Source organism: Mobula hypostoma, chromosome 4 (genome assembly GCF_963921235.1).
Source record: "Mobula hypostoma chromosome 4, sMobHyp1.1, whole genome shotgun sequence".
NCBI classification, from domain to species: Eukaryota; Metazoa; Chordata; class Chondrichthyes; order Myliobatiformes; family Myliobatidae; genus Mobula; species Mobula hypostoma.
This window is the reverse complement of record NC_086100.1, coordinates 93,707,869-93,848,481: the sequence shown is the minus strand read 5'-3', so window position 1 is coordinate 93,848,481 and position 140,613 is coordinate 93,707,869. Positions and strand designations below refer to the sequence as shown.

Sequence of the window (140,613 nt, the reverse complement as noted above, 5' to 3'; positions counted from 1 at the left end):
GGGGAGTTGGAGTGATGGTATCTGAGGGGAGTTGGAGTGATGGTATCTGAGGAGAGTTGGAGTGATGGTATCTGAGGGGAGTTGGAGTGATGGTATCTGAGGGGAGTTGGAGTGATGGTATCTGAGGAGAGTTGGAGTGATGGTATCTGAGGGGAGTTGGAGTGATGGTATCTGAGGGTAATTGATGAGTGATGGTATCTGAGGGCAGTTGGAGCGATGTTGTCTGAGGGGATTTGGAGTGATCGTATCTGAGGGGAGTTGGAGTAATGGTATCTGAGGAGAGTTGGAGTGATGGTATCTGAGGGGATTTGGAGTGATGGTATCTGAGGGGATTTGGAGTGATGGTATCTGAGGGGAGTTGGAGCGATGGTGTCTGAGGGGAGTTGGGGTGATGGTATCTGAGGGTAATTGATGAGTGATAATATCTGAGGGCAGTTCGAGTGATGGTGTCTGAGGGGAGTTGGAGTGATGGTATCTGAGGAGAGTTGGAGTGATGGTATCTGAGGGGAGTTGGAGTGATGGTGTCTGAGGGGAGTTGGAGTGATGGTATCTGAGGGGATTTGGAGTGATGGTATCTGAGGGGAGTTGGAGTGATGGTGTCTGAGGGGAGTTGGAGTGATGGTAACTGATGGGAGTTGGAGTGATGATATCTGAGGAGAGTTGGAGTGATGGTATCTGAGGGGAGTTGGAGTGATGGTATCTGAGGAGAGTTGGAGTGATGGTATCTGAGGGGAGTTGGAGTGATGATATCTGAGGAGAGTTGGAGTGATGGTATCTGAGGGGAGTTGGAGTGATGGTATCTGAGGGGAGTTGGAGTGATGGTATCTGAGGGGAGTTGGAGTGATGGTATCTGAGGGGAGTTGGAGTGATGGTATCTGAGGAGAGTTGGAGTGATGGTATCTGAGGGGAGTTGGAGTGATGGTATCTGAGGGGATTTGGAGTGATGGTATCTGAGGGCAGTTGGAGCGATGGTGTCTGAGGGGATTTGGAGTGATGGTATCTGAGGGGAGTTGGAGTGATGGTATCTGAGGGAATTTGGAGTGATGGTATCTGAGGAGAGCTGATGAGTGATGGAGTCTGAGGGCAGTTGGTGTGATGGTAACTGAGGGGAGTTGGATTGATGGTGACTGAGAGGAGTCAAAGTGATGATATCTGAGGAGAGTTGGAGTGATGGTATCTGAGGGGAGTTGGAGTGATGATATCTGAGGAGAGCTAAAGTTTGATTGTACATGAAGGGAGTTGGAGTGATGTAACCTGAGGGGAGTTGTAGTGTTGTTATCTGAGGAGAGTTCAAGAGTGATTGTCTCTTAGGGAAGTTCATGAGTGATCGTCCCTTGGGGAGCTCACGAGTGATGGTGTCTGAGGGGAGTTGGAGTGATGGTGTCTGAGGGGAGTTGGAGTGATGGTAACTGATGGGAGTTGGAGTGATGATATCTGAGGAGAGTTGGAGTGATGGTATCTGAGGGGAGTTGGAGTGATGGTAACTGAGGTTAGTTTGAGTGATGATATCTGAGGGGAGTTGAATTGATGGTAACTGAGGGTAGATGGAGTGACGGTAACTGAGGGTAATTGGAGTGATGGTATCTGAGGGGAGCTGGAGTGATGGTATCTGAGGGGATTTGGAGTGATGGTGTCTGAGGGGAGTTGGAGTGATGGTAACTATGGTTAGTTTGAGTGTTGATATCTGAGGGGAGTTGAATTGATGGTAACTGAGGGTAGATGGAGTGATGGTAACTGAGGGGATTTGGAGTGATGGTATCTGAGGGGAGTTGGAGTGATGGTATCTGAGGGGATTTGGAGTGATGGTATCTGAGGGGAGTTGGAGTGATGGTATCTGAGGGGATTTGGAGTGATGGTATCTGAGGGGAGTTGGAGTGATGCTATCTGAGGGGATTTGGAGTGATGGTATCTGAGGGGAGTTGGAGTGATGGTATCTGAGGGGATTTGGAGTGATGGTATCTGAGGGGAGTTGGAGCGATGGTGTCTGAGGGGAGTTGGAGTGATGGTAACTGAGGGGAGTTGGAGTGATGATATCTGTGGAGAGTTGGAGTGATGGTATCTGAGGGGAGTTGGAGTGATGGTAACTGAGGGGAGTTGGAGTGATGGTATCTGAGGAGAGTTGGAGTGATGGTATCTGAGGGGAGTTGGAGTGATGGTGTCTGAGGGGAGTTGGAGTAATGGTGTCTGAGCGGAGTTGGAGTGATGGTAACTGATGGGAGTTGGAGTGATGATATCTGAGGAGAGTTGGAGTGATGGTATCTGAGGGGCGTTGGAGTGATGGTATCTGAGGGGATTTGGAGTGATGGTATCTGAGGGGAGTTGGAGCAATGGTGTCTAGGGGAGTTGGGGTGATGGTATCTGAGGGTAATTGATGAGTGATGATATCTGAGGGCAGTTGGAGCGATGGTGTCTGAGGGCAGTTGGAGCGATGGTGTCTGAGGGGAGTTGGAGTGATAGTATCTGAGGGGATTTGGAGTGATGATATCTGAGGAGAGTTGATGGTATCTGAGGGGAGTTGGAGTGATGGTATCTGAGGGGAGCTGGAGTGATAGTATCTGAGGGGATTTGGAGTGATGGTATCTGAGGGGAGTTGGAGTGATGGTGTCTGAGGGGAGTTGGAGTGATGGTATCTGAGGGGATTTGGAGTGATGGTATCTGAGGGGAGTTGGAGTGATAGTGTCTGAGGGGAGTTGGAGTGATGATAACTGATGGGAGTTGGAGTGATGATATCTGTGGAGAGTTGGAGTGATGGTATCTGAGGGGAGTTGGAGTGATGGTATCTGAGGGGATTTGGAGTGATGGTATCTGAGGGGAGTTGGAGTGATGGTGTCTGAGGGGAGTTGGGGTGATGGTATCTGAGGGTAATTGATGAGTGATGATATCTGAGGGCAGTTGGAGTGATGGTGTCTGAGTGGAGTTGGAGTGATGGTATCTGAGGAGAGTTGGAGTGATGGTATCTGAGGGGAGTTGGAGTGATGATATCTGAGGAGAGCTGATGGTATCTGAGGGGAGTTGGAGTGATGGTATCTGAGGGGATTTGGAGTGATGGTATCTGAGGGGATTTGGAGTGATGGTATCTGAGGGGAGTTGGAGTGATTGTATCTGAGGAGAGTTGGAGTGATGGTATCTGAGGGGAGTTGGAGTGATGGTATCTGAGGGGATTTGGAGTGATGGTATCTGAGGGCAGTTGGAGCGATGGTGTCTGAGGGGATTTGGAGTGATGGTATCTGAGGGGAGTTGGAGTGATGGTATCTGAGGGAATTTGGAGTGATGGTATCTGAGGAGAGCTGATGAGTGATGGAGTCTGAGGGCAGTTGGTGTGATGGTAACTGAGGGGAGTTGGATTGATGGTGACTGAGAGGAGTCAAAGTGATGATATCCGAGGAGAGTTGGAGTGATGGTATCTGACGGGAGTTGGAGCGATGATATCTGAGGAGAGCTAAAGTTTGATTGTACATGAAGGGAGTTGGAGTGATGTAACCTGAGGGGAGTTGTAGTGTTGTTATATGAGGAGAGTTCATGAGTGATTGTCTCTTAGAGAAGTTCATGAGTGATCGTCCCTTGGGGAGCTCACGAGTGATGGTGTCTGAGGGGAGTTGGAGTTATGGTGTCTGAGGGGAGTTGGAGTGATGGTAACTGATGGGAGTTGGAGTGATGATATCTGAGGAGAGTTGGAGTGATGGTATCTGAGGGGAGTTGGAGTGATGGTAACTGTGGTTAGTTTGAGTGTTGATATCTGAGGGGAGTTGAATTGATGGTAACTGAGAGTAGATGGAGTGACGGTAACTGAGGGTAATTGGAGTGATGGTATCTGAGGGGAGCTGGAGTGATGGTATCTGAGGGGATTTGGAGTGATGGTATCTGAGGGGAGTTGGAGTGATGGTATCTGAGGGGATTTGGAGTGATGGTATCTGAGGGGAGTTGGAGTGATGCTATCTGAGGGGATTTGGAGTGATGGTATCTGAGGGGAGTTGGAGTGCTGGTATCTGAAGGGATTTGGAGTGATGGTATCTGAGGGGAGTTGGAGCGCTGGTGTCTGAGGGGAGTTGGAGTGATGGTAACTGATGGGAGTTGGAGTGATGATATCTGTGGAGAGTTGGAGTGATGGTATCTGAGGGGAGTTGGAGTGATGGTAACTGATGGGAGTTGGAGTGATGGTATCTGAGGAGAGTTGGAGTGATGGTATCTGAGGGGAGTTGGAGTGATGGTGTCTGAGGGGAGTTGGAGTAATGGTGTCTGAGCGGAGTTGGAGTGATGGTAACTGATGGGAGTTGGAGTGATGATATCTGAGGAGAGTTGGAGTGATGGTATCTGAGGGGAGTTGGAGCAATGGTGTCTAGGGGAGTTGGGGTGATGGTATCTGAGGGAAATTGATGAGTGATGATATCTGAGGGCAGTTGGAGCGATGGTGTCTGAGCGGAGTTGGAGTGATGGTATCTGAGGGGAGTTGGAGTGATGGTATCTGAGGAGAGTTGGAGTGATGGTATCTGAGGGGAGTTGGAGTGATGATATCTGAGGAGAGTTGATGGTATCTAAGGGGATTTGGTGTGATGGTATCTGAGGGGAGTTGGAGTGATGGTATCTGAGGGGAGTTGGAGTGATGGTATCTGAGGGGATTTGGAGTGATGGTATCTGAGGAGAGTTGGAGTGATGGTATCTGAGGGGAGTTGGAGTGATGGTGTCTGAGGGGAGTTGGAGTGATGGTATCCGAGGGGATTTGGAGTGATGGTATCTGAGGGGAGTTGGAGTGATGGTAACTGATGGGAGTTGGAGTGATGATATCTGAGGAGAGTTGGAGTGATGGCATCTGAGGGGCGTTGGAGTGATGGTATCTGAGGGGATTTGGAGTGATGGTATCTGAGGGGAGTTGGAGCGATGGTGTCTAGGGGAGTTGGGGTGATGGTATCTGAGGGTAATTGATGAGTGATGATATCTGAGGGCAGTTGGAGCGATGGTGTCTGAGGGGAGTTGGAGTGATGGTATCTGAGGGGAGTTGGAGTGATGATATCTGTGGAGAGTTAGAGTGATGGTATCTGAGGGGATTTGGAGTGATGGTATCTGAGGGGATTTGGAGTGATGGTATCTGAGGGGAGTTGGAGCGATGGTGTCTGAGGGGAGTTGGGGTGATGGTATCTGAGGGTAATTGATGAGTGAAAATATCTGAGGGCAGTTCGAGTGATGGTGTCTGAGGGGAGTTGGAGTGATGGTATCTGAGGAGAGTTGGAGTGATGGTATCTGAGGGGAGTTGGAGTGATGGTGTCTGAGGGGAGTTGGAGTGATGGTATCTGAGGGGATTTGGAGTGATGGTATCTGAGGGGAGTTGGAGTGATGGTCTCTGAAGGGAGGGAGTGATGGTAACTGATGAGAGTTGGAGTGATGATATCTGAGGGGAGTTGGAGTGATGATATCTGAGGAGAGATGATGGTATCTGAGGGGAGTTGGAGTGATGGTATCTGAGGGGATTTGGAGTGATGGTATCTGAGGGGAGTTGGAGTGATGGTATCTGAGGCGATTTGGAGTGATGGTATCTGAGGGGAGTTGGAGTGATGGTATCTGAGGGGATTTGGAGTGATGGTATCTGAGGGGAGTTGGAGCGCTGGTGTCTGAGGGGAGTTGGAGTGATGGTAACTGATGGGAGTTGGAGTGATGGTGTCTGAGGGGAGTTGGAGTAATGGTGTCTGAGCGGAGTTGGAGTGATGGTAACTGATGGGAGTTGGAGTGATGATATCTGAGGAGAGTTGGAGTGATGGTATCTGAGGGGCGTTGGAGTGATGGTATCTGAGGGGATTTGGAGTGATGGTATCTGAGGGGAGTTGGAGCAATGGTGTCTGAGGGGAGTTGGGGTGATGGTATCTGAGGGTAATTGATGAGTGATGATATCTGAGGGCAGTTGGAGCGATGGTGTCTGAGCGGAGTTGGAGTGATGGTATCTGAGGGGAGTTGGAGTGATGGTATCTGAGGAGAGTTGGAGTGATGGTATCTGAGGGGAGTTGGAGTGATGATATCTGAGGAGAGTTGGAGTGATGGTATCTAAGGGGATTTGGTGTGATGGTATCTGAGGGGAGTTGGAGTGATGGTATCTGAGGGGATTTGGAGTGATGGTATCTGAGGGGATTTGGAGTGATGGTATCTGAGGAGAGTTGGAGTGATGGTATCTGAGGGGAGTTGGAGTGATGGTGTCTGAGGGGAGTTGGAGTGATGGTATCTGAGGGGATTTGGAGTGATGGTATCTGAGGGGAGTTGGAGTGATGGTAACTGATGGGAGTTGGAGTGATGATATCTGAGGAGAGTTGGAGTGATGGCATCTGAGGGGCGTTGGAGTGATGGTATCTGAGGGGATTTGGAGTGATGGTATCTGAGGGGAGTTGGAGCGATGGTGTCTAGGGGAGTTGGGGAGATGGTATCTGAGGGTAATTGATGAGTGATGATATCTGAGGGCAGTTGGAGCGATGGTGTCTGAGGGGAGTTGGAGTGATGGTATCTGACGGGAGTTGGAGCGATGATATCTGAGGAGAGCTAAAGTTTGATTGTACATGAAGGGAGTTGGAGTGATGTAACCTGAGGGGAGTTGTAGTGTTGTTATCTGAGGAGAGTTCATGAGTGATTGTCTCTTAGGGAAGTTCATGAGTGATCGCCCTTGGGGAGCTCACGAGTGATGGTGTCTGAGGGGATTTGGAGTGATGGTATCTGAGGGGAGTTGGAGCGCTGGTGTCTGAGGGGAGTTGGGGTGATGGTATCTGAGGGTAATTGATGAGTGATGATATCTGAGGGCAGTTGGAGCGATGGTGTCTGAGGGCAGTTGGAGCGATGGTGTCTGAGGGGAGTTGGAGTGATAGTATCTGAGGGGATTTGGAGTGATGATATCTGAGGAGAGTTGATGGTATCTGAGGGGAGTTGGAGTGATGGTATCTGAGGGGAGTTGGAGTGATGGTATCTGAGGGGATTTGGAGTGATGGTATCTGAGGGGAGTTGGAGTGATGGTGTCTGAGGGGAGTTGGAGTGATGGTATCTGAGGGGATTTGGAGTGATGGTATCTGAGGGGAGTTGGAGTGATAGTGTCTGAGGGGAGTTGGAGTGATGGTAACTGATGGGAGTTGGAGTGATGATATCTGTGGAGAGTTGGAGTGATGGTATCTGAGGGGAGTTGGAGTGATGGTATCTGAGGGGATTTGGAGTGATGGTATCTGAGGGGAGTTGGAGTGATGGTGTCTGAGGGGAGTTGGGATGATGGTATCTGAGGGTAATTGATGAGTGATGATATCTGAGGGCAGTTGGAGTGATGGTGTCTGAGGGGAGTTGGAGTGATGGTATCTGAGGGGAGTTGGAGTGATGATATCTGAGGAGAGCTGATGGTATCTGAGGGGAGTTGGAGTGATGGTATCTGAGGGGATTTGGAGTGATGGTATCTGAGGGGATTTGGAGTGATGGTATCTGAGGGGAGTTGGAGTGATTGTATCTGAGGAGAGTTGGAGTGATGGTATCTGAGGGGAGTTGGAGTGATGGTATCTGAGGGGATTTGGAGTGATGGTATCTGAGGGCAGTTGGAGCGATGGTGTCTGAGGGGATTTGGAGTGATGGTATCTGAGGGTAATTGATGAGTGATGATATCTGAGGGCAGTTGGAGCGATGGTGTCTGAGGGGAGTTGGAGTGATGGTGTCTGACGGGAGTTGGAGCGATGATATCTGAGGAGAGCTAAAGTTTGATTGTACATGAAGGGAGTTGGAGTGATGTAACCTGAGGGGAGTTGTAGTGTTGTTATCTGAGGAGAGTTCATGAGTGATTGTGTCTTAGGGAAGTTCATGAGTGATCGTCCCTTGGGGAGCTCACGAGTGATGGTGTCTGAGGGGATTTGGAGTGATGGTATCTGAGGGGAGTTGGAGCGCTGGTGTCTGAGGGGAGTTGGGGTGATGGTATCTGAGGGTAATTGATGAGTGATGATATCTGAGGGCAGTTGGAGCGATGGTGTCTGAGGGCAGTTGGAGCGATGGTGTCTGAGGGGAGTTGGAGTGATAGTATCTGAGGGGATTTGGAGTGATGATATCTGAGGAGAGTTGATGGTATCTGAGGGGAGTTGGAGTGATGGTATCTGAGGGGAGCTGGAGTGATGGTATCTGAGGGGATTTGGAGTGATGGTATCTGAGGGGAGTTGGAGTGATGGTGTCTGAGGGGAGTTGGAGTGATGGTATCTGAGGGGATTTGGAGTGATGGTATCTGAGGGGAGTTGGAGTGATAGTGTCTGAGGGGAGTTGGAGTGATGGTAACTGATGGGAGTTGGAGTGATGATATCTGTGGAGAGTTGGAGTGATGGTATCTGAGGGGAGTTGGAGTGATGGTATCTGAGGGGATTTGGAGTGATGGTATCTGAGGGGAGTTGGAGTGATGGTGTCTGAGGGGAGTTGGGGTGATGGTATCTGAGGGTAATTGATGAGTGATGATATCTGAGGGCAGTTGGAGTGATGGTGTCTGAGGGGAGTTGGAGTGATGGTATCTGAGGAGAGTTGGAGTGATGGTATCTGAGGGGAGTTGGAGTGATGATATCTGAGGAGAGCTGATGGTATCTGAGGGGAGTTGGAGTGATGGTATCTGAGGGGATTTGGAGTGATGGTATCTGAGGGGATTTGGAGTGATGGTATCTGAGGGGAGTTGGAGTGATTGTATCTGAGGAGAGTTGGAGTGATGGTATCTGAGGGGAGTTGGAGTGATGGTATCTGAGGGGATTTGGAGTGATGGTATCTGAGGGCAGTTGGAGCGATGGTGTCTGAGAGGATTTGGAGTGATGGTATCTGAGGGGAGTTGGAGTGATGGTATCTGAGGACATTTGGAGTGATGGTATCTGAGGAGAGCTGATGAGTGATGGAGTCTGAGGGCAGTTGGTGTGATGGTAACTGAGGGGAGTTGGATTGATGGTGACTGAGAGGAGTCAAAGTGATGATATCCGAGGAGAGTTGGAGTGATGGTATCTGACGGGAGTTGGAGCGATGATATCTGAGGAGAGCTAAAGTTTGATTGTACATGAAGGGAGTTGGAGTGATGTAACCTGAGGGGAGTTGTAGTGTTGTTATATGAGGAGAGTTCATGAGTGATTGTCTCTTAGAGAAGTTCATGAGTGATCGTCCCTTGGGGAGCTCACGAGTGATGGTGTCTGAGGGGAGTTGGAGTTATGGTGTCTGAGGGGAGTTGGAGTGATGGTAACTGATGGGAGTTGGAGTGATGATATCTGAGGAGAGTTGGAGTGATGGTATCTGAGGGGAGTTGGAGTGATGGTAACTGTGGTTAGTTTGAGTGTTGATATCTGAGGGGAGTTGAATTGATGGTAACTGAGGGTAGATGGAGTGACGGTAACTGAGGGTAATTGGATTGATGGTATCTGAGGGGAGCTGGAGTGATGGTATCTGAGGGGATTTGGAGTGATGGTGTCTGAGGGGAGTTGGAGTGATGGTAACTATGGTTAGTTTGAGTGTTGATATCTGAGGGGAGTTGAATTGATGGTAACTGAGGGTAGATGGAGTGACGGTAACTGAGGGTAATTGGAGTGAGGGGAGTTGGAGTGATGGTATCTGAGGGGATTTGGAGTGATGGTATCTGAGGGGAGTTGGAGTGATGGTATCTGAGGGGATTTGGAGTGATGGTATCTGAGGGGAGTTGGAGTGATGCTATCTGAGGGGATTTGGAGTGATGGTATCTGAGGGGAGTTGGAGTGCTGGTATCTGAAGGGATTTGGAGTGATGGTATCTGAGGGGAGTTGGAGCGCTGGTGTCTGAGGGGAGTTGGAGTGATGGTAACTGATGGGAGTTGGAGTGATGATATCTGTGGAGAGTTGGAGTGATGGTATCTGAGGGGAGTTGGAGTGATGGTAACTGATGGGAGTTGGAGTGATGGTATCTGAGGAGAGTTGGAGTGATGGTATCTGAGGGGAGTTGGAGTGATGGTGTCTGAGGGGAGTTGGAGTAATGGTGTCTGAGCGGAGTTGGAGTGATGGTAACTGATGGGAGTTGGAGTGATGATATCTGAGGAGAGTTGGAGTGATGGTATCTGAGGGGCGTTGGAGTGATGGTATCTGAGGGGATTTGGAGTGATGGTATCTGAGGGGAGTTGGAGCAATGGTGTCTAGGGGAGTTGGGGTGATGGTATCTGAGGGTAATTGATGAGTGATGATATCTGAGGGCAGTTGGAGCGATGGTGTCTGAGGGGAGTTGGAGTGATGGTATCTGAGGGGAGTTGGAGTGATGGTATCTGAGGAGAGTTGGAGTGATGGTATCTGAGGGGAGTTGGAGTGATGATATCTGAGGAGAGTTGATGGTATCTGAGGGGAGTTGGAGTGATGGTATCTGAGGGGAGTTGGAGTGATGGTATCTGAGGGGATTTGGAGTGATGGTATCTGAGGGGAGTTGGAGTGATGGTATCTGAGGGGAGTTGGAGTGATGGTATCTGAGGGGAGTTGGAGTGATGGTATCTGAGGGGAGTTGGAGTGATGGTATCTGAGGGGAGTTGGAGTGATGGTAACTGATGGGAGTTGGAGTGATGATATCTGAGGAGAGTTGGAGTGATGGTATCTGAGGGGATTTGGAGTGATGGTATCTGAGGGGATTTGGAGTGATGGTATCTGAGGGGAGTTGGAGCGATGGTGTCTGAGGGGAGTTGGGGTGATGGTATCTGAGGGTAATTGATGAGTGATGATATCTGAGGGCAGTTGGAGTGATGGTGTCTGAGGGGAGTTGGAGTGATGGTATCTGAGGGGAGTTGGAGTGATGGTATCTGAGGGGAGTTGGAGTGATGATATCTGAGGAGAGTTGGAGTGATGGTATCTGAGGGGAGTTGGAGTGATGGTATCTGAGGGGATTTGGAGTGATGGTATCTGAGGGGAGTTGGAGTGATGGTATCTGAGGAGAGTTGGAGTGATGGTATCTGAGGGGAGTTGGAGTGATGGTATCTGAGGGGATTTGGAGTGATGGTATCTGAGGGCAGTTGGAGCGATGGTGTCTGAGGGGATTTGGAGTGATGGTATCTGAGGGGAGTTGGAGTGATGGTATCTGAGGGAATTTGGAGTGATGGTATCTGAGGAGAGCTGATGAGTGATGGAGTCTGAGGGCAGTTGGTGTGATGGTAACTGAGGGGAGTTGGATTGATGGTGACTGAGAGGAGTCAAAGTGATGATATCTGAGGAGAGTTGGAGTGATGGTATCTGAGGGGAGTTGGAGCGATGATATCTGAGGAGAGCTAAAGTTTGATTGTACATGAAGGGATTTGGAGTGATGTAACCTGAGGGGAGTTGTAGTGTTGTTATATGAGGAGAGTTCAAGAGTGATTGTCTCTTAGGGAAGTTCATGAGTGATCGTCCCTTGGGGAGCTCACGAGTGATGGTGTCTGAGGGGAGTTGGAGTTATGGTGTCTGAGGGGAGTTGGAGTGATGGTAACTGATGGGAGTTGGAGTGATGATATCTGAGGGGAGTTGGAGTGATGGTATCTGAGGGGAGTTGGAGTGATGGTAACTGTGGTTAGTTTGAGTGTTGATATCTGAGGGGAGTTGAATTGATGGTAACTGAGGGTAGATGGAGTGACGGTAACTGAGGGTAATTGGATTGATGGTATCTGAGGGGAGCTGGAGTGATGGTATCTGAGGGGATTTGGAGTGATGGTGTCTGAGGGGAGTTGGAGTGATGGTAACTATGGTTAGTTTGAGTGTTGATATCTGAGGGGAGTTGAATTGATGGTAACTGAGGGTAGATGGAGTGACGGTAACTGAGGGTAATTGGAGTGATGGTATCTGAGGGGAGTTGGAGTGATGGTATCTGAGGGGAGTTGGAGTGATGGTATCTGAGGGGATTTGGAGTGATGGTATCTGAGGGGAGTTGGAGTGATGGTGTCTGAGGGGAGTTGGAGTGATGGTAACTGATGGGAGTTGGAGTGATGATATCTGTGGAGAGTTGGAGTGATGGTATCTGAGGGGAGTTGGAGTGATGGTATCTGAGGGGATTTGGAGTGATGGTATCTGAGGGGAGTTGGAGTGATTGTGTCTGAGGGGAGTTGGGGTGATGGTGTCTGAGGGGATTTGGAGTGATGATATCTGAGGAGAGTTGATAGTATCTGAGGGGAGTTGGAGTGATGGTATCTGAGGGGATTTGGAGTGATGGTATCTGAGGGGAGTTGGAGTGATGGTATCTGAGGGGAGTTGGAGTGATGGTATCTGAGGGGATTTGGAGTGATGGTATCTGAGGAGAGCTGATCAGTGATGGAGGGCAGTTGGTGTGATGGTAACTGAAGGGAGTTGGATTGATGGTGACTGAGAGGAGTCAAAGTGATGATATCTGAGGAGAGTTGGAGTGATGGTATCTGACGGGAGTTGGAGCGATGATATCTGAGGAGAGCTAAAGTTTGATTGTACATGAAGGGAGTTGGAGTGATGTAACCTGAGCGGAGTTGTAGTGTTGTTATCTGAGGAGAGTTCATGAGTGATTGTCTCTTAGGGATTTTCATGAGTGATCGTCCCTTGGGGAGCTCACGAGTGATGGTGTCTGAGGGGATTTGGAGTGATGGTATCTGAGGGGAGTTGGAGCGCTGGTGTCTGAGGGGAGTTGGGGTGATGGTATCTGAGGGTAATTGATGAGTGATGATATCTGAGGGCAGTTGGAGCGATGGTGTCTGAGGGCAGTTGGAGCGATGGTGTCTGAGGGGAGTTGGAGTGATAGTATCTGAGGGGATTTGGAGTGATGATATCTGAGGAGAGTTGATGGTATCTGAGGGGAGTTGGAGTGATGGTATCTGAGGGGAGCTGGAGTGATGGTATCTGAGGGGATTTGGAGTGATGGTATCTGAGGGGAGTTGGAGTGATGGTGTCTGAGGGGAGTTGGAGTGATGGTATCTGAGGGGATTTGGAGTGATGGTATCTGAGGGGAGTTGGAGTGATAGTGTCTGAGGGGAGTTGGAGTGATGATAACTGATGGGAGTTGGAGTGATGATATCTGTGGAGAGTTGGAGTGATGGTATCTGAGGGGAGTTGGAGTGATGGTATCTGAGGGGATTTGGAGTGATGGTATCTGAGGGGAGTTGGAGTGATGGTGTCTGAGGGGAGTTGGGGTGATGGTATCTGAGGGTAATTGATGAGTGATGATATCTGAGGGCAGTTGGAGTGATGGTGTCTGAGTGGAGTTGGAGTGATGGTATCTGAGGAGAGTTGGAGTGATGGTATCTGAGGGGAGTTGGAGTGATGATATCTGAGGAGAGCTGATGGTATCTGAGGGGAGTTGGAGTGATGGTATCTGAGGGGATTTGGAGTGATGGTATCTGAGGGGATTTGGAGTGATGGTATCTGAGGGGAGTTGGAGTGATTGTATCTGAGAAGAGTTGGAGTGATGGTATCTGAGGGGAGTTGGAGTGATGGTATCTGAGGGGATTTGGAGTGATGGTATCTGAGGGCAGTTGGAGCGATGGTGTCTCAGGGGATTTGGAGTGATGGTATCTGAGGGGAGTTGGAGTGATGGTATCTGAGGGAATTTGGAGTGATGGTATCTGAGGAGAGCTGATGAGTGATGGAGTCTGAGGGCAGTTGGTGTGATGGTAACTGAGGGGAGTTGGATTGATGGTGACTGAGAGGAGTCAAAGTGATGATATCCGAGGAGAGTTGGAGTGATGGTATCTGACGGGAGTTGGAGCGATGATATCTGAGGAGAGCTAAAGTTTGATTGTACATGAAGGGAGTTGGAGTGATGTAACCTGAGGGGAGTTGTAGTGTTGTTATATGAGGAGAGTTCATGAGTGATTGTCTCTTAGAGAAGTTCATGAGTGATCGTCCCTTGGGGAGCTCACGAGTGATGGTGTCTGAGGGGAGTTGGAGTTATGGTGTCTGAGGGGAGTTGGAGTGATGGTAACTGATGGGAGTTGGAGTGATGATATCTGAGGAGAGTTGGAGTGATGGTATCTGAGGGGAGTTGGAGTGATGGTAACTGTGGTTAGTTTGAGTGTTGATATCTGAGGGGAGTTGAATTGATGGTAACTGAGGGTAGATGGAGTGACGGTAACTGAGGGTAATTGGATTGATGGTATCTGAGGGGAGCTGGAGTGATGGTATCTGAGGGGATTTGGAGTGATGGTGTCTGAGGGGAGTTGGAGTGATGGTAACTATGGTTAGTTTGAGTGTTGATATCTGAGGGGAGTTGAATTGATGGTAACTGAGGGTAGATGGAGTGACGGTAACTGAGGGTAATTGGAGTGATGGTATCTGAGGGGAGCTGGAGTGATGGTATCTGAGGGGATTTGGAGTGATGGTATCTGAGGGGAGTTGGAGTGATGGTATCTGAGGGGATTTGGAGTGATGGTATCTGAGGGGAGTTGGAGTGATGCTATCTGAGGGGATTTGGAGTGATGGTATCTGAGGGGAGTTGGAGTGCTGGTATCTGAAGGGATTTGGAGTGATGGTATCTGAGGGGAGTTGGAGCGCTGGTGTCTGAGGGGAGTTGGAGTGATGGTATCTGATGGGAGTTGGAGTGAAGATATCTGTGGAGAGTTGGAGTGATGGTATCTGAGGGGAGTTGGAGTGATGGTAACTGATGGGAGTTGGAGTGATGGTATCTGAGGAGAGTTGGAGTGATGGTATCTGAGGGGAGTTGGAGTGATGGTGTCTGAGGGGAGTTGGAGTAATGGTGTCTGAGCGGAGTTGGAGTGATGGTAACTGATGGGAGTTGGAGTGATGATATCTGAGGAGAGTTGGAGTGATGGTATCTGAGGGGAGTTGGAGCAATGGTGTCTAGGGGAGTTGGGGTGATGGTATCTGAGGGTAATTGATGAGTGATGATATCTGAGGGCAGTTGGAGCGATGGTGTCTGAGCGGAGTTGGAGTGATGGTATCTGAGGGGAGTTGGAGTGATGGTATCTGAGGAGAGTTGGAGTGATGGTATCTGAGGGGAGTTGGAGTGATGATATCTGAGGAGAGTTGATGGTATCTAAGGGGATTTGGTGTGATGGTATCTGAGGGGAGTTGGAGTGATGGTATCTGAGGGGATTTGGAGTGATGGTATCTGAGGGGATTTGGAGTGATGGTATCTGAGGAGAGTTGGAGTGATGGTATCTGAGGGGAGTTGGAGTGATGGTGTCTGAGGGGAGTTGGAGTGATGGTATCCGAGGGGATTTGGAGTGATGGTATCTGAGGGGAGTTGGAGTGATGGTAACTGATGGGAGTTGGAGTGATGATATCTGAGGAGAGTTGGAGTGATGGCATCTGAGGGGCGTTGGAGTGATGGTATCTGAGGGGATTTGGAGTGATGGTATCTGAGGGGAGTTGGAGCGATGGTGTCTAGGGGAGTTGGGGTGATGGTATCTGAGGGTAATTGATGAGTGATGATATCTGAGGGCAGTTGGAGCGATGGTGTCTGAGGGGAGTTGGAGTGATGGTATCTGAGGGGAGTTGGAGTGATGATATCTGTGGAGAGTTAGAGTGATGGTATCTGAGGGGATTTGGAGTGATGGTATCTGAGGGGATTTGGAGTGATGGTATCTGAGGGGAGTTGGAGCGATGGTGTCTGAGGGGAGTTGGGGTGATGGTATCTGAGGGTAATTGATGAGTGAAAATATCTGAGGGCAGTTCGAGTGATGGTGTCTGAGGGGAGTTGGAGTGATGGTATCTGAGGAGAGTTGGAGTGATGGTATCTGAGGGGAGTTGGAGTGATGGTGTCTGAGGGGAGTTGGAGTGATGGTATCCGAGGGGATTTGGAGTGATGGTATCTGAGGGGAGTTGGAGTGATGGTCTCTGAAGGGAGGGAGTGATGGTAACTGATGAGAGTTGGAGTGATGATATCTGAGGGGAGTTGGAGTGATGATATCTGAGGAGAGATGATGGTATCTGAGGGGAGTTGGAGTGATGGTATCTGAGGGGATTTGGAGTGATGGTATCTGAGGGGAGTTGGAGTGATGGTATCTGAGGGGATTTGGAGTGATGGTATCTGAGGGGAGTTGGAGTGCTGGTATCTGAGGGGATTTGGAGTGATGGTATCTGAGGGGAGTTGGAGCGCTGGTGTCTGAGGGGAGTTGGAGTGATGGTAACTGATGGGAGTTGGAGTGATGGTGTCTGAGGGGAGTTGGAGTAATGGTGTCTGAGCGGAGTTGGAGTGATGGTAACTGATGGGAGTTGGAGTGATGATATCTGAGGAGAGTTGGAGTGATGGTATCTGAGGGGCGTTGGAGTGATGGTATCTGAGGGGATTTGGAGTGATGGTATCTGAGGGGAGTTGGAGCAATGGTGTCTAGGGGAGTTGGGGTGATGGTATCTGAGGGTAATTGATGAGTGATGATATCTGAGGGCAGTTGGAGCGATGGTGTCTGAGCGGAGTTGGAGTGATGGTATCTGAGGGGAGTTGGAGTGATGGTATCTGAGGAGAGTTGGAGTGATGGTATCTGAGGGAAGTTGGAGTGATGATATCTGAGGAGAGTTGATGGTATCTAAGGGGATTTGGTGTGATGGTATCTGAGGGGAGTTGGAGTGATGGTATCTGAGGGGATTTGGAGTGATGGTATCTGAGGGGATTTGGAGTGATGGTATCTGAGGAGAGTTGGAGTGATGGTATCTGAGGGGAGTTGGAGTGATGGTGTCTGAGGGGAGTTGGAGTGATGGTATCCGAGGGGATTTGGAGTGATGGTATCTGAGGGGAGTTGGAGTGATGGTAACTGATGGGAGTTGGAGTGATGATATCTGAGGAGAGTTGGAGTGATGGCATCTGAGGGGCGTTGGAGTGATGGTATCTGAGGGGATTTGGAGTGATGGTATCTGAGGGGAGTTGGAGCGATGGTGTCTAGGGGAGTTGGGGAGATGGTATCTGAGGGTAATTGATGAGTGATGATATCTGAGGGCAGTTGGAGCGATGGTGTCTGAGGGGAGTTGGAGTGATGGTATCTGAGGGGAGTTGGAGTGATGATATCTGAGGAGAGTTAAAGTTTGATTGTACATGAAGGGAGTTGGAGTGATGTAACCTGAGGGGAGTTGTAGTGTTGTTATCTGAGGAGAGTTCATGAGTGATTGTCTCTTAGGGAAGTTCATGAGTGATCGCCCTTGGGGAGCTCACGAGTGATGGTGTCTGAGGGGATTTGGAGTGATGGTATCTGAGGGGAGTTGGAGCGATGGTGTCTGAGGGGAGTTGGGGTGATGGTATCTGAGGGTAATTGATGAGTGATGATATCTGAGGGCAGTTGGAGCGATGGTGTCTGAGGGCAGTTGGAGAGATGGTGTCTGAGGGGAGTTGGAGTGATGGTATCTGAGGGGAGTTGGAGTGATGATATCTGTGGAGAGTTAGAGTGATGGTATCTGAGGGGAGTTGGAGTGATGGTATCTGAGGGGAGTTGGAGTGATGGTATCTGAGGGGATTTGGAGTGATGGTATCTGAGGGGAGTTGGAGTGATGGTGTCTGAGGGGAGTTGGAGTGATGGTATCTGAGGGGATTTGGAGTGATGGTATCTGAGGGGAGTTGGAGTGATAGTGTCTGAGGGGAGTTGGAGTGATGGTAACTGATGGGAGTTGGAGTGATGATATCTGTGGAGAGTTGGAGTGATGGTATCTGAGGGGAGTTGGAGTGATGGTATCTGAGGGGATTTGGAGTGATGGTATCTGAGGGGAGTTGGAGTGATGGTGTCTGAGGGGAGTTGGGGTGATGGTATCTGAGGGTAATTGATGAGTGATGATATCTGAGGGCAGTTGGAGCGATGGTGTCTGAGGGGAGTTGGAGTGATGGTATCTGAGGGGAGTTGGAGTGATGATATCTGAGGAGAGCTGATGGTATCTGAGGGGAGTTGGAGTGATGGTATCTGAGGGGATTTGGAGTGATGGTATCTGAGGGGATTTGGAGTGATGGTATCTGAGGGGAGTTGGAGTGATTGTATCTGAGGAGAGTTGGAGTGATGGTATCTGAGGGGAGTTGGAGTGATGGTATCTGAGGGGATTTGGAGTGATGGTATCTGAGGGGAGTTGGAGCGATGGTGTCTGAGGGGAGTTGGAGTGATGGTATCTGAGGGTAATTGATGAGTGATGATATCTGAGGGCAGTTGGAGCGATGGTGTCTGAGGGGAGTTGGAGTGATGGTATCTGACGGGAGTTGGAGCGATGATATCTGAGGAGAGCTAAAGTTTGATTGTACATGAAGGGAGTTGGAGTGATGTAACCTGAGGGGAGTTGTAGTGTTGTTATCTGAGGAGAGTTCATGAGTGATTGTCTCTTAGGGAAGTTCATGAGTGATCGTCCCTTGGGGAGCTCACGAGTGATGGTGTCTGAGGGGATTTGGAGTGATGGTATCTGAGGGGAGTTGGAGCGCTGGTGTCTGAGGGGAGTTGGGGTGATGGTATCTGAGGGTAATTGATGAGTGATGATATCTGAGGGCAGTTGGAGCGATGGTGTCTGAGGGCAGTTGGAGCGATGGTGTCTGAGGGGAGTTGGAGTGATAGTATCTGAGGGGATTTGGAGTGATGATATCTGAGGAGAGTTGATGGTATCTGAGGGGAGTTGGAGTGATGGTATCTGAGGGGAGCTGGAGTGATGGTATCTGAGGGGATTTGGAGTGATGGTATCTGAGGGGAGTTGGAGTGATGGTGTCTGAGGGGAGTTGGAGTGATGGTATCTGAGGGGATTTGGAGTGATGGTATCTGAGGGGAGTTGGAGTGATAGTGTCTGAGGGGAGTTGGAGTGATGGTAACTGATGGGAGTTGGAGTGATGATATCTGTGGAGAGTTGGAGTGATGGTATCTGAGGGGAGTTGGAGTGATGGTATCTGAGGGGATTTGGAGTGATGGTATCTGAGGGGAGTTGGAGTGATGGTGTCTGAGGGGAGTTGGGGTGATGGTATCTGAGGGTAATTGATGAGTGATGATATCTGAGGGCAGTTGGAGTGATGGTGTCTGAGGGGAGTTGGAGTGATGGTATCTGAGGAGAGTTGGAGTGATGGTATCTGAGGGGAGTTGGAGTGATGATATCTGAGGAGAGCTGATGGTATCTGAGGGGAGTTGGAGTGATGGTATCTGAGGGGATTTGGAGTGATGGTATCTGAGGGGATTTGGAGTGATGGTATCTGAGGGGAGTTGGAGTGATTGTATCTGAGGAGAGTTGGAGTGATGGTATCTGAGGGGAGTTGGAGTGATGGTATCTGAGGGGATTTGGAGTGATGGTATCTGAGGGCAGTTGGAGCGATGGTGTCTGAGGGGATTTGGAGTGATGGTATCTGAGGGGAGTTGGAGTGATGGTATCTGAGGGAATTTGGAGTGATGGTATCTGAGGAGAGCTGATGAGTGATGGAGTCTGAGGGCAGTTGGTGTGATAGTAACTGAGGGGAGTTGGATTGATGGTGACTGAGAGGAGTCAAAGTGATGATATCCGAGGAGAGTTGGAGTGATGGTATCTGACGGGAGTTGGAGCGATGATATCTGAGGAGAGCTAAAGTTTGATTGTACATGAAGGGAGTTGGAGTGATGTAACCTGAGGGGAGTTGTAGTGTTGTTATATGAGGAGAGTTCATGAGTGATTGTCTCTTAGAGAAGTTCATGAGTGATCGTCCCTTGGGGAGCTCACGAGTGATGGTGTCTGAGGGGAGTTGGAGTGATGGTGTCTGAGGGGAGTTGGAGTGATGGTAACTGATGGGAGTTGGAGTGATGATATCTGAGGGGAGTTGGAGTGATGATATCTGAGGAGAGTTGGAGTGATGGTAACTGTGGTTAGTTTGAGTGTTGATATCTGAGGGGAGTTGAATTGATGGTAACTGAGGGTAGATGGAGTGACGGTAACTGAGGGTAATTGGAGTGATGGTATCTGAGGGGAGCTGGAGTGATGGTATCTGAGGGGATTTGGAGTGATGGTATCTGAGGGGAGTTGGAGTGATGGTATCTGAGGGGAGTTGGAGTGATGGTATCTGAGGGGAGTTGGAGTGATGCTATCTGAGGGGATTTGGAGTGATGGTATCTGAGGGGAGTTGGAGTGCTGGTATCTGAGGGGATTTGGAGTGATGGTATCTGAGGGGAGTTGGAGCGCTGGTGTCTGAGGGGAGTTGGAGTGATGGTAACTGATGGGAGTTGGAGTGATGATATCTGTGGAGAGTTGGAGTGATGGTATCTGAGGGGAGTTGGAGTGATGGTAACTGATGGGAGTTGGAGTGATGGTATCTGAGGAGAGTTGGAGTGATGGTATCTGAGGGGAGTTGGAGTGATGGTGTCTGAGGGGAGTTGGAGTAATGGTGTCTGAGCGGAGTTGGAGTGATGGTAACTGATGGGAGTTGGAGTGATGATATCTGAGGAGAGTTGGAGTGATGGTATCTGAGGGGCGTTGGAGTGATGGTATCTGAGGGGATTTGGAGTGATGGTATCTGAGGGGAGTTGGAGCAATGGTGTCTAGGGGAGTTGGGGTGATGGTATCTGAGGGTAATTGATGAGTGATGATATCTGAGGGCAGTTGGAGCGATGGTGTCTGAGCGGAGTTGGAGTGATGGTATCTGAGGGGAGTTGGAGTGATGGTATCTGAGGAGAGTTGGAGTGGTGGTATCTGAGGGGAGTTGGAGTGATGATATCTGAGGAGAGTTGATGGTATCTAAGGGGATTTGGTGTGATGGTATCTGAGGGGAGTTGGAGTGATGGTATCTGAGGGGATTTGGAGTGATGGTATCTGAGGGGATTTGGAGTGATGGTATCTGAGGAGAGTTGGAGTGATGGTATCTGAGGGGAGTTGGAGTGATGGTGTCTGAGGGGAGTTGGAGTGATGGTATCCGAGGGGATTTGGAGTGATGGTATCTGAGGGGAGTTGGAGTGATGGTAACTGATGGGAGTTGGAGTGATGATATCTGAGGAGAGTTGGAGTGATGGCATTTGAGGGGCGTTGGATTGATGGTATCTGAGGGGATTTGGAGTGATGGTATCTGAGGGGAGTTGGAGCGATGGTGTCTAGGGGAGTTGGGGAGATGGTATCTGAGGGTAATTGATGAGTGATGATATCTGAGGGCAGTTGGAGCGATGGTGTCTGAGGGGAGTTGGAGTGATGGTATCTGAGGGGAGTTGGAGTGATGATATCTGTGGAGAGTTAGAGTGATGGTATCTGAGGGGATTTGGAGTGATGGTATCTGAGGGGATTTGGAGTGATGGTATCTGAGGGGAGTTGGAGAGATGGTGTCTGAGGGGAGTTGGGGTGATGGTATCTGAGGGTAATTGATGAGTGAAAATATCTGAGGGCAGTTCGAGTGATGGTGTCTGAGGGGAGTTGGAGTGATGGTATCTGAGGAGAGTTGGAGTGATGGTATCTGAGGGGAGTTGGAGTGATGGTGTCTGAGGGGAGTTGGAGTGATGGTATCCGAGGGGATTTGGAGTGATGGTATCTGAGGGGAGTTGGAGTGATGGTCTCTGAAGGGAGGGAGTGATGGTAACTGATGAGAGTTGGAGTGATGATATCTGAGGGGAGTTGGAGTGATGATATCTGAGGAGAGATGATGGTATCTGAGGGGAGTTGGAGTGATGGTATCTGAGGGGATTTGGAGTGATGGTATCTGAGGGGAGTTGGAGTGATGGTATCTGAGGGGATTTGGAGTGATGGTATCTGAGGGGAGTTGGAGTGATGGTATCTGAGGGGATTTGGAGTGATGGTATCTGAGGGGAGTTGGAGCGCTGGTGTCTGAGGGGAGTTGGAGTGATGGTAACTGATGGGAGTTGGAGTGATGATATCTGTGGAGAGTTGGAGTGATGGTATCTGAGGGCAGTTGGAGCGATGGTGTCTGAGGGGATTTGGAGTGATGGTATCTGAGGGGAGTTGGAGTGATGGTATCTGAGGGAATTTGGAGTGATGGTATCTGAGGAGAGCTGATGAGTGATGGAGTCTGAGGGCAGTTGGTGTGATGGTAACTGAGGGGAGTTGGATTGATGGTGACTGAGAGGAGTCAAAGTGATGATATCCGAGGAGAGTTGGAGTGATGGTATCTGAGGGGAGTTGGAGTGATGGTATCTGAGGGGAGTTGGAGTGATGGTATCTGAGGGGAGTTGGAGTGATGGTATCTGAGGGGATTTGGAGTGATGGTATCTGAGGGGAGTTGGAGTGATGGTGTCTGAGGGGAGTTGGAGTGATGGTATCTGAGGGGAGTTGGAGTGATGATATCTGAGGAGAGTTGGAGTGATGGTATCTGAGGGGAGTTGGAGTGATGGTATCTGAGGGGAGTTGGAGTGATGGTATCTGAGGAGAGTTGGAGTGATGGTATCTGAGGGGAGTTGGAGTGATGGTATCTGAGGGGATTTGGAGTGATGGTATCTGAGGGGAGTTGGAGTGATGGTATCTGAGGGTATTTGGAGTGATGGTATCTGAAGGGAGTTGGAGCGCTGGTGTCTGAGGGGAGTTGGGGTGATGGTATCTGAGGGTAATTGATGAGTGATGATATCTGAGGGCAGTTGGAGCGATGGTGTCTGAGGGGAGTTGGAGTGATGGTATCTGAGGGGATTTGGAGTGATGGTATCTGAGGGGAGTTGGAGTGATGGTATCTGAGGGAATCTGGAGTGATGGTATCTGAGGGGAGTTGGAGTGATGGTATCTGAGGAGAGCTGATGAGTGATGGAGTCTGAAGTCAGTTGGTGTGATGGTAACTGAGGGGAGTTGGATTGATGGTGACTGAGAGGAGTCAAAGTGATGATATCTGAGGAGAGTTGAATTGATGGTAACTGAGGGTAGATGGAGTGACGGTAACTGAGGGTAATTGGATTGATGGTATCTGAGGGGAGCTGGAGTGATGGTATCTGAGGGGATTTGGAGTGATGGTGTCTGAGGGGAGTTGGAGTGATGGTAACTATGGTTAGTTTGAGTGTTGATATCTGAGGGGAGTTGAATTGATGGTAATTGAGGGTAGATGGAGTGACGGTAACTGAGGGTAATTGGAGTGATGGTATCTGAGGGGAGCTGGAGTGATGGTATCTGAGGGGATTTGGAGTGATGGTATCTGAGGGGAGTTGGAGTGATGGTGTCTGAGGGGAGTTGGAGTGATGGTATCTGAGGGGATTTGGAGTGATGGTATCTGAGGGGAGTTGGAGTGATGGTCTCTGAGGGGAGGGAGTGATGGTAACTGATGAGAGTTGGAGTGATGATATCTGAGGGGAGTTGGAGTGATGATATCTGAGGAGAGATGATGGTATCTGAGGGGAGTTGGAGTGATGGTATCTGAGGGGATTTGGAGTGATGGTATCTGAGGGGAGTTGGAGTGATGCTATCTGAGGGGATTTGGAGTGATGGTATCTGAGGGGAGTTGGAGTGATGGTATCTGAGGGGATTTGGAGTGATGGTATCTGAGGGGAGTTGGAGCGCTGGTGTCTGAGGGGAGTTGGAGTGATGGTAACTGATGGGAGTTGGAGTGATGATATCTGTGGAGAGTTGGAGTGATGGTATCTGAGGGGAGTTGGAGTGATGGTAACTGATGGGAGTTGGAGTGATGGTATCTGAGGAGAGTTGGAGTGATGGTATCTGAGGGGAGTTGGAGTGATGGTGTCTGAGGGGAGTTGGAGTAATGGTGTCTGAGCGGAGTTGGAGTGATGGTAACTGATGGGAGTTGGAGTGATGATATCTGAGGAGAGTTGGAGTGATGGTATCTGAGGGGCGTTGGAGTGATGGTATCTGAGGGGATTTGGAGTGATGGTATCTGAGGGGAGTTGGAGCAATGGTGTCTAGGGGAGTTGGGGTGATGGTATCTGAGGGGAGTTGGAGTGATGATATCTGAGGAGAGTTGATGGTATCTAAGGGGATTTGGTGTGATGGTATCTGAGGGGAGTTGGAGTGATGGTATCTGAGGGGAGTTGGAGTGATGGTATCTGAGGGGAGTTGGAGTGATGGTATCTGAGGAGAGTTGGAGTGATGGTATCTGAGGGGAGTTGGAGTGATGGTATCTGAGGGGAGTTGGAGTGATGGTATCTGAGGGGATTTGGAGTGATGGTATCTGAGGGGAGTTGGAGTGATGGTAACTGATGGGAGTTGGAGTGATGATATCTGAGGAGAGTTGGAGTGATGGCATCTGAGGGGCGTTGGAGTGATGGTATCTGAGGGGATTTGGAGTGATGGTATCTGAGGGGAGTTGGAGCGATGGTGTCTGAGGGGAGTTGGGGTGATGGTATCTGAGGGTAATTGATGAGTGATGATATCTGAGGGCAGTTGGAGCGATGGTGTCTGAGGGGAGTTGGAGTGATGGTATCTGAGGGGAGTTGGAGTGATGGTATCTGAGGAGAGTTGGAGTGATGGTATCTGAGGGGAGTTGGAGTGATGGTATCTGAGGGGATTTGGAGTGATGGTATCTGAGGGGAGTTGGAGTGATGGTATCTGAGGGGAGTTGGAGTGATGGTATCTGAGGGGAGTTGGAGTGATGGTGTCTGAGGGGAGTTGGAGTGATGGTATCTGATGGGAGTTGGAGTGATGATATCTGTGGAGAGTTGGAGTGATGGTATCTGAGGGGAGTTGGAGTGATGGTAACTGATGGGAGTTGGAGTGATGGTATCTGAGGAGAGTTGGAGTGATGGTATCTGAGGGGAGTTGGAGTGATGGTGTCTGAGGGGAGTTGGAGTGATGGTGTCTGAGGGGAGTTGGAGTGATGGTAACTGATGGGAGTTGGAGTGATGATATCTGAGGAGAGTTGGAGTGATGGTATCTGAGGGGAGTTGGAGTGATGGTATCTGAGGGGATTTGGAGTGATGGTATCTGAGGGGAGTTGGAGTGATGGTGTCTGAGGGGAGTTGGGGTGATGGTATCTGAGGGTAATTGATGAGTGATGATATCTGAGGGCAGTTGGAGCGATGGTGTCTGAGGGGAGTTGGAGTGATGGTATCTGAGGGGAGTTGGAGTGATGGTATCTGAGGAGAGTTGGAGTGATGGTATCTGAGGGGAGTTGGAGTGATGATATCTGAGGAGAGTTGATGGTATCTAAGGGGATTTGGTGTGATGGTATCTGAGGGGAGTTGGAGTGATGGTATCTGAGGGGAGTTGGAGTGATGGTATCTGAGGGGATTTGGAGTGATGGTATCTGAGGGGAGTTGGAGTGATGGTAACTGATGGGAGTTGGAGTGATGATATCTGAGGAGAGTTGGAGTGATGGCATCTGAGGGGCGTTGGAGTGATGGTATCTGAGGGGATTTGGAGTGATGGTATCTGAGGGGAGTTGGAGCGATGGTGTCTGAGGGGAGTTGGGGTGATGGTATCTGAGGGTAATTGATGAGTGATGATATCTGAGGGCAGTTGGAGCGATGGTGTCTGAGGGGAGTTGGAGTGATGGTATCTGAGGGGAGTTGGAGTGATGATATCTGTGGAGAGTTAGAGTGATGGTATCTGAGGGGATTTGGAGTGATGGTATCTGAGGGGATTTGGAGTGATGGTATCTGAGGGGAGTTGGAGTGATGGTATCTGAGGGGAGTTGGAGTGATGGTATCTGAGGGTAATTGATGAGTGAAAATATCTGAGGGCAGTTGGAGTGATGGTGTCTGAGGGGAGTTGGAGTGATGGTATCTGAGGAGAGTTGGAGTGATGGTATCTGAGGGGAGTTGGAGTGATGGTGTCTGAGGGGAGTTGGAGTGATGGTATCTGAGGGGATTTGGAGTGATGGTATCTGAGGGGAGTTGGAGTGATGGTAACTGATGGGAGTTGGAGTGATGATATCTGAGGAGAGTTGGAGTGATGGCATCTGAGGGGCGTTGGAGTGATGGTATCTGAGGGGATTTGGAGTGATGGTATCTGAGGGGAGTTGGAGCGATGGTGTCTGAGGGGAGTTGGAGTGATGGTATCTGAGGGTAATTGATGAGTGATAATATCTGAGGGCAGTTGGAGCGATGGTGTCTGAGGGGAGTTGGAGTGATGGTATCTGAGGGGAGTTGGAGTGATGGTATCTGAGGAGAGTTGGAGTGATGGTATCTGAGGGGAGTTGGAGTGATGATATCTGAGGAGAGTTGATGGTATCTGAGGGGCGTTGGAGTGATGGTATCTGAGGGGATTTGGAGTGATGGTATCTGAGGGGAGTTGGAGTGATGGTATCTGAGGGGATTTGGAGTGATGGTATCTGAGGGAGGTTGGAGTGATGGTATCTGAGGGTATTTGGAGTGATGGTATCTGAAGGGAGTTGGAGCGCTGGTGTCTGAGGGGAGTTGGGGTGATGGTATCTGAGGGTAATTGATGAGTGATGATATCTGAGGGCAGTTGGAGCGATGGTGTCTGAGGGGAGTTGGAGTGATGGTATCTGAGGGGAGTTGGAGTGATGGTATCTGAGGGGAGTTGGAGTGATGGTATCTGAGGGGAGTTGGAGTGATGGTATCTGAGGGGAGTTGGAGTGATGGTATCTGAGGAGAGCTGATGAGTGATGGAGTCTGAAGTCAGTTGGTGTGATGGTAACTGAGGGGAGTTGGATTGATGGTGACTGAGAGGAGTCAAAGTGATGATATCTGAGGAGAGTTGAATTGATGGTAACTGAGGGTAGATGGAGTGACGGTAACTGAGGGTAATTGGATTGATGGTATCTGAGGGGAGCTGGAGTGATGGTATCTGAGGGGATTTGGAGTGATGGTGTCTGAGGGGAGTTGGAGTGATGGTAACTATGGTTAGTTTGAGTGTTGATATCTGAGGGGAGTTGAATTGATGGTAACTGAGGGTAGATGGAGTGACGGTAACTGAGGGTAATTGGAGTGATGGTATCTGAGGGGAGCTGGAGTGATGGTATCTGAGGGGATTTGGAGTGATGGTATCTGAGGGGAGTTGGAGTGATGGTCTCTGAGGGGAGGGAGTGATGGTAACTGATGAGAGTTGGAGTGATGTTATCTGAGGGGAGTTGGAGTGATGATATCTGAGGAGAGATGATGGTATCTGAGGGGAGTTGGAGTGATGGTATCTGAGGGGATTTGGAGTGATGGTATCTGAGGGGAGTTGGAGTGATGCTATCTGAGGGGATTTGGAGTGATGGTATCTGAGGGGAGTTGGAGTGATGGTATCTGAGGGGATTTGGAGTGATGGTATCTGAGGGGAGTTGGAGCGCTGGTGTCTGAGGGGAGTTGGAGTGATGGTAACTGATGGGAGTTGGAGTGATGATATCTGTGGAGAGTTGGAGTGATGGTATCTGAGGGGAGTTGGAGTGATGGTAACTGATGGGAGTTGGAGTGATGGTATCTGAGGAGAGTTGGAGTGATGGTATCTGAGGGGAGTTGGAGTGATGGTGTCTGAGGGGAGTTGGAGTAATGGTGTCTGAGCGGAGTTGGAGTGATGGTAACTGATGGGAGTTGGAGTGATGATATCTGAGGAGAGTTGGAGTGATGGTATCTGAGGGGCGTTGGAGTGATGGTATCTGAGGGGATTTGGAGTGATGGTATCTGAGGGGAGTTGGAGCAATGGTGTCTAGGGGAGTTGGGGTGATGGTATCTGAGGGTAATTGATGAGTGATGATATCTGTGGGCAGTTGGAGCGATGGTGTCTGAGGGGAGTTGGAGTGATGCTATCTGAGGGGAGTTGGAGTGATGGTATCTGAGGAGAGTTGGAGTGATGGTATCTGAGGGGAGTTGGAGTGATGATATCTGAGGAGAGTTGATGGTATCTAAGGGGATTTGGTGTGATGGTATCTGAGGGGAGTTGGAGTGATGGTATCTGAGGGGATTTGGAGTGATGGTATCTGAGGGGATTTGGAGTGATGGTATCTGAGGAGAGTTGGAGTGATGGTATCTGAGGGGAGTTGGAGTGATGGTGTCTGAGGGGAGTTGGAGTGATGGTATCCGAGGGGATTTGGAGTGATGGTATCTGAGGGGAGTTGGAGTGATGGTAACTGATGGGAGTTGGAGTGATGATATCTGAGGAGAGTTGGAGTGATGGCATCTGAGGGGCGTTGGAGTGATGGTATCTGAGGGGATTTGGAGTGATGGTATCTGAGGGGAGTTGGAGCGATGGTGTCTAGGGGAGTTGGGGTGATGGTATCTGAGGGTAATTGATGAGTGATGATATCTGAGGGCAGTTGGAGCGATGGTGTCTGAGGGGAGTTGGAGTGATGGTATCTGAGGGGAGTTGGAGTGATGGTATCTGAGGAGAGTTGGAGTGATGGTATCTGAGGGGAGTTGGAGTGATGGTATCTGAGGGGATTTGGAGTGATGGTATCTGAGGGGAGTTGGAGTGATGGTATCTGAGGGGAGTTGGAGTGATGGTATCTGAGGAGAGTTGGAGTGATGTTATCTGAGGGGAGTTGGAGTGATGGTGTCTGAGGGGAGTTGGAGTGATGGTATCTGAGGGGAGTTGGAGTGATGGTATCTGAGGGGATTTGGAGTGATGGTATCTGAGGGGAGTTGGAGTGATGGTATCTGAGGGGATTTGGAGTGATGGTATCTGAGGGGAGTTGGAGTGCTGGTATCTGAGGGGATTTGGAGTGATGGTATCTGAGGGGAGTTGGAGCGCTGGTGTCTGAGGGGAGTTGGAGTGATGGTAACTGATGGGAGTTGGAGTGATGATATCTGTGGAGAGTTGGAGTGATGGTATCTGAGGGGAGTTGGAGTGATGGTAACTGATGGGAGTTGGAGTGATGGTATCTGAGGAGAGTTGGAGTGATGGTATCTGAGGGGAGTTGGAGTGATGGTGTCTGAGGGGAGTTGGAGTAATGGTGTCTGAGCGGAGTTGGAGTGATGGTAACTGATGGGAGTTGGAGTGATGATATCTGAGGAGAGTTGGAGTGATGGTATCTGAGGGGCGTTGGAGTGATGGTATCTGAGGGGATTTGGAGTGATGGTATCTGAGGGGAGTTGGAGCAATGGTGTCTAGGGGAGTTGGGGTGATGGTATCTGAGGGTAATTGATGAGTGATGATATCTGAGGGCAGTTGGAGCGATGGTGTCTGAGCGGAGTTGGAGTGATGGTATCTGAGGGGAGTTGGAGTGATGGTATCTGAGGAGAGTTGGAGTGATGGTCTGTGAGGGGAGTTGGAGTGATGATATCTGAGGAGAGTTGATGGTATCTAAGGGGATTTGGTGTGATGGTATCTGAGGGGAGTTGGAGTGATGGTATCTGAGGGGATTTGGAGTGATGGTATCTGAGGGGATTTGGAGTGATGGTATCTGAGGAGAGTTGGAGTGATGGTATCTGAGGGGAGTTGGAGTGATGGTGTCTGAGGGGAGTTGGAGTGATGGTATCCGAGGGGATTTGGAGTGATGGTATCTGAGGGGAGTTGGAGTGATGGTAACTGATGGGAGTTGGAGTGATGATATCTGAGGAGAGTTGGAGTGATGGCATCTGAGGGGCGTTGGAGTGATGGTATCTGAGGGGATTTGGAGTGATGGTATCTGAGGGGAGTTGGAGCGATGGTGTCTAGGGGAGTTGGGGAGATGGTATCTGAGGGTAATTGATGAGTGATGATATCTGAGGGCAGTTGGAGCGATGGTGTCTGAGGGGAGTTGGAGTGATGGTATCTGAGGGGAGTTGGAGTGATGATATCTGTGGAGAGTTAGAGTGATGGTATCTGAGGGGATTTGGAGTGATGGTATCTGAGGGGATTTGGAGTGATGGTATCTGAGGGGAGTTGGAGCGATGGTGTCTGAGGGGAGTTGGGGTGATGGTATCTGAGGGTAATTGATGAGTGATAATATCTGAGGGCAGTTCGAGTGATGGTGTCTGAGGGGAGTTGGAGTGATGGTATCTGAGGAGAGTTGGAGTGATGGTATCTGAGGGGAGTTGGAGTGATGGTATCTGAGGGGAGTTGGAGTGATGGTAACTGATGGGAGTTGGAGTGATGATATCTGAGGAGAGTTGGAGTGATGGCATCTGAGGGGCGTTGGAGTGATGGTATCTGAGGGGATTTGGAGTGATGGTATCTGAGGGGAGTTGGAGCGATGGTGTCTAGGGGAGTTGGGGTGATGGTATCTGAGGGTAATTGATGAGTGATGATATCTGAGGGCAGTTGGAGCGATGGTGTCTGAGGGGAGTTGGAGTGATGGTATCTGAGGGGAGTTGGAGTGATGGTATCTGAGGAGAGTTGGAGTGATGGTATCTGAGGGGAGTTGGAGTGATGATATCTGAGGAGAGTTGATGGTATCTGAGGGGCGTTGGAGTGATGGTATCTGAGGGGATTTGGAGTGATGGTATCTGAGGGGAGTTGGAGTGATGGTATCTGAGGGGATTTGGAGTGATGGTATCTGAGGGAGGTTGGAGTGATGGTATCTGAGGGTATTTGGAGTGATGGTATCTGAAGGGAGTTGGAGCGCTGGTGTCTGAGGGGAGTTGGGGTGATGGTATCTGAGGGTAATTGATGAGTGATGATATCTGAGGGCAGTTGGAGCGATGGTGTCTGAGGGGAGTTGGAGTGATGGTATCTGAGGGGATTTGGAGTGATGGTATCTGAGGGGAGTTGGAGTGATGGTATCTGAGGGAATCTGGAGTGATGGTATCTGAGGGGAGTTGGAGTGATGGTATCTGAGGAGAGCTGATGAGTGATGGAGTCTGAAGTCAGTTGGTGTGATGGTAACTGAGGGGAGTTGGATTGATGGTGACTGAGAGGAGTCAAAGTGATGATATCTGAGGAGAGTTGGAGTGATGGTATCTGAGGGGAGTTGGAGTGATGGTATCTGAGGGGATTTGGAGTGATGGTATCTGAGGGGAGTTGGAGCGATGGTGTCTGATGGGAGTTGGAGTGATGGTACCTGAGGGGAGTTGGAGTGATGGTGTCTGAGGGGAGTTGGAGTGATGGTATCTGAGGGGATTTGGAGTGATGGTATCTGAGGGGAGTTGGAGTGATGGTCTCTGAGGGGAGGGAGTGATGGTAACTGATGAGAGTTGGAGTGATGATATCTGAGGGGAGTTGGAGTGATGATATCTGAGGAGAGATGATGGTATCTGAGGGGAGTTGGAGTGATGGTATCTGAGGGGATTTGGAGTGATGGTATCTGAGGGGAGTTGGAGTGATGCTATCTGAGGGGATTTGGAGTGATGGTATCTGAGGGGAGTTGGAGTGATGGTATCTGAGGGGATTTGGAGTGATGGTATCTGAGGGGAGTTGGAGCGCTGGTGTCTGAGGGGAGTTGGGGTGATGGTATCTGAGGGTAATTGATGAGTGATGATATCTGAAGGCAGTTGGAGCGATGGTGTCTGAGGGGAGTTGGAGTGATGGTGTCTGAGGGGATTTGGAGTGATGATATCTGAGGAGAGTTGATAGTATCTGAGGGGAGTTGGAGTGATGGTATCTGAGGGGATTTGGAGTGATGGTATCTGAGGGGAGTTGGAGTGATTGTATCTGAGGGGATTTGGAGTGATGGTATCTGAGGGGAGTTGGAGTGATGGTATCTGAGGGGATTTGGAGTGATGGTATCTGAGGAGAGCTGATCAGTGATGGAGGGCAGTTGGTGTGATGGTAACTGAAGGGAGTTGGATTGATGGTGACTGAGAGGAGTCAAAGTGATGATATCTGAGGAGAGTTGGAGTGATGGTATCTGACGGGAGTTGGAGCGATGATATCTGAGGAGAGCTAAAGTTTGATTGTACATGAAGGGAGTTGGAGTGATGTAACCTGAGGGGAGTTGTAGTGTTGTTATCTGAGGAGAGTTCATGAGTGATTGTCTCTTAGGGAAGTTCATGAGTGATCGTCCCTTGGGGAGCTCACGAGTGATGGTGTCTGAGGGGATTTGGAGTGATGGTATCTGAGGGGAGTTGGAGCGCTGGTGTCTGAGGGGAGTTGGGGTGATGGTATCTGAGGGTAATTGATGAGTGATGATATCTGAGGGCAGTTGGAGCGATGGTGTCTGAGGGGAGTTGGAGTGATGGTATCTGAGGGGATTTGGAGTGATGATATCTGAGGAGAGTTGATGGTATCTGAGGGGAGTTGGAGTGATGGTATCTGAGGGGAGCTGGAGTGATGGTATCTGAGGGTATTTGGAGTGATGGTATCTGAGGGGAGTTGGAGTGATGGTGTCTGAGGGGAGTTGGAGTGATGGTATCTGAGGGGATTTGGAGTGATGGTATCTGAGGGGAGTTGAAGTGATAGTGTCTGAGGGGAGTTGGAGTGATGGTAACTGATGGGAGTTGGAGTGATGATATCTGTGGAGAGTTGGAGTGATGGTATCTGAGGGGAGTTGGAGTGATGGTATCTGAGGAGAGTTGGAGTGATGGTATCTGAGGGGAGTTGGAGTGATGCTATCTGAGGGGAGTTGGAGTGATGGTATCTGAGGGGAGTTGGAGTGATGGTATCTGAGGGGATTTGGAGTGATGGTATCTGAGGGGAGTTGGAGTGATGGTATCTGAGGAGAGTTGGAGTGATGGTATCTGAGGGGAGTTGGAGTGATGATATCTGTGGAGAGTTGGAGTGATGGTATCTGAGGGGAGTTGGAGTGATGGTAACTGATGGGAGTTGGAGTGATGGTATCTGAGGAGAGTTGGAGTGATGGTATCTGAGGGGAGTTGGAGTGATGGTATCTGAGGGGAGTTGGAGTAATGGTGTCTGAGGGGAGTTGGAGTGATGGTAACTGATGGGAGTTGGAGTGATGATATCTGAGGAGAGTTGGAGTGATGGTATCTGAGGGGCGTTGGAGTGATGGTATCTGAGGGGATTTGGAGTGATGGTATCTGAGGGGAGTTGGAGCAATGGTGTCTAGGGGAGTTGGGGTGATGGTATCTGAGGGTAATTGATGAGTGATGATATCTGAGGGCAGTTGGAGCGATGGTGTCTGAGCGGAGTTGGAGTGATGGTATCTGAGGGGAGTTGGAGTGATGGTATCTGAGGAGAGTTGGAGTGATGGTATCTGAGGGGAGTTGGAGTGATGATATCTGAGGAGAGTTGATGGTATCTAAGGGGATTTGGTGTGATGGTATCTGAGGGGAGTTGGAGTGATGGTATCTGAGGGGAGTTGGAGTGATGGTATCCGAGGGGATTTGGAGTGATGGTATCTGAGGGGAGTTGGAGTGATGGTAACTGATGGGAGTTGGAGTGATGATATCTGAGGAGAGTTGGAGTGATGGCATCTGAGGGGCGTTGGAGTGATGGTATCTGAGGGGATTTGGAGTGATGGTATCTGAGGGGAGTTGGAGCGATGGTGTCTAGGGGAGTTGGGGTGATGGTATCTGAGGGTAATTGATGAGTGATGATATCTGAGGGCAGTTGGAGCGATGGTGTCTGAGGGGAGTTGGAGTGATGGTATCTGAGGGGAGTTGGAGTGATGATATCTGTGGAGAGTTAGAGTGATGGTATCTGAGGGGATTTGGAGTGATGGTATCTGAGGGGATTTGGAGTGATGGTATCTGAGGGGAGTTGGAGCGATGGTGTCTGAGGGGAGTTGGGGTGATGGTATCTGAGGGTAATTGATGAGTGAAAATATCTGAGGGCAGTTCGAGTGATGGTGTCTGAGGGGAGTTGGAGTGATGGTATCTGAGGAGAGTTGGAGTGATGGTATCTGAGGGGAGTTGGAGTGATGGTGTCTGAGGGGAGTTGGAGTGATGGTGTCCGAGGGGATTTGGAGTGATGGTATCTGAGGGGAGTTGGAGTGATGGTAACTGATGGGAGTTGGAGTGATGATATCTGAGGAGAGTTGGAGTGATGGCATCTGAGGGGCGTTGGAGTGATGGTATCTGAGGGGATTTGGAGTGATGGTATCTGAGGGGAGTTGGAGCGATGGTGTCTAGGGGAGTTGGGGTGATGGTATCTGAGGGTAATTGATGAGTGATAATATCTGAGGGCAGTTGGAGCGATGGTGTCTGAGGGGAGTTGGAGTGATGGTATCTGAGGGGAGTTGGAGTGATGGTATCTGAGGAGAGTTGGAGTGATGGTATCTGAGGGGAGTTGGAGTGATGATATCTGAGGAGAGTTGATGGTATCTGAGGGGCGTTGGAGTGATGGTATCTGAGGGGATTTGGAGTGATGGTATCTGAGGGGAGTTGGAGTGATGGTATCTGAGGGGATTTGGAGTGATGGTATCTGAGGGAGGTTGGAGTGATGGTATCTGAGGGTATTTGGAGTGATGGTATCTGAAGGGAGTTGGAGCGCTGGTGTCTGAGGGGAGTTGGGGTGATGGTATCTGAGGGTAATTGATGAGTGATGATATCTGAGGGCAGTTGGAGCGATGGTGTCTGAGGGGAGTTGGAGTGATGGTATCTGAGGGGATTTGGAGTGATGGTATCTGAGGGGAGTTGGAGTGATGGTATCTGAGGGAATCTGGAGTGATGGTATCTGAGGGGAGTTGGAGTGATGGTATCTGAGGAGAGCTGATGAGTGATGGAGTCTGAAGTCAGTTGGTGTGATGGTAACTGAGGGGAGTTGGATTGATGGTGACTGAGAGGAGTCAAAGTGATGATATCTGAGGAGAGTTGAATTGATGGTAACTGAGGGTAGATGGAGTGACGGTAACTGAGGGTAATTGGATTGATGGTATCTGAGGGGAGCTGGAGTGATGGTATCTGAGGGGATTTGGAGTGATGGTGTCTGAGGGGAGTTGGAGTGATGGTAACTATGGTTAGTTTGAGTGTTGATATCTGAGGGGAGTTGAATTGATGGTAACTGAGGGTAGATGGAGTGACGGTAACTGAGGGTAATTGGAGTGATGGTATCTGAGGGGAGCTGGAGTGATGGTATCTGAGGGGATTTGGAGTGATGGTATCTGAGGGGAGTTGGAGTGATGGTCTCTGAAGGGAGGGAGTGATGGTAACTGATGAGAGTTGGAGTGATGATATCTGAGGGGAGTTGGAGTGATGATATCTGAGGAGAGATGATGGTATCTGAGGGGAGTTGGAGTGATGGTATCTGAGGGGATTTGGAGTGATGGTATCTGAGGGGAGTTGGAGTGATGCTATCTGAGGGGATTTGGAGTGATGGTATCTGAGGGGAGTTGGAGTGTTGGTATCTGAGGGGATTTGGAGTGATGGTATCTGAGGGGAGTTGGAGCGCTGGTGTCTGAGGGGAGTTGGAGTGATGGTAACTGATGGGAGTTGGAGTGATGATATCTGTGGAGAGTTGGAGTGATGGTATCTGAGGGGAGTTGGAGTGATGGTAACTGATGGGAGTTGGAGTGATGGTATCTGAGGGGAGTTGGAGTGATGGTATCTGAGGGGAGTTGGAGTGATGGTGTCTGAGGGGAGTTGGAGTAATGGTGTCTGAGCGGAGTTGGAGTGATGGTAACTGATGGGAGTTGGAGTGATGATATCTGAGGAGAGTTGGAGTGATGGTATCTGAGGGGCGTTGGAGTGATGGTATCTGAGGGGATTTGGAGTGATGGTATCTGAGGGGAGTTGGAGCAATGGTGTCTAGGGGAGTTGGGGTGATGGTATCTGAGGGTAATTGATGAGTGATGATATCTGAGGGCAGTTGGAGCGATGGTGTCTGAGCGGAGTTGGAGTGATGGTATCTGAGGGGAGTTGGAGTGATGGTATCTGAGGAGAGTTGGAGTGATGGTATCTGAGGGGAGTTGGAGTGATGATATCTGAGGAGAGTTGATGGTATCTAAGGGGATTTGGTGTGATGGTATCTGAGGGGAGTTGGAGTGATGGTATCTGAGGGGATTTGGAGTGATGGTATCTGAGGGGATTTGGAGTGATGGTATCTGAGGAGAGTTGGAGTGATGGTATCTGAGGGGAGTTGGAGTGATGGTGTCTGAGGGGAGTTGGAGTGATGGTATCCGAGGGGATTTGGAGTGATGGTATCTGAGGGGAGTTGGAGTGATGGTAACTGATGGGAGTTGGAGTGATGATATCTGAGGAGAGTTGGAGTGATGGCATCTGAGGGGCGTTGGAGTGATGGTATCTGAGGGGATTTGGAGTGATGGTATCTGAGGGGAGTTGGAGCGATGGTGTCTAGGGGAGTTGGGGTGATGGTATCTGAGGGTAATTGACGAGTGAAAATATCTGAGGGCAGTTCGAGTGATGGTGTCTGAGGGGAGTTGGAGTGATGGTATCTGAGGAGAGTTGGAGTGATGGTATCTGAGGGGAGTTGGAGTGATGGTGTCTGAGGGGAGTTGGAGTGATGGTATCCGAGGGGATTTGGAGTGATGGTATCTGAGGGGAGTTGGAGTGATGGTCTCTGAAGGGAGGGAGTGATGGTAACTGATGAGAGTTGGAGTGATGGTATCTGAGGGGAGTTGGAGTGATGATATCTGAGGGGAGTTGGAGTGATGGTATCTGAGGGGAGTTGGAGTGATGGTATCTGAGGGGATTTGGAGTGATGGTATCTGAGGGGAGTTGGAGTGATGGTATCTGAGGGGATTTGGAGTGATGGTATCTGAGGGGAGTTGGAGTGATGGTATCTGAGGGGATTTGGAGTGATGGTATCTGAGGGGAGTTGGAGCGCTGGTGTCTGAGGGGAGTTGGAGTGATGGTAACTGATGGGAGTTGGAGTGATGATATCTGTGGAGAGTTGGAGTGATGGTATCTGAGGGGAGTTGGAGTGATGGTATCTGAGGGGAGTTGGAGTGATGGTATCTGAGGAGAGTTGGAGTGATGGTATCTGAGGGGAGTTGGAGTGATGGTATCTGAGGGGAGTTGGAGTGATGGTATCTGAGGGGAGTTGGAGTGATGGTATCTGAGGGGAGTTGGAGTGATGATATCTGTGGAGAGTTAGAGTGATGGTATCTGAGGGGCGTTGGAGTGATGGTATCTGAGGGGATTTGGAGTGATGGTATCTGAGGGGAGTTGGAGTGATGGTGTCTGAGGGGAGTTGGGGTGATGGTATCTGAGGGTAATTGATGAGTGATGATATCTGAGGGCAGTTGGAGCGATGGTGTCTGAGGGGAGTTGGAGTGATGGTATCTGAGGGGAGTTGGAGTGATGGTATCTGAGGGGATTTGGAGTGATGGTATCTGAGGGGAGTTGGAGTGATGATATCTGAGGGGAGTTGGAGTGATGGTATCTGAGGGGAGTTGGAGTGATGGTATCTGAGGGGAGTTGGAGTGATGGTATCTGAGGGGATTTGGAGTGATGGTATCTGAGGGGAGTTGGAGTGATGGTATCTGAGGGGAGTTGGAGTGATGGTATCTGAGGGGAGTTGGAGTGATGGTATCTGAGGGGAGTTGGAGTGATGGTATCTGAGGGGATTTGGAGTGATGGTATCTGAGGGGAGTTGGAGTGATGGTAACTGATGGGAGTTGGAGTGATGATATCTGAGGAGAGTTGGAGTGATGGTATCTGAGGGGAGTTGGAGTGATGGTATCTGAGGGGATTTGGAGTGATGGTATCTGAGGGGAGTTGGAGTGATGGTGTCTGAGGGGAGTTGGGGTGATGGTATCTGAGGGTAATTGATGAGTGATGGTATCTGAGGGGAGTTGGAGTGATGGTGTCTGAGGGGAGTTGGAGTGATGGTATCTGAGGGGAGTTGGAGTGATGGTATCTGAGGAGAGTTGGAGTGATGGTATCTGAGGGGAGTTGGAGTGATGGTATCTGAGGGGATTTGGAGTGATGGTATCTGAGGGGAGTTGGAGTGATGGTGTCTGAGGGGAGTTGGGGTGATGGTATCTGAGGGTAATTGATGAGTGATGATATCTGAGGGCAGTTGGAGCGATGGTGTCTGAGGGGAGTTGGAGTGATGGTATCTGAGGGGATTTGGAGTGATGGTATCTGAGGAGAGTTGGAGTGATGGTATCTGAGGGGAGTTGGAGTGATGGTATCTGAGGGGATTTGGAGTGATGGTATCTGAGGGGAGTTGGAGTGATGGTATCTGAGGGGATTTGGAGTGATGGTATCTGAGGGGAGTTGGAGTGATGGTATCTGAGGGGATTTGGAGTGATGGTATTTGAGGAGAGCTGATGAGTGATGGAGTCTGAGGGCAGTTGGTGTGATGGTAACTGAAGGGAGTTGGATTGATGGTGACTGAGAGGAGTCAAAGTGATGATATCTGAGGAGAGTTGGAGTGATGGTATCTGACGGGAGTTGGAGCGATGATATCTGAGGAGAGCTAAAGTTTGATTGTACATGAAGGGATTTGGAGTGATGTAACCTGAGGGGAGTTGTAGTGTTGTTATCTGAGGAGAGTTCAAGAGTGATTGTCTCTTAGGGAAGTTCATGAGTGATCGTCCCTTGGGGAGCTCACGAGTGATGGTGTCTGAGGGGATTTGGAGTGATGGTATCTGAGGGGAGTTGGAGCGCTGGTGTCTGAGGGGAGTTGGGGTGATGGTATCTGAGGGTAATTGATGAGTGATGATATCTGAGGGCAGTTGGAGCGATGGTGTCTGAGGGGAGTTGGAGTGATGGTATCTGAGGGGATTTGGAGTGATGATATCTGAGGGGAGTTGGAGTGATGGTATCTGAGGGGAGTTGGAGTGATGGTATCTGAGGGGAGCTGGAGTGATGGTATCTGAGGGTATTTGGAGTGATGGTATCTGAGGGGAGTTGGAGTGATGGTGTCTGAGGGGAGTTGGAGTGATGGTATCTGAGGGGATTTGGAGTGATGGTATCTGAGGGGAGTTGGAGTGATAGTGTCTGAGGGGAGTTGGAGTGATGGTAACTGATGGGAGTTGGAGTGATGATATCTGTGGAGAGTTGGAGTGATGGTATCTGAGGGGAGTTGGAGTGATGGTATCTGAGGGGAGTTGGAGTGATGGTATCTGAGGGGAGTTGGAGTGATGGTGAGTGAGGGGAGTTGGGGTGATGGTATCTGAGGGTAATTGATGAGTGATGATATCTGAGGGCAGTTGGAGTGATGGTGTCTGAGGGGAGTTGGAGTGATGGTATCTGAGGAGAGTTGGAGTGATGGTATCTGAGGGGAGTTGGAGTGATGATATCTGAGGAGAGCTGATGGTATCTGAGGGGAGTTGGAGTGATGGTATCTGAGGGGATTTGGAGTGATGGTATCTGAGGGGATTTGGAGTGATGGTATCTGAGGGGAGTTGGAGTGATTGTATCTGAGGAGAGTTGGAGTGATGGTATCTGAGGGGAGTTGGAGTGATGGTATCTGAGGGGATTTGCAGTGATGGTATCTGAGGGCAGTTGGAGCGATGGTGTCTGAGGGGATTTGGAGTGATGGTATCTGAGGGGAGTTGGAGTGATGGTATCTGAGGGAATTTGGAGTGATGGTATCTGAGGAGAGCTGATGAGTGATGGAGTCTGAGGGCAGTTGGTGTGATGGTAACTGAGGGGAGTTGGATTGATGGTGACTGAGAGGAGTCAAAGTGATGATATCCGAGGAGAGTTGGAGTGATGGTATCTGACGGGAGTTGGAGCGATGATATCTGAGGAGAGCTAAAGTTTGATTGTACATGAAGGGAGTTGGAGTGATGTAACCTGAGGGGAGTTGTAGTGTTGTTATATGAGGAGAGTTCATGAGTGATTGTCTCTTAGAGAAGTTCATGAGTGATCGTCCCTTGGGGAGCTCACGAGTGATGGTGTCTGAGGGGAGTTGGAGTTATGGTGTCTGAGGGGAGTTGGAGTGATGGTAACTGATGGGAGTTGGAGTGATGATATCTGAGGAGAGTTGGAGTGATGGTATCTGAGGGGAGTTGGAGTGATGGTAACTGTGGTTAGTTTGAGTGTTGATATCTGAGGGGAGTTGAATTGATGGTAACTGAGGGTAGATGGAGTGACGGTAACTGAGGGTAATTGGATTGATGGTATCAGAGGGGAGCTGGAGTGATGGTATCTGAGGGGATTTGGAGTGATGGTGTCTGAGGGGAGTTGGAGTGATGGTAACTATGGTTAGTTTGAGTGTTGATATCTGAGGGGAGTTGAATTGATGGTAACTGAGGGTAGATGGAGTGACGGTAACTGAGGGTAATTGGAGTGATGGTATCTGAGGGGAGCTGGAGTGATGGTATCTGAGGGGATTTGGAGTGATGGTATCTGAGGGGAGTTGGAGTGATGGTATCTGAGGGGATTTGGAGTGATGGTATCTGTGGGCAGTTGGTGTGAATGTCTCTTTGGGGAGCTGATGATTGATGGTATTTGAAAGGTGTTGAGTGATGATATCTGAGGAGAGTTGGAGTGCTGGTGTCTGAGTGTAGTTTGCGTGTTGAAGTCTGAGGGGATTTGGAGCAATGGAACATCACATAATTGGAATCACAAAGAAAGAATGGCAGCACCTCTTCTTTTTTAGAAGTTTTCATAGATTCAGCAGGTCACTAAAACTTTGACAAACTTCTGTAGATGCTCTGTGGAGAGTATCCTATCTGATTGCATCACAGCCTGGTATGAAAACAGCAATGCTCAAGAAATGAAATCTTACAGAATGTATGATACAGCCCACTCCATCACAGCCAAAACCCTCCACACCATTAAGTACCACAAGAAAACAACATTCATGTTCCAAGACCACCAACATCCAGGTCATGCCTTCTTCTTGCTACTACCATCGGGCAGGAAGTACCACTGGGCCTCAGGTACCACACCACCAGCTTCAGGAAAAGCTATTACCCTACAACCATCAGGCTCCTGAACTGGTGTGAATAATTTCACAAACAAGAGAAAATCTGCAGATGCTGGAAATCCAAGCAACACACACAAAATGCTAGAGGAACTCAGCAGGGCAAGCAGCATCTATGGAACAGAGTAAACAGTCGATGTTTTGGGCTGAAACCCTTCGGCAGGACTGAAGAAAAATAGCTGGAGCAGATTTAAAAGGTGGGGGGATCTATGAGAGAACCACCAGGCGATTGGTGAAACTTGGAGGGGGAGGGATGAAGTAAAGAGCTGGTGAGAGACAGAAAAAAGGATGGGAAATGGAGGGGGGCGGTGAGGGAGGTATTACCAGAAGTTTGAGAAATCGATGTTCTTGCCATCAGGTTAGAGGCTCCCAAACGGAATATAAAATGTTGTTCCTTCAACCTAAGTGAGGCCTCATCACAACAGTGGAGGAGGCCATGGACTGACATATCAGAATGGGAATGGAAAGTGGAATTACAATGGGTGGCCACTGGGAGATCCTGCTTGATCTGACAGATGGAGTGTAGATGCTCAGCGAAGCAGTCTCCCAATCTACCTCGGGTCTCACTGATATACGGGAGGCCACACCGGGAGCACCGAACACAGTAAGTGACCCCAACAGACTCACAGGTGAAGTGTCACCTCATCTGGAAGGACTATTTAGGGTCCTGAATGGTAGTGAGGGAGGAGGTGTAGGGGCAGCTAAAGCACTTGTTCCACTTCCAAGGATAAGTGCCAGGAGGGAGTTCAATGGGGAGGGTCAAATGGACAAGAGAGTCGCGTAGGGAGTGATCCCTGTGGAAGGCAGAAAGTGGGGGGAGGGAAAAGCGTGCCTGGTGGTGGGATCCCATTGGAGATGGCAGAAGTTTCATTCCATCACCACAACTCTCAGCTGAATCTATGATTTATAAACCCAATTTCAAGGACACTTTGCAACTAATATTCCCAATAATATTTTAATTTTGCACAATTTGTCTTCCTTTGCACATTGCTCTTGTTAGTCTTTGCCCATGTATACCGTAGTTGTTGTAAAATTCTATTGTATTTCTTTTTCCCCCAAATGCCTACAAGAAAATGAATCTCAGGGTAGTATATAGGAACATATATGTACTTCGATCGTGCCAAAGCTTCAGCACGTACAAAATCATTCCACTTACTCCTCAAGACTCTCCCAGTGCACAGCCCTCTGGTGAAAAATGATATTGTATCGGTTAAATAGGGGCCATGGACAATTCTGATTTGATGGAGACAAACGTGAAAGCACAGAAGAACATCTGGAGGAAATTTCTGAAACGCCTGTTCACTGCTGTCGTTACTGCGTGATCGAGAATCTTCCAGAGGGAAGGCCTCAAAATCCCCGGCTTTGCCTGCTGTTGGCGACCGAGATTGAGGTCGAATTGCTCAGATAGAGATGGTGCTCGGTACTCGTGTCGGAGAGCTGATCGGAGGCTCGAAGTTTTTGGACGACTCGGAGTTGGACTGTGGTCGGGCATGGCAGGGAGAGTTTTTCTTCCTTCTCCCGTCTGCGTGAGATGTGGGACATTTGAGAGACTTATAACGTTTTACTGTGCTCATGGACTGTTCTTCATCAAGTTATGTTATTGCTGCACTGTTGTAACTATATGTTATAATTGTGTGGTTTTGTTAGTTTTTTCAGTCTTGGTCTGTCCTGTGTTTGTGATATCACATCAGAGGAAATGCTGTATCATTTCTTAATGCATGCATTACTAAATGACAATAAAAGAGGACTTCGTGTCTTCATAACCTAAAAATGGCTGCTCCAAGATGGCTGCTTCACTTACAGCCTGCTTTCCTTTTGTAGCTGCAGGAAGCAACTGAACCAATAGGCTCTTAACTGAAAAGCAGCTTTCAAGAAACACTTAGCATGAAACCCTTTGCAGCATTGGAGTCCGGCATATCACCAGCCTAGTGACCGAGGTGACACAACAACAACCCAATGCCTGTGCTCTACTTATCTCAAGCAATTGCAAGTTTGGAATCAGGCTATCAGTGGATATGCATGGATTGTTAAAGCAGCATGGATGAGCATTGATTCGAGGTGACATTCATTCAAGTAGCAGCTTTGAAGTCATCGATCTTAAAATACAGTAACGAGACAGCCGGTCAATCTCTCAGCATATGATATGCCAACATCAGTGACAGAGCTTAGATAGATAGATAGATAGATAGATATATTTTATTGATCCTGAGGGAAATTGGGTTCGTTACAGCTGCACCAACCAAGAATAGAGCATAAATATAGCAATACAAAAACAACAATCAATCAAACAACAATATGAAAACTATGCCAGATGGAAATAAGTCCAGGACCAGCCTATTGGCTCAGAGTGTCTGACCCTCCACGGGAGGAGCTGCAAAGTTCGATGGCCACAGGCAGGAACAACCTCCCATGACGCCCAATGTTGTATCTTGGTGGAATATGGCTGAAGTCCAACAGCAAAAAATTCAATATCCGGTCTACAAACACGTTCCTCGATTGTAATATGACCAGGATTGTACCATCCAAAGTTTGATCGGGTATGTCCTCATGCAGCCCCGTTTCAGTAAAACACATAACACTGACTTCCGGAAATGTTCTCAGACTCCTGGCTAGCGCCGTCAACTCATCCATTTTATTACCCACTGAATGGATGCCTTCTTGATAACAGAACTGGTTCACAGTCACCAATCCTAGCTCTAGCATTAACATGGGTTGGAGCTTATTGAAATATTTAGCATTTTCTTCAGCCAGAACTGTTGCTCTGTGGTTTATACACCAGCCATTAAAAATCCACAGAGCCTTGGTTGAACATTGTACTGAAAGGCAGTACTGTCTGCAACACAGCATTCCCTCAGTACAGAGCTGGACACCTTCAGAGATTTAACCCACAGTTTTGTGAATCTGATGAGTCCCCAGATTCAAGGAGGAGAACCTCCATCACTGGAGAATAAAACTGACTGCCAGTAATGCTCAGCAGGTCAAGCAGCATCTGTGGAGAGAGGATCAAAGTTAGTGTTCACTTTCCCCAGATTCCAGAAACTGCTCAATTCTGTGTCCCGAAACACCAAGTTTATTCCAGAGATGCTGCCTGATCTGCTGAGTTCCTCCAGCAATTTCTATGTGTTACTCTGGATTTCCAGCATCTGCAGAATCTCTTGTGTTTATTTTGTTTCATATAGTCCCAGCATTATCTTCCTTTTGCACACCCCCCCCCCACCATTCTCATCCATCTCACTTTACTTGCACCTGTAGGAAGATCGGTTTCCCCACCCTCTCTCAGCCACCTCCACGTGTGCTCATCAGCACCTCACATACAAGCCTATCAACCTGTTACTCCCTCCATAGATACTGCCTAACCAGATGAATCTCCAACATTCTTGATGCTTATTTCACTTGCCGAAGCTTCGTGCCTTTCAATGCACTGAGCCACGGTGACAGCCCATGGATTCTGCTGCTGTTACCACCTCAAAACGAAAGGTTAGATCAGAAGAAGCGAAAGTAAGAAAAGTTGACATGATTTGCACTTGGTTTATGGCTGTGGAAGGAAAGTAATTTAGTTTCAGCCATTTGCAACTGTTCGGAATCCCCTCTCCTATTATGCAGAAAGTGGGGCATAAGCCATTCAGTATCAGGTTAAAATAAAAGGAGAAAACAGTATAACACTTTTTGGAATTGCTTTAATTAGCAAGCAAAATGGCTAAATAAATAAACCCATTGAATAGCATTCCTTTTCCTCCCTGCCCCTGCCAGGCTGCTACCCGTGTATTCAAATGAAGGGATGTCTGGCCAGAGTTTTATTTTCTTCTCCTGTGTTAAATAGCTCTGACATTCCTGTCTTTGTGCTGAGGATGATCTGGACTGAACAGATGTCCCAGTCTTTGTGTTGACAACACAATGGTCACTCTTCTCTTGGTAACAGATCTGCTGCATGCAAAGACTGTGTGCATGCAGCTGGCAGCCTGCTCCTCCAGCTCCCAAACACACTCCCAGCAATCAGCACACTTCAGTTATTCAAATATTTGAAAGTTAGATGTGGCCAAATGGTTCCTTAAATCCTTGCGTTTTTCAATGTCTTGCAAGATTTGTCAACTGCCCATTGCAGCTGAGCTCCAGTTGCTGCTTTGTTTCAGTCAACAGAATTCTTTTTTTGGAATGTTCCAAGAAGGATTTTATCAGCCTCAATGATGTTACTGATCTTTAACTTAAACGAGACTTGGGACTATTACTTCCTATCGGTGGCTCAAAACTTGAAGGCAGACTTGTATCTTGTACCTTCTCAATTTCAAGGCCAATGGGATAGTTTTAGTTCTTCTCACTGGCTTCCCATGGACTCTGACACCAACATGACCACTCACTGCTCTGTACACACCCCTCAATGCTGCAGAATAATGCTAAGACATTAGCCGGAAGTTACTGAAATGGATAAGGCAAGTGGGAGGAAAGATGGAGTTTAATGTCTCAATGTGTTAGACTTTTTGAATGATTGAGCAGGTGAGAAGGATAGAGTGCTTCACCTCTGGTCACCATATAACCAGAAGGATGGCATTAAATTAGAGAAGGTGTAGAAACAATTCACGGGGATATTGCTGGGCCTGAAATATAAGGAGAGGCTAGCTCTGATCCTGGAGTGGAGGGATAAGGGTCATAGATCAGGTGAATGATCACAGTCTTTTCCTTAAGGCAGGGAAGTCTAAAACCACCGGGCACACGTTTGAGGTAAGAGGGGAAAGATTTAATAAAAAACTGAAAGACAATTTTTCACTAATGGAAATATGGAAGATAGAGCATTGAACAGTACAGAACAGGGAAAGACTTTACTTCACAGTGCTTGGGCTGAATATGACATGAATCTTTTCTGCCTCCATCCCTGTATGTTCATAAATCTATTTAACTGTCTCTTCAATGCTATCATATCTGCTTCCAACATCATCCCAGGCAGCCGTGGCAGGCACCCACCACTCTGTGTTAAAATTAAATTTGCCTTGCATGTCTCTTTAAAACCTTCCCCCCTCACCTTAAATACATGTCCTCCAGTGTTTGACATTTTTACCCTGGGGAAAAAAGTTACAGGACAAGCTGCCAGAAGAATGGTTAGAGGTAGGTATAATGAAAATATTTAAAGGACATTTAGACAGGTGCAAGGATAAGAAAGGTTAGAGGAATTCCAGATAACGGGCCTCAACCCAAAACATCAACTGCCCATTTCCTCCCATAGATCTTCCCTGAGCCATTATCCTCCAGCACTTTTTTTTTGCTCCAGATTTAGAGAGACACAGGTAGGCACAGGGCAGCTGGATCAATGGGGCAATTCCCATGCTGTTTAACTCTGTGACTCTAATGTAAAATGCATCCGTGAAGCTAACTGAGTTTGCCATGTGGCAGTTCGGAACAGGTATGAGAGCTGATTAGTAGCATTGAATTTTTCCTCTGAAGGATGAAAAAGGAAAAATCCAACCAATCCTGTTAATCGAAGTTTTGACACTTTAAAGCCTTCCAGATGTTGGCTGCAATAATTTGTTTAAAATAAACTATAAGTAAGTACTGTGGGCTATTTAGTGGTAAACATTTACTCATTTCCCCCAGAGTTCTACTATTGTCATATAAAATATTTATCTGCAAAGTGGCGTCTGGGTGAGATAATGGATTGTTAGATCCCAGTGGCTGAAAACAAAGGTTAGAAAGGACCTTCATTTAAAAGGAACTAGTGGCTGGGCTTGGGCCTGGTGATTTATATGTTTAGTTTTTTACTTGGCTTGGGTATTGTAGAATGGGATATGTAGGTATCATCTTGATTCCAGTGCTTGCTAACACAATCCCTCTAGCTATTGGGTGCATGAAGTGAGCTTTATATACCTTGAAAAAAAATCCATTCACTATCCTGCAAACTCCCTCAAAATGGTTTCCCTGGCAGAAGAGAGTTCTTGGCAATCTGGTTCATTCCATGCTCACAATATGACCAGAGCTTACAATTACAGAAAGATATACAGCAGAGGAGATTCAGCCCATTATGTCTGAAGTTGCGCTTTGAAAGTGATATTCAATGTGTCCACTTACCCTCATCCCCTGTAATCAATAATCCTTTCAGGTTGCTTTTGAGTTTGCATTGCAAGCCATACAAGTTCTGGTTTAATGAGTGGTGGCTGCTGCGGGTGAGATACAAGGAGGACTGGGTGTTTGACTGGTAATTGGGTATTTGATGAAATACTGGAAATTCAATGTAGGAACAGTGATACCAGGAGTAGAGTGTTGCCTTGCGAATGAAGAGAGACAGGTTCAGTGCTGATGTCTTTGTGGAGCTTGCACGTTCTCTCCCAGCAACACACTGGAGGAACTCAGCAGGTTGGGCAGCATCTGTGATCCGTGTTCTCTCCCAGGTGCTCCAGTTTGTTCCCACATCTCAAATCTGTGAAGAACAGTAGTTTAATTGGCCAATGTAATTTGCACCTAATGTGTAGGTGAGTGGTAGAATGTGGGATAATAACATGTAATTAGAGCAGGGATTGTAAGTGTATGTCTGACAGCGAGATGACAGGTCTACAGTATAAACCTGAAATAAAACCTAGCGGTGGTTGAAACAGTCTGCATATGGCAGTGTCCCAGGTGCTGCCTGATCTGCTGAATGGTTCTGGCATTCTCTGTTTGTGTCTTACTATCTAGAGACTGCGGTCATTAGTCCAGAGACAGATTTAGAAGCCCTATGGTAGCTGGGGAGTTTAAATTCAAATACTTAAGTAAAGCTCCATTGAAGCCTAATATTCATCTTGTGACCAGGAAGCTGACATGTTGCAGCAAAAATCAACTCACTTTATTATTCTCAGCAGCAATGAAAACCTATCAACTTTGACAGGACTATGTGAGACCTGCTCAGCTGTGCAGTCATGTTTAATAAGGGATGGGAGAAGTGCTGGATATATCCTGGAAATAATAACAAAAATTATCTGAGGCAAATAGCAGAGGAAAACTGCCCTCCTAGCTCAAGCTTCTGATTGTATGGATCCCTTTGAGATCAGACATTTGCTTACACTCTGACTCATTGAAAGATGACCCCTAATAGAATGCATATCTGACACCTGCATTTCTGAAGGGATTCAGATTTCTGTTATCACAAAGGTTGCTCAGCTTCAATCATTGAGAGAGTACTATACCATCCTTGCAAAGTACCACCTCAAATCCCATCTTTGCTTCTGGCTCCAAACACCACTTCCCAAGTCCATGCCCGTCTTTCCAGCAGCTAATCCCAAGTAGTTATCTACCATTGTCACAGTAGCAGCCTTGACCAGGATCACAGTGACATTCTACAGAACCAGAATTAAAGTTAATTATCTAGTTCCCTCTTAATTTTCAGCCCATGTTCAATTGACCACACCAATCAACTCAATATTTTCAAGACCATTACCTTAGTGTAGGACTCTTGCAAATTGTACAGATGTACAGTACTGTGGAGAGCATTCACCGTCTGGTCTAGGGTTGAGGGCGGGGCACTGCACAGGATCAGAAAAAGCTGCAGTAAGTTGAAAACTCAGCCAGCTCCATCATGGGTACTAGCCTCGCCAGCAACAAGGACATCTTCACAAGTGGACGCTTCAAAAAGGCAGCATCCATCATCCAGGACATGCTGTCTTCTCATTGCTACCATTAAGAAGGAGTTACAAGTGCCTGAAGACACACATTAAACATTTTAGAATAGCTTCTTACCCTCCCACCATCAGATTTCCAAATAGACAATGAACACTACCCCACTATTTTTGTTTCTTACTTTGCCCTCCTTTTGCACTACTTACTTAATTTGTTTTCCATGCATATTTTTATTGTAATTTATAATTTTTTATTGGTATCTATTGAAAAGGACCACTGCTGCAAAATAACAAATTTCACGACATATGCCAGTGATATTAGACCTGATTCTGACCTTCCTCACCAGCCGATGGTCATAGATATAGACAAACATCTTCCTGTGCCTACATCACCTTTCCAACCTCACTCAGAGATTAATAATTGGCTCTTCTTGCAATACATCTACATTTTAACACGCCCATCAGACATTAGGTTCTGCCAAACCCATCACTGCTTCCCTCCAAGTCTCTATGTCTCTACATTATCAGAACATTTGTCTAACATTCCAAAACTGTATCAGGAGGAATTTTCTCCAACTCCACATTATCAATGCCAGATTGATGTTTATCAAGTTATTAGGGACTTTCTGGAATTCAGCTACAAAGGACCAAAATATTACTAAGTGAAAATAGAATTTCAGAAAAATCTAATAAGAAATATACAACCAGCACTTATGAATGAAATGAATAAGATCAAGATGGCACCTGAGTACAATACTCCTTTAGTCAACATCTTCTAAATAGATCATGAAACTATATATTTCACTTCTTTTATGTCTTTCACATTTTATTTCCATTTTGAATGTGACTCTGGCACTGTTGGAGCCTGTGATTTGCAGTTTGGATATTGTTTGGGTGTTTCAGTGCTCTGCAGTCTCCAGGTGGCAGAGGCAGCATGCGGACCATGTGGCAAGAAGACTGTGAGATGATATTCGACCCCATTTTGCCCATTAAAGCTGCCATTGTGTATTGATTAAAGCAACTAGGGAGATGGAACATTGAGGCAAATGTGGAAGGTGAGCACTGGCTGCCTGCCTTTTTATCACTGGATAGTCGCTCTACTGCCAGAGAGGGGAGACTGCCTTCTGATCACTGGTGGGATCGCTCTGCTACAGGAGAGGGGAGATTGCCTTTTGATCACTGGGGGCTCGTTCTGCTGCCGGAGAGAGAAAGGCATGCCTCTGTGCCCAGAGAATGTTACCCAGGTATTCTGTGTTTTGGATATGGACTTGAACTATAGACTTTTTTCCAGTCTTATAGTTTTTTATATTCTGTGTTTTTTGCCCAATCTTTCTAGTATTTTTGTTTGTGGAGAAGGAGGATTTGGAGTCAATGTGCCTGTTCTGTTTTTGTTTGTTTATTTATGTGGGGAGGAGGGATTTGGAGGTTGGTGACTGTGCTGCCATTCTTTTCTTTCTTGGCTTCGTGGCTATCTGGAGAAGAATAATTTCAGAGTTGTATACTTTGTTAATAAATGAATCTTTGAATAGCATGAGCAAATGTCTTTATGGAATGTCCCTTACAAACTGAGACAGGAGAATTATAAGAGAGAATGAGGATATGGCACAGAAGTTAAACAAATATTTTGTGTTTTTCTTCATGTAGAAATACAGAGAAATTAATGAGTCTGGAAGTTAACTAATCCTCAGGACTCAATAAAAAGGTGTGCATAATGCAGTGGGAGAAAGTGTCCACATATTGTGGAACAGTTTCCAGAGACGAAATTATAGCAAATCCAGTGAAAAATAAAAGGAGTGAAAACAAGACCACTCCCATCTAGAAGGACGAGAACAGCAGATGCCGAGAACATCACCACTTGGAAATCCTCCTCCAAGTCACTCACCATCCTGACTTGGAAACATATCGCTGTTCCTTCATTGTCGCTGGGTCAAAATCGTGGAAATTCTCTCCCTAACAGCACTGTGGGTGTACCTACACCTCACAGACTGCATCAGTTCGAGAAGGCAGTTCATCACCACCTTATCGAAGGCAGCTAGAAATGGGGCATAAACGCTGGCATAGCTGGTGACACTCACATCTTGTAAAATGAATAAATTTTTAAAAACACACATAAGTTAACTCCCTATCAGTAGTAGAAAAAAAGACTAGAATCTATAATTAAGGATATGATGAGTCCCTCAGGGGTAAGGTATCTTTGGAGATAATTCTTAGGAATAGGATTTATGAGCATTTTAAAAAATCAAGGCCTAAATAGTGACAGACAATATAGCTTTGGCCAGGTAGGTCATGTCTTAGTAGCTTGATTAAGTTTTTCAAAGAGGTTACTGGGGTGATCAGTGAAGATAGAGCAGCTGATGTTGTCTACACAGATTTCAGTAAGGCATTCAAGATCCATCTAGAACATTAAGATGTGTGAAATCTATGGTGATTGACCATTTGGATTCAGAACTAGGTTGCCCATCGAAGACAGAGGGTAGTGGTCAATGGGTCTTACTCTGATTGGAGGTCCGTGACTTGTGGAGTTCTGCAGGGATCTGTACAGGGACCTCTGCTGTTTCTCAGATATGTACATGACTTGGATGAAAACCTGGGTGGATAGATTTGCAACCCAAAAATTGCTGATATTCTAGATGGTGTAGATGATTGCCAAAGGATAAAATGGGATATAGATCAGATGCAGATATAGCAGATGGAGTTTAATCCTGACAAGTGTCAGTTGTTGCACATTGGTAGATCAATTGTAAAGAAACAGATCCCCGTCAATGGCAATGTCTTTAACAATGTACATGTACAGAGAAGCTTTGGAATCCAAGTCCATAGCTCCTGAATATGACTGCATAGCTTCATAGAATGGTTAACACTTGCCTTTGTTTCTTGAAGCATTGAATTCAAGAGTATGGAAATATGTCACAATGGGGGCACTGGTAGCGGACCCAAATGCAAGGCACAGACACTGAAGTACAAGGTACAGGACTTGACGAGAGTAGGGACGTGACAGGATACAGACAAGGAGCAGGGACAAGAACACAGACTTGGGTTTGGACCCCGAGCCAGAGACTGGACAAGGACCCAGAACCTGGGTCTTGCCTTGGGCTCAGGGCCCAGAACTAGGCAAGGACATGACATGGCAGCAGGACTGGAGGCTGGGGTCTTGAGGCTTGATCTTGGAGACAGGCTTGGGGTCTTGAGGCTTGAGCTTGGAGACAGGCTTGGGGTCTTGAGGCTTGAGCTTGGAGACAGGCTTGGGGTCTTGAGGCTTCAGCTTGGAGACAGGCTTGGGGTCTTGAGGCTTGAGCTTGGGGTCTTCGGTCTTGGATCTAGGGTACTTCAAGGCTTGGGTATGGACTCCAAGTCAGAGACTGGGCAAGGACCCAGAACCTGGGACTTGACTCGGACTCGGACTCCAGAACTAGGCGAGGACAAGACGAGGCTACAGGACTGGACATGGCTTGGGTGTGGAACTCCTGGGTAGGGTGAGACACGAGGACAGGTAAAGGCACATGAACAGGACTGGGATAGGTCTGGACTAGGCACAGACTGGACGAGGGCCTTCAGGAACACGGAGCCTTGAACTAGAAGAGACAGGAGCACGGAACACAGAGCCAGGTCCCCTCCTTGGGAACAGGACTTAGGGCCGGGACTCACACACATAACACAGAGCCAGGACCCCTCCTTGGGAAAAGGACGTAGGGCCGGAACTCATACACAGAACACTGAACATGAAGAGACGGATCCCAACACAAGGTGGCGGCAAGCAGCTGGACCTACCTAGCGAAGGCATGGACACAGAGAGTCAATTCCACATAACGAAAGACAGTCCTTAACTTGACCTAACAAGGCTCCGGTCTTGCTCCGGCGGTAAGACTTCAGCGATACAGGCAGGGTATCCAGGCTAGGTGAGCAGGCAGAGAGTCAGGCGAGGTATCCAGGCAGTGAGTCAGGCGAGGGGGGAAAAGACAGGGAGGGAAACAGGACAGTCCAGCAGGGAATCCCTGGTTTGCAGAAGTATTTATGTCTCAGCCCCAAAACAAGAAACATGTGCCCATAACAGAAACTAGGAAAAACCAGAAACCCCAGAACAAGGAACTATGGACTGGACCTTGAACCGGAACACGGACTTCACGGACTGGACCATGACAAGATAATGTTATACGTTTGTAAACTCTGGTTAGGCCACACCTGGAGTATTGAATTCAGTTTTGTTCACCCAATTCTAAAAATGTTCTGGAGGCATTAGAGAGGGGGCAGAAGAGGATTGTCAGAATGCTACCTGGATGAGAGGTTGGGCAAATCAGTATTATTTTCTCTGGACAGTGGAGACTATGGAGAGACCCGATAGAAGGATATAAAATGTTGAGAGGCATAGGTAGAGTAGAAAACTGGTGTCTTTTTCCCATTGTTGAAATGTTTAATACTAACATTGAAAGGAGATTTGTGGGACAAACATTTTACTCAGAGAGTGGCAGCTGCCTTAAATTCACTGTAGGAGCAGTTGTGGAGGCAAATATGACACATCGGTGTGGGAAGAGTCTGCATGGATTTAGAATCATGTTTGACAGATCTGTATTTTTTTAACATATAGAGTACCTGGGGAAACTAATCAATGCAAAATTCTTCAAAAAGATTGCGCACCAGAATTGTAAATCAAAATTAATGCAAATGGAATGCAGAATAATCTATTGATAATTATTAATAGACAATTAAAAAGAGAACAGGATTAAGTGGGTTATTTTCAGTTTGTAAAGCGGTGATCAGTTAGGGTTTGTTGGGGCCTTAGTTGTTTGCTCCTGAAGTCATTGATTTGGATGAGGAAACCAACGTTGTTAATGATGGCGGAATGAATTGTGGCGAGAATGCAGAGAGGCTTCAGAGGTTGTGGACGGGCCAATTCACTGGAAGAAATCTTGGCCGAAGGAATATAAGATCTGAAATCTTCCATTTTCTCGGAAGTGTAGAAAGGCAGAGTTCTTTGTCTTGGCGAGAGATTTTAAAATCTTGATGTTCAGAGGCTGATGGGTGTTCTTCCACTCAGATCACAGTTCCTAGCTTCGGAGATAGTATTCTATCAGAGGATTAATCAGCAACTGCGAAAACGTTCTCCTCCTACCAAGTTGAAAGGTTTTTTTCCGCCCAAAGTTCCACAAACGTTGCCCAGGTTTGTACGGTCGCTACCTTCCAGACCTTGTTAGACCTCTCATTGCGAAGAGCAGAGGAAGAGGGTTTGGTTTTCAGAGGCAACAGGAATTCTGCAGATGCTGGAAATTCAAGCAACACACATAAAAGTTGCTGGTGAACGCAGCAGGCCAGGCAGCATCTCTAGGAAGAGGTGCAGTCGACGTTTCAGGCCGAGACCCTTCGTCAGGACTAACTGAAGGAAGAGTGAGTAGGGGATTTGAAAGTTGGAGGGGGAGGGGGAGATCCAAAATGATAGGAGAAGACAGGAGGGGGAGGGATGCAGCCAAGAGCTGGACAGGTGATAGGCAAAAGGGGATACGAGAGGATCATGGGACAGGAGGTCAGAGAAGAAAGACAAGGGGGGGGAACCCAGAGGATGGGCAAGGGGTATATTCAGAGGGACAGAGGGAGAAAAAGGAGAGTGAGAGAAAGAATGTGTGTATAAAAATAAGTAACAGATGGAGTACGAGGGGGAGGTGGGGCATTAGCGGAAGTTAGAGAAGTCGATGTTCATGCCATCAGGTTGGAGGCTACCCAGACGAAATATAAGGTGTTGTTCCTCCAACCTGAGTGTGGCTTCATCTTTACAGTAGAGGAGGCCGTGGATAGATATGTCAGAATGGGAATGGGATGTGGAATTAAAATGTGTGGCCACTGGGAGATCCTGCTTTCTCTGGCGGACAGAGCGTAGGTGTTCAGCAAAGCGGTCTCCCAGTCTGCGTCGGGTCTCGCCAATATATAAAAGGCCACATCAGGAGCACCAGACACAGTATATCACCCCAGCCGACTCAGAGGTGAAGTGTTGCCTCACCTGGAAGCACTGTTCGGCGCCCTGAATGGTGGTAAGGGAGGAAATGTAAGGTCATGTGTAGCACTTGTTCCGCTTACACGCATGAGTGCCAGAAGGGAGATCAGTGGGGAGGGATGGAGGGGACGAGTGGACAAGGGAGTCGCATAGGGAGCGATCCCTGCGGAATGCAGGGGGGGGAGGGAAAGATGTGTTTAGTGGTGGGATCCTGTTGGAGGTGGCGGAAGTTACGGAGAATAATATGTTGGACCCGGAGGCTGGTGGGGTGGTAGGTGAGGACCAGGGGAACCCTATTCCTAGTGGGGTGGCGGGAGGATGGAGTGAGAGCAGATGTACGTGAAATGGGGGAGATGCGTTGGGAAGAGCAGAGTTGATAGTGCAGGAAGGGAAGCCCCTTTCTTTAAAAAAGGAAGACATCTCCCTCGTCCTAGAATGAAAAGCCTCATCCTGAGAGCAGATGCGGCGGAGACGGAGGAATTGCGAGAAGGGGATGGCATTTTTGCAAGACACAGGGTGAGAAGAGGAATAGTCCAGATAGCTGTGAGGGTCAGTAGGTTTATAGTAGACATCAGTGGATAAGCTGTCTCCAGAAACAGAGACAGAAAGATCTAGAAAGGGGAGGGAGGTGTTGGAAATGGACCAGGTAAACTTGAGGGCAGGGTGAAAGTTGGAGGCAAAGTTAATAAAGTCAACGAGCTCTTCATGCGTGCAGCGCCAATGCAGTCGTCGATGTAGCGAAGGAAAAGTGGGGGACAGATACCAGAATAGGCACGGAACATAGATTGTTCCACAAAGCCAACAAAAAGGCAGGCATAGCAGCTACACCTTTAGTTTGGAGGAAGTGGGAGGAGCCAAAGGAGAAATTATTAAGAGTAAGGACTAATTCCGCTAGACGGAGCAGAGTGGTGGTAGAGGGGAACTGATTAGGTCTGGAATCCAAAAAGAAGCGTAGAGCTTTGAGACCTTCCTGATGGGGGATGGAAGTATATAGGGACTGGACATCCATGGTGAAAATAAAGCGGTGGGGGCCAGGAAACTTAAAATCATCGAAAAGTTCAAGGGCGTGAGAAGTGTCACGAACATAGGTAGGAAGGTATTGAGCAAGGGGGGATAAAACCGTGTCGAGGTATGCAGAAACGAGTTCGGTGGGGCAGCAGCCTTTTGCCTATCATCTGTCCAGCTCTTGGCTCCATCCCTCCCCCTCCTGTCTTCTCCTATCATTTTGGATCTCCCCCTCCCCCTCCCCCTCCAGCTTTCAAATCCCTTACTCACTCTTCCTTCAGTTAGTCCTGACGAAGGGTCTCGGCCTGAAACGTCGACTGCACCTCTTCCTAGAGATGCTGCCTGGCCTGCTGCGTTCACCAGCAACTTTTATGTGTGTTGCTTGGTTTTCGGAGGCTCAGGCTGCCTCTGTGGGGAACTTCCCGAACCATGCACAACCTGTGGAGAGACTTTCCAGTCGCCCTCTCGCCCGGGTTCTCTTCTGCCGTAGTGCGGCGTGTGCCCCCTGCAGGTTCAGCCCCGCCCGCTTTGATAGACCGAGGAACACGTAGCTCCGCATTCCTCGCATTCCAGCTGCGCCTCACTCCCCGGCACACGTCGGAACGCAGTTATTCTTCAGCTGGAAAACGCACAGTTAGTGTTTCCTTGCTGTTTCCTCCTCTCCGTTCCCTACGCTACAGTTACAAGGTGAGACAGAACTTGTGTTCATTACCGTGATCGGATTCCTCCGCTGAACAACGTCCGAGACCAACTTTACTGGACTGCGCAAGCTACTTGGGGAAGTTTTACAGACTGTCCCCGCGGGTAATCAGGCTTTTGATAAAGGAGTCCCCCGGGAACCGTGAAAATGGGTACATGTTGGAACCGAGTGATTCTTCTACCGGTGTCTTTTCCCCGCACATTTTCCGCTCTGCGCTTTTTCTCGCTGGCAAATGATGTCAGAGGACAAAAATGTACCAAGTGAAAGCGGCGGCTGGAGGAATTACTGAAAGGGGTCGGGAAGGCTGCAGACTCTAATGTGCGCCGACCGAACGGGGAGCGATTCTAGATCCTTAAATATTGCAAGTTATAAAATTTAACAGCGTGTTGGCAAAGATTGCATACTGTAGCTAATTTCTCTTGAAACGTAAGTTACAAAACAGTCAAACGTAGTAGTAACTTGGAAATTGGAAAGAGAGTAATCGTGGAAAGCGGCATTGCAGGTGGAAGGGCGGTGAAAACGGTGCCTTTATCATCCAGAAGAACCAGAATTGGAGTTGGGATATTATTTTGTATAATCACTAATGAGGCCATACGGAGTACTTTGTGCAGTTTTTGTCACGATGTTGTAGAAAAGATTGAATATTGCCAGGACTACGGAGTCTGAGATATAGGGAGCGGTTGGCCAGTCTAGTTCTTCGTTCCTTGGAAGGAGGGAGAATGACGGGCGATCTTATAGAAATGTTCAAATTTACGAGAGGCACAGATAAGATGCGCTGTAACAGTGCCTTCCCCAAGTAGCGGAATGCCAATATAGGGGACATGGATTTAGGGTGAGAGGGGAATGATTTAAAAGGGACCCGAAGGACAAGTTTTACACACAGAGAGTGGTGAGTGCTTGGAACAAACTGCCAAAATGTCTTACTGGGGGAGAGGGGAGCCTGGAGGGATATGGGGTAAACACAACATTCGGACTAGCTAGGTGGATTTGTTGGGCTGAAGACCCTTTATCTGTGTTGTGTTACTCTATGACTACATCCATTAATATAGTTTCAGCAAAATGGTGCGGATTAGGAAATATTAACAATATTGCTGACGTTACCCGATAGCAAATTGTCTCCCATTTTAACCATGCTTTATAACAAGCATAGACTAGATTATAGGTCCTGACGAAGGGTCTCGGCCCGAAACGTCGACTGTAACTCTTCCTAGAGATGCTGCCTGGCCTGCTGCGTTCACCAGCAACTTTGACGTGTGTTGCTTGAATTTCCAGCATCTGCAGATTTCCTCGTGTTTGGGATTATAAACTAGATATTCTCATTGTAACTGCTAAAGGTAGAGATGTTAGTGGTGATATTAAGTATTCACACTGAACTTGCATGTTAGTTGAGGATTACAGAAAATTAAACTAATAATGAATCTTGCTTAAAAGAAACTCACAGAGAATGCAATATAATTTGTCCTTTTACTTAATGATTTAATCCTCATGGTATTGAAGGCACAGAAATTCTGTGATGTTCATCTGAAGAATGTTTAGTCATGTGCAGATCTAGAATTCTTTGTGGAATAGATAGGAAGAAGATATTTTAAATCCAAAGATGGCTATTTTGGCTGGCTGGCAGGTAATCAGGCTCCAGAGCAGTAGGCTGAGGTGTTTTTATGTTGCATTGGAATGTGTGGCCTGCCATGGGATTCTGCTGGAAGGTGAATGAGCCTTTGTTTTGGAAACCTTCAGGAATGTATCTCCTTTCTTAAGTCTTCTGTTTTTTTCAGTGGCAATATTCAGGGTAATCAGACTCAACTGAGAAGGAATGTTTCCCAGTGGAGGGGATTTGTGTAACCACATAATGATGGACAGATTTACATCACTCTACCAATAAATGTATTTTGGGAGCAATAGCTTTTCCTGTGAATGTATATTCAAGTTGTTAGAAATGGTAATTAATTAGAATCTACTTACACATTGGGTACTTTTTGCAGCTAAGAATGCAAAGGGAAAATGCTATAAAAATGTATAAAATCAGACCCCAGATCCAGCAGAGAAGTAAAGGTTGGGCTCCTTTCACTCCTAAGCATCCCAAGTTAATGGTTTCACTGGTAAATTCTATGTTACACCCGTCCTTTCAGAAATCAAAATATTTGCATTCAAATGTTGCAATTGCTTTGATCCTCTTTCTAGCTGGTGGTGGCTGAACAAAAAACAACATAAGGTGCTGTGAGGGAAAGCTTTTAACAATAGAAAAAGTTAAGAAGATAAAATGCAGATGCTTTTCATTGTTGAAACTAGTGTAGAAAAAATTGTGCGATTTGGTTCTCATTCTTTGCATTTTATAGTTGGAATTTCCTGCAGGGTATTCAGACTAATGTTTGCTCAGTCTCCCTTCAGTCTAATTCCTTCAGCTCTTCCTTCACCATCCACTGGCTTAATGCCTTGCATTCCTCAAATTCATGTCATTATCTGATGATGATAAAACAACTAGCCCAAGCATGGAGGTGGAGACTCGAGGGAGAGGCAACTTCCAGGGAGGTTCTTATGTGCGGCAATGAACTGGCAGAGATTTAGGAATGTACCGTGACATGTCTGGTGCTGCTAAATTTTATTGTGGCTTTTTTCTTGGAAGAAAGAATGTAAAACAACCTGGAACAGTGCAGCCCAGCGCACAATGTTTGAGCCAATAATAATTCCAATTTAAACTGCTCATTGTTCTTATCTTCCTATTCCCTGCCTGTTTCCATTTCTGTCAAACTGTGATCTATACATGCAGCCTGAGACCTAGTGAAATATTGTCCACTGTAGATATCCTGTGGCGGTGGACAAATTGCTGTGGGTCCAGGTCCTTGCTCAGGCAGGAGTTAATTATGGACATAACCAATGTTTCGAAGCACTCCATTACAGTAAATTTGAGTACTAGTTTTTGATAGTTTTTCTTGCAACTTTTCCTGCTTGACTGGCTACCATTATGAGCGCTGCCCTTTTGAAATGGGTGGGTGGGAACATTAGACTGCAGCAGTGAAGATTGAAGATGTCTTTGAACACTCCTGTTAGTTAATCAGCTCAGGTTTGCAGTACTTAGCTAGGTACATTATCAGGGTCTGATGCTTTGCAAGGGTCCATCCACTTGCAGAACATTTTGACATCGTTCTCCAGGACAGAGGTCATAGGGTCAATGGATGTTTGCACAGATGTAGTTACTCTCCGTTTCAAAGCATGTATCAAGGGCATTGAGCTCATTAAGCATCACATGCCATTAGGTTCCACCATAAAGGAAGTAAAGGCCGCAATCCCTGCCACATCTATTGTGCATCCAATTCTGTCTGTGATTTCACACAGAATTTTTTTTTCACTCTCACAATGGCCTTCCATAGTCTATACTTGGACCTTTTGTAGGTTGTTCAGTGTTGTGTAACATGTACCCTGAACTCAGGTGCAATTTCACAACTGTTCTAGTCACTCTCAGAATTAAATTCCTATGGTTAACTTTATAAAGCAACCATTGCTGTAGATGTCATCGTTAAATACAGAGGAGTAATGGTCTTGGATTGTTCCATTACGAGGAACACTTGGACTGGCTGGGGCTCTTGAAGAAAAGTTGAGAAAAATTTAATAACAAGTAATGAAAGGTTTTGATGGAGTGAATAAGAAGCTGTTTCCTTGCAGGGAGCGGGGTGGATAAACTAGCGGACCATAAACTGGCGGAATCAGATCATTGGTGAAAGAAGTGCTTCTTTATTCCTTGAGGTGTGCTCTTGAATGCTTCGTCTGAAAAGGCTGAGGAAATGGATTGAATAGTAATATTCAACAGGCATGAACATTGGGATTTAGAAACAGGATGTTTGCAAGACTCTTGGAAAGAAAATCAGAACATGAGAAGCAGAAGGAGGTCATTCATAAACACAAAATTATCTGCAGATGCTGGGATCAAAGCAACACTCACAACACGCTGGAGGAACTCAGCAGGTCGGGCAGCATCTGTGGAAACGTCAACTCATCGTTTCCACGGATGTTGCCCAACCTGCTGAGTTCCTCCAGTGTGTTGTGAGTGTTGAAGAGGTCATTCATCTTTCCCTCCTCCAACAATTGCCTCTTATCTTCTGAAGCCACGAACTCCACACCTCTTGATTCCCTCAGTAATTAAAACATTGGTTGATCTCTGCTTTGTCACTGAGCTTCTATATCCATTGTGGACTCTTATCTTTCATGAATAGCCAAGCTAGAGCCTGGACTTAGCAGTGGGAAAGAACATCTCTGTAAGGTCCTTAAAAACCTTACTTCATAGAGATCACCTCTCATCAGGTTCCCTTTTGCTTGACCTCTCCTTGCAAGACAATCTGGAAATGCATGGTTCATACTGGTGAACCTTCCTTGCACTCCCTCCTTTGTAAGTTTACCGTAGGTAATGAGAACAGTTGATATACCAGATAGCATAATTGAAGTAAGTTACCTCTATTCTTCTCCCTAAACCAGGAGAAATTGGGAGAGTGGCTCATTCAGGGCTTTCACTGCCTCAGCGGTGAATACAGAGTGCTGATCTTATGGTTCTATGAAACAAACCCTGAAATAAAAATAAACTGGCCTTTGAGACAATGGGACAGATACTTACAACCCTGATCCCCTGAATAGGGAAAGGTTGAGGCTGGCTGACCTCAGCGATGTTTAGAAGAATCTGGAGGACTTACTGAGTGGATTGTCAACTGGGATGGTGAGAGATATATCATTGAAACAGGCCATTGACTATCAAACACAATTTTACACTAATCCTCCCCAAACCATTTTATTATCCTTACATTGTTCTCTGGCTGAAGAGACACATGTTCAGGCCTAGAAGTTAGAGCTAACTACAGGGTAATTGTCCCCTGGTAGAAGTATTGTAAATCTGGAATCGCTTGTCTCCTGCAGGAATGTAGTTGCTCACTCTTTGAATATATTTGTTAATATTGACAGAATTTGCACACTGGTAGAAGAGCCTGAGTTGCCCCTATCGCCATTAGGTGCAGAGCACAGGCTGACTCATCCTTAGATCCTCAGAGTAAAGTGGCCATCTGTGTATTGGGGCCTGTGTGCAGTGATATCTCTGTGTGGGGCCTGTGTGCAGTGATATCTCTGTGTGGGGCCTACATGCACCGATATCTCTGGTGTTTGTGTGCATTGATATCTCTGTGTGGGGCCTGTGTGCACTGATATCTCTGTGTGGGGCCTACATGCACCGATATCTCTGTGTGAGGCCTGTGTGCAATGACATCTCTGTGTGGGGCCTGTGTGCATTGATATCTCTGTGTGGGGCCTGTGTGCATTGATATCTCTGTGTGGGGCCTACATGCACCGATATCTCTGTGTGAGGCCTGTGTGCAGTGATATCTCTGTGTGGAGCCTGTGTGCATTGATATCTCTGGTGTTTGTGTGAATTGATATCTCTGTGTGAGGCCTGTGTGCAGGGATATCTCTGTGTGGAGCCTGTGTGCATTGATATCTCTGGTGTTTGTGTGAATTGATATCTCTGTGTGGGGCCTGTGTGCACTGATATCTCTGTGTGGGGCCTGCGTGCCATTGTCCACGGGTAAGGTCCCTGTGCAAGTGGTCCATGAACCTCATTGGCCTGTTTTGTCTTTCAGAATCGATTCCAGAGCTGAGGCAGGATGCGGACTGCAGAAGGCTCATCAGGTACGGTGCTCCATCGGCTCATCCAGGAGCAGCTGCGCTATGGCAACCTGACGGACAACCGGACACTGCTGGCCATCCAGCAGCAGGCGATGAGGGGTGGGACAGGCAGTCCCCGCTCTTCACTGGAGAGCCTTACACAAGAGGAGTGTCACATCGTTCAGCACTCTACACGACAGGAGCCACAGGGTCAGGAGCACCAGGGAGACTTCACACACTCGGAGAACCTCCTTCATCGGCTACAGCAGATGCAGCTAAATGGGGAGGCACTGCCATCCTATGAGGAGGCAAAAGCCCAGTCCCAGCTCCTGGCCGGGCACAGGAGGCAGCAGCTGCCCACTGACTCAGGCCCTAACCTGGCCACTGAAACACACCCAGCCTTGACCCAAGGCAGAGCCCACCAGGACCTTCACAGCGACACCCTCAAAGATCTGAAACACGAGCACGTGCGCTCCCTCAGCGAGAGGCTGATGCAGCTTTCTCTGGAGAGGAATGGGCCCAAAACTCCAACCACCATGAGCTCTTCACACAGTTTTCCCCAGCTTTCGAAACGCCACAAGCTGCCAGTGGTGACGGGGTGCCAAGGACACATCCAGTCTGTGGAGCACCGTGGGCCTCCTCCAGAATACCCTTTTCATGCAAAGCCAGCTGCTCCCATATACCCTCATTCCCAGCATCACCTCAGTGATGAAGGCCCCACTCCATGCTCTGACAGACAGCACCTCAACACCAACAGGGGTGGCTACAGCACTCAAGAACAGTCTCCCAGGTAACCACATTGTAAATTTCATCACTAAAATCAGTCTCTGAACCAGTGGAGGTGGGATGGTTGGAATCACATCACAGAGTGCCCAAGGTCTCTGATGTCATCCCAGCTCCATGCTGGGTTAGCAGCTGATGAAAATGGCCTTGCAGTGTTACGTGACAGGGAGATGCAAAGGAGCAGGCCTCGGCTCCAGTTACTATCCAGAGAGATTGGAAGGAAAGGTATAGGTGTCCAGCAAGACCAAATTAGCCTTTATGTGTGAGGGCTTTCTCCAAAACCCTGACTCCAGGGTCAAAACATGGGGATGTAATGCTGAGGGGTGCAAAAAGAAGGAAAGGAGATAAAGGAGATGCCAAGTTATTCAAAGTCCGAGGTTCAAAGTAAATTTTATTATCAAACTGCATATATGTCACCATGTACAACCCTGAGATTCATGTTCCTGAGTGCATACTCTTGCAAGTCTATAGAATAGTAACTGTAACAGGATCAATGAAAGATCAACTAGAGTGCAGAAGACAACAAGCTGTGCAAATGCAAATATAAATAATTTGTAATAATAAGGAGATAACAAGATAAAGAGTCATTAGAATGTGATCCTTGGTTGTGGCAACATCTCAATGGATGAGCAAGTGAGTGTAGTTATCAACTTTTGTTCAAGAGCTTGATAGTTGAGGGGTAGTAACTGTTCTTAAACCTGGTAGTGCGAGCCCTGAGACTTTTGTACCTTCTCCCTCATGGCAATAGTGAGAAAAGAGCAAGGCCTGAGTGATGGGGATCTCTGATGATGTTTCATGTTGATGTACTCAATGGTTGTAAGGACTTTACCTGTGATATACTGAGCCAAATCCACTACTGTTTGTAGGATTTTTCGTACAAAGGCATTGGTGTTTCCATCCCAGGCCATGTTGCAGCCAGTCAATACACTCTCCAATACACATCTATAGAAGTTTGTCAAAGTTTTGGATGTCATGCTGAAGCTCTGCAGATTTCTGAGGAAGTAGAGGCGTTGCTGTGCTTTCTTCACAATTGCACTTGCATGCTGGGAACAGGACAGATGCTAACCCTCTCCACCTCTGATCCTCTGATGAGGAATGGCTCATGGACCTCTGGTTTCCTTCTCCAGAAATCTACAATCCATTCCTCGGTCTTGCTGACATAGAGTGGGAGGTTGTTGTTACGACTCCGCAGCCGGATTTTCAGTCTTCCTCCTGTATGCTGATTCATCACCACCTTTGATTCTGCCCATAACAGTGGTGTCATCAGCAAACTTATATATGGTGTTGGAGCTGTGCTTAGCTGTGTAAAGGGAGTAGAGCAGGGGGCTAAGTACACAGCCCGGTGGTGCTCCTGTGCTGATGGAGATTGTGGAGGAGATGTTGTTGCCAATCTGAAATGACTGGGTCTGCAAGTGAGGAAGCCCAGGAACTATTGAGCCCAAGGTCTTGGAGCTTATTGATTAATTTTGAGGGGATGATGGTATTAAATGCTGAGCTGTAATTGATAAAGAACATCCTGATGTATGCATCTTTACTATCCGGATGTTCCCAGATTGAGTGAAGAGCCAAAGAGACAGCATCTGCTGTGGATCTGTTGCTCCAGTAGGCAAATTGCAGCAGATTTAAGTCACCTCTTAGAAAGGGCCTGGTATGTTTCATCATCAACCTCTCAAAACACTTCATCACTGTGGATGTAAGTGCTACTGGGCGATTGAGACATGCCACCACACCCTTCTTGGGCACCAATACGATTGAAGCCTGCTTGAAGCAGGTAGGTACCACACACTGCCAAACTGAGAGGTTAAAGATCTCAGTGAACGCACCAGCCAGTTGATCAGCACAGGTCTTTGGTACTTGGCCAGGTACCCCACACTGTCTGGATGCTTTCCTTGAATTCACTCTCCCGACGGCAGCCCACATGTCAGCTTCAGATACTGAGATCAAAGTATCATTGAGAGATGGGGAGATTTGCGATGGTTCCTCCATGATCTTTCAGTCAAAGCAAGCACAGAGGGCATTGAGTCAACCGGAAGCGAAACCCTGCTGCCTCCCATGTCACTTGATTTTACTTTGAGGGGGGTGATACCTTTCAAGCCCTGCCACAGCAGTGAGCATCTCTTGTTGATTCAAGTGTGGTCTGGAATCTCCACTTCGCCCACATGATGGCTTTCTGGAGATCGTACCTGTACCTCTTGTAGCTTTCTTGGTCTCCAGACTTGAATGCTTCTGATCTGGTCCTCAGCAAAGTTCAGATCTCATGGTTCATCCAGGGCCTCTGACTGGGGAAGGCTCTGAATGATTTAGTGAGGACACACTCATCTACAGCTGTTTTAATAAAATCCATTACATCTCTGCTTTATTCATTCAGATCTCTAGATGACCCCGGCCTAGTCTACTGTCTCAAAGCAATCCTATAATCGTTCCTCTGCCTCTGAGCTCTGGAGCCTTGGTTTTTAGCCTCTGCCTGTTTGCAGGTAGGAGGAGGACAGCCAGTTTGCCAAAATATGATCTGGACAAGGAATTAGATTAGATTATGAGAACACTCAGTCCTCTTTTATTGTCATTTAGAAATGCTTATTACATGCATTAAGAAATGATACAATGTTTCTCCAGAGTGATATCACAGAAAATAAGACAGACCAAAGACTAACACTGACAAAACCACATAATTATAACATATAGTTACAGCAGTGCAAAGCAATACCATAATTTGATAAAGAACAGACCACAGGCACTGTAAAAAAAAGTTCTCAAAGTCCCGAGTCGATCGACTCCCGAGTCCTCGATAGCGGCGGCGAAAGGGAGAAACTCCCTGCCATAAACCTCCAGGCACCGTCAACTTGCTGATACCTTGGAAGCAGCCAACCCCTGAGTCCATCCGTCCGAAAACTCCGAGCTTCCGAGCAACCTCTCCGATACAGCCGTCCGAGCGCCATCCTCTGCTGAGCGCCTTTGTCTTCACCCCAGCCGGTGAAACACGCAAAGCCGAGGATTTCGGGGCTTTCAGCTCTGGAGATTCCGGTTACCACACAGTAGCAGCGGTAGCAAAGCAGTCATTTCAGATGTTTTCCAGATGTTCCGCTGTGCTCTCACGTCTGTCTCCATCAAATCAGGATTGTGCACAGTCCCCTACTTGACAAATAACAGATATTCATCACCGAAGTGGCCGCACGTGCTGTTGTCGCGCCGCCATCTTCTCCCCGCTCCTGGGAGGATTGGTAAGCATTCCTCACCCTAGTTATATATGGCGTCCCCTGGTGCTGCAGCTTATATGCTGGTGATAATTAGGCAGCATTTTCTTCAAACAGGCTTGGTTGAAGTCTCCATCTTTAATTTGAAATATGTCGGGACGGGCGGCTCCTCATTTGGAGACGATATCGTGAGCATTGTGAGAGCTTGCTTATAGTCCACCACCGTCAGGATCTTGGCTAAGAACTCCCGAGTCAAATACAACAGACGGCTTTTGACTATTAGGTGTGCCGGGGGAGCACGAGTTCAACAAAACTACCACGTCAGAGCACCAACGGAATTAATTATGAAACACACACCTCCTCCTTTTGCCTTACCAGAGTCCGCAGTTTGGTCCATTCTGAAAATTGTAAATCCATTTGGTCTGACTGCTGTGTCCAGTGTGTCCACAGATAACCAAGTCTTGATATAGCAAATAATTGAGATGCTTCTCATCTGCCTCTGATACAACTGTCTTGTCCTCAGATCATCGATCTTATTCTCCAGTGACTGCACATTCGCTGGGTAGACAAGGCCTCATCCCCTCTGCGTTTCAGCCTGGCTTGTAGTCACCCCTCCTGCTTCGCTTTCAGCCATGGTGATGTGCCTTAAAGACACTGCGCCTGACTGGTCCAGATTTTTCAGTCCATTGTGAGATCATTGATGTGATTTAAAACTCTTTCCAGGCTGCAGATTACAGCAAAAGCAATTCAAAAGTATATTAAAGAAGAATTTTGGAACAATTTTTTGCAGCCCACAGAAAGCTGCTGCCGATCACCGACTTCGTCTTGAATATCACCCATCAGGACCTGGAATAAAAGCACACTCACTATAATCCTTCGGTGTGTCTGCTGTGGCAGGATCCATCTCCCAATTCTTATTTTTTTTGCTGTGTTGCATTCAGAACAAAGGGAATAGCTGGGAATATTTTCACCAACAGGTAATCAAGGAGGAGGTACTGGAGGTTAGATAGATGAGTGAACAATTACCATTACTGGACAATGCCTTAAGAATGTGTGCTGCTGTTTCAGTTTACTATTATTGATAGTTATGGATTGATTGCTAACTTTCTGTCTGGCCTCAGCCAACTTGCAAGAGCAAGGTGGTATGCAGGGGGCAGGGGTTATTTCTAATATTTGTTCTCACTCTCAACATCCATACAGATGTAAAGGAGTCATTAACTGTCACACTGGTAGTCCCTCCTAACTGGCCCATCTAAGTAATCATGTAGTTCAAAAAGTTTCTTTAAGGTAGTGATTTTCCTTTCACTCATCTGCTTTCTGCCATGCCTTCTGTATTTTGGTTACTAAATGGTAGTTTGGATGAATACAAAAAAAGTGAAGTAGTGTGGAAGTTGAGCCTTGCACCAAGTGGAAAAAAAAGGTAAATGAAGCATAAAGGCAGCTGGACCTCCCAATGAAATGAGCAGGCGGGCTGAGTTTTATGCTCCGCAGATCGTCTTAGGTATTCTGTGTGGGTTTTAGAAGGTGCTTAAGTTGAGTTCCTCTTTCTAGGTCAATGGAAGCCATTTAAGAAATAGAATCAAAATCTTACTTGTTTATTGAAGACATAGGGTATGTGCTTCATATGAACCATTGCTGACCTGTCCAAAGATCTATTCTACTGAAGACAAAAACATTATCAGTTACAATAGCTACAGAGTCATTCTGCCTGTGTGCACGCTGTAATGATTTAATTAAAAGAAGTTCACCAAAGTCCTCTGTAAACAATGATAGTGTGTCAGTGGGATCGCAGGACTGTTACAGTACAACAAACCACACTGATGTGTATCTGGTCATATTCTGCTGAGGTGTGTAACTTACATCTTCCTCACTGGCAGGAAACAATAAATTTGCCATAGGAGATCTAATCAGTAAGAGAGGGGCTGCAAATGCATGTTACCTTTTGTTTTCTGTGTCAGGCAGTGCCATTTGCAAGTCTCTCTTGCTCTCTTGTCCTCAGGCTATAAGTCAGCATTCACTTGTTCTGTGGTGCTATAGTAATTGGTAACCCTAGGAAATCTGGCGTGTGCACTGTGTTTATCGGAGAACCATCTGCTGTTGGACAAATAAAAGTCTGTTGTAGCTGTGCGACCTCTTACAGCTGGGAGCTAAACCAGGCTCAGGACCTTGTAGCTCTGTCAATATAACAAACTGCTCAGTGCTTCACAAAAGTATATCAATGACATGGAGGCAGATAACTACTTCCATTTATTTAGAGTGTAATGGACTATCAGCACAAGGTCACAGCTAGTGGAGCCATTGTCTCACAGCTCTGGCAACCGTGGCTCAATCTTGACTTCAAGCACTGTGTGGAGTTTGCACATTCTCCGAGTGACTATGTGGGTTTCAATCCACTTCCCTAAGATGTGTGAGTCAGTGGGGTAATTGGTCAGTGTAAATGGCCCCTGGTATGTAGATGAGTGTTAGAATTAAGAGAGGTTTATGGGAATGTGGAAGGAATATAAGGGTGCCTCGGTAGGATAGAGGTATTTGTGATGGTGAAGAGCTTTGAGGTGGACACATCAGTAGGAGGTTGAGAGGAAACCACAGTCTGTGATGTTAAAGGCACACTGGCCTTTATGTCACCAACAAAAGGAAGACTTTAAAGGCTGGGACAGCATGATCCTCTTGCTTGACTTCATTTCAAAAGAATGCCCTGTACTTGAGGACTCCTCTTACATCTTTAAAGAGCTAATGTTGCATATTCTTCTCATGAATAAATTGCTTTAATTTTGCAAAGTGGTTAACCATCTTGCACAAACATTGATGCCAAAGATTTAAGGATAACGCTGGTTATCTGGTTTGGAATATGTTTACGTTGTTCGGTGGTTTTCGAGTGTTCTCCCTTTCCACTGTCATTATTCATTAACATTTACAATTTTGCTTTGCCACTGTCAGGTTCTTACTGTTCTGGTTTCACTACTTGGGTTACTTAAAGAATGCAATCCAGTGTATTAATTCAGTCAAGGATGTTGTTTCAAATGAAACCTGTGTTGTTGAGCTAGAGGTACTTTAAAAGCCCTGAGCTAAACACTGAAGCAAACAAGGAAGCTGAGGCCATGGAATGCAGAGTGACATTCCAGAGAAATGAACCCATTGTGACATGACATTGTGTGTTTGTGTCATTGTTTTACGCAGGGTGACTCAGTTTGAGGTATCGCATCCCACCCAGCAGCAGAAACACAGCCTCTTGGCCTCAACACAGATGAAGGATGTGTCTTTCACTGAAGTTCCATGTGACAGCACCCACATTGTATCAGTGGACCATGTGGCACTGATCAACCGTGCCCAGCAAATGGTGGAGATGTTGCTGAAGGAAAACGAAAACTTACGGAAGGAGCTGGATGGACATACTGAAAAGTCAATCAAAATCCAGAAGGTAAGAAGGAATGTTTGTACTCCTGCTTGGCATTGGGTCCTGGGACATGAAGCATTGTTTGAATAGTTGTGGGTTTTAGTTATAGGGTCCTTGTCTGGCTGAGGAAACAGGTCTGGATTCACAAGCACACTAGTGTTTGTGCATTTGGAGTCAGAAGGTGAGATGGTGAGAACACCCACCATCATCTATGTGTGTGACATTGGTATTGGCTGTCTTGATGTTTGATTGAAGTCATGCTGTTTACTTCTACCATCCCTTTCTTAATTGGGGACTTGAGTATTCAGCATCTGGTATATACTCCCAGTGCCCAACTCCCCTTCAATAGATGCTGGATAATCATGGCCACGATACCTAAGAGGGTGGCATTTATTAGATCACCATAATAGCGCTGTAATCCTCCAGATTTACACTGGTGGTTTTGTCTGTTGAGGAAAGGTGGAAGGGTTCTCACTGCTGCCATTGTTGGACCAGTCCTGATGGTAGACGGTAACAAGGCCAATGGATGTCCCACAAGCCTTATGGATAGTTGTTCAACTCTTCCCAAACTTGCCATAAGAAGGAATGTGTTCACTGAGGGGCTCCATTTTGAAATGTAATCCTGCTCCTCCAGTAGCCCCTTCAGGTTGAGGATGAGGGCTTCCACTCCGTTTCTAAGCAGTGGGAAGTGCTTGTTCATCAACTATTCTCAGGTGGGAAGGCCAGTATACAGCAGTTGTCACACATGGTCAAATGAGCAAAGTCACAGTCCAATGAGAAGGAGGCCCCAAACAGTTGGAGACCAGGCATTGTAACATGGGTGTGTGTGTGTGAGAGAGAGAGAGAGAGAGAGAGAGAGAGAGAGAGAGACTTACCATTGTTCTTGATAAACGATATGCACTAGCTCAGACAAAATTGTTTCAGCTACTCTATAATAAATGTGACAACTGTAACTATAATTTTGCAGTTATGCTGACAACCTTAAACTTCTGTTGCTGGCTTTGGCTATAATGCTTAAGTAATACATGATACTGGGATTTGAGGAGGGTTTCAGCAGTTGTTGCTTTTCACATGAATAAGCCTCTTTCATTTGCGTTTACATCAGGTACAAGGAGACTTGTTGAGGGCCTGGCTCCATGTGAATGTTCACATACTTCTGCCTTTGGAATGTTTGGAGTTCCTTTGTAGATTATGGGAAATAGACAAGTTTCAGCATGCTCAGTTGGGTCTTAGCAGCAAGTCTCTGATTAACACAGACACTAGCAACCCAGCTGATCTTGGTTGGAGTAATGGAAGGCTTCTTCTGAATTCAATGCCAGTGAGTCTGAAAACCAATTGGTGTTCTTCATTTTAGATGTTGAATTAACAATGAAAGTTATTCCCCAAACTGTAGAACCAGTGCTTCACTTTTTATTCTGATTTCTTGCCTGCGTGTGTGCAATCTGTAAAATAGTGGAGTACACGTCAAGCTTTGACTTTGGCTTATAACCCCTGTTTAACTGTATCATTTGAAGCACTTTTGTTTCTTGTTTTTACTGATGGTTTACTATAACTATTGTAAACAAAAGGTTTTGTAATGTTGGCTGAGAAACAACCATTCACATCCTTGTCTGGGTCAATTCAGCCAATTATTTCCTGTTTGGTATTAATTGCAAATGCTGATACTGATCTTAGATTAGAAGTGGTAAACATCATGCATACTTTCTCATAATCAAATAACTTTCTTGTAACAATGTAGGTATCCATGTGACCACTAGGTTGATGGTGTCTAAGAATCAATAGAAAAGGCAGAGAAAATTCAGAGAGACGAGTCCATGCCTTGTAGTTCCTGTGGTGTGTGTCCCTGCTGGGGGACATGACCATTTTCAATGATTGCTTTGATTTTGAGTTTATTAGATTAGATTAGATTAGATTCAATTTTATTGTCATAGTGCTGAGTACAGATAGAAAGCCAATAAAATGCAGTTAGCATCTGACCAGAAATGCAAAGAATAGTGTTATTTACAAAATAATTGTGAATAAAAAGTAAGTGCTACAGCACACAAACATTAAAGTACTGAGACAGTACAATATGGGTGTAATACTGCTTAGTGCTGTGATGTGAGGTTCAGCAGGGTCACAGCCTCAGGGAAGAAGCTCTTCCTGTGCCTGCTGGTGCAGGAGCGGAGGCTCCTGTCGCGCCTCCCAGATGGAGGAGAGTAAAAAGTCCATGGTTAGGGTGAGATGCATCCTTGATAATGCTTTTTGCCCTGCCCAGGCAGCGTTTATGGTAGATGTTCTCAATGGTGGGCAATTGGGTGCTGATAATCCACTGGGCAGTTTTCACCACACGCTGGAGTGCTTTGCAATCCGATATGGGACAATTGCCATACCACACTGAGATGCAGTTGGTGAGTATGTTCTCAATGGTACAGCGGTAAAAGTCCATCAGTATCCTGGGACAGAGGTGTGCTTTCTTGATCCTTTTAGACAAGCAACCAATAGGAGCATCCAGCCACTATTCAGGGTAGGGGTGGGGGGGTGGGGTTTCATTCATCCATCCCAATTGTAACAAAGTTCAGCCAGAAGTGTGAAGTACCTGAGCTATCTCGACTTCCTTCTGGAATCCCATCACCATAGTCTTCGGTCGCTGCGTGTGATAAACAAGGAAAAATGGGGATACTAGGAACTGCAAAGGCAATGGTTCCAGACCACATCCTGTTAATTACTGTTCAAACATCATCAAAGTGACAGCAGATGCTATCACCAATAACCTCTTCACCAGTATCCATGTTGGGTTCTGCTAGGATCACTCGGCTTCAGACCTCACACGGCCTTTGTCCCAACACGGACCTAAGAAGTGAATTCTAGCGGTGAGGTGAGAGCCACTGCCCTTGACATCAAGGTTTAAAAAGTAATGTTTAGGAGCCCAAGTGAAACTGGTCAATGGGCAGAGACACCAGTAGTCAAGAGTCATACTCCACACAACAGGAGTTGGTTGTCGAGGTCCATCATCCCTGGGCATAGTGGTTAGTGTAATACCTTACAGCATTAATTCCTGCTGCTGTCTGTAAGGAGTTCATACGGTCTCTCCATGACCTTAATCTGTGCCTTGTAAGGCCTGTGTCAGGCCTCTCATAGTCTGAGTCGACGTTCCCTCCCTCCCCCTCCCTCCATGACCATGTAGGTTTCCTCTGGGTGCTCCAGTTCCCTCCCAAATTCCAAAGATGTGTGGGTTAGGGTTAGTGAGTTGTGGGTATGCAATGTGGCACCGGAGGCATGGCAACACTTGCAGGCTGCCAGCACATCCTCAATGCAAACAAGGCATTTCACTGTATGTTTCAATATACATGTGACAAATAAAGCCAACCTTAATCTTAGCTTTTATAATCCTATTCCAGGACATCTGCAGGCAGTGTCCCAACCCCAGCCATCCTCAGCATAAGACCAGAAGTGGGGACATTTACTGATAATTGGATATCCACCTCCTCTTGACATTTCACGGCATTGCCATCACTAATTCCTCCACCATCAATCTACTAGGCAACAATAACATTGGTCAGAAACTTGTCTGGACCAGCAACGTAAATGTCTTTACCTCTCAATTCTTGTGGAGTGAACATCACCCATTTCCTTCCTCACAGGTGACTGTCACTTCTCCCCTCCCTTGCAGGTAATTATCACCAGTTTCCTCCCCTGAAGATGGTCATTGTCTGCCTGCTGCCCTCCCTGTCTGTTAACAGGGAAGTCTTCATTCTATACTGTTAATTTATTACCTTTCACTCATCAACCTTCCTATGGTTACTCTACAGTTGGAGAGAGAGATCCAGAGGATTTCAGAAGCCTATGAAAACCTCATGAAGGCATCAGCCAAACGTGAGACACTGGAAAAAACAATGAGGAACAAAATGGAGGGAGAAATTCGACGGCTTCATGACTTCAATCGCGACCTCAGAGGTAGGGTTTGGGTCTTGCCAATATGACCTGAAATTATATGTTATCATTTAAACCATTCACAAGGGTAAAGATAGCAACAAATGCAATCAAAACAATTAGGGGGAGTAATTAGAAGAATTACGTTAGTATTATCAAAAAATGAGACAATAAAGAAGTTAATTGAGTTAATTCCTTAAACATTATGTAGGCTGCTCTATAATATGTCCAAAAGGTATAATGCACATGAGCCAGACTAGCTCTGCTGTGCTTTGGAGTCCAAATGGTGGTGTGGTTGACTCTACCAAACTGGTCAGTTTGTTCCTGTGCCTGGCCAAGGTGACCAATAATGGGTCTCGGTAGTGGGGAGTCAAGTGTTCTGCCAGGTTGATTGCCTGTCCTCTTCCAGGGTTACATCTGTGTCCATGTGTTCTTGGAAGAGGAGCACATGGTATCTACGGTACAATAGTGGTACAACGGGGGATCGAATGCATAGAGATGACTGTGTTAAATCTTGCAGCTATTAACTATAAAGGGTGTGAATTGTGGAATACTGTAGTATTGTAATTAGATGATGCTATAATCACTAAATACATTGATGTTAAAGAAGGGGAACTAACTGAAGGATGCTGAAAGAATCAATGGGAGAAAAAATCTGGCATTTTAACAAAGAACACGACCTAAAGGAGAATACTGACTGATGTTTTACTTTGACTGTAACACTAATAAGGCAAGCGTAGTGAGTGGAGGGCGTCTTAGTTAAAGGAGCTGTATGATTACCCTGAAATAGCTTGCAAGTGATTTGTGCAACTTGCTGCTTGTCTTTCTAAATTCAATGCTCTTCATGTTTTGTGTTTCCAATGTAGAGAAGTTGGGTTCTGCCAACAAACTGCTGACCAGCAAGGAGTGTGAGGTCTCAGAGGATGGACAAAGCATTCTCAGCAAGTTGATCGTTCAAAGTAAGATGATCTTATTTACCTCAGTTAATCTTGTAACTGTATGTGGGGAAGCCAGTGCCCATGCTGGAGCTGACTAAGTTCACACCTTTCCGCAGTTTAATTTGATCCTGTGCATCAGGAACTCCTCCCATACCAGACAATAATGCAACCAGTTAGAATGTTCACTGTGGTACATACTGTCGAAATTTACAAGAGTCTTTGGTGACAGAGCAAGACTTTTCAAACTCCTAATGAAATATAGCTGCTGTTGTGCCTTCTTTTTAGCTGCATCGAAATGAGGGGCCCAGGATAGATCATCAGAGATGTTGACACCCAAGAATTTGAAATTGCTCACTGTCTCCACTTCTGATCCCTTGATGAGGACTGGTGTGTGTGCCCTCATCTTACCCTTTTTGAAATCCACAATCAATTCTTTGGTCTTACCGACACTGAGTGCAAGGTTGTTGCTGCAACACCACTCAACCAGCTGATCTATCTTGCTTCTGTACGCCTCCTCATCACTATCTGAAATTCTGCTAATGGTAGTTGTGTCATTAGCAAATTTATAGATGGCATTTAAGCTGTGCCTAGCCACACAGTCATGGGTGTGGAGAGAGTAGAGCAGTGGGTTAAGCACACATCCTTGAGGTGCGTCAATGTTGACTGACTATCAGTGAGGTGTAGATGTTACTTCTGATCCACACAGACTATCATCTTCTAGTGAGGAGGTTGAGGATCCAGTTGCAGAGAGAGGTACAGAGGCCAGATTTTGGAGCTATTTGATCAGAACAGTAGGAATTATTGTGTTAAGCACTGAACTACAGTCAATGAGCAGCAGCCTGACATAAGTATTAGTATTGTGCAGGTAATCAAAGGCTGTATGAAAAGCTAATGAGATTGCATCCACTGTAGACCTATTGTGATGATTGGCAAATTGCAGTGGGTTCAGGTCCTTTCTGAGACAGGAGTTGATTCTAGCCGTAACCAGCCTCTCAGAGCACTTCATCACCATTGATATCTGTACTAGAGGTGGAAGCTCCATAAGAGCTTTGAGCAGTAGCCATTCGGAGAGATCGGAAGCTTGAGAGGACATATGCATTCCTATTTGCTGATTGAGTATTAAAAGCAGCGACTCGTGTTTTCTTGGAGTTATGAGCAGTGGCCAATTGGCATCTGGGATTGATTAGCAAGAAAAGAATTGAAGTAAGAGGGGACACGTGGAGCGGCCATTGTTGGAGTGGACAGACTTAGAGTGGAGATTTTGAAGCTTTAGCTCTTCGAGGCTTCAGTCAGAAAAAGCAAAAAACAAAAAGCTGTAGGTAGAGTTTTTCCCCTTCTTTACATTAGCTCAGTAAATGTAAAGAAAGAACAGTAGGGATGCCAGGCAGGATAGTGGAATGCTCTTCTTGCAAGATATGGGAGGCAGGGAGACCTCCAGTGTCCTAAAAAACTACACCTACCAGAAGTGCATTCAGCTGCAACATCTAACACTCTACGTTCAGGGGTTAGAGCTGGAACTGGATGAACTCCAGGCTATTCGGGAGGCTGAGGGGATGATGGATAGGACATATAGACAGGTAGTTGCACCCAAGGTCCAGGACACAGGAAACTAGGTGACAGTCAGGAAGGGGAAAGGGAAAACAGCCAGTGCAGACTCTACCCCTGTGGCTATCTCCCTCAACAACAGGTATATCACTTTGAATATGGTTTGGGGGGGGGGGGGGCATGACCTAACAGAGGAAGGTCACAGTGATCATGTCTCTGCTACTGAGTCTGGTTCTCTGACTCAAAAAGGAAGCAGGGAGAAGAGGCACGTTGTGGTGACGGGATTCATTAAGGGAACAGACAGGAGGTTCTGTGGGTGAGAATAAGATTCTCAGATGGTGTGTTGCCTCATGGGTGCCAGGGACATCTCAGATCAAGTCCTCAGCATTCTTTAAGTTGGAGGGTGAACAGCAAGAGGTTGTGGTCCATGTAGGTACCAATGACGTGGGTAGGCTGAGTGACGAGGTTCTGCATAGGGAGTTCAGGGTGTTAAGTTCTAAGTTAAAAGGCAGGACCTCCTGGGTTGTGATCTCAGGATCGCTATCTGTGCCACGTGCCAGTGAGGCCAGTGAGGAAGATTATACAGGAAGATAATACATGGCTAAGGAGTTGGTGTAGGAAGGAGGCCGTGAGATTTTTGGATCAGGAATCAACAGGTTGAGCATGGTGTAACTAGTCTCCTGAGCTGCATATATTTCAATGCAAGAAGTAACACAGGAAAAGCGGATGAGCTCAGGGCATGGATCAGCACCTGGAATTACAATGTTGTAGCCATTCCTGAGACTTGGTTGCAGGAGGGGCAGGGCTGGCAGCTCAATATTCCAGGGTTCTGCTGTTTTAGACGTGATAGCAGGAGGGATTAAAGGAGGAGGGGTGTCGTTGCTAGTCAGGGAAAATGCCACGGCAATGCCCTGTCAGGACAGACTGCAGAACTTGACTGGTGAGAACTTATGGGTGGAACTGAGAAACAAGAAAGATATGGACATGTTAATGGGGCTATATTACAGACCACTCAACTGTCCAAGGGATTTAGAGGAACAGATTTGTAGAGAGATCACAGGCTGTTACACCAGGTGATTTTAACTTTCCAGATATTGACTGGGAATCTCATACTGCAAAAGAACTAGAGGGAATAGAGTTTATCAAATATGTACATAGAAGTCCCAACGAGGGAGAGTGCGATACTTGATCTGTTATTATGGAATGAGAAAGGTTGCATAGGGGAATACTTTGCATCTAGTCCTGATGAAGGGTCTCAGCCTGAAACATCAACTGTTTACTCTTTTTCATAGATTTCTTCATGGGGCTGCTGAGTTCCTCCGACATTTAGTGCATATTACTTTCCATCTAGTGATCATGATGTCATAAGTTTCAGATTAAGTATGCAAAATGATAGGTCTGGTTTGTGGGTTGAGATGCTGAATTCGAGGAAGGCCAATCTTGATGGTATTAGAAATGATCTGGCAAGTGTAGATTGGGACAGGCTGTTTTCTGGCAAAGCCTTCAAAAGCGAAATTTTGAGAGTACAAATATTGTAAGTGCTTGTCAGAATAAAAGGTAAAGATAATAAATGTAGGGAAGCTTGATTTTCAAGAGATATCAAGGCCTTGGTTAGAGAAAAAAAAGAGATACATAGCAGGTAGGAACAAACGAGGTGCTTATAAGAAATGCAAGGGAACACTTAAGAAAGAAATGAGGAAGGCTAAAAGAAGGTATGAGGTTGCCCTAGCAGACAAGGTGAAGGAGAATTTGAAGGAACTCTACAGATATGTTAAGAGCAAAAGGATTGCAAGGGACGAAAGTTGTCTTCTGGAGTGTGCAGTCATAACAGACAGGGGAAATCTTAAATAATTTTTTTGCATCTGTATTTACTCAGGCGTCTGTAGAAGTGAGGCAAAGTGGAATAAACTTCATTCCCTGTAAAGATTACAGAGGAGGAGGAGGTGTTTGCTGTCTTGAGGCAAATCAGGGTGGGCCTGACAAAGTGTTTCCTCAGACACTGTGGGAGGCAAGTGCAGGATTGCTGGGTCCCTAGCAGAGATATTTATAAATCATCCTTAGCGACAGGAGAGGTGCAAAATGATTGGTGGATAGCCAATATTGTTCCGCTGTTTAAGAAAGTTGAGTTGAGGGCCTCGGTCAGTCAGAATTGACCATGGATCCTAGCGGTCTAGAAACACAAGCCTGAGCTGTACGATATGGAGGTCCTTCTCTAGATGAGCTGCCAACCACAGCTGATGAGCCCCATCTGCCTGAAGTGACTGATTTTAAGGTGCAAGTAATGTGTCTTTGCCTCTTCCTTCTGTCAATAGAAATGGTTCTGCTGGGCTTAGTAACTAAGCACACGTGAAGCCCAGGAGGTAGACTTGGTTGCCAGAGGCTATTTGAGACAGACACCACTGGGAGCATTTAATATGTAGTGGGAGCTTGTCCCCATTAACACTATGATCAGATAAATAGAGGGATAGCTCAAGCAAAGCGGCCAGTGCGTGAGTGGACCAGTGAAGGAGTGGAGCTTTGAGGCTTTGACTCGAGAGGCTTCGACAAGAAGAGGTGGAGGACAAGCTTGATTGCAGTTAGTTTTTACAATGTCTCCTGAGACGGTGATATGCCTCTCATGTGAGGTGTGGCAGTCTTGGGGGAACTCCCCTCTCCCGCAGAGTCACATCTGCCAGAAGTGCATACGGCTGGGCGATCTGGAAGACTGTGTAAGGAATCTGGAGCAGCAGCTGGATGACCTTCGACTCATAAGGGAGAATGAGGCAATCATAGATGAGAGCTACAGGGAGGTAGTCACACCTAGGCTGTCGGAAGCAGGTCGTTGGGTGACAGTCAGAGGGGGGAAAGCGAAGGTGAGCAGACAGGTAGTGCAGAGCACCCCTGTAGCCATTCCCCTGAATAATAAGTTTACCGTCCTGGATACTGTTGGCGGGGATGTGCGACCAGGTGTGAGCCACGGTGGCAGGGCCTCCGGCACTGAGTCTGACCCTGTGGTGCAAAAGGGTGGGATGGAGAAGAGGAGAGCTGTTGTCATTGGAGACTCTGTAGTCAGGGGAGCAGACAGGAGATTTTGTGGACGTGAGAAGGACACCCGCATGGTTTGTTGCCTCCCGGGTGCCAGGGTCCGGGATGTCTCTGACCGGGTGCATGACATCCTGGTACGAGAGGGAAAGCAACCAGAAGTCATGATACATGTTGGGACCAATGACATAGGCAGAAAGAGGGATGAGGTCCTGAAGTGTGAGTTTTGGGAACTAGGCAGAAGGCTGAAGAACAGGACCTCAAGGGTGGCGTTCTCAGGATTGCTGCCAGTGCTACGTGACAGTGATGGTAAGAATTGGAGGAGATGGCAGTTGAATGCGTGGCTGAGGAGTTGGTACAGGGAACAGGGTTTTAGATTTTTAGATCATTGGGATCTCTTCTGGGGAAGGTGGGACCTGTACAGATTGGATGGGTTGCACCTGAACTCGACGGGGAGCAATATCCTTGCAGGTAGGTTTGCTAGCATGGTTCGGGAGGGTTTAAACTAATTTGCGAGGGGGGTGGGACCCAGAGCGATAGAGCAGTGAAAGAAGTGCATGGAGTAAAGCCAGATCTCACATTCAGAGAGGCTTTGAGGAAAGAGAAGCAGAATAAACGGTGTAAAGACAGTAAGGTAGAAGGGCTCAAATGTGTGCACCTCAATGCAAGAAGCATCAGGAACAAAGGTGATGAACTGAGAGCTTGGATACATACATGGAATTATGATGTAGTGGCCATTACAGAGACTTGGCTGGCACCAGGGCAGGAATGGATTCTCAATATTCCTGGATTTCAGAGCTTTACAATGGATGGGGGGTGGGGGAGGGGAGGAGGGGTAGCATTACTGGTCAGGGATACTATTACAGCTACAGAAAGGGTGGGTAATGTAGCAGGATCCTCTTTTGAGTCAATATGGGTGGAAGTCAGGAACAGGAAGGGAGCAATTACTCTATTGGGGGTACTCTATAGGCCCCCTGATAGCAGCAGAGATACAGAGGAGCAGATTGGGAGGCAGATTTTGGAAAGGTGAAAAAATAACAGGGTTGTTATCATGGGTGACTTTAACTTCCCGAGTATTGATTGGCACCTGATTAGTTCCAAGGGTTTAGATGGGGCAGAGTTTGTTAAGTGTGTCCAGGAGGGATTCCTGTCACAGTATGTGGACAGGCCGACCGGGGGAATTCCATACTCGATCTAGTACTAGGTAATGAACTGGGTCAAGTCACAGATCTCTCAGTGGTGAGCATCTGGGGGACAGTGACCACCGCTCCCTGGCCTTTAGCATTATCATGGAAACGGATAGAATCAGAGAGGACAGGAAAATTTTTAATTGGGGAAAGGCAAATTATGAGGCTATAAGGCTAGAACCTGCAGGTGTGAATTGGGATGATGTTTTTGCAGGGAAATGTACTATGGACATGTGGTCGATGTTTAGAGATCTCTTGCGGGATGTTAGGGATAAATTTGTCCCAGTGAGGAAGATAAAGAATGGTAGGGTGAAGGAACCATGGGTGACAAGTGAGGTGGAAAATCTAGTCAGGTGGAAAAAGGCAGCATACGTGAGGTTTAGGAAGCAAGGATCAGATGGGTCTATTGAGGAATATAGGGAAGCAAGAAAGGAGCTTAAGAGGGGGCTGAGAAGAGCAAGAAGGGGGCATGAGAAGGCCTTGGCGAGTAGGGTAAAGGAAAACCCCAAGGCATTCTTCAATTACGTGAAGAAAAAAAGGATGACAGGAGTGAAGGTAGGACTGATTAGAGATAAAGGTGGGAAGATGTGCCTGGAGGCTGTGGAAGTGAGCGAGGTCCTCAATGAATACTTCTCTTCGGTATTCACCAATGAGAGGGAACTTGATGATGGTGAGGACAATATGAGTGAGGTTGATGTTCTGGAGCATGTTGATATTAGGGAGAGGAGGTGTTGGAGTTATTAAAATACATTAGGACAGATAAGTTTCCGGGGTCTGACGGAATATTCCCCAGGCTGCTCCACGAGGCGAGAGAAGAGATTGCTGAGCCTCTGGCTAGGATCTTTATGTCCTCGTTGTCCACGGGAATGGTACCGGAGGATTGAAGGGAGGCGAATGTTGTTCCCTTGTTCAAAAAAGGTAGTAGGGATAGTCCAGGTAATTATAGACCAGTGAGCCTTACGTCTGTGGAGGGAAAGCTGTTGGAAAAGATTCTTAGAGATAGGATCAGTAGGCATTTGGAGAATCATGGTCTGATCAGGGACAGTCAGCATGGCTTTGTGAAGGGCAGATCGTGCCTAACAAGCCTGATAGAGTTCTTTGAGGAGGTGACCAGGCATGTAGATGAGGGTAGTGCAGTGGATGTGATCGATAATGGATTTTAGTAAGGCATTTGACAAGGTTCCACACGGTAGGCTTATTCAGAAAGTTAAAAGGCATGGAATCGAGGTAAGTTTGGCCAGGTGGATTCAGAATTGGCTTGCCTGCAGAAGGCAGAGGGTGGTGGTGGAGGGAGTACATTTGGATTGGAGGATTGTGACCAGTGGTGTCCCACAGGGATCTGTTCTGGGACCTCTACTTTTCGTGATTTAACGACCTGGATGTAGGGGTAGAAGGGTGGGTTGGCAAGTTTGCAGACGACACAAAGGTTGGTGGTGTTGTAGATAGTGTAGAAGATTGTCAATGATTGCAGAGAGACATTTTTAGGTTGCAGAAGTGGGCTGAGAAGTGGCAGATGGAGTTCAACCCGGAGAAGTGTGAGGTGGTACACTTTGGAAGGACAAACTCCAAGGCAGAGTACGAAGTAAAAGGCAGGATACTTGGTAGTGTGGAGGAGCAGGGGGATCGCGGGGTATATGTCCACAGATCCCTGAAAGTTGCCTTACAGGTGGATAGGGTAGTTAAGAAAACTTATGGGGTGTTAGCTTTCATAAGTCGAGGGATAGAGTTTAAGAGTCGCGATGTAATGATGCAGCTCTATAAAACCCTGGTTAGGCCACACTTGGAGTACTGTGTCCCGTTCTGGTCACCTCACTATAGGAAGGATGTGGAAGCATTGGAAAGGGTACAGAGGAGATTTACCAGGATGCTGCCTGGTTTATAAAGTATGCATTATGATCAGAGATTAAGGGAGCTAGGGCTTTACTCTTTGGAGAGAAGGAGGATGAGAGGAGACATGATAGAGGTGTACAAGATAATAAGAGGAATAGATAGAGTGGATAGCCAGCGCCTCTTCACAAGGGCACCACTGCTCAATACAAGAGGACATGGTTTTAAGGTAAGGGGTGGGAAGTTCAAGGGGGATATTAGAGGAAGGTTTTTTACTCAGAGTGGTTGGTGCTTAGAATGCACTGCCTGCGTCAGTGGTGGAGGCAGATACACTAGTGAAATTTAAGAGACTACTAGACAGGTATATGGAGGAATTTAAGTTGGGGGCATATATGGGAGGCAGGGTTTGAGGGCCGGCACAACATTGTGGGCCGAAGGGTCTGTACTGTGCTGTACTATTCTATGTTCTATCACTATGATGACCTTAAGGAACCTTAAGAAAGACTCTAAACATAAAACAGGAAATTATAGGCCAGTGAGTCTGACGTCCATGGTGGGAAAGTTATTGGAAGGTACTCTGAGGGACTGGATATGTAAGTATTTGGATAGATATGGACTGATTGTCAGCATGGCTTTGTGGGTGATAGGTCATTTTTAATCGTTTTTCGAGAAAGTTACCAGGAAAGTGGATGTAGACGAGGCAGGGTATTTGACAAGGTCCCACATGGGAAGTAGGTCAGAAAGGTTCAGTCGCTCAGAATTTCAAGATGAGGTAGTAAATTGAATTAGACATTGGCTTTGTCAGAGAAGCCAGAGAATGGTAGTATATTGTTGCCTTTCTGACTGGAGGCCTGTGACAACTGGTGTGCCTCAGGGATCAATACTAGGCCCTTTGTTGTTTGTCATTTATATCAATGATCTGGATGATAATGTGGTTGACTGGGTCAGCAATCTTGCAGATGATACCAAGATTGGGTGTATAAAGGGCAGTGAGGAAGGCTATCATGGCTTGCGGAGGGATCTGCATCAGCTGGAAAACTGGGCTGAAAAAAGGCAGATGGAATTTAATACAGAGAAATGTGAGGTGTTGCACTTCGGTAGGACTATTCAGGGTAAGTCTTCAACAGTGAACAGTAGGGCAATGAGGAGTGTGGTAGAATAACAGAATCTGGGAATACAGGTCCCTAAATTAGTGTCACAGGTAGATAGTGTTGTAAAGAAAGCTTTTGGCACGTTAGCCTTCAGCAATCAATGTGCTGAGTACAGGAGATGGGATGTTATGTTGAAGTTGTATAAGACATTGGTGAGGCCTAATTTGGAGTGCAGTTTTGGTCACCTACCTACAAGAAAGATATAAACAAGGTTCAAAGAGTACAGAGAAAATTCACAAGAATGTTGCTGGGTCTGGAAGAACTGATTTATAAGGAAAGATGGAATAGGTTAGGACTTTATTCCTTAGAAAGTAGAAGATTGAGAAGATATTTGATAGAGATGTACAAAAGTTATGAGGCAAATGCAAACAGGCTTTTTCTACCGAGGCTGGCTGGGAATACAACCAGAGGTTATGGGTTGTGTAAGGTGACAAGTTCAAGGGGAACATGAGGGGAAATTTCTTCACTCAGAGCTTTGTGAGTGTGTGGAATGAGCTGCCAGCACAAGTGGTGCATGCGAGCTCAATTTCAGCATTTAAGTGGAATCTGGATAGGTACATAGATAGGAGGGATATGGAAGGCTATGGTCCCAGTGCAGGTCATTGGGAGGAGCAGTTTAAGTAGTTTTGGCATGGACTAGATGGGCCAAAGGGCCTGTTCCTGTGCTGTATTTCTCTATGACTCTATGAGAAGATGCGCATGCAATCCCTTGAAGAGGCTTCCCTTCCCCTCCTGCCATCACTGAGCACTCTAACCTTGTGCATTTGTGCTGCTCCTACAGTCCAATCTGGCGTTTCTTAATGTAACTAAATACAGGCTAAAAATGCATCCCTGTGGTCCCAGGGGATGGTAGTGTTCTTGTATAATGAGAGATTAACTCAATAGGTCTGTGTTCTCTAAAGATCCAGAAGAATGAGAAAAGATTTCAGCAAAACCAACAATTTGTTAAAGCTACATGCATCAAAGTTGCTGGTGAACGCAGCAGGCCAGGCAGCATCTCTAGGAAGAGGTACAGTCGACGTTTCGGGCCAAGACCCTTCGTCAGAACCCATTTGTTAAAGCTCTTCACAGCCAAGAAGAAACTTCCCTGTAACCATTGAAGCTGAGACTGGAGACAGAGTTGGAGAATGAGGAATAGGCATTTGGGATTTAGGTGTGGAGGTACTTTCTTGTGCAGAGGTGGTGAACCTTTGAAATTCTCTCTCCTAGAGGGATGTGGAGGTTCAGTCACTAAATTCATTGAAAAGAGGCTGGGGATGATTAGAGGTAATAGTTGAGGGACATAGAGTTGAGGGAGGAGGTCAGCCATGACCTTGATTAACAGTTCAGCAGGCTGGAACACTCCTTCAGTTTCAGACCTTGTGTGTGATGTGGCGCTTTGTTTGGTTCAACACAGTTGTAAGCCTGTGTTAAACAGCTCTTGGCACTTCAGCACACCCTGTGTGATAAATAATAGCAATGTAGATTCCTTGTACACCTCGGGTGACTTGGCCTGCCACTGCTGATCCTCACCCACCAACCATTTGCTCTGAAAGAAGGTGGCAGAGTTCTGTGCAGAAGAATTAGCTTAGCACTTACACGTGACATACCTTGAGCAGGGTTACTAATGTGTCCTTAAGAAGTCAGACAGAAAGCAGTGAGCAGGCACTGCCCTCTGGGTGCATGGTGCTCTGTTGAAAGCTGCCAGTCTGCAGTTTGATCTTCAGCTTTGAGACTCTGCAAAAACAACAAGGGAAAGTAGAAGCCTAAGAAACTGGGGTGGAAAACCTGTTCAAGCCAATGGCTAAGCATTAAATTCCACTGGCATTTTACATCCCTTGTACAGGTTATTGGTTGACGCAAACACATTAGCATTTCTGGCTCTGGAGCTGGTTAGTTACTGATGAGTTATGATAATTAGAAATGAGCATTTGACCAGAAACTGTTCCTCGTGGGATGTACAAGGTCTTTTGGTCTGAGGCACATGAGGACTTTGGTTCCTGCATCAGCCTCTTACACAACATGGTTTGCACCCCCCCCCCAATACACATCACCCCAACCCCCGTACACATCACCACGCTGTCCACACCACCCCCCCGTACACACCATCTCCCCATACAGACCACCCCACCATCCCCCCTACACATCATCCCCCCTGTACACACCATCCCCCCCTACACACCATCCCCCCCTACACACCATCACCATCCCCCCCTACACACCATCCCCCCCTGCACACCATCCCCCCCTTCCCCCCCTACACACCATCCCCCCCTGCACACCATCCCCCCCTACACATCATCCCCCCTGTACACACCATCCCCCCCTACACACCATCCCCCCCTACACACCATCCCCCCCTGCACACCATCCCCCCCTGCACACCATCCCCCCCTGCACACCATCCCCCCGTACACACCTTCCCCCCGTACACACCGTTCCCCCCGTACACACCGTCCCCCGTACACACCGTCCCCCGTACACACCGTCCCCCGTACACACCGTATCCCCGTACACACCGTATCCCCGTACACACCTTATCCCCGTTCACACCATCCCCCCGTACACACCTTCCCCCCGTACACATCACCACGCTGTCCACACCATCCCACTGTATACACCACCCACCATACACACCATCCCCCCGTACACACCTTCCCCCCGTACACACCTTCCCCCCGTACACACCGTTCCCTCCGTACACACCGTCCCCTCCGTACACACCGTATCCCCGTACACACCGTCCCCCCCTACACACCATCCCACCGTACACATCACTCCCCTTATCCACACCATCCCCCCGTACACATCACCATGCTGTCCACACCATCCCCCCGTACACACCATGTCCCCCCTGCACACACCGTTCCCCCCCCCGTACACACCACCCCCCTGTGCTCATCACACCCCCGTACACACTGTCCCCCCATACACACCACCCCCTGTACTTATCACCCCCCTGTCCACACCACCCTCACCGCCGCCCCTCCCCGTACACAATACCAGCATCAATTCTACTTGCAAAATCCTTCTCACTTCCAGAAAATCATCCTCTACATTGAGACTGAGCAATGCTTAGCCACAAAGACAGAGAATTATACAACACTCCCTAAAGCCCAACCTGTCCATGCTGGCCAAGGTACCTTCCTGAGCTGGTCCCATCTTCTTCAATTTGAACCATATCTCTCTGGACTGTTTCTGCTTATGTACTTACTTACTTAATCGATCACCCCTAGTGGGGACTTTGGCCACCTGCAGTATCTTGCTGGTGTCCTCTGTCCTGGGCCAGTCTTTTAATGTGTCCCTGGGTGCAGCTCATCTTCGAAGATCATTCCTTTCCCAGGGATGAGGTCTTTGGAGCTTCTGTAGATGTTTCCGTAGCTCTGTGTTTTATACTGTACAGGATGGAGTTGCTAGCCCTATGCCTTACCCACCTCCTTTCACTTCTGGCCTTAGGACAGTCCACGGTGGAGATTTTCTGTCTGTGTACCTGTACAAATGTCTTAGAAGTTCTTTTGGTAGGTCATTCTATTTGCCCATCACCCTCTGTGTGGAAAATTTGCCTCTTGGGTTCCTTCTAAATCCCCCCTATCATCTCTCATATCAAATCTATGCCCTCTAGTTTTACACGACCTCATAGGAAAGGCCTCTGGCCTTGTCTATGCCTTTCATGATTTTATAAAACTACTTAAGTCCACCACGTAACAGTCCCAGCCTATCCAGTTTTTTATTGTAACTCAAACCTCCAATCAAGTCACATCCTTGTGGCTGTTTTGCACCCTCTCTGTTTTAGAGTCACAGGATAGAGTACTGAACCAGGCCGCTCCGCTCACCATGCATCTGCTGGACCACGTACCAGTTAGACAAATTCCACTTACTTGTACTTGGTCTGTAGTATCCTACGTATCGCTCTGACTCCATCACCCACCTGCTGCACTCAGAATTCCAGCCACCCTCCGGAGAGAAAGGTTCTCCACATTTTAGCCCCCTCCATCATTGACAGGTGAAATGATTTTCAATCAGTCTGGTCCCTGAGTTGCTGTCTGAGTGTTCACTAGCAGGTAGCTGTCCCACATATACGGAACCTGGAGCCAGTTGGCTCAAAACCCATCAAGCCCATGACTGTTTCAAAATCTGAATTCAGTTCAAGGCATTTGATATAAATGAGTAGAATTACTACAAAGCTGCGGCATTGTCCTCGCTCTCAACAATTGAACCAGTGCCCCTGAGTGAAGGCAGCCTGTGGTTTGGCCCCTCCTGGATGGTAATGAAACACTGAATATAGTAGTGAGGTACAGAGTTTGTGATTGAGGCTTCACAATCAAGGGACTGATTAGTGAGTGAGCACAGTGTGCTTGTTGCTTTGAGTTCTAATAGACACATTTTGAAATAGGTGGTGAAGTATGTGGCTTATGGCGAAATTTTCTTATCACTTTCTCTAGATGTTGGGAAGTGGTGGTGGGGACAGATGTTGGGAAGTGGCGGTGAGGACAGATGTTGGGAAGTGGCGGTGGGGACAGATGTTGGGAAGTGGCAGTTGGGACAGATGTTGGGAAGTGGCGGTGAGGACAGATGTTGGGAAGTGGCAGTGGGGACGGATGTTGGGAAGTGGCGGTGAGGAAGGATGTTGGGAAGTGGCAGTTGGGACAGATGTTGGGAAGTGGCGGTGAGGACAGATGTTGGGAAGTGGCGGTGAGGACAGATGTTGGGAAGTGGCGGTGGGGACGGATGTTGGGAAGTGGCGGTGGGGACGGATGTTGGGAAGTGGCGGTGAGGACAGATGTTGGGAAGTGGCAGTTGGGACAGATGTTGGGAAGTGGCGGTGAGGACAGATGTTGGGAAGTGGCGGTGGGGACAGTTGTTGGGAAGTGGCGGTGGGGACAGTTGTTGGGAAGTGGCGGTGAGGAAGGATGTTGGGAAGTGGCGGTGGGGACGGATGTTAGGAAGTGGCGGTGAGGACAGATGTTGGGAAGTGGCAGTTGGGACAGATGTTGGGAAGTGGCGGTGAGGACAGATGTTGGGAAGTGGCGGTGGGGACAGTTGTTGGGAAGTGGCGGTGAGGAAGGATGTTGGGAAGTGGCGGTGGGGACAGATGTTGGGAAGTGGCAGTTGGGACAGATGTTGGGAAGCGGCGGTGAGGAAGGATGTTGGGAAGTGGCGGTGGGGACAGATGTTGGGAAGTGGCAGTTGGGACAGATGTTGGGAAGCGGCGGTGAGGACAGATGTTGGGAAGTGGCGGTTGGGACAGATGTTGGGAAGTGGCAGGGTGGCAGTTGCTGGCCCTTCCTGCACTCAGTCCTGCCAGTGATCAGTTGAACACATCACTACCTAATTTATGGGAGTCATAACAAATTCCCATGTCTCCGCTAGTCCTCAGGGACAAGACCCATCTAGATTCATGTTTTCCCCCAAATAAGATACCTCCCTCACTGAACTGAGCAAGCCCAGCCCCTGGAACCCTGCTAGTGTGTGACTGGGCTGTCAGTTGACAGTTGTGCATTAGAAAAACAGATTCTTGTTAGTCACAGATGAGCAAGTGTCATGCTCAACAAGTCCAACATAAAGGGAATGTTTTCTGTTAACCCTGATCCAGCCACATTCATTTCTTGCAAGCACCCTAGGAATGAACAAGCACAGCTGTTCCCGCAAATAATTTGACCAGTCTGAGTGTGTGTGTGTGTGTGTGGTGTCTGTGTGTGTGTGTGTGTGAGGTGTGTGTGTGGTGTGTGGGGTGTGCGTGTGGTGTGTGTGTGTGTGTGTGGTGTCTGTGTGTGTGGTGTGAGTGTGTGTGTGGTGTGTGGGGTGAGTGTGTGGGGTGTGTGGTGTCTGTGTGTGTGTGTGTGAGGTGTGTGTGTGGTGTGTGGGGTGTGCGTGTGTGTGTGTGTGGTATCTGTGTGTGTGAGGTGTGTGGTGTGGTGTCTGTGTGTGTGTGTGAGAGGTGTGTGTGTGTGTGGTGTGTGGGGTGAGTGTGTGGTGTGTGTGGTGTCTGTGTGTGTGTGTGAGGTGTGTGTGTGGTGTGGGGTGTGTGTGTGGTGTCTGTGTGTGTGAGGTGTGTGGGTGTGTGAGGTGTGTGTATGTGTGGTGTGTGTGTGAGAGGTGTGTGTGTGTGGTGTGTGTGGTGTCTGTGTGTGAGGTGTGTGTGTGTGAGAGGTGTGTGTATGTGGGGTGTGTGTGTCTGTGGTGTGTGTGTGTGTGGTGTGTGGGGTGAGTGTGTGGGGTGTGTGGTGTCTGTGTGTGTGTGTGTGTGAGGTGTGTGTGTGGTGTGTGGGGTGTGCGTGTGGTGTGTGTGTGGTGTCTGTGTGTGTGAGGTGTGTGTGTGTGAGAGGTGTGTGTATGTGGGGTGTGTGGTGTGTGTGTGTGTGTGTGTGTGTGGTGTGTGGGGTGTGCGTGTGGTGTGTGTGTGTGTGTGTGGTGTCTGTGTGTGTGAGGTGTGTGGTGTGGTGTCTGTGTGTGTGTGTGTGAGGTGTGTGGTGTGGTGTCTGTGTGTGTGTGTGTGAGGTGTGTGTATGTGTGGTGTGTGTGTGAGAGGTGTGTGTATGTGTGGTGTGTGAGAGGTGTGTGTATGTGTGGTGTGTGTGGTGTCTGTGTGTGAGGTGTGTGTGTGTGTGAGAGGTGTGTGTATGTGGGGTGTGTGTGTCTGTGGTGTGTGTGTGTGAGGTGTGTGTGTGTGTGGTGTGTGGGGTGAGTGTGGGGTGTGTGGTGTGTGTGTGGGGTGTGCATGTGGTGTGTGTGTGAGGTGTGTGAGAGTGAGTGAGAGAGAGGTGGATTAACAGAGTCATAGTTGTAAAGCTCAGAAATTGGGCCCTTTGAGCCACAGCATCCTTGTAGGCGTTTTTCTGTCTACACTAACCCTATTTGACCATATTAGGACCCTATCTTTCAATGCCTTGCCTATTGTAAATGTCTCCTGAACACAGCAATTGTGTCTGATTTCTCCCAGCCTCCTCTGGCAATGTGTTAACGATATCAAGCACTAATCAGTCCCAGAAAGGCAAAGAATTTCTCAAAAAGCCAAACTATTTACTCATTGCTTTCCCAACCCCCTTCCAGCTTCATTCCATTCCGGCTTTAGTGTTTCTTTCCCCTTTGAGCCAGTACAGATCTGAACAATGGGCACCAAAGTGTTAACCAGGGTTTGCTCTGCAATGTAGTGGTGTGGTATGCATTTGGTTGTAAGGTATGTAGGTCAGAGGAATGTTGGTTTGTCCCATGACTTTCATCAACAGCTCAACTTCCCCTGCCCTCCCCCTCCCTCTGCTTCAAGCACATTCTTTGTTCAGTGCAGAACTTTGCAGCAGGAAGTTAGGAGCCTATCAAGGTCATTAAGTCATTCCCTTGGGAGCAGGGGAGGAAGGTGGAGCTGAATGTGGAATGCTGCTTTCTACTGACATTAATACAGTGAATTTTTACTGGAAGTGTTTGGTTAAACAAAAGAGCAGAGACAGGATTTCTGAAGCTTTTGCACAATTATTTGTACTCTGTACGGAAAAGTGCTCTATAAATAAAGTTATTATTAATTTTAAAGTTGCCAAAGAGTGTCGCAGTACGAAGCTGTGCCTTCACCCTCTCTTGAATTGCTTTGTGTGTTGCCAGCATCACATGGTAATTATCGCTGCAGAAGTCAATGTTATTTCCTATTTATTGCTCAGAGGAATGCAATCTGGGGAGCCAAGGTCCTTGATTTGTTTTTTTCTCTTTGGCTTCCCCCTGTGAATCTCAGTGAAAAACAGCGAGGGGTGATTTCATAGCAGGACAACAGTTGAAGGACTGATTCAGAGAAAGGCTCATTCTTCAGAGCCATTGTCTCAATGACATGACATCAGGAGCATTGGAGATGGTGTAGTGCTTAGTACAACACTTAACAGTACAGATGACCCGTATTCAATTCCCACCGCTGCCTGGGAGGAGTTTGTATGTTCTCCCCATGACCGCATAGGTTTCCTCCAGGTACTCCAGTTTCCTCCCACAGCCCAAAGATGTACTGGCTAGTCGGCTAATTGGTCATTGTAAATTGTCCTGTGATTAGGCTGGGATTAAATCAGAGGTTTGCTAGGAGGTGTGGCTCAAAGGCCGGAAGGGCCTATTCTGTTCTGTATCTCAATAAATAAATATTCCTTTTTGTAATCTCAGAGCTATAGAACAACAATCTTGCATTAGTCGACCATTTTGAATGTTGGAGACAATCTCAAGGTATTCATTCCACAGGAGTGTTATTTCCAAAGATCAGCAGCAAGCCAAATAGAGATTTTGGGAGCCGATGGCTCTCAGGCATAATTTGAAGATGGGGCAGAGACAGGAAGAGCTTATGCAGAGAACCTCAGGGCTTTGGACATTCACGGCTAGAAACAGGGCATCAGGCAGAATGAGGACATGGATGTGAGAGCCACTGAGGTTGGTGTCACAAAGGTACTCAACAGAAATGTTTGAGGAATATTCACTCTCAGAGATGCTAGAAAATTCAGAATGTCAGTCAGAATCTGTGAAAGAGAAGCAGTTAACATTTCAGGTCTGGAAAAGTCTGCCAGTTCTCATGAAGGGTCTTCAACTGAGGTCTTAACTGTTTCACTTTCCACAAGTATTTCCAGCTTTTTCTGTTATTATTTCAGATTTCCAGTTATGTACAGGTGTTCCGCAGGGGTCGGTGTTGGGAGCAGTTCTTTCTCTGCTATGTATCAATGATTGAGATGATGAAATAGATGGCTTTGTTGCCAAGTTTGCAGGTTATACAAAGATTGGTGGAGGGGCAGGTAGTGTTGAGGAAACAGGTAGGATGCAGAAGGACTTAGACAGATTAGGAGAAGGGGCAAGAAAGTGGCAACTGAAATACAATGTTGGAAAATGGTAGAAGAAATAAATGTGCGGACTATTTTCTAAATGGGGAGAAAATCCAAAAACCTGAGATGTAAAGGGACTTGGGAGTTCTTCTTGTAGAGAACACCCTAAAGGTCGAGTTGGTGATGAGGAAGGCAAATGCCATGTTAGCATTCATTTCAAGAGGTCTAGAATACAAGAGCAAGCATGTGATGCTGAGGCTTTATAAGGCACTAGTGAGGCCTCACCATGAGTATAGTGAACAGTTTTGGGCCCCTCATCTTAGAAAAGATGAGGGTCCAGAGGAGGTTCACATGGATGATTCCAGGAATGAAAATGTTAACATATGAGGAACGTTTGATGGCTCTGGGTCTGTACTCACTGGAATTCAGAAAGGTGAGGTGGGATTTCATTGAAACCTTTCGAATGTTGAAAGGCCTAGACAGTAGATGTGGAAAGGATGTTTCCCCTGGTGGGAGAGACTAGGACAAGGGGGCACAGCCTCAGGATAGAGGGGTGCCCTTTCAAAACAGAGATGTGGAAAAATTTCTTTAGCCAGTGGGTGGTGAATTTGTGGAATTTGTTGCCACATGCAGCTGGGGAAGTCAGGACGTTGGGTGTATTTAAGGCAGAGATTGATAGGTTCTTGGTTGGAAATGGCATCAAAGGTTACGGGGAGAAGGCCAGGAACTGGGGTTGAGGAGGAGGCAAAAAAGGATCAGCCATGATTGAATGGCGGAGCAGACTCGATGGACCAGATAGCCTAATTCTGCTCCCATGTCTTATGGTACAGGACTAAAATGCTATGGTAGATTTTCTGTGCCTGTACATGAATACAAAAGAATATTGATAAACTGCAAATTAAATGTGTGTGGTTTACAATGTTACAGTAACAGAGGACTAATTAAAATGTGGGCTGTAAGGGGTTTTAAAAATTTCTGGATATAATGTGATCAGGAAAGACGGGAGGGAAGAGAGAAAGGGGATGTGGCAGTGCTGATTAGCAGTTTTAGAGCGAGAGAATGCCCTGGGATGATCAAGGAGAGAATGTTTGCTCAGAATTACAATGAAGATGTGAAGATCAGGGAAGATCAAATGTAAGTAATCCGGCAAAAGAGCCAAAAGAGTGGATGAGAAAATTGTCTTCTTGGTTGGATTTTGTTGGAGTGGTGAAGACAGATTTTGTTGTAGATTTAGATGGAGCTGATTAAGTATCTGAAAGGAAGGGTGGTTCAGAGATGTGGAGCATGTGAAGAGAGGTTGGGAGAGTGGGACAGGATGGATTGCTCTAGCACGGAGTGGGTACAGATTCAGCTAAAACTGCAGTTGATCTGTGACTCTGAGAAAGACACAGCCTAATGCTTGTCCACAGCACTGCCTGGTGGCCAGAGGAGGAAGTACAATAGTGGTGAGAGTAGCATTCATTGAACCATGGTAACCTGCAGCTTTCTGCTCCTTGTCCTAAGATACTGTAGTCAGTTGCAGTGAACCTTGTCTAACAACTGCCGAGTACCATCCCCCACCCTAATCATTCACTCTATTCACCACCATGGCTGCTGCGCTACAGTTACTCACCCAGGCTATTGCAAAAGCACACCGTTCTGTCACCCAGGAGGACAGGTACAGTCAGCACCACGTGGAGTCACCTTCCTGACTATATCATTGTTCTGGGGCATGCTCTTTACATAGAGTGGTAGATGCCTGGATCAGGATTCCAGGGCAGGTGTTGCAAGCAGGTTCAACAGAAGGGATATTGGCCACACGCAGGCAGAAGTGCAGTTTAAATTGGCACTTTAGGCCAGGAGCCTGGTCCTGTGCCATTCTCAGTGGGTTTTTTTTGCCACTGAGTCTCAATGCAGGAGCAGATAACAATCCTCTCCCACCTTTATCTCAAGACTTGGAGTGATCTATGAATTCAGCCACCATCTCACAGACAGTTGTTGTGGTCTCTCAATCACATGCTGTTGTGCGTTTCATCAACAGGAGGAACGAAAGAACTTAGTGGAGCAAAGTGCTCTTGCTTACCAAAAGTATTAAACCATTCAAATTAAATTAACTAGAGAAGAAGGAACATTTCGTAAAGTGGCGTAATTAATAGGGCTGCCTCCTCGTAGCGACGCAGTCAAGTCAAGTCAAGTCTATTTATAAAGCACATTTAAAAACAACTCATGTTGACCAAAATGCTGTACAATCCATAGTAGGTAACTAAAATCACAAATACAAGAAACACAGATATAGACAACAAGGCACACAGCTTATAGGCACAAAATAAAAAACACATGAGCCTAAGCACAAGTCAAAAATCAGCCACATCAGGAAGATTCAAACGCTAGTGAATAAAGGTAAGTTTTGAGCCTGGACTTAAAAGAGTCAATGGAGGGGGCAGATCTGATAGGGAGGGGAATGCTGTTCCACAGTCTAGGGTTACAACAGCAAAGACTCAGGTTCAATCCGACCTTGCATCATGTGGAGTTTGCACAGTCTCCACGTGAGTACAGGTGTTCCTCAACATGCTCCATTTTCCTCCCACATGGCAAAGGCATACAGGTTGATGAGTTAAATGCCACTATGAATTGCTACTGGGGGGGGAGGGCGTTGTTTATAGGAGTACAGAGAGAATTAAATGGATTGTGGAGGATGATATCCATGAATGGTTGATGATGAGTATTGACTTAGCTGAAGGCTTTAGGCTGTGTGACTAAATGTGTGATTTCCATCCTTGTCAGTAATTAGGTTGCTGTATTGTTGTTGGTGAAAGATAACTTTACTGGATTCTGTATGCTTTACAGACAGGGAACAGCAGCAAGAGAAGGAGCAGCTTCGGAGGGAGTTACGCCTCTCGTGCAGCAGGTATGAAGATCAGCAGAGGCGGGTGCAGCTTCTTGACCACGCACTCAACAGCACACAGTCCAAAGTAGTGCGGCTTGAGGACGAGGTATGTTCAATTCCACTCCGATTCCTTAACTCGAGGCTGCCACAGAATAGTCAGGGTTCTGAAGCCAGGCATTTCTCTCTCTCTCTCAGTTGCGGAAAAAGCGAGCCTACGTGCAGAGAGTGGAGAAGCTGCAGCATGCTCTAAGCCAGCTGCAGGCTGCATGTGAGAAACGGGAGCAGCTGGAGCTGCGACTGAGGAAACGCCTGGAGCAGGAACTGAAGAGTCTGCGGACGCAGCAGGTAAGTCAATAACCTGCCAGCTGTCTCAAAATACCATGCCAAGGGTAATCCCATTTTGTTAGAAAGGCTAATGTTGTTCAAACCAATGGAGTCTGGGTAGTAACGTGTTTGGGTCCACCCCGATGTCTATCTTATTGAATAACAGATGTTATGTCTTTGTCCTGAATCCAGTGGTCTGTGTAGAGATCAACTGTAATAAAGGACGTTTGACCCAAGATTACCAGGAAGGACCTGGGCATAAAAGGCTTGAATGCAAGCCCCACAAGGATTCTTCAGAAAATAGACAATAGGTGCAGTAGTAGGCCATTCGGCCCTTTGAGCCAACACCGCCATTCACTGTGATCATGGCTGATCATCCACAATCAGTATCCAGTTCCTGCCTTATCCCCATTACCTTTGATTCCGCTACCTTTAAGAGCTCTAGCCATCTCTTTCTTGAAAGCATCCAGAGACTTGGCCTCCACAGCCTTCAGGGGCAGAGCATTCCATATACCCACCACTCTCTGGGTGAAAAAGTTTTTCCTCAACTCCGTTCTAAATGGCTTACCCCTTATTCTTAAACTGTGGCCTCTGGTTCTGGACTCACCCATCAGTGGGAACATGCTTCCTGCCTCCAGCGTGTCCAGTCCCTTAATAATCTTACATGTTTCAATAAGATCCCCTCTCAGCCTTCTAATTTCCAGAGTATACAAGCCCAGTCGCTCCAATCTTTCGACATATGACAGTCTTGCCATCCCGGGAATTAACCTTGTGAACCTATGCTGCACTCCCTCAATAGCAAGAATGTCCTTCCTCAAATTTGGAGACCAAAACTGCACACAGTACTCCAGGTGTGGTCTAACCAGAGCCCTGTACAGCTGCAGAAGGACCTCTTTGCTCTTATACTCAATTCCCCTTGTTATGAAGGCCAACATACCATTAGCTTTCTTCACTACCTGCTGTACTTGCATGATTGCTTTCAGTGACTGATGTACAAGAACACCTAGATCTCATTGTACTTCCCCTTTTCCTAACTTGACTCCATTTAGATAATAATCTGCCTTCCCGTTCTTACTACCAAAGTGGATAACCTCACATTTATCCACATTAAACTGCAACTGCCCACTCACGCAGCCTGTCCAAGTCACCCTGCATTCTCATAACATCCTCCTCACATTTCACACTGCCACCCAGCTTTGTGTCATCTGCAAATTTGCTAATGTTACTTTTAATCCCTTCATCTAAATCATTAATGTATATTGTAAGTAGCTGCGATCCCCGCACCGAGCCTTGCAGTACTGCACTAGTCACTGCCTGCCATTCTGAAAAGGACCCATTAATCCCTACTCTTTGTTTTCTGTCAGCCAGTCAATTTTCAATCCATGTCAGTACTCTGCCCCCAGTACCATGTGCCCTAATTTTGCCCACTAATCTCCTATGTGGGACCTTATCAAAGGCTTTCTGAAAGCCCAGGTACACTACATCCACTGGCTCTCCCTTGTCCATTTCCATAGTTACATTCTCAAAAAATTCCAGAAGACTAGTCAAGCATGATTTCCCCTTCATAAATCCATGCTGACTCGGACCAATCCTGTTACTGCTATCCAGATGTGTCATAATTTCATCTTTTATAATTGACTCCAGCATCTTTCCCACCACCAACGTCAGTCTAACCGGTCTATAATTCCCTGTTTTCTCTCTTCCTCCCTTCTTGAAGAAAGGGACAACATTAGCCACCCTCCAATCCACAGGAACTGATCCTGAATCTATAGAACATTGGAAAATGATTACCAATGTGTCCACAATTTCTAAAGCCACTTCCTTAAGTACCCTGGGATGCAGACCATCAGGTCCTGGGGACTTATCAGCCTTCAGACCCAACAGTCTATCCAACACCATTTCCTGCCTAATATAAATTTCCTTCAGTTCATCCATTACCCTAGGTCCTTTGGCCACTATTATATCTGGGAGATTGTGTCTTCCCTCGTGAAGACGGATTCAAAGTACCTGTTCAACTTGTCTGCCATTTCCTTGTTCCCCATAATAAATTCATCCGTTTCTGTCTTCAAGGGCCCAATTTTGGTCGTAACTAATTTTTTCCTTTTCACATACCTAAAGAAGCTTTTACTATCCTCCATTATATTTTTGGCTAGTTTACCTTTGTACCTCATTTTTTCTCTACGTATTGCCTTTTTAGTTACCTCCTGTTGCTCTTTAAAAGTTTCCCAATCCACCGGCTTCCCACTCATCTTTGCTATGTTGTACTTCTTCTCTTTTATTTTTATACTGTCCATTACTTCCCTTGTCAGCCATGGCCTCCCCTTACTCCTCTTAGGATTTTTCTTCCTCTTTGGAATGAACTGATCCTGCACCCTCCACAGTATTCCCAGAAACACTTGCCATTGCTGTTCCACTGTCATCCCTGCTAGGGTATTGTTCCATTGCACTTTGGCCAGCTCCTCCCTTATAGCACCATAGTTCCCTTTGTTCAACTGTAATACTGACACTTCCGAGTTTCCCTTCTCCCTCCCAAATTGTAGATTAAAACTTATCATATTATGGTCATTTGATTTTGTCACACAGGCACCAAAGGGAAAGAACTTGCATTTATGTACTGCTGTTCGTATCATTACGACAGCCCAAATTGCTTCACTGCAGCGTACTGAAAGTCTGATCACTGGGGCAATATATGGGAAACAGAAGCACCAGTTGTGCAGTGTGTGAGGAGAATACCAGCTCTGTCAGGTTAAATGACCCAGATAGGATAAGTAAGGCCAGGGACATAACCAAAGTCTCCAAGGTTATGCACATTTTCAATGGAGGGAGCATTAAGAGAATGTTTCTCCCTTGTGACTTGACACCTTTCCACTTAGCAAGGTCTGAGGGTATATTCGGCATTTAACAAGGGTGACAAGGAACGTCCTGCAAAGTGCTAACACTGTGCTCTCGCCACATTGCCTGTTTTTCTGTGAGACACGCTAACACTGGATTCTCCCCACAGCGCCAAGCAACAGCTCAGGGCCCTGGATCTTCAGAGTACAGTGTGCCAGCATTGATGGAGCTGCTCCGTGAGAAGGAGGAGAGGATTCTAGCTCTGGAAGCTGACATGACAAAATGGGAACAGAAGTATCTGGAGGAGAGCACTATGCGGCAGTTTGCAATGGATGCTGCTGCTACAGCAGCTACCCAGAGGTGTGTCCCTGCATGTCCAGGTGTTTGTTTCCATTCCACACTCTAGGTCAGATACATTAAAGGATGTACTGGACATATCCTTCCTCCTTAGTACTCACCACCCCTACTCTTGCATCCTGTCTTAGATTTTTCTCTCCATTTAGGAGCATAATTAGGCCATTTGGGCCATCAAGTCTGCTCTGCCTTTCCATCATGGCAGATCCAATTCTCCACTCAGCCCCAATCTCCTGCCTTCCCCCATATCCCTTCATGCCCTGACTAATGAAGAATCTATCAACCTCTGCCTTAAATATACATAAAAACTTGGCCTCCTATGGTTCATGAGATCATGAAGAGTCAGACTCGACTAAACAACCAAACAACAATAGCCAGCTTCAGCTTCTCTCTTCAGGGGAACTGAATAGTTTTCTTTATTTCTGCAGAGACACCACTATAATCAATCATTCCCCTCACCATTCACCCAACAACAGCTTCAATGGGAGCTCTCTGGAGAAATGTGTTTACTACGAGAACGGCGAGGTTATTGTGACCAATCATCGGCACCAAGAGATGGAGAACAGGTACTGATTTACATAGCAGCAACAGGAAGAGTGGAGCTGAACTTGGGACAGGGATGGGGATTCCAATGGATTTGTGCTTTGTAATGGAGCCTGGACTAGTGAAGCATGTTCCAATAGGAAGAGGTTAGATGTGAGGCAGTGTTCAGGGTGGTGGTGACATAGCAGTGCTCCTGGGTACAGTTTGGCCACAATACTCTGAGGATAATTGTGGTCCTATACCAGGCAATCAGACATCTCCCCTGGCTCCCTGCTACTGTTTACATGCAGGAATTGACCAGCGAGGGAATCTGCTGGTGCTATGGTTCTGGGAATATCTGGAGCCACAGCTACCTCAGGATGGTGTAACCCAATTGAACTGTCGACAGCAACCATTCTACCCTTGTCCTGCTCTGCCTGTCTCAGCCAAGTCTGATTGTCCCAAAGCCAGTGACCGTTACTGTCTGAGGAACACACATAAATGTTGCTGGTGAACGCAGCAGGCCAGGCAGCATCTCTAGGAAGAGGTGCAGTCGACGTTTCAGGCCGAGACCCTTCCCTCTCTTGCTGTCTGACCCATCCCCACAGCCTGACCTTCTGTGTTACTTTGCTGAATCTGTAAATCACTCTGGGTTATCAGCGTCGAGAAGATGTGGGAGGGATTTTGCTTTGAGCAACTGGTCATGAATTGATAGCAGGAATAAGCAGCCATCGGTGAAGGTGTCTGTGTTAGTGCAGACCTCTGGTTTGGTCAAGAGAGCTGTGAGTAATGACCTCTTCTTGCACTCAGGATTAAAGCCCTGCATGCACAGATCCTGGAGAAGGATGCCATCATCAAGGTCCTCCAACAGCGCTCCAGAAAAGACCAGATGAAGCCTGAGCAACTGGCACTGCGACCAGCTCGGTCAGTGCCCTCCATTGCCCTGTCCACGGGTATATCCCTGACCAGTGACAGGGATGACAAGGCGATCCATGGCAGCTCAGGTAAATTACCACCAGGTAACTTTGGTTACTTCACTTGAGGCATTTTGTAATGGATCAATGTCAGGTTGTGTGTCTGAACCCCAAGCCACAGATACTGGAGCTCCGAGTTCTGATCAGGACAGTTCTGCATTGTTGTTTTAGTCAGCTTCACTCAACTGATCTGTTTGGCAAGTCAGTCACTGCCTTAAGATTAGATTAGTTTAGATTAGATTCAACTTTATTGTCATTGTGCTGAGTACAGGTACAAAGCCAATGAAATGCAGTTAGCATCTGACCAGAAATGCAAAGAATAGTGTTATTTACAAAATAACTGCGAATAAAAAGTAAGTGCTACAGCACACAAATATAAAAGTAATGAGACAGTACAATATGGGTGTAATACTGCTTAGCGCTGTGATGTGAGGTTCAGCAGGGTCACAGCCTCAGGGAAGAAGCTCTTCCTGTGCCTGCTGGTGCGGCAGCAGAGGCTCCTGTAGTGCCTACCAGATGGGAGGAGAGTAAGAAGTTCATGGTTAGGGTGAGATGCATCCTTGACAATGCTTTTCGCCCTGCCCTGGCAGTGTTTATGGTAGATGTTCTCAGTGGTGGGCAATTGGTTGCTGATAATCAGCTAAGCAGTTTTCACCACATGCTGGAGTGCTTGGCGGTCCAATACGGGACAATTGCCATACCACACTGAGATGCAGTTGGTGAGTATGTTCTCAATGGTACAGCGGTAAAAGTTCGTCAGTATCCTGAGACAGAGGTGAGCTTTCTTGATGCTCCGCAGGAAATAAAGGCACTGTTGTGGCTTTTTTGATCAGGATGGAGGAGTTCAGGGACCAGGTGAGATCCTCGGAAATGTGGACACCAAAGAATTTGAAGCTTGATATGTGCTCCACTACAGCTCCGTTGATGTAGGTGGGGACATGAGTGTGGCTCCTAGCATGCCTGAAGTCCACAATGATCTCCTTGGTCTTCTGGGTTATGGGCCAGGTTGTTGTCGGCACACCAAGCGGTCAGGTGCTGGACCTCGTCCCTGTAGGCCGTCTTGTCATCCCGTCTGATCAGGCCAACCACCGTGGTGACGTCTGCGAACTTGATTATGGAGTTAGAACCATGTATAGGAACGCAGTCATAGCTGAAAAGGGAGTACAGAAGAGGGCTCAGCACACAGCCTTGCGGCATGCCGGTGTTCAGGGTGAGAGTGGAGGAGGAGAGGTTGTCTAACTTAACTGATTTGGGTCTGTTAGTCAGAAAGTCCAGGGTCCAATTGCAGAGGGGTTAGCTGATACCAAGCTGGCAAAGTTTGGCCATCAGCTTGGAGGGGATCACAGTATTGAATGCCGAAGTAAAGTCAATGAACAGCATTCTGACGTAAGAGTTGGAGCTGTCCAGGTGAGTCAGGGCAGAGTGAAGTGCCGTGGAGATGGCATCCTCTGTTGACCTGTTGGTGCAACAGGCAAATTGATGGGGGTCCAGGGTAGTGGGCAGACAAGATTTCACATGTGCTAGAACCAATCCTCAAAGTACTATGCAATGATGGGGGTGAGTATAACTGGGCAGAAGTCTAAGTTTGTCTTCTCTGAAGACTAACCAAGTTCCCCAGTCACTGACAACATTTTAGGGAGGATAACAGGGAGTTTGCACTGAGTGGAGTGGATATCTTACACTAATTCCATTTATCACCAGAATCTGGACATTGACCAGCCCATTGGTTTGAAAGGTACTGAAACTTTGGCAAATGAATGATGTGCAATGTAAGGGCTTGATGCCTCTGCAGACCTGCCAGTTTGACTGAGGTTCACTGTCTCTCAAACAAGTCAGCTTCAGAGCACCTTACAAATCCGACCAATTGGGTCGTAAGCCCATACTTCTCAGATTTCAAATGGTGACCAACCATTTAATTCCAACCCCATTCCCATTCCAACACGTTGGTCCGTGGCCTCTTCTCCTGCAACAAAGAGGCCACTCTCAGGTTGAAGGATTAAAACCTCATATTCCATCTGGGTAGCCTCCAGCCTGATGACATGAACATCAGTTTCTCTATCTTCCAGTAAGTTTTCACTCCCCCCACCTTCTCTTTTTTCCCATTCCCCACTGTGGCTCCCATCTTACCTCTTCTCCTCACCTGCCTATCATGCGGTGCTCCTCCCCTTTCCCTTTCCCCCATGGTCCACTCTCTTTTCCTCCTATCAGACTCCATCATTGGTCCTTGGCCTTTTCCACTTATCACCTTTTACTTCATTCCCCCTCCTCCACCCACCTGGCTTCACCTATCACATTTTTGCTTGTACTCCTTAACCACCCCCCCCCCCACCCCACCCCACTGCATTCCCTTCACTTCATCTCCCTTCCTTTCATTTCTATAGATGCTGCCTGGCCTGCCTCATCCCTCCAACATATTTTGTGTGACCTGTAAACACCACGGGAACACAAAGCGTAAGCCTTGCATTTTGCAAATGCTGAAGTAAAGGACTCAATATTCAGCAGACCTTTCCATCTTTCAGGTGCTGTAAACAAAGGCTGCATCGAGGATCAGAGTGTGGCTTCAGACTCTCATCCTGCAGTGTCACACACTAAACATGGGAGCAGAGACGGCAGCACACAGACTGAGAAAATGGCCGAAGCAATACAGTCAGCCCCGGGAGGCTCACAGGACAACGAGAGCTCAGGCAGCTCACGGGCTAACAAACCTATGACCAGTTCAGTAGGTGAGTATCTGTGTGATTTTCAGCGAACAGGGAGAGGAGAGAAGGGAAGGCTAGTGTTTCAGTGATATGAGGAATCTGGCAGGTGACTCATTGTTTCTGTAGAATCTCTTTAAACTGGAGAGTGCCGATTGCCATTTCTCACTCTTCACATTATCCCAAGTAATTCCAGCTCACTGGTTTAGGTGGGATGCAGGGGATCCAGAAAGCTGTGATGGTGAAGGGAAGGGAATTCATAGAACTAATAAATTAATTTTTAAAAGGCACTGACACCACTGACACGTATTCATCTTGTGCATTTGATATCCATAGATCTGCTGCAGACACCAAACCAGGTGAGTCTCAGCACTGTTAAAAGCCAAGATTCAACAGACAACGACATGGTGGAAATCCTCATATGAGAACGACATCTACCAGATGATGGCAGACTTCTGTGTAATATAAAGGCCTTCAGGTTTCGCAAACCTTTAACTCCTTACTGCCAATGTGGAACCAGGACAAAACCAAGGAAAATCTGAACAATTCCTGCATAAAGTATGGAGTCAGAATATGATTTTTATGAAAAAAGGGAAATGTGGCCTTGAATGCATCATATCCATAAGCTGCTATAACATTTGAAGGTTATACACACAAGAAGAGCTGAACTAGTCTTTGTGCCGTGTGTGAAGCTTCCCTGAGTGGCAGGAGACACTCTCAAATTAATCCAGACTATCTGAAGTGTTGTGAAGTTCCATTCTGAGATGGGCACATTGGTGTTATAGAAGGCAGTATTTTTACACAACTGCCAAGCATAAAAGCTTCACAGCAGCATTAATAAATATAATTACAAATATCTAGCACTAGACCGTATAATATATACTGTACATAATGCTGTAAATTATTCTTTATTTTAACAAGTTCTGTTTCAGCTTTAAACTTTGTGCAATTTAACTAAATCTTTGCTATGACTGAAAATGTCTCTTGAACTTCCCTTGTCATTTCTGCCAGCAAGGGATGTGATTTCTGTGTCGCCATCCTCCACGTTTATGTCTCATTTCCCTCCTTCAGTACCTCCTGTGCATTTTTTGATCAATATGTATATAGCTTTCCTCGTGACTGACAACTTCTTCCAGCCAAACCTTGAATTGGAGCTGACTTGGAGAAAACCCCCCACTGTAGCTTCACTACCCCAGGCCTTAGCATTCTGTCATGGGCACAGGAAGATTCCACAACACATTGAAAGGATGCTCAGTTGACAATTGAGGCTTTGTGTGTTCAGAGGGGGATGTTATCAGCAGTTCTGCAATATTATCTACACCTTCCTGAGTGAAAGCATTCTTAAAAAGGACTAAAGTGCTTGTGGTCCACTAGTGCAGGACACCACAGAATCTACCACAGAGTGCTCCTCCCCAAGCAAAATACCCCATAACAGAAGATCACCACCTCCAACTGCACAGTGAGAAATGAACCATTTTGTGCCTCTGCAAGTCTGGCCTCCTGATTTAGGAAGTCCAGTGGGAGGGGGAAGGGTGGATGGTATGGTTCCACTGTTCCCTGGTCATTTCCCCATTGCCCAACCCCAGCCCAGATTTGGAATAGGGATTCTGCCTGCATCAGTGAGAATCTGTGTGGTCATTGCATCTGTCCATCCCTCCCTGAACAGTTGCCAATCCATTCCTGGACTCGGCAGGAGCAGGACTGGCAAGTATCTGTATTCTGCAGTCACATATTCACAGTGGGTCTGGTCCCCTGAGCATTGCCACACAAGGGGCGCTGAGCTTAGGGCACTGGGCAGACTGGCAGCTGGTTTCTGCCACAATGACACATTTCCAAGTAATGAAATGAGGACGGATAGGGTTACATCCAAGTTTCGAACCTACAGCTGTCCCTTCATTCACTTTTGGGTCTAAGCATGGACCAACTACACTCCACTGAGGTATCCTGGGTACAGATACAGGTTGGGAATGGCCCTGTGATGTCATTGCGTCAGTGGCCCAAATTATTAGGAAAACCCATCCCGGAAAGATGCATGAGCTGGGATCGGTGTCTCACATTCCACCCTGCCATGAGAGCAGTCACAGGAAAGTGAATTCTGTGAGCAGCCAAGTGAAGGACAGAGGGCAACTTGTTAATCCTACATATCGACCTGTCCAGCTGGTTACAAGGTGATGTCTTCCATGTAATGTGCTTGCTGGCCATTGCCTTCTCTCTATGACAGCATTCACACCTACTTTGTTTACAAAAATATTGTGAAGCAAAAAAAACAAAAAAAATTAATATATTTTGTACGAATATTTGTATCTGACACGGCTGTATTTTAGTGCCACTGAACCTCATGCCAAAGATGATAAACTGCATTATTATTAAATAACTTATGTAAGTATTTAATGATGAAGTCAGGGTTGTATGGAAAGGCACCAAACCCTGGGATTGCTGCAGCGTTCTGTATGGTATATAGTTATTTCAAATTAATGATGTGAATCTTAGACATCGGATTTTTATATTGGAATATCACCACACATTTCAGTAATAAAATCAAAAATTAATTTTAAAAAATGCCGCTTCAGCATTTTCTACTTTGAATCTTGCCTACCCTAGAAAGTCTAAACTTTTGTAGACTGACATCACCAGCTCATTCATCAGCCTCACAGCCTCTGGAGCTCAGTGAACTGACAGCAGGAGGAAAAGGATGTTGACCTGTTAACTCCTCAGCAGCTCCGAGATAAAATGCTCTTATTACTCCCACTCCTCTATAGATTTCCCCATTTTCCTATTTCATCTAATTCCTTTTCCCTGGAATGGGTAGATGATTGCCTACATTACCTCTGGTTCTTTGTCCAATCAAATCAATGTCTTCTTCTGACCTGTCCTTGTGCTGATCATACCTCAGCACATTCATAAGACCATAAGATATTGGAGCACAATTAGGCCATTTGGCCCATCGGTTCTGCTCCACTATTTCATCATGGCTGATTCAATTTTCTTCTCAGCCCCAATCTCCTGCCTTCTCCCCATATCCCTTCCTGCCCTGACCCATCAAGATTCTATCACCCTCTGCCTTAAATATATGTATAGGCTTGGCCTCCACAGCCACTTCACTTTTAAGCAATGCCCGTCATCCCTTATCCCATCTTTGCAACCTCCACACAATGTTCCAAGGAAGAGAAGAGTCTGAGCAAACCTTGATCCTCCCATTACCTGAACTGGCCTCTAATAGAGCTGGAAGAAGTGTGTAGACTTTGGGTGTTGCCATGATTGGACAGTGTGATCTGCAGCAATGAGCCCCACTAGGCAGGAGGTTGAAGGACATGGTTAACTCATGCACAGACTTAGTCATGGAGCAGTAGAGCAGGGATATAAGCTCTTTGCCCAACAAGTCCACTACAGCAAAATTGTCCACAAAGCTACTCCCAAAACCTTGCTTTTGCCCTATAACCCTTCAGGCCCCTCTGCCTGTGTTCCTGTCCAAGTGCTTCTTAAATGATACCAATGTACCTGCCTCAGCCACTTCCTCTGGCAGCTCATTCCATTTGCACATCGCCCTCCGCATGAAAAAGTTGCCTCTCAGATCACTTTTAAATCTTACCCCTCTCACCCTCAATCTATGTGGCCAGTTTTGGACTCCACGATGGCTGAGGAAAAGAATGTCCCTGCCATCACTCTTATGGCTCTCATAATTTGATAAACTTCGATAAAGTCACCTCTCACCTGGCCAAACACATCAAAGTTGCTGGTGAACGCAGCAGGCCAGGCAGCATTTCTAGGAAGAGGTACAGTCGACGTTTTGGGCTGAGACCCTTCATCAGGACTGATGCTGCCTGGCCTGCTGCATTCACCAGCAACTTTGATGTGTGTTGCTTGAATTTCCAGCATCTGCAGAATTCCTGGTGTTTACGTTAATCTCACCTGGCCAACCTCTCCGTATAACACATGGTCTCCAGTCCTGGCAACATCCTCATAAGTCTTTTCTGCACTCGTTCCATTTTATCCACATCTTTCCTGTAACAGAGAAAACTACACAGTACTCCAAATGCAGCCTCACCTGTGAAAACATAATGTCTTAACTCCAGTACACAATGCCCTGACTGATACACCACTTAGAATGAACTATGCACTTGGGATCCTAAATAACTCTGTTCATTTACAGTCCCTGGTGTTGTACCAATCATAGTCCATCCAACTCTGGTTTGACTTTCCAAATTACACCACTTCATACTTATCTGTATTGAAATCCATTAATCTTTGCTCTATGATTTCAGATAATCTACAAACTTGCTGATCAAGCCTTGTGCATTCACATTCAATTCAATTATATGTATGTATATTTATTCAGATACAGCATGGAATAGGATCTTCAAGCCACACTGCCCAGCAATTCTTGATATAACCCTAGTCTAATTGCTGCACAATTTTACATTAGCTAATTAACTTACCATTATATCTTTGGACTGGGAGGAAACCAGAGCACCAAAGAAAGCCCATGCATTTCACAGAGAGGATTGTATGGACACCTTACAGATGATATCAGTATTGAACTCCAAACTCCAATGCCCCAAGCTGTAATAGAGTGTGCTAAATAAGTACTGTGGCATCCATTTAAATAACTAATAACAAGTGGTCCAAAACCGAATCCTGAAGCATACCACTAGTCACAGATCTCCATTGCAAGAAACAACCTTCAACCAACAGCCCTTGTTTCCTAGCTTCTAGCCAATTTTGAATCCAGCAAACTAGCTCTCCTTGGATTCCATGAGACCTAACCTACAGAAGAGCCTGCTATTTAGGACCTTTTCAAAGGCCTTGTGAAAATTCAAACAGATAACACCTACTGTCCTACTGTCATCTGCCTTTTTGGTTAACTCTTCAGGTAATTGGTAACCAAGATTTGATAAACACTCACAAAATGCTGGAGGAACTCAGGAAGCATCCGAAGGATTTTGGCCCAAAACATCAACTACTTTTTTCTATAGATGCTGCCTAGTCTGCTGAGTTCCTCCAGCATTTTGTGTGTGTCGCTTGGATTTCCAGCATCTGTAGATTTTCTTGGTTTTAGTAAACATTACCTTCCACACACAAAGCCTTGTCAATTACTTCTAATCAGGCTCTGTCTATCCAAATACTGGTAAAACCTGTCCATCAGAATACCTTCCAGTACCTTCCCTACCACTGATGTCAAGCAGACTGGCTTGTCCTTATTACCCTTCCTAGCACAATGACATTAGCTACTTTCAGCTTTCAGGTAGTGTTACAGTGGAGAACAATGAAGCAAAAATCTCTGCAGTTTCTGCTTGAGCTTTCCACAGAGTCTGAGCATGAGTCTGTCAGGGCCTGATGATGTAGACTCCTTAATGTAATGTTGCAAATACAGTAACACTATGGTAATATGAATGTTCTCCAAAACATCTACATGTGTTTCCCTTTATCTCTTGAGAAACCAGATTTTCTCCTCAGTAAACATTGAGTAGAAATATTCATTAAAAATCCCACCCATTACCTACTAATCTCTAACTACTCTCTCCCTAGCCACCTTGATATAGCTATAGCGCCTCTTAGTGTTCTCCTTAAGCTTAGCTGCCAGATCCATCTCATACCATCTCTTGGTCTTCTTGATTTCCCTCTTAAGAGTACTCTGTATCTGTTTTATACTTATTTAGGAATTCACTTGTTCCTGATTTCCTCAATCCAGTAAGTCCTTCCTTCTTTCTCTTGACCACAACCTCAATATCTCTCCTCAGGTAGATACCCGAAACCGTCCAGGTTTAACATTCGCCTTAAACAGAAACATGCTGTTCCGGACTCTTAAAATTTCACTCTTAAAAGTCTCCCACTTGCTATTTGTCCCTTTCCCTTTACACAGGCTCTCCCAATTGATCTCTGCTAGATCCTGTTCAATTTGCTCAAAATGAGCCCTGCTTTAGTTTAGGACCATAAACTATCTGTGGACCTGTCTACCTGCCTTATCCTTTTCCATCACTATCCTGGCCCAGCATATCGATGAATTGCGCAACAGCAGTTGCTTATATTTCATTAGGAGTTTGAGGAAAATTGGTATGTCACCAAAGGCACTCACAATGTACCTTGGATAGCATTCTAACTGGCTACATCACCATCTGGTATGTGGGGGTGGGGGGGTCACTGCACAGAATTGAAATTAGGTGCAGAAAGTTGTAAACTCAGTCAGCTCCATCATGGGTACTACCCTCCCCAGCATCGAGAACATCTCAATATTCCTGGATTTCAGTGCTTTAAAAGGGATGGTGGGGGGAAGGGGAGGAGGGGTGGCATTACTGGTCAGGGATGCTATTACAGCTACAGAAAGGGTGGGTAATGTAGCAGGTCCTCTTTTGAGTCAGTATAAGTGGAAGTCAGTAACAGGAAGGGAGCAGTTACTCTATTGGGAGTATTCTATAGGCCCCCTGGTAGCAGCAGAGATACCAAGGAGCAGATTGGGAGGCACATTTTGAAAAGGTGCAAAAATAACAGGGTTGTTATCATGGGTGACTTTAACTTCCCTAATATTGATTAGCACCTGATTAGTTCCAATGGTTTAGACGGGGCAGAGTTTGTTAAGTGTGTCCTGGGCGGATTCCTGTCACAGTATGTTGACAGGCCAACTAGGGGGAGTACCATACTAGATCCAGTATTAGGTAATGAACCGGGTCAGGTCACAGATTTCTCAGTGGGTGAGCATCTGGGGGACAGTGACCACCGCTCCCTGGCCTTTAGCATTATCATGGAAAACGATAGAATCAGAGTGGACATGAAAATTTTTAATTGGGGAGGGCAAATTATGAGGCTATTAGGCTAAAACTTGCAGGTGTGAATTGGGATGATGTTTTTGCTAGGAAATGTACTATGGACATGTGGTCGATGTTTAGGGTTCTCTTGCTGGATGTTAGGGATAAATTTGTCCTGGAGAGGAAGATAATGAATGGTAGGGTGAAGGAACCATGGGTGACAAGTGAAGTGGAAAATCTAGTCAGGTGGAAGAAGGCAGCATACATGAGGTTTAGGAAGCAAGGATCAGATGGGTCTATTGAGGAATATAGGGTAGCAAAAAAGGAGCTTAAGAAGGGGCTGAGGAGAGCAAGAAGGGGGCATGAGAAGCCCTTGGCGAGTAGGGTAAAGGAAAACCCCAAGGCATTCTTCAATTATGTGAAGAACAAAAGGATGACAGGAGTGAAGGTAGGACTAATTAGAGATAAAGGTGGGAAGATGTGCCTGGATGCTGTGGAAGTGAGTGAGGCCCTCAATGAATACTTCTCTTCGGTATTCACCAATGAGAGGGAACTTGATGATCGTGGGGGCAATATGAGTAAGGTTGATGTTCTGGAGCATGTTGATATTAAGGGAGAGAAGGTGTTGGAGTTGTTAAAATACATTAGGACAGATAAGTCCCCGGGGCCCGACGGAATATTCCCCAGGCTGCTCCACGAGGCGAGGGAAGAGATTGCTGAGCCTCTGGCTAGGATCTTTATGTCCTCGTTATCCATGGGAATGGTACCGGAGGATTGGAGGGAGGCGAATGTTGTTCCCTTGTTCAAAAAAGGTAGTAGGGATAGTCCGGGTAATTATAGACCAGTGAGTCCTACGTCTGTGTTGGGAAAGCTGTTGGAAAAGATTCTTAGAGATAGGATCTATGGGCATTTAGAGAATCATGGTCTGCTCAGGGACAGGCAGCATGGCTTTGTGAAGGGCAGATCATGTTTAACAAGCCTGATAGAGTTCTTTGAGGAGGTGACCAGGCATATAGATGAGGGTACTGCAGTGGATGTGATCTACATGGATTTTAATAAGGCATTTGACAAGGTTCCACATGGTAGGCTTATTCAGAAAGTCAGAAGGCATGGGATCCAGGGAAGTTTGGCCAGGTGGATTCAGAATTGCCTTGCCTGCAGAAGGCAGAGGGTCGTGGTGGAGGGAGTACATTCGGATTGGAGGGTTGTGACTAGTGGTGTCCCACAAGGATCAGTTCTGGGACCTCTACTTTTTGTGATTTTTATTAACGACCTAGATGTGGGGGTAGAAGGGTGGGTCGGCAAGTTTGCAGATGACAGAAATGTTGGTGGTGTTGTTGATAGTGTAGAGGATTGTCAAAGATTGCAGAGAGACATTGATAGGATGCAGAAGTGGGCTGAGAAGTGACAAATGGAGTTCAACCCGGAGAAGTGTGAGGTGGTACACTTTGGAAGGATAAACTCCAAGGCAGAGTACAAAGTAAATGGCAGGATACTTGGTAGTGTGGAGGAGCAGAGGGATCTGGGGGTACATGTCCACAGATCCCTGAAAGTTGCCTCACAGGTAGATAGGGTAGAAAGCTTATGGGGTGTTAGCTTTCATAAGTCGTGGTATAGAGTTTAAGAGTCACAAGGTAATGATGCAACTCTATAAACCTCTGGTTAGGCCACACTTGGAGTACTGTGTCCAGTTCTGGTTGCCTCACTCTAGGAAGGATGTGGAAGCATTGGAAAGGGTACGGAGGAGATTTACCAGGATGCTGCCTGGTTTAGAGAGTATGGATTATGATCAGAGATTAAGGGAGCTAGGGCTTTACTCTTTGGAGAGAAGGAGGATGAGAGGAGACATGATAGAGGTGTACAAGATATTAAGAGGAATAGATAGAGTGGATAGCCAGCGCCTCTTCCCTAGGGCACCACTGTTCAATACAAGAGGACATGGCTGTAAGGTAAGGGGTGGGAAGTTCAAGGGGAATATTAGAGGAAGGTTTTTTACTCAGAGAGTGGTTGGTGTGTGCAATGCACTGCCTAAGAGTGGTGGAGGCAGATACACTAGTGAAATTTAAGAGACCACTAGACAGGTACCTGGAGGAATTTAAGGTGGGGGGGGGGTTATATCGGAGGCAGGGTTTGAGGGTCGGCACAACATTGTGGGCCGAAGGGCCTGTACTGTGCGGTACTATTCTATGTTCTATGGTCTATGTTCTATGAGTGATGCCTCAAAAAGGCAGCATCCATTACTTAAGGACTCTCATCACCAGGGACATGCCCTCTTCTCATTGCTACCATCAGAGAGGAGGTACAGGAGCATGAAGACACACTCAGTGTTTCAGGAACCCTTCTTATCCTTCACCATCAGGTTTCTGAATGGACAATGAACCCATGAAGACTTCTTCAGTAATTTTGTCTAATATTTAATTTATTTTTATATATATTGGTTGAATGCCTTTTATCCAAAAATGCAAAATCTGAAATCCAAACTTTTTTTGAGCACTGACATAATATCACAAATGGACTGCGGACTCGGGTTCTGAGTGCGGTTCCCCTCTAAGAAATTGGAAGCGGTGTCAGTGTGCTGGTTTACAGGTACGGTTGAAATGCTGAGGCTTTAGACCCCCACTCCCTGTTTTTCTGCTGGTGAATGTAGTCTCTGGAAAATAAAATTGAAGACCTCAGAGCAGTATTACAGTTGCAGAGAGACATCAGGGACTGTTGTGTACTTTGCTTCACAGAATCATGGCTCACAGCCGCCATTTTGGTATAAGGTTGTATCTCGATGGCTTCACCATTCTGCACAAAGGTTAGCCAAGTCTTTTAAAGGTAGAGGAGGTGGAGGATGTGTTATGATGAACTCATTGTGGTGTGAAGTTATGGCTGTCTTGCTCTATCTGACCTAGAAGATCTAATGGACATGTACCATACATTTTATCTGCCGAGGCAGTTTTCAGCCATCATCCTGGTAGTGGTATAAATTCCACCTCAGACCAATGAGGCTCTGGAGCAGCTGAGTGCCATAATCAGCAGTTACCAAACAACGCAAACTGATGCCTACCCTATCATCGAGGGGTACTTCAGCCAGGCCAGCTTGAAGTCCCTAAACAACTACCACTATCCTATCACCTATGCAACCAGAGGAGCAAACATATTTGACCACTGTTATACCACTATCAATACCAGCCACACTTTGAAAGGTACAGACACCTGGCTGTATTCCTATTCCCAGCATGTAGGTAGACCATAGCACCTGTGGTGAGGACCAAGAAGGTATAGTCAAGGGAGGTGGAGGAGCACTTACAGGTCTGCTTTGTCCAGTCAGTGGGCTGCACGACATTTGGGAATTCAACTTTGAATCTGAAAGATTACTCCAGAGTTGTCATCGGCTTCATCAACACCTGCTTGGATGAGTTGAAGAAAATACTGGACATACCCAAACCAGAATCCATGGATGAGCAGGAGATTTCTTGTCTGTGACATTCAAGACCATTGATCCATTATGATACAAGGTCCAAGTACAACCTATGGAAGGTTATTTTAAGGGTGAAAGAAGAATTCCAACTGAGGTTAGAAACAAAATCAAATTCACATCAGCTCTGACAGAGAGTGCCAGCCATTATTTCCTATAAAACACAACCTAATATCCTGAATGGCTGTGATGCTTCACTCCCTGATGAGTTCCATGCCTCTTATGCACATGTAACCCTCTCACTGGGCTCGTATACAAACTTAGCTCAATAACTAACTCTGCTAACAGCCACATGACAGTGGTGAGGAGGCCACCTTCCATAACAATGTACGTCTAGGGTCCGTATGATTGGGGTTCAACCAAGCAGGAAAGTTGGGACGTTCCGATTAACAGAACCACGATTTGAGCAAATGCTATGTAAATACTGCCCATAGATGATGGCAAGAAATAACAGATCGTACACTGCATAAATATAATGGAAGTTTATTTACCTATTTCAGCTTTATCAAACAGTTATTAAGAGAAAGAAAATTTAAAAAATAATAAAAGGGCTCACTTCAGTTAAACCAGTCTAAATATGTCCATGATGTTGGGGCTTGTCTCTTCCAAATGCAAGGAATAACCGTTACTCACGGTGCTGAATTCTCATCACCGATCACCAGTAGAATTTCCCATCTTGGACTCTTTCATCTCACGAAGCACTCCTTGCAATCATGTCTTCCTGTCGGATTGAATCCCACGGGCATCTCTCTGGGCTTCCCTTTGCCACATCTCACGCCAAAAGACCATGAACCAGACTACAATGATTCAGAAAACTCTTTGCCACAGATCTCTAGAAACTTCTCTCACATCCCACAATCCTGAATGGGTGGATTGGACAATATGAGCCCTTATTCAAAGTCAAAGCACATTTTCCAGCATGGCACACTGCTTTTAGAGAAAACTGCGAATACAAACTAACCCACAGCATAGCAGTGGAAATCTTAACCAGGGCATTACACGTGCATTAAAAGGGAGAACATATATTAAAAAGGGAATGTTCAAGGACATCTTCAAACTTTCACTGCTTCTGTCAGAGTTTCCCACTTGCTTTAAAAAGACAGCAATCATGCCAGTGCCCGAGAAGAGCAGGGTGATCTTTCTCTTTTTTGGTAATTTATTTTTTTATTGAAGTTCATCATCAAACAAAACTTTCCATAAGATGTATTTCAGATACTGTACATATATATCACATATATCATTTGTCACAAATCTCCACATAATATTTATCTGAGGTACTTACTTACTTTATACTTTATTGTCACCAAACAATTGATACTAGAGCGTACAATCATCACAGCAATATTTGATTCTGCACTTCGCACTCCCTGGAGTACAAATCGATAGTAAATATTAAAAATTTAAATTATAAATCATAAATAGAAAGTAGAAAAGGGAAAGTAAGGTAGTGCAAAAAAACCGAGAGGCAAGTCTGGATATTTGGAGGGTACGGCCCAGATCTGGGTCAGGATCGTTTCAGCAGTCTTATCACAGTTGGAAAGAAGCTGTTCCCAAATCTGGCCGTATGAGTCTTCAAGCTCCTGAGCCTTCTCCCGGAGGGAAGAGGGATGAAAAGTGTGTTGGCTGGGTGGGTCGTGTCCTTGATTATCCTGGCAGCACTGCTCCGACAGCCCGCGGTGTAAAGTGAGTCCATGGACGGAAGATTGGTTTGTGTGATGTGCTGGGCTGTGTTCACAATCTTCTGCAGCTTCTTCCAGTCTTGGACAGGACAACTTCCATACCAGGTTGTGATGCACCCTAGAAGAATGCTTTCTGCGGTGCATCTATACAAATTAGTGAGGGTTTTAGGGGACAGGCCAAACTTCTTTAGCTTTCTCAAGAAGTAAAGGCGCTGGTGGGAACTCCTGGCAGTGGACTCTGCTTGGTTGGACCAAGTCAGGTCATTTGTGATATTGACCCCGAGGAACTTAAAGCTTTTGACCTGTTCCACTTGCGCACCACCGATGTAAATTGGGTCGTGCGGTCCGCTACTCCTTCTGAAGTCAACAACCAATTCCTTCCTCTTGCTGACGTTGAGGGATAGGTTATTGTCTTCGCACCATGCCACCAGGTTCTTAATTTCCTCTCTGTACTCAAACTCATCATTACCTGAGATACGGCCCACGATTATGGTGTCATCAGCAAACTTACATATTGAGTTTGATAGAAACTTGGCTACACAATCATGGGTGTACAGTGAGTACAGCAGGGGGCTGAGTACACAGCCTTGTGGGGCAATGGTGCTCAGAGTGATTGTAGAGGAGAGCTTGTCCCCTACTTTTACAGCCTGGGTCCTGTCTGTGAGGAAGTTGAAGATCCAGCTGCAGATCTGAGTGCTAAGGCCCAGGTTCCGGAGCTTAGAAATCAGTTTATTTGGAATGATGGTATTAAAGGCAGAGCTGTAGTCAATGAAAAGGAGCCTTACGTATGCATCTTTATTCTCCAGGTGTTCGGAGGAGGAATGTAGGGCCAGAAAGATGCCTTCTGCCGTTGACCTGTTGCTCCGGTAGGCGAATTGCAAAGCGTTGAGGTTGACTGGTAGGCTGTGGTTGATGTGTGCCATAACCAATCTCTCAAAGAGCTTCATAGCAATTGATGTCAGAGCCACAGGTCGATAGTTATTCAGGCATGCTTCGGCACCGGGATTATCATTGCCTTCTTAAAACACGAGGGGATCTTATACTGAAGCAAAGAGCAGTTGAAAATGTCAGCAAACACTCCAGCTAGCTCGCTTGCACAGGCCCGGTGAACCCGTCCCGGGATGCCATGTGCGCTTGTCACCTTCCTTGGATTCATCTTCAGGAAGGCCCTTCTAATGTCCCCCTCGGTGATGATGAATCTCGAAGCCACCAGGTCCAGTTCATCAGGAGGAAGCAGAATGCTCCTCTTCTGTTCGAATCTTGCATAGAATACATTAAGTTCATCAGGAAGAAAAGCGCCACAGTTATTGATATTCCCAGCATTTTCTTTGCACCGGTGATCTCATTTAGACCCTGCCATAGTCTGCCAGCATCCCTTTGGTTATCCTAGGCTTCTAACTTGGCTCGATATTGCCTCTTGGCACCCTTAATGGCTTTCCAGAGTTCACGCCTGGATTCCATGTATTGGCTGGTATCCCCGGACCTAAAAGCCACAGCTGTAGCCTTCAAAAGGGACTTGACCTCATAATTCATCCAAGATTTCCGGTTAGGGAATACCCAAATCGTCTTGCAAGACACACAGTCTTCTGTGCATTTCCAGGTATACACTTATAGAAAGGAGAGGAAAGAAAGAACAATCGAAAGAAGAAAACTATGTGCAAAGTAGGGAGTGATCTTTTTTTTTACAACATATTCATTGACTTGTGAGAATAAAATCAGGCCTATGAGGTGTTATGTAGTTCAACCATTTTTCCCAGTATGAATAAAATTGTTCCAACTTATAATTAACAGATGCTGTTATCTTCTCCATTTTGTAAACGTCCATTGTAATTTCCATCCATACATTTAAAGTTGGGCTCTCCTGTGATAACCATTTCCTGGTAAGGGTCTTTTTCCCAGCCACCAGCAATACATTTATTAAATATTTATCTCTTTTCAACCATTCTTGAGGTATATACCCAAAATATATGGTCTTACTCTCTAAGGGTATTTCACATTTAAAGATGTCTTGTAGGTCATTATGTATCCCACTCCAATAGTCTTTGATAACGGGGCGTTCCCAGAAAATATGATAATGGTTTGCATTTTGATTTCCACAATTTCTCCAGCAAACAGCGGGGTTACTATCATAACAGGATTTCTGAAAGGCTGTAATAAAATATCTTATCAAGTTTTTCCACCTGAATTCCCTCCATTTCTGTGAACTGGTACACTTCCATTGACACCTCCATTTTATTGTCCAGTCTTCCTCAGATATTATTATCCCTCCTTCCTTCTCTCATTTTGTTTTAATGTAAGAAGTCAAATGTCTTTTAAGATTTGACAAACCCTTATACACGCTTGAAATGATTCTACTACCGTTGTCTGAATTATATGCTTTTCTAAATAGCTCTATCAGACATGTACTTGCCTTGGTTACATTTTTAACCAGGGTGAGCTTTCTCAGTGGCTATTGCCCAGTTGCACACACATCTCCTGTGATTAAGTGCTTTGAGAGGTCAGTCATGGCTGGAATCAATTCCTGCAAAAGCAATGACCTGGACCCACTGCAATTTGCCTGTTTGACAGACAAACAACCACAACTGAATTGAATTGAGTTGACTTTATTTCTTACATCCTTCACATACATGAGGAGTAAAAATCTTTATGTTACATCTCTGTCTAAATGTGTAATGTGCAATCATAGTAATTTATAATAAATAGAACAGTCAATGTAACATAGAATACACTCAAATCAGCGTGAGTTACTCAGTCTGATGGCCTGGTGGAAGAAGCTGCCCCGGAGCCTGTCGGTCCTGGCTTTTATGCTGCGGTACTGTTTCCCAGATGGTAGCAGCCGGAATAGATTGTGGTTGGAATGATTACGGTCCCCAGTGATCCTACAGGCTCTTTTTACAAATGAAATCTCACTGGCTCTTGGGAATCAGCTTTGGATCATCTGGGCAATAGCAACACTAAGACTGGCTGCTGTTTATTGATTGCAGCACAATGTTCAACACAATCATACCCTCAGTTCTAACCAAAACCTGGGTCTCTGTACCTCTCTGCAAATGGATCCTTGAATTCAGCACTGGGAGACCACAGACAGTGCAGATCAAAAAGAACATCTCCCCCTCACTGACAATCAACACTGGCACACCCTAGACTGTGTGACGAGGCACAGTTCAAATGCAATCTATAAATTTGCTGATGACACAACTATTGTTGGCAGAATTTCAGATGGTGACAAGGAGGCTTACAGGAGCAAGATGGATCAGCTGGTTAACTTCAAAAGTCCAAAGTTCATAGTAAGTGTATTATCAAAATGCATATGCCACCATATACAACCATGAGATTTGGTTTTTTGTTGGCATACACAGTAAATCCAAGAAATACAACAGAATCAATGAAGTACACTCCCAACTGGATTTACAAACAACCAATGTGCAAAATACAAAATTAAAAAAAAAAGCAATAACTATCGAGAATATGAGATGAAGAGACCTTGAAAGTGAATCCATCAGCTATGGGAACACTTCAGGTATGGCTGAGTAAAGTTGAGTGAAGTTATTCACACTGGTTCGCAACCCTATGCTTAAGGAACACTAACTGTTCCTGAGCCTGGTGGTGAGGGTCCTGAGGCTCCAGTACCTTCATCCTGATGGCAGCAGCCAAAAAAGAACATGGCCTCTGTGGTGGAGGTCCTTGATGATGGAGGTTGCTTTTCTGCAACAGTGCTTCTTGTAAATATGCTCAATGGAGGGGAGAGCTGGACCCATGATGGAATGGGCCATATTCACTACTTCTTGTAGGATTTTCCTTTAAGCAGCTTTGGGGTTTCCATGCCAGACCATTATGTGATCAGTCAGTACAATCCCTACCACACATCTATAAGAGTTTGTTAAAATTTTAGATGTCAGCTGAATCTTCACAAACTTCTAAGGAAGTAGAGGCACTGCAGTACTTTCTTTGTAATTGCACTTAGATGCTGGACCCAGGACAGACACCCTGAAAAAATAACACTGAGAAATTTAAAGTTGCTGACCCTCTCCACCTCTGATCCTCTGATGAAGACTGGCTAATGACAGTGATGTTGTCAGCAAACGTAAGTATGGTATTGGAGCTGTGCTTAGTCTCACAGTCATAAGTACAAAGTGAATAAAGCAGGGGGCTATTTATACAACCTGAGGTGCACCTGTGCTGCTGGAAATTGTGGAGATGTTGTTGCAATCCAGATTGAGGAAATAGAGGATCCAATTGCACCAAGATCTTGAAGCTTATTGATTAGTTATTAGGAGATGATGGTATTCAATGCTGAGTTGCAGTCGATAAAGGGCATCCTGATGTAAGCACCTTTGCTGTTCAGATGTTCCAGGGTTGAGTGAAGACCCAATGAAATGGAATTTGCTGTGTACCTGTTGCTCTGGTAGGCAAATTGGAGTGGATACAAATCACTTCTCAGGCGAGAGTTGATATGCTTCATTACCAACCTCTCAAAGCACTTCATCACAGCGGATGTAAGTGCTTCTGGAGGATAATCATTGATTCAGGTGACCACACTCTTCTTGGGCACTGGTATAATTGAAGCCTGCTTGAAGCAGGTGGATAACTCAGAGTGCCAAAGTGAGAGTTTAAAGATATCAGGAACCACTTCAGCCAGTTGATCAGCACAGGTCTTTAGTACGCGACCAGGTACCCCATTTGGGCCGGATACTTTCTGTGAGTTCACCCCCTGAAAGATGATCTCATACCAGTCTCAGAGACTGAAATCACATGGTCATTGGGGGCTGTGGGAGTTTGTAAAGGTTCCTGTATGTTTTGATTGTCAAAGCCAACATAGAAGGCATTGAGTTCATCCGGGAGCAAAGGCTTGTTCAAACCTGTATCACTCAATTTCACTTTGTAAGAGGTAATAGCATTCAAGCCCTTCCGCAGCTGTTGAACATCCTCCAATGATTCAAGTTTGATCTGGATTTGCCACTTTACATGTGAGATGGCTTTCTGGACATCATACCTTGACCTCTTGCATCTTACTTGGTCACCAGAGCTGAATGCCACTGATCTGGTCAATAGGGGATTGCGGATCTCATGGTTCATCCAGGGCTTCCAGTTGGGGAAGAGTTTGAACTCAACAATGATTGCTTTTATAATGTAATTCAGATCCATTGATGAGTCCTTGAACAAACCCCAGTGCACCGACTTGAAGCAATCCCATAGCTGCTCTGCCTCCCACGATCACCTCTTTGTTGTTCTTATCTCTAGAGCCTTGCTGTTTACCCTCAGCAAGTAGGAGAAAGACAACCAACCAAGTGATCACAATTCCCAAAGTGTGGTCAAAAAATGGTGTTACAACAACAATCTTGCACTCAATGTTGGTAAGCCCAAGGAATGAATTATGGAAAGGGGTGTTAAGGGAACACATACCAGTCCTTATCGAGGGATCAGGAGTGGAAAGGGTCAGCAGTTTCAAGTTCCTGGATGCCAATATCTCTGAAGGTCCATCCTGGGTCCAACATATTGATGCAATTACAAAGAAGGTATGACAGGGGCTATTTCAATAGGAGTTTGAGGAGAACTGGTATGTCACCAAAGACTCTCACAAATATCTACAGTTCTAGATGTAACACCATCTGGTATGGAAAGGCCATAGCACAGGGCTGGAAAAAGGCTGCAGAAAGTTGTAAATTCAGTCATCTCCATCATGGGCACTAGCTTCCCCAGCATTGAGGATACCTTCAAAATGCAATGCTTCAGGAAGGTGGCTTCTAACATAAATGACTCCCATCACCCAGGACATGCCCTCTTCTGATTGCTACCATGAAGGAGGAGGTACAGGAGCCTGAAAACACACACTTAATGTTTCAGAAACAGCTTCTTCCCCTTCTTCCCCTCCACCATCAGAATTCTGAATAGACAATGAATCCATGAACACTACCTCACCATTTTTCTCTCTCATTTTGCATTCTTTACTGAAAGAAATATGTATCTATATTCAAAGGTTCATTTAATTCATTTAATATCAGAAGATGTATACAGTATACAACCTGAAACTCTTACTCTTCACAGACATCCGTGAAACAAGAAACACCTTAGAATGAATGATAGAAACATCGAAGCCTCAAAGCTCCTCTTTCCCCCACCCTTCTCACAAACAGCAGCAAAAGCATTAATTCCTCCCCTCACCTCTCCACCATACAAACAACAGCAAAAGACTGCCAAGGAGAGTTTGATCCAGAGTCCATCATAACTACAGTTCATAACCCAACACTTCAGTATCTCAGACAGGTTCTCTCTCTCCAGCAGGAGAGCGAGAGGTCACTCCTGTAACAACAAGAGTGGAGACTAGCACCTTGCTGTTCCGATGTTACAATATTCTGCGTTGCTTCTCCAAGACCCTGTCTCAGGGACCAATAGGTTCTCACCCTCCATCAAAAGAAAGACAGAAAGGGATCACTCGAGTACAGGGATCTTCTTCCAACAACAATGAGCCAACACAACGCCTGTGCTGTCTTGGTGTTTTGGTCTCTCACGTCGTTTCACATCAATGGAATTGGAGAAGAACTGGAGTATCCACGTGGCCACTCCCTGTGGATGCATGTCTTCCAGATAGTGGACCGCCAGTCTGAAAACCCACTGCTTGTGAAGAACTCCGACAGAATGGCAACCACATTGCAAAGAAAAGCAAGCCATAAGAGAAGAAAAATAGGCTGTTTTGTGGACGATCTGGAAGAAGTTGCCCAGGTCTGTAAAAATTGCTGGTGCCTTCTTTCTATGCTCTTCCAAGCAATAATTTATTATGATTTATATTTCTTTAAATTACTAGGTATTGCAAAGAACTGCTGCGTAAAACAAGTTTTATGGTATATACCAATGATATTAAACCTAATTCTATTCTTTTCTTTGCTTTCACTATGCCCCTGGCTATCCTGATTATGGAAATTGCTCTGGCAGGATACTCTTTTATCACATGACCTGCTCCTTCTCAGAGTCTCCCCTCTGCAGTGTCTGGGAGGCGTATCTTCTGAGACATAAACTCTCATATCTGTGCCCTTAACTATCAAGTTTCCTTCACTGTGACCCTGTCTGACTGCACCCTTTCCCTTCGAGCTTCTTAGTCAGTCAGTGCCAGAGACCTGATTACTGCTGCCGGCCTCCAAACGATCTCCCTCTGTCCGTTAGTGGGAGGAATTGCCACAGGGAAACCATGCACTGTCAGCCTACTCTCTTTGCGTTTCCTGTTGGTCATCCATTTACCTGAAGCATATACCTTCTTTGTGCCCACGACAGTAAAGTTCTTTAGTGATGCATGTAGAAGTTGGGACTTGTAATGTAGAAATTGGGATTATGTTAACTTTAACCAATTATGTACACATCCCCTTTAGGCTTGATGATCTACACAACTTTAAAGTGGAAGTGATAAACCCAATTCCGGCATCACTGTTTTCTCCTCATCTCTCAGTTTCTGCCCTTTTCCTCACTGCAATCTTATCATCTTCTGATAAGATGGCAGTGCACCCAAATGCAGCTGCCTTTCTGGGGCCAACGAAAGGTGTTTTTGTCTTTTTTAAACATTTGTTTTAATGATCGCAAGACACTGCTGGACATTATGAACTTCAAGTTTACTTGCAGGTCTACCCCATCAGCAAGTTGTTTGTTAATGGAGGAGCTGAATATGATGCAAACTGTGTGGCTACCTGCTACAGAAAGCATTGGGGTCAGTGCACAAAGGCAGTCTAATAGCAAGCGATTGTTCTGGTTGCTTTTCTTGTGATCACAAGACCTTGTTGGACATTGGTAACATAAAATACTATAATTCCAGTTCACTGGTTTATTGACACCACCGATGGTGGGGGAGCTGCACGGACTGGTTGGAGTAAGGACTAAGCCCTGTGCCATGTTGCAGCTGCCAGGACGGGAGACCTTCATTTGTGTGTCTCTGGACTGCTGAAGGTTTCTTCTTGCTGACAACATTCATGCTTCATTAATCTATGGAACATGTTACATAGAGACTTAGGCTATTGACAAATGAGGAGAAAGGAAGCGGGGTGAATGGAAACAGGTGGTGGAAGTGGAAGCTGGAGGTAGAAATAGTGACTGTTATGTGGAAACAATGCTGGACTCTCATAAGCAAGGAAGGTGATGATTGTAATCACATAAAGCAGGGATGAGGGGCAGGTAGAACCAGATGAGGGGAGGGAAAGGATCAAGCTGATGGGGAGGGAACCAGAAGGCAAGGGAGAGAAGCCTTGTCTACTGTATTCGATGCTTTCGATGTGGCAGTGAGACAAGCATGGAGTAGCAACCATTTTACAGAATACCCATGTCCTGTCCACAATGCCCGTTCTCAGTGCAAGGCATTTATACTCCCATTCTCATGCTAACATGTCTGTCTTCAGCCTCTTCAGGTTGAGTCAAATGCAAGCTGGAAGAATAGTATCTTATTCCATCTGGTTATAGTCTACAAACCAATGGTGTCAATACTGAATTTTCCAATTTCAGGTAACTCAATCTTTTTGTTCTCCTTTATCTCTCTTTGTAGTCACCGTACACCTCCATTAAGTTTCTTCCACTCACCCCTCCCGCACATGCAATATGGTCCCATTCTCCTCACCCTTGATACCTTTCTTAACAGTGTCTAGCATCTTCAGACTCCTGTTTCTAGCCTCTGACTCTATCCTCCCCTACCCTCTATTCCCCTGCCCATACTTGGCTCTATCTCATCAGTCAGTGTGGTGAATGTTTGTTGTGCTCTATTAAAGTTAGAAAATCCCGAGGTAAAGTGATCCAAACTTCACACAGTACTCCAGGTGCAGTCACATGAAGGCTCCATACAATAGCTGTATAGTGCTTTTCCTCCCGTATTCAATCCTGTAGTAATTAAATCTAATTATACTTTATACTTTATTGTCGCCAAACAATTGGCACTAGAACGCACAATCATCACAGCGATATTTGATTCTGCGCCTCCCACTCCCTGGATTACAAATATTAAATATTAAAAATATTAAAAATAGTAAAAATTAGTAAATATTAAAAATTTAAATTATAAATCTTAAATAGAAAATAGAAAAATGGAAAGTAAGGTAGTGCAAAAAAACTGAGAGGCACGTCCGGATATTTGGAGGGTACGGCCCAGATCCAGGTCAGGATCCATTCAGCAGTCTTATCACAGTTGGAAAGAAGCTGTTCCCAAATCTGGCCGTACGAGTCTTCAAGCTCCTGAGCCTTCTCCCGGAGGGAAGAGGGACGAAAAGTGTGTTGGCTGGGTGGGTCGTGTCCTTGATTAACCTGGCAGCACTGCTCCGACAGCGTGCGGTGTAAAGTGAATCCATGGACGGAAGATTGGTTTGTGTGATGTGCTGCGCCATGTTCACGATCTTCTGCAGCTTCTTTCGGTCTTGGACAGGACAACTTCCATACCAGGTTGTGATGCACCCTAGAAGAATGCTTTCTACGATGCATCTATAAAAATTAGTGAGGGGTTTAGGGGACAGACCAAATTTCTTTAGTTTTCTCAGGAAGTAAAGGCGCTGGTGGGCCTTCTTGGCAGTGAACTCTGCTTGGTTGGACCAAGTCAGGTCATTTGTAATATTGACCCCGAGGAACTTAAAGCTTTTGACCTGTTCCTCTTGCGCACCACCGATGTAAATTGGGTCGTGCGGTCCGCTACTCCTTCTGAAGTCAACAACCAATTCCTTCCTCTTGCTGACATTGAGGGATAGGTTATTGTCTTCGCACCATGCCACCAGGTTCTTAATTTCCTCTCTGTACTCAAGCTCTTCATTACCCGAGATACAGCCTACAATTGTTGTGTCATCAGCAAACTTATATATTGAGTTTGATGGAAACTTGGCTACACAATCATGGGTGTACAGTGAGTACAGCAGAGGGCTGAGTACACAGCCTTGTGGGGCACTGGTGCTGAGAGTGATTGTAGAGGAGAGCTTGTCCCCTATTTTTACAGCCTGGGTCCTGTCTGTGAGGAAGTTGAAGATCCAGCTGCAGATCTGAGTGCTAAGGCCCAGGTTCCGGAGCTTAGGAATCAGTTTATTTGGAATGATGGTATTAAAGGCAGAGCTTTAGTCAATGGAAAGGAGCCTTACGTATGCATCTTTATTCTCCAGGTGTTCCAAGGAGGAATGTAGGGCCAGAGAGGTGGCATCTGCCGTTGACCTGTTGCTCAGTAGGCGAATTGCAAAGCGTCAAGGTTGACCGGTAGGGTGTGGTTGATGTGTGCCATAACCAATCTCTCGAAGCACTTCATAGCAATTGATGTCAGAGCCACAGGTCGATAGTCATTCAGGCATGCCACCTTGCTCTTCTTCGGCACTGGGATTATCATTCCTTCTTAAAGCACGAGGGGATCTTAGACTAAAGCAAGGAGCAGTTGAAAATGTCAGCAAACACTCCAGCTAGCTCGCATGCACAGGCCCAGAGGACCCGTCCCGGGACACCATCTGGGCCCGTCGCCTTCCTTGGATTTATCTTCAGCAAGGCCCTTCAAATGTCCTCCTAGGTGACGATGAATCTTGATGCCACCAGGTCCGGTTCATCCGGAGGGAGCAGGACGCTCCTCTTCTGTTCGAATCTTGCACAGAATATGTTAAGTTCGTCAGGAAGAGAAGTGCCACAGTTATTGATATTCCCAGCCTTTTCTTTGCGCCCAGTGATCTCATTTAGACCCTGCCATAGTCTATTGGCATCCCTTTGGTTAGCCTGGGCTTCTAACTTGGCTCGATATTGCCCTTAATGGCTTTCCGGAGTTCACGCCTGGATTCCATGTAGCGACTGGTATCCCCAGACCTAAAAGCCACAGCTCTAGCCTTTAAAAGGGACTTGACCTCATAATTCATCCAAGGTTTTCGGTTAGGGAATACCTGGATCATCTTGCGAGGCACACAGTCCTCCATGCATTTCCAAATAAAGTCCGTGACAGCTGAGGCCTACTCATCAACGTTAGCTGCCAAGTCCTTGAATACTAACCAGTCCACCGATTCAAAGCAGTCATGGAGGACCTCATCCGTTTCCTCTGTCCAACGCGACACCACTCTTGACTCTGTGACCTCCCGCTTCAATTTCTGTTTGTAAGCTGGGAGGAGTACGGCCTGATGGTCCGATTTTCCGAAGTGAGGTTGTGGGACGGAATGGTAGGCATCCTTGACTGCTGTGTAGCAATGGTCAAGTATATTCGGGCCTCTAGTGGGGCAGGAGACATGTTGGTATAACTTTGGCAGGGCCTTTCTGAGGTTGGCCTGGTTAAAGTCCCCGGCTGTAATGAGCTATAATTATTTGTTACATTTGCACATTGACCTTATGTGATTTGTTTACACGGTGCCTTGAACCTCAACATTACCCTACCTTTTCTGTTTAGTGCAGCAAAGTTCACATTTTTCCACATGTTGATTTGCTACATTCACTCTGCTAGTCCGTATCCCCTTGAAGACTAGTCTTCCTCCTACTTTACAATTCCACCTCAATTTGTATCAAGAAACTTGGAAATATAGCATTTGATCCCTTCAGTTAGATCACGAATATGTCAATAAATAGATCCATTTATTCCCACCCTTTAAATTGTCTAATAAACTATTCTCAGTCTTAAGAAGTGGTTAAGATTCAAGATTCAAGATTCAAAAAACTTTATTGTCATTCTAACCGTACATCAGCTCTGCAGGGCAGAATGAGACAGCGTTTCTCAGGAGCAGTGCAATCATAACATAACAAACGCAACACTAAATAATAAACATAACAATAAATAGTAAAACACAACAGCCACATGTCAGTTAAAATCAAGTTATAAGTGTCCAGTGCAAGGCGTTGCTCTAGTGATCTGAAGGTTGCTAGTTCAAGCCTCAGCTGAGGCGGCGTGTTGTGTCCTTGTGCAAGACAATTAACCACACATTGCTCTGCGACGACACCGGTGCGAAGCTGTATCGGCCCTAGTGCCCTTCCCTTGGACAACATCGGTGGCGTGGAAAGGGGAGACTTGCAACATGAGCAACTGCTGGTCTTCCATACAACCTTGCCCAGGCCTGCGTCCTGGAAACCTTCCAAGGTGCAAATACATGGTCTCACGAGACTAACGGATGCCTATCAGTAATGTATACAAATGACCTGGATAAAAATGTAGGTGCTTGAGTAAGTAAATTTGTAGATGATACCAAGATTGGTGGAGTTGTGGATAGTGTGGAAGACTGGCAAAGAATACAGCAGGACATAGCTCAGTTGCAGATACGGGCTGAGAAATGGCAGAATAAGTTCAACCCAGATAAATGTGGGGTGTTTCACCTCAGTAGGGCAAATACAAGGAGACAGTACACTGTTAAGGACAAGGTCCTTCACAGTGTTGCTGTGCAGAGAGATCTTGGGATCTGGAAGTAATGCTGCAACTTCATACAACTCAGGTTAGGCCACATCTGGAGTATTGCGTCCAGTTCTGATTGTCCCTCTATAGGAAGGATGTTGATTCTTTGGAGAGGGTGCAGAAGAGGTTTTATCAGGATGCTGCCTTGTTTAGAGGGTATGTACTGTCATGAGAGGTTGGATAAACTTGAGTTGTTTCTCTGGAGTGTTGGAGACTGGGTGGGGGGGGGCGGTCTGATAAAGGTTTACAAGATTATGAGAGACATAGATAGAGAGGACAGGGAGTATCTGTTTTCCAGGGTTGAGATGTCTGAAACCAGAGGGCATAGGTTGAAGATGAGAGGCAGTAGGTTCAAGGGAGATGTGAGCAGTAAGTTTTTTTACTGAAAGAGCCTGGAGACGTTTAGATAGGCACATGGATGTAAGGAAGATGGAGGGATATGGACATTCTATAGGTAGGAGGGATTAGTGTTTGGGTGCTTTTGATTTGCTTTTTAGCTGGTTTGGCATAACATTGTGGGCTGAATGGCCTGCTCCTGTGTTGTACTCTTCTTTGTTCTGTATATTTTTTGTGTGACTGTATGTTTACTGCAATCTTACATGTAATGTATATTCCGAGTGTTTTGTATGACTGTTGGCATTGTGTTTTGCATCCTTGGCCCCAGATGAACACTGTTTCATTTGGCTCTATTCATGAGTTGAATAATAATTTAACCTGATCTTGAACTTAACAATACCAACCTAAAGGTACAGGAAGCAGGTAACTTTGTGGCCAGTATGGTAGGAAAGAGGATAGGCAGCTAGCGCAGGAAATCCCTATCACTATTCCATTCAATTATAAGCACACTGCTTTAGATACTGTTGGGGGAAGATGACCTAGAAGAGGAAGGCCACAATGGTCAGGTCTCTAGCACTAAGTGGCAGAAGGGCAGGGGGAAGAAGGGGTGAGCTATAGTGATAGGGAATTCATTGGTTACAGAAGCAGACAGGAGTTTCTGTAGGTGAGAATGTGATTCCTGGATGGTACTGCATGTTGCCTCACAGGTGCCAGGGTCAGGGACATCTCAAGGTCGGCCGAGGTGCGACAATTGAAGGAGTGAGTGAGGGCATTGGCTGACAAGGAGCAGTTGATTTAAGACCCGGTCGGGACCAGCCTGCAACACAAACGTTCGAGGTCGGCCAAGGTGCGACAAGTGAAATGAATTAGTCAAAATATCAGCCAATACAATCAAGGTTTTCTCTAGGGGAGCGGCCTGTTGAGGGAAGTGCCTTGTGAGAAAAGTGCGAGTCTTTGGCTCAGGAGTCTTCAGCGAAGAGGCTGAGGTAAGAGACTATGCCACAGTTGGAGAGGGTGAGAGGTGGTAAAGAAATGACAGGTCAACTGATTCAGAGTGCTGCTTGCATGATGTGGGAGGTCAGGGACATTGATGGTGCCTCTGGCTGCTACAAATGTGGAAAGTGTTCAGCTCCTGAAGGACCGTGTTGAGGCACTGGGGAGGCAACTGGATGACCTCAGGTTCATCCGGGAAACAGAAATTTTTCTGGACAGGACCTGCAGCGAGATCGTTACACTGAAGAGATCGTTGCAAGAGAGAAGGGGGAGACGATGAGGAAGGGATGGATGCTTGGAGTACAGGAGACCCCGGGGGATGTACCTCTTGAAAACAGGTTCACCCTCTTGGAAGCTGTCAGGACAGAAGACACTGCCAGCCTGAGAGGTGGACAGGTCTGCAAGTCAAAAATTGGCGCTGAAACAAAGCCAAGGAGACAGACGTCAGGCAGAGCCGTAGTAGTGGGGGACTCCACAGTGAGAGGTACAGAAGGGGGTTTCTGTGGCAACAGGTGGGATTTAAGGATGGTGTGTTGCCTCCCTGGTGCAAGGATCCAGGACATCACGGACCGATTGCAGGGCATTCTCAAGGGAGAAGGTGATCAGCCGGAGGTGGTGGTGCATGTCGGCACAAATGACGTCAGGAAGAAGATGAGAGACATTTTGCAGCGTGACTTCAGAGAACTCGAAAGAAGGCTGAAAAGCAGGACCTCCAGGGTGGTTATCTCGGGTTTGTTTCCAGTTCCTTGTGCTGGAGAGGACAGGAACAGAGGGATAAGGGATCTGAATGTGCTGCTGAGGAGCTGCCACGGGAAGCAGGGATTTAGATTCTTGGACCACTGGGATCTGTTTTGGTGTAAGGATGAATTGTACAGAAGGGACGGGTTGCACCTTAACAAATGGGGGACCAGCATTCTGGCAGGCAGGTTTGCCACTGCTACATGGGTGTGTTTAAACTAAGTAGTGGGGTGGGGGGATGAACTGGAAATATAGGAATAGAGTTAAAGGGAAAGAGAGAATAAGAGAAGTTAAGAAAGACAACAGAATTAAAGGGGCAGAAAGCTCAGGAAGGGATCGGAGAGTATGGCCAAGTGCAATAGGAATCGATGTGAAAGGTGAGGGGAGTAAAAGTATTACTTTAAAAGGATTAGAAGTATTATATATGAATGAACGAAGTATAAGAAATAAAGTGGATGAGCTTGAGGATCAGTTAGAAATTGGCAAGTATGATGTTGTGGGAATAACAGAGACGTGGCTGCAAGAGGACCAGGGCTGGGAAATGAATATTCAGGGATATACATCCTATCAAAAGGACAGACAAGTTGGCAGAGGGGCTGGGGTGGCTCTGTTGGTGAAGAATGAAATTCAGTCACTTGCGAAGGGGGCCATAGAATCAGGAGATGTAGAGTCAGTATGGATAGAACTGAGAAACTGTAAGGGCAAAAAGACCCTGATGGGAGTTATCTACAGGCCCCCAAACAGTAGCCTGGATATAGGGTGCAAGTTAAATCAAGAGTTAAAATTGGCATGTCGCAAAAATAATTCTACGGTTGTTATGGGGGATTTCAACATGCAGGTAGACTGGGAAAATCAGGTTGGAACTGGACCCCAAGAAAGGGAGTTAGTGGAATGCCTCAGAGATGGATTCTTAGAGCAGCTTGTATTGGAGCCTACCAGGGAGAAGGCAATTCTGGATTTAATGTTGTGTAATGAGCCAGATTTGATAAGGGAACTCGAGGTAAAGGAGCCATTAGGAGGTAGTTACCATGATATGATAAGTTTTAATCTACAATTTGAGAGGGAGAAGGGAAAATCGGAAGTGTCAGTATTACAATTGAACAAAGGGGACTATGGACCCATGATGGAGGAGCTGGCCAAAGTTGACCGGAAAGATACCCTAGCAGGGATGACAGTGGAACAACAATGGCAAGTATTTCTGGGAATAATACAGAAGGTGCAGGATCAGTTCATTCCAAAGAGGAAGAAAGATTCTAAGGGGAGTAAGGGGTGACCATGAATGACAAGGGAAGTCAAGGACAGTATAAAAATAAAAGAGAGGAAGTATAGCATAGCAAGGATGAGTGGGAAGCCAGAGGATTGGGAAACTTTGAAGGAGCAACAGGAGATAACTAAAAAGGCAATACGGGGGTAAAAGATGAGGTACGAAGGTAAGCTAGCCAAGAATATAAAGGAGGATAGTAAAAGCTTCTTTAGGTATGTGAAGAGGAAAATATTAGTTAAGACCCAAGTTGGGCCCTTGAAGACAGAAATGGGTGAAATTATTATGGGGAACAAGGAAATGGCAGACGATCTGAACAGGTACATTGGATCTGTCTTCACTAGGAAAGACACAAACAATCTCCCAGATGTAATAGTGGCCAGAGGACCTAGGGTAACAGAGGAACTGAAGGAAATTCACATCACGCAGAAAATGGTGTTGGGTAAACTGATGAGACTGAAGGCTGATAAATCCCCAGGGCCTGATGGTCTGCATCCCAGGGTACTTAAGGAGGTGGCTGTAGAAATCGTGTACGCATTGGTAATCATTTTCCAATGTTCTATAGATTCAGGATCAGTTCCTGCGGATTGGAGTTTAGCTAATGTTCTCCCACTTTTTAAGAAAGGAGGGAGAGAGAAAACAGGCAATTATAGACCAGTTAGTCTGACATCAGTGGTGGGGAAGATGCTGGAATCAATTATAAAAGATGAAATAGCGGCATATTTGGATAGCAGTGGCAGGTTAGGTCCGAGTCAGCATGGATTTACGAAGGGGAAATCATGCTTGACTAATCTTCTGGAATTTTTTGAGGATGTAACTATGAAAATGGATATGGGAAAGCCAGTGGATGTAGTGTACCTGGACTTGCAGAAAGCCTTTGATAAGGTCCCATATAGGAGGTTAGTGTGCAAAATTAGAGCAAATGGTATCGGGGGTAGGGTACTGACATAGGTAGAAAATTGGTTGGCAGACAGGAAACAAAGAGTAGGGATTAATGGGTCCTTTTCAGAATGGCAGGCAGTGACTAGTGGGGTATCGCAAGGCTCGGTGCTGGGACCGCAGCTATTTACAATATACATTAATGATTTAGATGAAGGGATTAAAAGTAACATTAGCAAATTTGCAGATGACACAAAGCTGGGTGACAGTGTGAAATGTGAGGAGGATGTTATGACAATGCAGGGTGACTTGGACAGGCTGGGTGAGTAGGCAGATGCAGTTTAATGTGGATAAATGTGAGGTTATCGACTTTGGTGGCAAGAATAGGAAGGCAGTTTACTATCTGAATGGTGTCGTTAGGAAAAGGGGAAGTACAACGAGATCTAGGTGTCCTTGTTCATCAGTCACTGAAAGTAAACATGCAGGTACAGCAGGCAGTGAAGAAAGCTAATGGCATGTTGACCTTCATAACACGGGGAGTTGAGTGTAGGAGCAAAGAGGTCCTTCTGCAGTTGTACAGGGCCCTGGTGAGACCACACCTGGAGTATTGTGTACAGTTTTGGTCTCCAAATTCGAGGAAGGACATTCTAGCTATTGAGGGAGTGCAGCGTAGTTTCACGAGGTTAATTCCCGGGATGGCGGGACTGTCATATGTTAAAAGATTGGAGCCACTGGGGTTGTGTATACTGAAATTTAGAAGGATGAGAGGGGATCTGATTGAAACATATAAGATTATTAAGGGATTGGACACGCTAGAGGCAGGAAATTGTAAAGACACTGCCCAGAAGAAGGCAACGGCAAAACACTTCTGTAGAAAAATTTTCCATGAACAATCATAGTCATGGAAAAACCATGTGACATGGCACATCATGAATGAAAGAATGAGGTGGTGCAGGAGTGAGAGCTTCAGAATTTAGATTAGATTTGGATTAGATTATGAGGACACTCAATCCTCGTTTATTGTCATTTAGAAATGCATGCATGCATTAAGAAATGATACAATGTTCCTCCAGAGGGATATCACAAGAAAAAACAGGACAAACCAAAGACTAATACTGACAAAACCACACAATTATAATATATAGTTACAGCAGTGCAAAGCAATACCATAATTTGATAAAGAGCAGACCATGGGAATGGTAAAAAAAGAGTCTCAAAGTTCCGATCAACTCCTGATAGCAGGCAGCAGAAGGGAGAAACTCTCTCTGTCATAAACTTCCAGGCACCGACAACTGCCGATGCATTGGAAGCACCCGACCCCAGCCGACTCTGAGTCCGTCCCAAAACTTCGAGCCTCCGACCAGCCCTTCAACACTGAGCACCGAGCACTCATCTCCGCTGAGCGCTTGAACCCCGTCCCGGCCGCCGAGCAGCAAGCAAAGCCGAGGATTCGGGGCCTTCCTCTCCGGATATTCAGGATCAAACAGTAACAGCGGCAGCGAAAAAGGCATTTCAGAAGTTTCTCCAGATGTTCCTCCGTTCTCTCACGTCTGTCTCCATCAAATCAGAATTGTGCATGGCACCCTACCTGACAGATTACAGATATCATTCACCGGAGTGGCCATGCAAGCAGCGTCACGCCGCCATCTTCTCCTCCTCCTTGTGCATGGGTTTTGGATCATTGGCTGTCTTTCAGAGAAGGCAAGACCTGTAGAGATAGGATGGTTTGCACCTGAGCTGGAGTTGAACTAATACCGTTGTGGGAAGTTTTGCTCATGTTGCTCCTGGGGGTTTAAACTAGAATTGCTGAGGGGTGAGAAACAGAGGTGCCAGGGCAGATAGTGGAATGGTTGTGGGGAAAGGTGTCATTAAGCGTACGTACAAAGACAGGTGTCAAAAACGTTGAACATGGTGGGAATAATGTTCTGAGTTGTGTCTATTTTAATGCAAGGGATAAGGCAGATGAACTTAGAGCATGGATCAGCATGTGGAATTATAACAATGTAGTTATTAGTGAATCCTGAGGGGCAGGATCTCAGCTCAATGTTCCGAGGGTTCCGTTGTTCTAGACATGATAGAGCAGGAGGGATTAAAGGGGGAGATGTGGCATTAGTAGTCAGGGAAAATAACGCAGCAGTTCTTAGGCAGACAGACTGGAAAGTTCATCTACTCAGGCTCTATGGGTGCAACTGAAGAATAAGAAAATGATGACCATGTTAATGTGATTACATTATCAACCACTCAATAGTCAAAGGGATTTAGAGGAGCAAATTCATAGAGAAATCACTGACAGTTCTGATGGCAGGTGATTTTAACCTTCCACTCACTAACTGGGACTGTCATACTGTAGAAGGGTCATATGGATAGAGTTTGTCAAAGGTGTTCAGTATTGAGAACAAAAGGCTAACAATGTTCACAATTGGTCCATTTGAAGATCATCTTGGACATCTATGCATGAAGCTGGAGCTTAGGAAATCTTAAATGGAATTTTTGTAACTGTATTTGCTGTGGCGATGGACATAGAATCTATAGAACTGAGGAAAATCAGCAGTGAGGTCATGGACTGTATACGGATTACAGAGGAGGAGGTGTCTGCTGACCTGAGACAAGTTAGGGTGGATAAATCACCAGAGCCTTTCCCGGTGTTTACTCAGACCCTGTGAGAGGCTAGAGCAGAAACTGCAATGGCCTTAACAGAAGTATTTCAAACATCTTTAGCCATGGTGAGCTGCCAGAGGAGTGGAAGATAGCTAATGTTCCTGAAGTGCTGAAGGTTTAAGACATTGGTTCTCAGTCCTGAAGAAGGGACTTGACCCAAAACGTCAACTGCTTATTCTTTTCCATAGATGCTGCCTGACCTGCTTTGGATTTCCAGCATCTGCAGACATTCTCATGTTAATGTTATTCTGTTGTTTAAGAAAGGCTCTAAGAATAAGCAGGAAAATTATAGGTTGGTGAGCTTGATGTCAGTAGGGACCAGATATAGAAGTATTTGGATGGATAATGCCTGATTAGGGATAGATTTGATAGAGGTATGCAAAATTAAGAGGGGTATAGACAGGGTAAGTGAAACCAGGCCTTTTCCACTTTACACGAGGAACTCTGCAGATTCTGGAAATTCAAGCAACACACATAAAAAATGCTGGTGAACTCAGCAGACCAGGCAGTAGCTAGAGGATGAGGTACAGTCGACGTTTTGGGCCGAGACCCTTCATCAGGACTAACTGAAAGAAAAGGTAGTAAGAGATTTGAAAGTGGGAAGGGGAGGGGGAGATCTGAAATGATAGGAGAAGACAGAAGGGGGAGGGATGAAGCCAAGAGCTGGACGGTTGATTGGCAAAAGGGATACGAGGCTGGAGAAGGGAGAAGATCATTGGATGGAAGGCCTAGGGAGAAAGAAGTGGGGGGGATGCCCAGAGGATGGGCAAGGAGTTAGAGTGAGAGAGAAAAAAGAGAGGGAAAAAAGGGGGAAAATAAATAAAGAAGGCAAGAAAGAAAGGATGGGGTACAAAGAGGAGGTGGGGCATTAACGGAAGTCTGAGAAGTTAATGTTCATGCCATCAGGTTGCAGGCTACCCAGACGGAATATAAGGTGTTGTTCCTCCAACCTGAGTGTGGCTTCATCTTGACAGTAGAGGAGGCCATGGATAGACATATCAGAATGGGAATGGGATGTGGGATTAAAATGTGTAGCCACTGGGAGATTCTGCTTTCTCTGGCAGACAGAGCATAGGTGTTCAGCAAAACGGTCTCCCAGCCTGCGCTGGGTCTTGCCAATATATAGAAGGCCACATCGGGAGCACCGGACGCAGTATATCACCCCAGCCAACTCACAGGTGAAGTGTCGTCTCACCTGGAAGGACTGTCTGGGGCCCTGAACGGTGGTAAGGGAGGAAGTGTAAAGGCATGTGTAGCACTTGTTCCACTTACAAGGATAAGTGCCAGGAGGGAGTTCAGTGGGAAAGGATGGGGGGGTGGGAAACGGACGGACAAGGGAGTTGCATAAGGAGCGATCCCTGCAGAAAGCAGAGAGAGGGAGGAAGGAAAGATGTGCTTAGTGGTGGGATCCCATTGGAGGTGGTGGAAATTACGGAGAATTATATGTTGGACCCGGAGGCTGGTGGGGTGGTAGGTGAGGACAAGGGGAATCCTATTCCTAGTGGGGTGGCGGGAGGATTGGTTGAGAGCAGATGTGCATGAAATAGGAGAGATGCGTTTGAGAGCAGAGTTGATGGAGGAGGAAGGGAAGCCCCTTTCTTTAAAAAAGGAGGACATCTCCTTCATCCTGGAATGAAAAGCATCATCCTGAGAGCAGCTGCGGCGGAGATGGTGGAATTGCGAGAAGGGGATGGCATTTTTGCAAGAGACAGGGTGAGAAGAGGAATAATCCAGATAGCTGTGAGAGTCAGTAGGCTTATAGTAGACATCAGTAGATAAGCTGTCTCCAGAGATAGAGACAGAAAGATCAAGAAAGGGGAGGGAGGTATCAGAAATGGACCAGGTAAACTTGGGGGCAGGGTGAAAGTTAGAGGCAAAATAAATGAAGTCAACGAGCTCAGCATGCGTGCAGGAAGCAGCGCCAATGCAGTTGTCGATGTAGCAAAGGAAAAGTGGGGGACAGATACCAGTTCAACAAAGCCAAGAAAAAGGCAGGCATAGCTGGGACCCATACCGCTAGACAGAGGAGAGTGGTGGTAGAGGGGAACTGGTTAGGTCTGGAATCCAAAAAGAAGTGGAAAGCTTTGAAACCTTTCTGGTGGGGGATGGAAGTATATAGGGACTGGACATCCATGGTGAAAATAAGGTGGTGGGGACCTGGGAACTTAAAATCATTGAAAAAATTTGGAGCGTGAGAAGTGTCAAGAACATAGGTGGGAAGGGATTGAACAAGGGGGAATAAAACAGTGTCAAGGTATGCAGAAATGAATTCGGTGGGGCAGGAGCAAGCTGAGACAATGGGTCTACCTGGACAGACAGGTTTGTGGACCTTGGGTAGGAGGTAGAAACGGGAAGTGCATGGTGTGGGAAATATAAGGTTGGTAGCAGTGTATGGGTGGTCCCCTGAGCTGATAAAGTTGGTGATGGTGTGGGAGACAATGGCCTGGTGCTCCTGAGTGGGGTCACGATCGAGGGGTAAATAAGAGGAGGTATCCGCAAGATGTCGCTGTGTCTCGGCAAGTAAGAGGTCAGTACGCCAGACTACAATAGCACCCCGCTTATCGGCGGGTTTAATAGTTAGGTTAGGATTAGTGCAGAGGGAGTGGAGAGCAGAGCGTTCGGAAAGAGTGAGGTTGGAATGGGAACAAGGTGTGGTGAAGTCGAGATGGTTGATGTCCCATTGGCCATTGGCAATAAAGAGATCCAGAGCAGGCAGAAGACCAGAGCGGGGTGTCCATGAAGAGGGGGGAGGCTGGTGGTGTCAGTGGAGAGGGGAGGGTTGGGGTGAGAGGAAGATGGAGCCTCTGAGTGCCCAGGAGTTGACGGTGGGATCTGAGGGAGATGGGGTTGCAGAGAGGTGGTGGGGGAAGGGGGGACGGGAGTCACAATAGCAGCATGTGAAGACCCGACCTGGAGTTCAAGGCTGGAGTTGCAACTGGTGGTTGCACAATCACTTTGAAGGTGTCCATGGTCGTTGGAGCCCGCATTGATGGTGCTGGAGTCCGGGTTTTGAACATGCCCTAGGTTGCTGGAGCCGCCGATATCGATGGCAGGGGCCGCAATCCAAAGTTGATGCCTGCTAGCATCGGGGCCAGCAGGCTCTGGGGTCTGCAGATGTAAGATCTTGCGGTCCTTGCCTAACATGACAAAGTCAAAGAAACGCCGATTGCAGGCATGGATCCGACGGAGGATGAAATAACGGGCAGGTCCATTACAGACGGTGAAGAAAGTATCCCTGAGGTGTGGAAGGGTCTGGGATAGGGACGCCAAGTACCTCCTCATTGCAGAGAGGGTTGCCTTCAGAGCTTGACGGGAGAAGCGACGGGAGGCAGAGTCAATAAAATGTGAGTACCTGGGATCCTCCGAAGGTCCAAACTGAGAGGCTCAAAAAGAAATCCTAAAGCCAACTGGAGTAAGTTGGCGATGGAGATACATTCCAAGGAAGGATATATGGCTGTAGTAGCGAGTCTGAGTCAAAATGTGGTCGAAAAGTTGAAAGGCCAAAGAAATTATAGATGGGGAGTAGTGAGAGAGGTTTTCACTAAACTCTCATCGAAGAGAGATCTGAACTTCTTCAGTGTTGGCATCACTGGAAGAGGCTTCGCAGTAGTGAAGCGTCTTTAGTTTCCACTTTTCCACTTTAGTTGGGTGAAATTAAAACTAGACGTCATTGGTTAAGGGTGAAAGGTGAAATGTTTCAGTGAACATGAGGGAGAAATTCTTAACTCACAAGGTCATGTGAATGGATCAAGCTTCCAGCAGAAGTTGTAGATGCGGGTTCAATTCCAACATTTAAGAGGAGTTTGGATAAGTATATGGATGGGAAGGGAATGGAGGACTATGATCCAGTTGCAGGTTGATTCAACTAGGCAGAATAAAAGTTTGGCCCAGACTTGATGAGCCGATGGGTCTGGTCCTTGCTGTAGGTCTATGAGTATACAATGACAATGGTCAGGTTCCCCTTGGTGATGTGGAGGGAGACCCACTACCTACCTCTCAGGCTCACCCCAGGAGCATACAATGGCTGTGCTAACAAGGCAACTGCCACACAGATTCAGCTGCCTGGACTTGGTCCTGACCACTGCTGTTGTCTGTAAAGTTTGCATGTTCTCTGTATCACTGCATAGGATCGCCCAAGCTAGTGAGATTCCTCATGCATTCCAGATGGGCCAGTTAGAGGCTGGCTGGTTTCCATACACCCTTTCATGTGCAGAGGGGAGGTAGAACCTGTTGTAAATTAACATGAATATGCAGAGTACAACATTGGATATGTAAGCAGGGGAAAGGTTGGTTCCAAGTCAGTGGGTCTTGTACAAGAGACTTGTAGTTTTGCTGTAGGATTTTACCAGTGGGATAAAGAGCAGGGAGAATGAGCAACAGAAGACATGTCATTTGAATATGATCAGTCCACTCCTACAGACAAAGCAGTGATTTCTGATCTCTGTGCAGCACACATGACTTGTCAGCCCCCCACACACAAATGCCATGTCAGGACACATCAACTAACTGTAGCTACTGCTTAAAGCCCCATATAGTAATTTACAATTTGCTTATCATCACAACAGCAGAAGCAATCTCACTGGCTCTCATGTGGCTTTGGATCACCTGGACAATACAAATACCTGTGTCAGGATGCTGTTTATTGACTACAGCTGAGCGTTTAATACCATCATTCCTGCAGTTCTGATCAAAAAGCTCTAGAACATAATCCTCTGCACATCCTTCTGCAACTGGATCTTCAACTTCATAACCATGAGACCACTATCTGTGCAGATTGGAAATAATAGCTCCACCTTGCTGACAATCAACACTGGCACACCTCAGGAATGTGTGCTTAGCCCACTGCTCTGCCCGCTCTACACCCTTGAGCGTGTGGCTTAGCATAGCTCAAATCCCAGTTATAACTTTGCTGACATTGCAACCATTGTTGGCAGAATCTCAGATGGGGACGAGAGGGCATACAGGAGTGAGATATACCAGCTGGTTGAGTGGTGTCACAGCAACAACCTTGCACTCAATGTCAGCAAGACCTAAGAACTGATTGTGGACTTCAGAAAGGTTAAGACAAGGGAACACACAGAAGTCCTCATGGAGGGATCAGGATTGGAGAGAGTGAGCAATTTCAAGTTCCTGGATGTTAATATCTCTGAGGACCTAACGTGGACCCAACATATTGACACTGCTACAAAGAAGACAAGGCAGTGGCTATATTTCATAAAGAGTTTGAGGAGATTTGGTATGTTACCAAAAATACTCGCAAATTTCTGCAGATGTACTGTGGAGAGCATTTTGACCAGCTGCATCACCATCTGGTATGGGGGGGGGGTGCGGGGTGCTACTGCACAGGATCAAAGTAAGCTGCGTAGAGTTGTAAACTTGGTCAGCTCCATCATGGGCACTAGTCTCCGAAGTATCCAGGACATCTTCATGGAGTGGTGCCTCAGAAAGACAGCGTCCATCATTCAGGACACCCACCACCTAGAACATGCCATCTTCTCAGAGCGACCATCAGGAAGGAGGTACAGAAGGCACACACTCACTCTCAATGATTCAGGAACTGCTTTTTCCTCTCTGTCATTTGATTTCTGAATGGACATTGAAACTGCAAGGGGTTTCTTCTTTTATGTTACTGCTAAGGCGAATAAAAATGGCTTCTTTGTTATGTTATAATAAAAATAGCTTCTCTGTGGTGTTAACTGCTGAGACAGTGGTTCTCTCTCTAGCAGCTTGTTTGGGTTATATTGCTGATAAAGTGGATTGTATTCATTTGCTAACCAATTGGGATAGATGTTATTCTTTCTTGTGTCTGTAAGCTATTGTTTTCGGGGGCTTTGGGGCAGAAGGTGCGATGGAAACAGAGAGGGGAGTCGTGATGCTGTAAGCTGAGCGACAGAACGGACCCCGTGCAGGAGTCCGAGGCCCAGGGTTTTCGGCGAGACGAGGAGACAAGGACAGACTCGTGTGGAGTGTCTGGTTGACCACCGTGGTTGCTCCCAGGCGGCAGGGTTGAGGAGGTTGGAGGGATCAAATGGTGGAAAGAAGACACCATTAATTGACCTCCAATGGTTGTGAATGAATTGGTTGAACTTTGATAAGTTTGGCACCTTTTACTTCCCTTTTATATTTTATCTCTATTAATTACATAGTTGCAGTAAGATCTATAAAGTGTAATCGCATATGGCGTACTGTCTGTTATTTGGCGGAGTGGGTACATCACACAGCGTCTACACAAACTTGAGTACTCAGTTTGGCGGGGCCAAAGGCTGCTCCCCTAGATGGAAGCAAGCTGAGCAAGCCTGAGGCTTACCAGAGGGCTACAAACCCATGAACACAACCTCACTACTTTTTCATTTCCAACTTTTTGCACTACTTATTTAGTTGAACTGTTTTTTATATATATATATATATATATATACTGCAATTCAATTTATATCTTGATATTATCATGCATTGCATTGTACTGCTGCTGCAAAGTTAACAAATATCATGACATATGCTGATGATACTAAACCCGATTCTGATTGAGGTATTGATCTCAAGATATTTTAATATCAGGTAATGGGGAGTTACACTTTGGGCACAGGGGCACACATCCTCAAATGAATAGACAAATGAAGCAGTTGAATAAGAACATTGGCTGCAGTTTAACCAGGGCTGGAAAGGTGTGGGATAAGTATTTAGGGTCTCCATCTGAAACTTCCACAAATCACTTCCAACAGTTGAGTTCTTCCAGGAGATTGATTGTTCCTCTGGAACAGTGTGTGATATGGGGACACCTCTTTTTCTCTTGTCAGGGAGAGAGAGAGAGCCTGTGGTATGTCAAATACCGGCTGAATGAGTAGTCTTTGGGTACTGCAAGTCTGTGTCTTTATTGATGCTTTGCTGCACACTTGAGTGCTTGGTGGAGAGTGCTGATGCTTTTTTGCTGGTGGGGAGGGGGGTCGTTGCTTGCTGCTGCTTGTGCATGGGGGGGAGTTGATGTGGGCTTTAGGGTTCTAACATTTAACTGTCATTCATTCTTTGTGGCACTCTATTTTCATGGATGTTTGCAAAGAATAAGAATTTTAGGATGTATACATTTCTCTGGCATTAAATGTACCTATTGAAATCTATTAATCATGTAACTGGGGAATATAACTGGAGCTGGGAGAATTTGTGATCAGTGTAAACAGGGTGAGAGATTGCGTGATAAGTATAACTAGAAATATGGAGCTTTATTGGTACAACCAGGGCTGGGTGAATATCATACGCTATATTTAGAGAATAAGTGTGTTTGGAATTACAGGGAACTGCAGAGTTAAACATCAGTGGGAAATGGGGAGAGAAATCAGAATGGGCAACTAAGTGTTTAAGCAGTGTATGGTGCAGAGTTGTGTTTGTTTGTGGTATTTTGTACCACACATTAAATCATTTAATGTGATCTCATATTATTTGCAGTGACTGTATTTAGATGGTTTTCTTTAGTCAGGTGTGATGTTTCCCAATCTGGATATCTGCAGGAGAATCATGGTCTGGGAGAGAGTGAGTGCAGAAGTAAGCCAGAGAGGAAGAGATAGAGTAAAGAGAGAGAAAAGGAGAGCAGGAAATTGTAGGAGAGTCTCAGAGAGCAGCAGGATCAGTGAGAGGGGATACAATGAGTGTTGGAGAAACACAGAGCAGAAGAGACCATGAAAAGAAGAGATAACACCGCAACCAAGTCTGAGACAGACTGAGAGAGGTAAAGAGAGAATCAAAAATGGAGAGACTGCAGGAGACATATTGCGTCAGACACGTCTTATTGACCAAGACCACCCTCTGGTGGAGATGGAGGGAGGTGCACAGACCAGCAAGGTTTGGGAGTGGGGAATTACACAGAAGCAAATTATGGGAGAAATGTGTTCTGGGAGAGGATGAGAGGATGGAGATATAGTGCCAATAATACTTGAGAATTGTGTGTGTGTGTGTGTGTGTGTGTGTGTGTGTGTGAGTGCATGTCTGTGTGTCTGTCCGTATGTTTGTGTGTGTGCACCTGTGTGTGCGCATGCATGTGTGTAAGTGAGGCATGTGTCTGTGTGTGTCTGTACGTTTGTCTGTGTGCATGAAT

General features: G+C 46.5%; 1 protein-coding gene and 1 long non-coding RNA gene across 7 annotated transcripts; one reads left to right on the top strand and one right to left on the bottom strand.

Moving 5' to 3' along the window:
* Positions 1-42,479: 42,479 nt before the first annotated feature.
* On the bottom strand, positions 42,480-53,175 carry LOC134345466 (uncharacterized). 3 transcript variants are annotated; one of them, XR_010017708.1, is made up of 4 exons: positions 51,623-53,175; positions 47,677-47,936; positions 46,335-46,683; positions 42,480-43,269 (listed from the first exon to the last, which is right to left on the bottom strand). It is a non-coding gene; the product is annotated as an uncharacterized LOC134345466 (long non-coding RNA). The 3 variants fall into 3 exon arrangements; XR_010017709.1 differs by lacking the exon at positions 46,335-46,683 and having other exon boundaries at positions 47,677-47,761; positions 49,737-53,175; XR_010017707.1 differs by lacking the exon at positions 46,335-46,683.
* A 91-nt stretch (positions 53,176-53,266) lies between these two features.
* amotl2a (angiomotin like 2a) lies at positions 53,267-103,975 on the top strand. 4 transcript variants are annotated; one of them, XM_063046165.1, is made up of 12 exons: positions 53,267-54,922; positions 61,149-61,963; positions 68,325-68,565; positions 72,333-72,477; positions 73,320-73,412; positions 93,702-93,847; positions 93,937-94,086; positions 97,067-97,257; positions 97,680-97,817; positions 98,584-98,777; positions 101,267-101,470; positions 101,780-103,975. In XM_063046165.1, the coding sequence occupies exons 2-12, from the start codon at positions 61,173-61,175 to the stop codon at positions 101,866-101,868; spliced, it is 2,382 nt and encodes a 793-aa protein (XP_062902235.1). In that variant the 5' UTR covers positions 53,267-54,922; positions 61,149-61,172; the 3' UTR covers positions 101,869-103,975. The 4 variants fall into 4 exon arrangements, with proteins under 4 accessions (XP_062902235.1, XP_062902234.1, XP_062902237.1 ...); XM_063046164.1 differs by lacking the exon at positions 53,267-54,922 and adding an exon at positions 55,139-55,526; XM_063046167.1 differs by lacking the exon at positions 53,267-54,922 and adding an exon at positions 55,543-55,643.
* The last annotated feature ends 36,638 nt before the right edge of the window (positions 103,976-140,613 follow it).

Bases quoted from the DNA above. Each gene is read 5' to 3' on its own strand.
- amotl2a (XM_063046165.1), top strand. From the start codon at position 61,173: ATGCGGACTGCAGAAGGCTCATCAGGTACGGTGCTCCATCGGCTCATC. The intron at 97,818-98,583 runs GTACTGATTTAC...TCTTGCACTCAG, and splicing joins CACCAAGAGATGGAGAACAG to GATTAAAGCCCTGCATGCAC. The intron at 101,471-101,779 runs GTGAGTATCTGT...TGATATCCATAG, and splicing joins ACCTATGACCAGTTCAGTAG to ATCTGCTGCAGACACCAAAC.